The sequence below is a fragment of the Eschrichtius robustus genome, chromosome 3 (genome assembly GCF_028021215.1).
Source record: "Eschrichtius robustus isolate mEscRob2 chromosome 3, mEscRob2.pri, whole genome shotgun sequence".
Classification (NCBI taxonomy): domain Eukaryota; kingdom Metazoa; phylum Chordata; class Mammalia; order Artiodactyla; family Eschrichtiidae; genus Eschrichtius; species Eschrichtius robustus.
The window spans coordinates 74,777,079-74,920,938 of NC_090826.1; the positions used below are offsets into that span (position 1 = coordinate 74,777,079).

A 143,860-nucleotide genomic window follows, 5' to 3' on the forward strand; every position below is an offset into this window, starting at 1 on the left:
ATTGGTAATTTGATAGGGATTGCACTGAATCTGTAGATTGCTTTGGGTAGTATAGTCATTTTCACAGTATTGATTCTTCCAATCCAAGAACATGGTAAATCTCTCCATCTGTTTCTATCATCTTTAATTTCTTTCATCAGTGTCTTATAGTTTTCTGCATACAGGTCCTTTGTCTCCCTAAGTAGGTTTATTCCTAGGTATTTTATTCTTTTTCTTGCAATGGTAAATGGGAGTGTTTCCTTAATTTCTCTTTCAGATTTTTCATCATTAGTGTATAGGAATGCAAGAGATTTCTGTGCATTAATTTTGTATCCTGCAACTTTATCAGATTCACTGATTAGCTCTAGGAGTTTTCTGGTGGCATCTTTAGGATTCTCTATGTATAGTATCATGTCATCTACAGTGACAGTTTTACTTCTTCTCTTCCAGTTTGTATTCCTTTTATTTCTTTTTCTTCTCTGATTGCCGTGGTAGGACTTCCAAAACTATGTTGAATAATAGTGGCCAGAATGGACATCCTTGTCTTGTTCCTGATCTTAGAGGAAATGCTCTCAGTTTTTCACCATTGAGGATGATGTTTGCTGTGTGTTTGTCATATATGGCCTTTATTATGTTGAGGTAGGTTCCCTCTATGCCCACTTTCTGGAGTGTTTTTATCATAAATGGGTGTTGAATTTTGTCAAAAGCTTTTTCTGCATCTATTGAGAGGATCATATGGTTTTTCTTCTTCAATTTTTTAATATGGTGTATCACATTGATTGATTTGTGTATATTGCAGAATTCTTGCATCCCTGGGATAAGCCCCACTTGATCATGGTGTATGATCCTTTTAATGTGCTGTTGGATTCTGTTTGCTAGTATTTTGTTGAGGATTTCTGCATCTATGTTCATCAGTGATATTGGTCTGTAATTTTCTTTTTTTGTAGTATCTTTGTCTGGTTTTGGTATCAGGGTGATGGTGGCCTCATAGAATGAGTTTGGGAGTGTTCCTTCCTCTGCAATTTTTTGGAAGAGTTTGAGAAGGATGGGTGTTGGCTTTTCTCTAAATGTTTCATAGAATTCACCTGTGAAGCCATCTGGTCCTGGACTTTTGTTTGTTGGAAGATTTTTAATCACAGTTTCAATTTCGTTACTTGTGATTGGTCTGTTCATATTTTCTGTTTCTTCCTGGTTCAATCTTGGAAGGTTATGCTTTTCTAAGAATTTGTCTATTTCTTCCAGGTTGTCCATTTTATTGGCATAGAGTTGCTTATAGTAGTCTCTTAGGATGCTTTGTATTTCTGCAGTGACTGTTGTAACTTCTCCTTTTTCATTTCTAATTTTATTGATTTGAGTCCTCTTCCTCTTTTTCTTGATGAGTCTGGCTAATGGTTTATCAATATTGTTTATCTTCTCAAAGAACCAGCTTTAATTTTACTGATGTTTGCTATTGTTTTCTTTGTTTCTATTTCATTTATTTCTGCTTGGATCTTTATGGTTTCTTTCCTTGTACTTACTTTGGGTTTTGTTTGTTCTTCTTTCTCTAGTTCCTTTAGGTGTAAGGTTAGATTGTTTATTTGAGATTTTTCTTGTTTCTTGAGGTAGGCTTGTATTGTTATAAACTTCCCTCTTAGAACTGCTTTTGCTGCATCCCATAGGTTTGGATTGTCATGTTTTCATTGTAATTTGTCTCTAGGTATTTTTTGATTTCCTCTTTGATTTCTTCAGTGATCTCTTGGTTATTTAGGAACGTATTGTTTAGCCTCCATGTGTTTGTGTTTTTTATGTTTTTTTCCCTGTAATTGATTTCTAATCTCATAGCATTGTGGTCAGAAAAGATGCTTGATATCATTTCAATTTTCTTAAATTTACTGAGGCTTGATTTGTGACCCAAGATGTGATATATCCTGGAGAATGTTCCGTTTGTACTTGAGAAGAAAGTGTAATCTGCTGGGTTTGGATAGAATGTCCTATAAATATCAATTAAGTCCATCTTGTTAATGTATCATTTAAAGCTTGTGTTTCCTTATTTATTTTCATTTTGAATGATCTGTCCATTGGTGAAAGTGGAGTGTTAATATCCCCTACTATGATTGTGTTACTGTCGATTTCCCCATTTATGGCTGTTAGTATTTGCTTTATGTATTGAGGTACTCCTATGTTGGGTGCATAAATATTTACCATTGTTATATCTTCTTCTTGGATTGATCCCTTGATCATTATGTAATGTCCTTCCTTGTCTCTTATAACATTCTTTACTTTAAAGTCTATTTTATCTGATATGAGTATTGCTACTCCAGCTTTCTTTTGATTTCCATTTGCATGGAATATGTTTTTCCATCCCCTCACTTTCAGTCTATATGTGTCTCTAGGTCTGAAGTGGGTCTTTTGTAGACAGCATATATATGGGTCTTGTTTTTGTATCCATTCAGCAAGCCTGTGTCTTTTGGTTGGAGCATTTAATCCATTCATGTTTAAGATAATTATCAATATGTATGTTCCTATTACCATTTTCTTAATTGTTATGGGTTTGTTTTTGTAGGTCCTTTTCTTCTCTTGTATTTCCCACTTAGAGAAGTTTCTTTACCATTTGTTTTAGAGCTGGTTTGGTGGTGCTGAATTCTCTTAGCTTTTGCTTGTCTGTAAAACTTTTGACTTCTCCATTGAATCTGAATGAGATCCTTGCTGGGTAGAGTAACCTTCACTGTAGGTTCTTCCCTTTCGTCACTTTAAGTATATCATGCCACTCCCTTCTGGCTTGTAGAGTTTCTGCTGAGAAATCAGCTGTTAACCTTATGGGAGTTCCCTTGTCTGTTATTTGTCAGTTTTCCCTTGTTGCTTTCAATATTTTTTCTTTGTCTTTAATTTTTGTCAATTTGATTTCTATGTGTCTTGGCATATTTCTCCTTGGTTTTATCCTGCCTGGGACTCTCTATGCTTCCTAGACTTGAGTGGCTATTTCCTTTCGCATGTTAGGGAAGTTTTAGACTATAATCTCTTCAAATATTTTCTCAGGTCCTTTCTCTCTCTCTTCTCCTCTGGGACCCCTATAATGTGAATGTTGTTGTGTTCAGTGTTGTTCCAGAGGTCCCTTAGGCTGTCTTCCTTTCTTTTCATTCCTTTTTCTTTATTCTGTTCCATGGCAGTGAATCCCACCATTCTGTTTTCCAGGTCACTTATCTGTTCTTCTGCCTCAGTTATTCTGCTATTGATTCCTTCTAGTGTATTTTTCATTTCAGTTATTGTATTGTTCATCTCTGTTTGTTTGTTCTTTAATTTTTCTAGGTGTTTGTTCTTTAATTCTTCTAGGTCTTTGTTAAACATTTCTTGCATCTTCTCGATCTTTGCCTCCATTCTTTTTCCAAGGTCCTGGATCATCTTCACTATCATTTTTCTGAATTCTTTTTCTGGAAGGTTTCCTATCTCCACTTCATTTAGTTGTTTTCTGGGGTTTTATCTTGTTCCTTCATCTGGTACATAGCCCTCTACCTTTTCATCTTGTCTATATTTCTGTGAATGTGGTTTTTGTTCCACAGGCTGCAGGATTGTAGTTCTTGCTTCTGCCGTCTGCCCTCTCGTGGTTGAGGCTATCTAAGAGGCTTGTGCAAGTTTCCTGATGGGAGGGATTGGTGGTGGGTAGAGATGGCTGTTGCTCTGATGGGCAGAGCTCAATAAAACTTTAATCCACTTGTCTGCTGATGGGTGGGGCTGGGTCCCCTCCCTGTTGGTTGTTTGGCCTGAGGCGACCCAACACTGGAGCCTACCTGGGCTCTTTGGTGGGGCTAATGGCAGACTCTGGGGGGGCTCATGGAAAGGAGGACTTCCCAGAACTTCTGCTGCCAGTGTCCTTGTCCTCACGGTGAGCCAGAGCCACCCCCTGCCTCTGCAGGAGACCCTCCAACACTAGCAGGTAGGTCTGGTTCAGTCTCCTATGGGGTCACCGCTCCTTCCCCTGGGTCCCGATGCACACACTACTTTGTGTGTGCCCTCCAAGAGTGGAGTCTCTGTTTCCCCTAGTCCTGTCAACGTCCTGCAATCAAATCCCACTAGCCTTCAAAGTCTGATTTTCTAAGAATTCCTCCTCCTGTTGCCAGACCCCCAGGTTGGGAAGCCTGACATGGGGGCTCAGAACCTTCACTCCAGTGGGTGGACTTCTGTGGTATAAGTCTTCTCCAGTTTGTGCGTCACCAACCCAGCAGTTATCGGAATTGATTTTACTGTGATTGCACCCCTCCTACCGTCTCATTGTGGCTTCTCCTTTGTCTTTGGATGTGGGGTATCTTTTTTGCTGAGTTCCAGTGTCTTCCTGTCGATGATTGTTCAGCAGTTAGTTGTGATTCCGGTGCTCTCACAAGAGGGAGTCATAGTTGGAGATTTTAACATCTGTTTCTCAGTAATTTATAGGATAGGTAGGCAAAAAATTAGATTATAGATTATTTGAACAACACTATTGAGCAACTTGAGCTAGTTGGCATTTATTAAACATTAGACCCCATCAGCTACAAAATACATATATTTTTAAGTGCACATGTAACAGTCACAGACCATATTCTGAATCATAAAACAAGTTTCCATAAATCTAAGAGGACTGAAATTATTCTCTGGCCAAAATGGTAATAAATTAGAAGCCAATAACAAAAAGATATCTAGAAAATCCTCAAATATCTGCAAATTAAGCAACATATAGCAGAATAACCTGTTGGTCCAAGAAGCAATCACAAGAGAATTTAGAAAATATTTTCAACTGAATGATAATGAAAACATTACATATCAAAATTTATGGGCTGCAGCCAAAACAGTATTTAAAGGGATGTTTATAGCTTTAATTACTGATAATAGAAGGAAATAAAGTTTAAAAATCAATGACCTAAACTTCTACCTTAAAAAGTTAGAAAAAGAAGAGCAGAAGTTCTCTTGGGGCCCTTTCCAGTGAATCACTGACCGTCTGATTTCTATCACTATATCTTAGTTTTCTTTGTTCTAGAACTTCATATATAGAACCATATACTATATCTGGCTTCTTTCACTCAACTTAATGCTTTTGATATTTACCCCAGTTGTTGTTGTATTAGTAGTTCATTACTTTTTGTTGTTTTTGTTGAGTAGTATTCTATTGTATGGATACTTAAAAATGTATTCATTTATCTGTTAATGGACATTTGTATTATTTCCAGTTTTTAGCTGCTACAAATAAGACTGCTCTGAATACTGCTATACAAGTCTTTTTGTGGACATATGGTCTCATTTCTCTTGAGTAAATAACTGTAAGTGGAATTGCTGAGTCATGGAGCAGGTGTATGTTTAAATGTGTAAGTAATGGCTAAATAGGTTTTCAAAAGGTTGTACCATTTTATACTCTTCTTGGCAATATATGAGACTCCCAGTTGGTTCACTTTTTGCCAACATTTGGTATCCTTAGTCTTTCTAATTTTAGTCATTATAGTGTGTGTGAAGTGGTATCTCATGGCAGTTTAAATTTGTGTTTCCCTGGTGACTTTTGATCATCTTTTCATGTGCTTATTAGCATTCATTTATATTCTTGAAGTGTGTGTTCAAGTATTTTGCCCACTTTAAAATTGGGTTGTCTTTTTATTATCACTCTTGTGTCTAATAGTAATCACAGGATGCCCAATTATCTAATAAAAAGTAGGACATTTATGAGACTTACCTATGACTTCACCTAAAAGGCAGGGAAAAGGCCTGATCATACATCAGGATTAAATGGGAATTTGGGGAAATATTACAATTATAATCTGTTTATATCTTATGAGTCCTGCTCATACAAGAAGTTGAAAATATAGCAAGACACTTTTAAAAGAAAATAAGACAGTAAAAAAAGAGAACCAAAAAGAACTTCTGGAAATGAAAAATTGAGTCATTTAAATTTCAAAAAAAATCAGTGAACCACTTGAACAAAAATTTTAAAACCTCTGAAGAGAGAATTAATGAACTGAAAGATATTACCTAAAGAAATTCATTACACTGTAGCAGAAAGAAAAAAGGGGGATTAAAATATGAAAGAAAGATTAGGAGATACCAAAAAGAGAAGGTTCAACAGGTTTATAAACAGAGTTTCAGGAAGCCAGATAAGAGAGAATGGGCAGAAAGAAATACTATTTTTTTAAACTACTGACTCAGTATTTTTCAGAATTGAAGAAAGACATACATTTTCTGATTCAAGAACCACCACTACCTCAAACAAGTAAATTTTAAAAATACACACACACACACACACACACACACACACACACACACATGCTGAAGTATTAAAGATGAGTAAATCTTAAAAGCAACCAGTGAGAAAAGACAGTTTACTTAGACTGATAACATTTCTCAACAGCAAGAGACCAGGGCAGTGGAATACCATTACCATTTAATTTAATTTCCAGCTAAAGAGTTAAATATTGACAACCGAGTGTGAAATAAAGATGTTTTTCAAATGAAGACAGACTCGATAAAAGAGCTACTAAAGAAAAAAGGAAATTAAACCCAGAAAGAGGAAGTGGTTTGCAAAAAGCCTTTTTACTAAGATAAGTGGTAAAACTATGAGTAAATCTGAATAAACATTGCCTGTACCAGACAATAAGTAAAAATAACAATTAATGAGGGAAAGGAGATAGAAAAAGGAAGTAAATTACTAGACAAGAAAATCATGTAAGACAGACAGTGAATGGAAAATGAGGGTGACCTGAGGCAAAAGACCAAGGTTCTTATGCAATTAAAGAGTAATATTAAAATTTTGATTAACTTGAAGGACTTCCCTGGTGGTCCAGTGGTTAAGACTCCATGCTCCCAATGCAGGGGACCAGGGTTCGATCCCTGGTCAGGGAACTAGAGCCCGCATGCCGCAACTAAGAGCCCATGTGACACAAAACTAAGACCCAGTGCAGCCCAATAAATTTTTTCTTAAAAAAATTTTTTTTATTAACTTGAGACTTTTCTAAGTCAAGTAAAAGGTTCAAAAGTTAAGAGTAAATGCTAAAAGAAAAGAAATAGAAGGGAATAAAGAAAAGCTCCACTAATCCAACAGAAGGAAAGGAGGGGGAAAGAAATGAGAAAAAAAGAGCATAATTTATGAAAAATAAAAATTAGGATTGTAGAAATACGTCCAAATATGTCTGTTGTCACAGCAGCGTAAACAAAATAAACTATCCAGTTTAAATATAGATGCTTTCATTGGGCTAACAAATCCAGCTACATGCTATTTGAATGAGATATATTTAAGTCATAATGATAAGAAATATATATTAAGCAAAGATTAACCAAAAGAAAGCCTCTGTAACTCTATCAATATCCAACAAATGAGACCTTAAGGCAAAAAGTATTTGAGATAAAGAGAATCCTCACATACATAAATTATTCTCCAAGAAACTACTTTGCTAAATAAAAAAGCACAGTTTTGGCTATAAAACTGTTTTTTCCTAACTTCCCTTGCAACCTTTAGAGAAGTATTTCTGCTGGAAAAAATAATAATAATAACCCCTTTCCATCCCACCTCCCAAATAAATCAGATCTAGAAATTACTAAGTTTAGTTCTTTTATCTTTCCTTTTAAATTAACCCCATGGCAATTTAAAAGGTTTTAAGCCGCTTGCAATTTTCAGCAATGTCAAAAGAAAAGGAAATCATGTTGAGTGTTCGTATTATTTTATTTATTAAATCCTGATTGCAAAGAGCAGCAAAAGGAATTATAGATTTAAGTGAGGGTTCTCTGCAAGTTGGGAACACTGACTATAGTGTATCAGCAATTATATTAAATATTAAAAATTATAAAAGAAATGAAAGTTTCCAGGCAGAACAGTAGGTAGTTTCAGAAACTGAGTTCCTCTTTTGCCAGGTTTCAGATGCATTTCTTATAATGCATGGGCATTTCAATTAACTTTCTTTATTTAGTTTTTCTGTTTGTGAAAGAATATAATTTCTCCATATATAAAATAGGGATAATAAAACTTGCTCTACCTAGTGCAATGTTATTGTCATAATAAAACTAAATAATACATGTGGCAGCCCTTTGAGAACCTTTTAGTATTTACTATTTTTAAATTTTATTTATTTATTTATTTATTTATGGCTGTGTTGGGTCTTCGCCTCTTTGAGAGGGCTTTCTCTCTAGTTGTGGCAAGTGCAGGCCACTCTTCATCGCGGTGCGCGGGCCTCTCACCATCGCGGCCTCTCTCGTTGCGGAGCACAGGCTCCAGACGCGCAGGCTCAGCAATTGTGGCTCACGGGCCCGGCTGCTCCGCGGCACGTGGGATCCTCCCAGGCCAGGGATCGAACCCGTGTCCCCTGCATTGGCAGGCAGATTCTCAACCACTGCGCCACCAGGGAAGCCCCTAGTATTTACTATTGAATGTAAGATGTTATTATGAATCCATGGTCCTAGGATGGATTGTTAGTATTAGCTTTACCCACCGTTTCTTGAACATGCCTGTAAAATCTCAATTATCTGTTTTTGTGCTTTGTCTAATGTTTAAGAGTAAAACTACTCCCATTCATACAGTCACACAAATATAAGCTAATCATGGCCCACTAAAACAATTCTCACCGTTCATCTCTCTCTCACTGGAAATGCACACATTGGAGTTACATGTATACCAAAGAGAAGGAAAACTTGTTTCAGTGTTTAGTGTAAAGAAGTGTTTTTTCTTAGTGGTTGGTTTTGTAGCTCTTGTAAGTTTGGTTAGAACGTCTAACCCATCATTCTTATTTAGGTGACCCTGAATTTCTGAGATGGAGACATGAGTCTGGCAAAAAAAAAAAGTGGTCAAAATAGTAGTGAAGAGGGGGTGAGATGGAATGTGCAGTGGATATGATATAGCAGTGTTCCCTCCAAAAGCAATGGCCACCTTCTCTTTCTGTGAAGTCTGTGGATTCACACAAACATATCTGCAGAAAGAGTAGGTGCGCTGACTTGTCAAAAAGCTGGGAGCTGGGTGAATAAAGGCAAGTCACTCCATCTCTCTGAGCCTCCATTTTCCCATATATAAAATAAGGATAAGAAAATCTACTAAATAGGGTCTCCAATCCACAGCTCAGTCTGTCTGCTCTTGCACTTCAGGAGATCAAGTGCTCTTTGTAAGCTATCACCAAGACCTCTGGCTCTCACACTAGGCCTTTAACTACTTCTTCTCAGCCTTAGTTTCTCATCTCTCTGCAGAGGGCCAGTCAACTTAGAAGTAATCAGCCAACTCTACTGTCTTTGTAGGCATTCTTCTCCCCATATCTTCAAAATGACCGAGTCATCCTGAATCATCGCAGCTGCAATGGCATTCCTGACCACCAGGACGCATTCCCAGGTCACCGGTAGTGAAATCTTTGGCAACTGGGCCACTACCTTGTATCAGAGACTATGTGTGCCCCACCTACCACTCAGGACGGTATCCTCTTCACCCACCAGGGATGAGTTAACCAGTCCCAAATCTCCATCTTAACACCTGTTTTCAGCCACCTGTTTCTGTATCACTTTGTGTTAGTTCAGACCCTCCAAGAGGCAGATGCTGGGAAATGCAAAAGAATTTGCAGGGAGAGGGAGTGGCTGTGAGGGGAAAAGGGGAGTGAGCCAGAGGAGGCAGGGATGGCTGTCAGACAATGCCAGTCTGACCTCATGAAGGAGGGAGAAGAAGATGAAGTGCTGGGTAGGAGAGTCTTAGATGCAACCCAGTTCGAAGAGGAATTCAGCCAGGCTGCTGGGAGCCCATCAGAGGGGTCCCCGTCTGGCAGGAATGGACCTGCCTTATGATTGTTGCTGTGTTCACTCATTGGCCAGAGCAGTCAGTGGAAAGTGGGATCTCCACACAGATGGATTCTGTGCACAGCAGCCGGGACAGTCATCAGTTAGGCTTCTCACGTTGGGAGATCTGAGTTGTGCATTTTTATGGCCACTATAATGATGGAGAAACCGGACAACATCTTGACAGGGTGATCAAAATAGATATCAGCCATGAGGAGCACACCAGTATCATGTGCTTCTAGATACGATACTGTGAGGAGGACACCACAATGCTTCCATGGTATTCCTACCAAAAATATATAACCTATATGTAATCATGAAGAAACATCAACAAATCCAAATTAAGGGGCTGTATGTAAAATAATGACCAGTATTCTTCAAAAATCTCAGTGTCATGAAAGACAAAGTCTGAGAAAGTGTTCTAGATGAAAGGGAACTAAGGAGATATGACAACTAAATTCAGTAGAGACTCTGGATTGGATTCTGTGCTGGAGGGGAAAGAATGCTATGAAGAATATCATGGGACAATTGATAAAACTGGAATATGGATTGTAGATTTGATAAAAGCATTGTATCAATGTTAAATTTCCTGAATTTAATTATTGTACTATGATTATATGAGGCTATTCTTTTTGTTTTTTGTTTGCTTTTTAATTGAGGTATACTTGATGTACAATATATATAAATTTCAGGTGTACAACATAGTGATTCACAATTTTTAAAGGTTATACTTCATTTAGAGTTATTATAAAATATTGGCTATATTCCCTGTGTTGTACAATATATCCTTGTATATAAGAGGCTATTCCTGATCTTAGGCAATACACGCTGAAGTCTTAAGGCATAAAGGGACATAATATATACAACTATCTCTCAAATGGTTTAGAAAAATTAATTATATAAATTAGAGAGACAGAATATGAAGGGCGTTTTCCGAAAGGTACGCTGATTGAGATGCACATACAACTGCTGACTTTGTCAATGATCAAATACTGCACGGAGGCATGAAAAGTACATGAGCGATATTAAAACAGGTTTTAACACTGACTCTCCTGGCTTCCCACCAGTGAGATGAAAGAGGTGCTGAGTCGAGGTTTTATGGGGTGGCTATCTTTTCTCAATCACAACTATATGGTGATTCATCATTGCACATGCCAGAAACTCCACCCCAGTGGATGCAATTATCTGTTTTATTTTCATTTTCTTTTTTCTTTTGAAAAAGCTAGTTGGGTACGATTCTAAGTGTGGGCATGTTGTCTTTAATCCATTAATCAGTACTGCCATAGTGGTTTACATAAAGGGGATGGGAGGGAGGGGATGATCAGACTGCCAGTGTACATTTTAAGCTGTAGAAATTTTAAAATAGATACTAGGTCAAGAAGGACACACCCAGACATCTGAGATGTCCCTATCAAGCTCTTACTTTCACAATTCTTGCACACACAAAAAACAGGTTTATAACTTTAATTTTTATCTCCGTTCACCCAATGAGTCCAGTTTATCCTTTTCAAACCTTGCTGACATCCCTTATCTCCTAGACGTTACATCAACCTTGTGAGCTAGCCAGCTCTAACGATGGACTGCCTGGGTCTGAGTCCCAGCTCTGGTGATTACTGCTGTGTGACATTGCACAAGTTACTTGACCTCTCTGTAGTCTCAATTTTATTATCTCTATTAAAAGGTAAGGATTACCTTACCTTTAAAGGTAATACCTTTAAAGGTATTAAAGGTAAGGATTCTCAGGTTTCGAGCATCTTGACAACTTGTTTAAATCACTTAGCAATTTAATGTAAGAACTGGGAACTTCTATGGAGCTTTTAACACCCCTACAAAGATGCAGATTAGTTTCCACTAACACCAGCATTGTGTGAGTTCAAGGAATGTTGCTTAACAGGGTGTTGTTTGAAAATAGAAGTCACATTTCTCATTAAGCAGGCTAAACATTTTTTTTCATGCCATTCAGTTCTATTCAGCAAGCATTATTTAGAAAGCAGGCAGAAGAAAGGGAAGATGAGAGAAAGCTTTGGAGTCAGAAGCTTTGGATTTGAAGCCAGGCTCTGTCACCTAATCTGAAGTTTTCTCTTCAGTAAAGTGGAAATCCTGATACATAAGCTGTAAGTTTGTTGGGATGAGTAGCAATAATAGGTGTACATAGTAGGCATCCAGCTGAATATAGCTTTTCAAAAATATACTGCTTTTTGTGTGCTTGCTACTCGTCAGGAAACTTGCTATACACATGAAATACAGAAACACAAAAAATTTAGTCCTTACCTCTGGGGCTCACCCTCCAGAAATTTGTAATGTTTCTTCACTGAGAAAGGATACTAAGCCAGTCATATATGCTGCAATTCTTTTTTCCCAGGGCACTTTAAAATTTTTGTTTACATTCTTAATTCTCTGAAATTTTTCCTTTTTTGTGTAGTAAATCTGTCTGATTTTTCTTTTATGGTTTATTTGCAGCTTTAAACTCAGAAAGCCCTTCTCTACTTCTTGGGTCAGATCAATATTCATCTATATTTCTTTCTAGTTCTTTTACAGGCTTAATTTTTCACGTTTAAATCTTTAATCCATCCGGAATTTATTTGGCTACATGGTTGCATGGTTGCTGAATAGTTATCTTTTTAAGACACATTCCTGATGATGCTGGTTGATGAGACTAGCTCATTTGGCTTGTACGCATTTCTAGCTCAATAACTTACTGTCTGAACTGCCTGCTGTGAACATAAATTGCCCTTCTTTGAAAAGGCCCATGGGGTAGAAATATATATCTATGGGGTTTATCCCATTTAGTTGCTTCATTTTTAATGCAGAATAACAAATGTCAACTCTTTTGTCTCAATCATATGCATGTGGAAACTGTGAAAGAATATTTTGCATAAGGGCTAAAGGTTAGGGCCTCCTGAAGCCCAGAGAAAAGTGTGAGAGAGATCAAGCCCCGTCATCACCCATTAGCCATAACCGTGCCTGCACCCAAGCTTCCCTCACCTGCCTGTCATCTCTTCCCATGTGCTCATCTTTCCCAGATGGACTATGGAGCCATTTATGCAAGGGAGATAAAAGTCTAGTAGAAGAATCATCACTGATCCACCCATCCCTTCCTCAGTCCATTACTATGGTTCCTTAAGTACTGTTCCGGGAACTTGACTTTCTCCAGAAAAGATACAGGAAACAGTCTCCGAGTTAGTCTGCCTGGAAACTCCAATGCATTTTCCCCAGAGATCAGACTTGGGCTGGGCAGCCTCACTGTCTAGGAACAGTTGTGGACAAGATAGTTTGCCTGCATGGTGTCTTGCCGGTCACGCAGGGTCACGGTGCTGGTGTAGAGTGCCTGAAGATCACGGTTAGGCCCTCTGAGCACGCTGAGAGGGTGAACCTCCAGCGGCCGAGCCAGGCTGCCCACTGTGCCCCTCAGTAAGCTCAGCCTGCAGAGCTTCGAGAGTTCTCTCTCACCACCAGCGCCCAGCCTGGCTTCCCTGACCTCCTACTTTGAGAGGTGAGGAAACCCCTGATAGGGTTCCCATGCCCCGACCCTCACCCATTCCACGAGTTAAGGAAGGGTTAAGAGTCTCCCACCTCTAGTCCTCACGAGGTGAGTTCACTGGAACAGGTAGACCTGGAAAGGAGGAATGACTGGGGTTGGTCTCAGCACAAACTGCTGACCTTTTCTGCAGGGGTCTGGAAGGAAATAGTGCACCTGGGCACTCGTACATGTCAGGTTTTCTACATTTGTGAGATGGAAGTTATGCCACCCTCTCCGCCCTGGCTCTCCTCCCAGTCTCAGGCTACTTGAGCCCAGGAATATTCCTCTAACATGACCACGTTCACTACAGACCTCCAAATCACACAGTCTCTCCTCAGAGTCCTTTAATCAGTTCACCCCGCTGTCCCCTAACCCTCAACCTCTCCACACCCCTCTGCCACGCTGTCCTAGCCTAAGGAGGCATCGAGGCAAAGCACCTCCCAGCACTTCCCAGTGACACCGCTTTCCCAGGTGGCCACACTCAGTCTGACCTTTGTGATCCCACACCCAAATCTTGATGGTTGTCCTGGGTAGGGGGCAGGGAGATGGAAACTTCCGAAAGTCTGTGTGCCACCCGTAAACTTCAGACTATAGATGTCAGGCTGGCTTTGTTAGCGGTCACACCTACAAGTCTCGCCACCTTTACAGACACAAACTGTGGCTGGTCAAGTTCAGGGTGCTGCAGAGTGATGTGTGTGTGTGTGTGTGTGTGTGTGTGTAGGATAGGTGGGGAGGGATGATGTGGAGACAGTCTTAGATAAGCTTCTTTTTAAATATGTGGGAAGGAGAAATACCATGTGATAGAAATATGCATTCAACCCATTCATCCTAATAAATACATTTCTCAATAATAGAAGTTATGAAAAGAGACCCTCCCTCTAAATGCATAGTCTAAGAGCACAAACTCTCAGGGAAATGACAGGGTATTTAGCAGAGAAACCTTTTAAGAAAGAAAATATATACATACAGATAGATAACACATATATGTGAGAGCTGGTATATTCCTCAGAGACAGTTTTCAGGCAAAGTTTCTCATTGTGTTTGTTTTTGAGTTTAATTACAGGATAATAGCATCACTTTTTTTTTTTTTTTAATTTGGATGATTGCGGCCGCTTTGTAACTGATTTTGTTGCTTATCTCATACCACCCTGATCCATCCTTCCCACTTCTGCCTTCTCTGGTCATGTACCTCCCGGGTCTAAAGCCCTCCTTTGCCATTTCTCGAGTTTTGTCTTCTATCATTTTCCCCAACATGTGACCTATATTCTGACCACCCCAAAACATAGTTTCCCTAACTGGCTGGGTTCTCTCTCAGGTGTCCAAGCCATTGCCATACCGTTCCTTTTAGCCAGAAAGCCCTAACCCCCACCCTACACCATGGCCATCTGGTCAAATAAAATGTGTTATTCAAGTCTCAGTTCTAGCATTGTCTACTTCTCCTTCAGAGGCCTTCATTTATACTCCAGGCAGGCAGGAGCTACTGCCATTCTGCTCTCATTTAGTACTGTGGGTGACCTTGTATTATTCTTGCTTGGTACGTGGTTGTCCCTCCCGCTAGACACCAAACTTCGTGAGGGCAGGGATCGTGTCATTCATTCCTTACTTTTCCTTACTTCCTAAGTTCCCAGCACAATGTTGGAAATCAACAAATATGTATTGAATTATAGTCTTCAATAGCATCACCATTTTCCATCTACACACGTCATTATCTAATATTTCCCAAAATTAATGGTGCTTATCACTTCCCTTGCTTAACTTGTCATCCTGGAAATGTCCATGTTTCTTATATAAGTCTACCTTTTACACCCTCAAGCTGGAAAAGATTAAATATTGATAGCAGCTCCCTGATTTTTCTCCAAAGGCAGCCAAGAGCTAAGACCCAACACACTGTCCTGTTTTCATAGATAACATATGCAGGATAACACAAACGCTCGGTGCTAGGTCTGAAATCAGGCATTATTAATACCCTCTCCTTCTGTAGACCCGGCATGGCAGGCTCACAAGTGAGGATGTAAATTCACTTTGTCAAAGCAAACATTTTTCTTGGGGGACATGGGCTCAACCGCCAGGAGAGAGTAATGACCGCAGCCCACAGGAAGCGGGGGATGAGTAATTTACTGCTGCTAGGCAATTAGTGTTGCTAGAAAAAAAAAATTGCTTTCATTTAAAATTCTCTGTAAACCATATGTATCATGGCTCATGGGATAATTTATGTATCATTAGAAACTAAGGAACATATATCACGCTAACAAATTGTCTTTTCCATCCACCACAGCCGATAGCTCCCAGGGATCTTTAAGAAGTCAGAGTTTTGCTGTCCTTATTATGAAAGGTGGTGTGGAAATGTTCATGAGTACGCATTTATCTTCTTGTTCACTCCCTGGTTCTCTGGCAGAGACAGATGGCAAGAGAAACATTGGCCATCAGTTTCATCCTCTGGTTTGCGCCTCATTTGCTGTAAATGAGCCTATGGTGGAACTGCCATGAGTTGTATTGTTTTCCCTAACAACTTGAGTGTCTGTTTTGAGATTTGGTTCATCTTGAAGTCTTGCCAGTGCTACTATGTTATTTTCTCCAATACACAGCATGCTGAACAATTCTACGGCTTCCCATTTAAAGATGGGTCCTTCATTCTAAAAGCAAATGGCTGCAAAGACCTTGGAGCGAGTGCTTGACTATCCAGTGGGTGGAGCGGGTCCCAAAGGACTTTGCTGAGCAAGGTGGGAGGTCATATGGCAACTAGGCAAACGTGCTCGAGTTTAGAAGAACCACCCTAAGCTGATTCTTTGTCAAGGGAAAAACATGAAGTGGAAATTTGGAAGATGAGGCTCTTCATTGATGGGGGGTGGGGGGCAGGGTGGTGCACAGAGAAGGGGGTAAAGGTGAGCAGCCCAGCTCCAACCTGCCAGTGTGACATGGAAACGATGTTGGCCAATATCACCAACCACAGTAGTTTAATCTGTGAAACAAAGATGTGAGATGAGAAGAAGCCCCACAGCCACTTACTTGCGAGAATAGAAACTGAGAAAAATGGTGCACCCAAAAGTCTGTGAAAAAGTTTTCCCACTCAGCTTCACTCTTTCCTTTTGTTACATTTCAATTGTTTTAAAGAAGATGTACAATGCTGGGATCCTAGTCTTTTCCTAAAAGGCCATGCTTTAATCATTTTGTTAGTCGCTGAATTACACAGTCCCATCATCAGAATTTGCTACATCACTTGTGAGGCCCTCTGTTAAAAAAATATTGAGAATTGCAAGACTGTGAGGGCAGAGCATTAAACCTTTTCAGATGCACAGGTCACACAGCCACGAAGCTGCCTTTTATCAGTACTGAGAGCTCGGAACCTCTCAAGTAGAAAAAAACAAGGAGGGGAGGCAGAGGTGTTCAGCACGAGCTCCAGCACCAGTTCCCACGCCATCATTCACTGTCCTTCCTAAAGTGCCTAAGGTCAGGATGCTGCGCTTAGGGTTTCGCCTGTGAGGTCCTCAGTCATCCTGTCGCACAAGAGCTACTTCGTGCATGTTCTACAATTACGTGAAATTCTAGATATTTGTTAGAGAAAGACTCTGCGTCATCGGAATACTGTGGTCGAGATGTTCAAACTTCAAGTCAGGGGTAGCAGAATAAGATTTGCTCAAGTTACATGAAAATAAAGGTGGAACCACTGAGTAGTAAAATGGGGTCTAGTTATTCGATGTTATTGGAATAAGTGGCCGACACACATGAGTGACACAGATATCTGGAATCGTATCTCTAAGCATCACGGCTCTTTATATTGTCAGGAGCAATCCATGGCCAAGACCATAGTAGCAGTTCGGGGAACATACTTTCCCAATGGCTCTAGGGCCCCTGAACCTCAGTGACAGTGCTGGGCTATTTTTACAGGGAGGCCCTCGGGCACTACGGGGTGACTGGCTAGTAACCTCTAAATCAAGAGGCTGGGTCACTGTGTTTTTCATAAACCTAAGATGCTAAGCCTAGGCCTCCTCGGGCAGGAGGGTGGGTCAGGCAACCCTCCCACGATTGTTATGATGTGAGCCTTCAGCAGGGGTTGGGGACGGTGACTGGAATCTCTTGAAGACCTTTTCCTGAATACCCTTTCTCACCTTTTCACATTTGCTACCTCAGATCAGCAGTAGCTGACCTGTACTTCACACATTCTGACAAATTTGGTTGAGACAGTGGGCTCCTAGCTGAGGACGGAGGGTCTCACCCAAGGTGAAGGACTGGGGATTTGTGACACTTGTACACCTCGGGGAATTTTACCCTCTCATCAGGACTGACAGCTTTGCCCCTGAAGGCAGGGCATTTAGGCTGTTCATGTCCACAGGCTCCTGTACAACTGCGTGAACTTTAGATGCTGAATTGATCACTGCCTCCAGGACAGGGCTGGATGTGGGTGTCTACACACTTAAGAGTCCTAACAAAGTCCACCAAAAGTGTGTGGTGAGCTCACTTCAAAGCAAAGATCTTCCTGGCTGGCCCAGGTGATAGATTTGTACATTTGTAGACCGTGAAAGAAAAGCTCTTTGAAGATCTAACATTCACTGAGCACTTACAAGTCATGCCCTGCTCTACTCACTTTAAATTTGACTCATTTAATCCTTGCAAGCCTCACTTTACAGATGAGGAAACTGAGGCTGGTATGACCTGTCCAAGGAGACTCGAATAGTAGGAGGACAGGCACCCAGGCAGACTAAATGTCTTAACATCTTCACTCTTCCACGATCCCATGGAACCTACTTACAAACATGGCAGAAAATCACAAGAAAAGAATGGCTCAAGTTTCAACTCAGTGCCAGGCTTTGCGTGAGTTACCTGACTTAAATGCCAATCCCACAGTTTAAAGTTTGTCATCATCACTTAGAAGCAGAAAGTAATTTGCCCAGGGCCCCAAAGCTACAGGATAAACTGGGATTTTGACTCAAGTCTGTCTACATGTCCTCCACGCCCATGATCTTTTCTACCACCCCAAGTCAACAGGCCTAAGGATGCTGCATCTGGCTTTGAGCAAGTCACTGCAAGCTAAGGAGGTACGTTCGAAAAGAACAGGAGATCCCATAATGAAACTAATAGGCAGAAAGAATGTGTCTCCTAACTTTCACAGTGAACTCTCCAAGTGGAGGCCTAGGGAAGGAGAGAAAGTGGATTGTCCCAGATGTGTCTATTAGAAGAGTTATGAGAAAACATTGTTCAATAAAATCCAAATAGATAATACAGTTGGCAAGGTGACAATTGTTTAAGATTATTAAAAAGAGAGAAAACAATGTTTCCACAGACACAGGGTAAACTTGAAAAAAGAGTTTTCTTCCTGAAAGTGTTTTGTCCAGCTGGAGGGAAAAGAAATAAAAGGAAACATGAGAGCCAATAAAAGAAAAATATGAGCATAGAAGACCGTCATTAATCTTCAATTCAAATGGTAGTCACAGCGGCATCACAGCGGCAGATTACATAAAAGGCATTAATAGCAATTCTATTCAGAGATAAACGATGTACTGGGGATATACTCAGAGGTGAATAAGTGATCTAACTGCACACTGATTTTGGAGTCATGGGAATGACCCTAGAACCACGGGTTAAATGGTTCTTAATTTAAAAATTGAATATAATTCTTGACATTTTTGGTAAGTAGTTTATAACTAAAATGATAATCTTAGCAAAGTATTTTGTGTATAGACCTGAGTCACCCACCTACAGACTTTAATGGACTTAACTGGAAGACTTTCCTGGCCTAGATTTGGTGTGGGCACATGAAGAAAGTATGGGGGCATGGAGAGAGGAGTGGGGCACCAGAAGGACTTTGGCAGGGGCTTGGTGGGGAGGGGCAGGATAAAAAGAGGGAGAGCCCTGGGATGAGAGTCCTACTTAATTCAAACCCTACTCTTCACCAGTAAATTTAAAATAGTTGACCCCTAAAATAGCTCAGGTATAAACTAAATCTATGCATGAAGTGATCTCAATCTGAAGTCATTCTCATAAATATCTCTTGAATAACTAGCCCCTATATCTCCTTCACTGTTTTTAAGAAAGTGGGAAATCCCTTTTGGAGACCAGATAGCTGATAGAGATGTGATCTGAATTTTTCACTAAGTGGATGTTAAGAGACAATACATTTTAAAAAAGTAGTAGTAGTTCCATATGTTATGATAAAAATTAATTTAATTTATTTGGGAAAAAATACCATCTTCCTTGCTTGACAAGGGTAAATCCCCACCACAGTGGAGTTTGGTTGTTAAAATGAGTGACCACTGCTGTAGTATAATGTCCACATGTCATGTGTGTACAATCAAAAATTAGCACAAGTAACAAGGTGTCCAAATGACTGTTTCCAGTTTATCCCACAGACTTTGCCGATAGTTTCATATCATGCTGAGAAGAAGACCACAGGAAAATAAGCCAAGAAATGTCCACTGCAAGAGGTCTTTTTGTTGATTTAAGTGTAATCTTTACATGGCTTAACAGTTCTCCAGCTTCGAGTGCCTAAATTATTATTGCAACCAATTTCAGTTTTGTGCAGACCATGAATTAACAAATGTCTTCTAACCCAAGAATCACTTTTAAGACAAACCCGTATTTGATGATAAACTCATATCTTCAAATGCATGGCTTTAAACACCATTGTTTTGCACACTCTGAAATGTGATTTTTTTTCCATCCCAACATTGTGATGTCATAAATTAAAAGACTAATACAGAATTTCACCATCACTCCTCTATTACACTAATGCCCAGTAGTTGACTGTGGTCTATTCTTCATCATCCAAGTTTATAAAAAGGAATTTTGAAACTTCAGTTCTATTCAGCCAGCTCATAGCCAGTCCTCTTTCCCACTCCGCAATCAGTAATTTTGGAAGTGCTGGTCCAAGCCATTTGGGGTCCCTCTTCATTGTCACTTGGTACGGAGACCTGAAACTTGATTATCTTCAGCAGGAGGAGTTTAGTTAATAAGCGTCAAGTGGTCATCGCTTCCATTCCTGTAATAGAAAGGAGGACAAGGAAAGAGAAAAGAGAACAATGGCTTAAAAATCTTTGAGACGGAACAGGAATACATACTCTATCATGTAGGCTTACATAGGTTATTGACATGCTGAGTGTGACATTTAAGAGGAAGAAAACTTAAGAAGGACAATTTACATTATTTGGGGTTTGACTAGATGCTTTTGGCAATTTTGAGGAGCTGTCTGCCCTCCATCTCCCTTTGACAAAGCTTCTCAATGGCTAGAACCACAGATTTTCCTCCTTGTGGTAGAGAAGGAGAAAAGTTAACTCTGCATCTGCTCAACCAAGCACATCTCTCCCAAGAACCAGATCACATTAGAACTAGAAGAGGTTGCAGAGGCGACCTGTTCCACTCTGATGACATTGGAGGAACCAAGAGGTTTAGGAAAGGTCACGGGACACATTCAGTAACTGGCAGGGTCCAAAACGAAAACCCAGGTGCTCTGACCATCAGGCTAGGGGCTTGGTCAACTATTCAAGGGAGAATCAGTCTGTGGGAGATTGAATCTGTGGTGGTTGCTGGACTGCTTGGTTGAAAAAGAGCAACCCGGCCACGCTCCAGAGGAGGTGGAGCTGTGATAGCTGGGTTGTATGTCATGGGCACTGGAGAGGGGCCCAGACACCAAGTCTTATGATGCCCTTATTCCCCAGGTTCCCTCAGTGAGGTCTGTCTCCAATATGTACTCTCCATTCATAGCCTTCCTCAATTTTATTCCATTCTTAGGTTTCCAGCTGTTAAACACATCCAGGTGTATTTAATTTTTGGTGATTTCAAAGCCATCACTTGTTCCAAGGCCCCAGTACAACCCATTTCCTTCATCAGGCCCTATGACCCTCACTGACTCTCTGCAGGGTCCATCCAGACTGCCCTAGGTTCCAGGCTTTGATCTGATTATTCAGCTAAAACTGATCTAGCTGACTTCACCCATGACCACCTTCAGCCACTTCTGTTTTTATTTTTGATATCCTCTTTTTTCAAAACTTTCAGCATCTCAGTTCTTCACCTGATTTCCTTTGGTGGACTCTTCTGTTCCATTTAATCCTTTCATTCCTCACGACGGGCAGACCTGCCTCCGCACCAGGCACCCTCTCTACAACCCTTAGCATGTCTCAGGGAAGACTGTCTGCTGATGTTGTTCTGTTCTTCTCACCACTCAGGTCCAATCTTATCACTCAGTCTTCCAAGTTCACTCCTTAAATCTTTCACTCATTCCATATGGCTGCAAAGAAATCATTTAACAACCTCCCGGGGCTTTTTGTGGTATAAACTGAGGCCCAAAAATCAAACACCAAAACCTATCCATTACTTTCTAGAATTCACAACTACATTCTCAAATGCTTTTTTTTTTTTTTTTTCTTTACAGTTAACTACATATTAGAAAAGCAACTTTGAGAGACTTTCCTTATAATACAAGGTGCCTCCTAGGAGGCAGCTGCCTATTAAGAAAAGTAATTTCCCTTTATCCTTGCTTCCATGGCAACACTTTAATGCTCTGAGAGGATAAACTGTGATTGTAAAAACTTAACTCTTCTCAGAAGACCTCATTTCATATTTACCAGACATTCTTTGGAAATGCTCCAACATATCGTTTCAAATCCCACGTTGCAGTATGAATTGATTAACAGAAAATACATCCTGTGATTTTAAGTAGCAATTATGTTCTCCCATCTTCCTTCAGGAATCTGGTTTAGAGAATCCTTCTCAAAACACATGAGTAGGGGGTACTTGCAGTTAACAACCCCTACTCCTGACTTCAGACGAAAACAAAAATGGGCATAATTAAGAAAATTATCCTCATCTGACCCCCTTTCTAGTCCCCAAGCCACTATGTGGAGGCTTTGCCACTGAGGTCCAGACTATTTTTGTAAGTGCACTGATGAATGGCGAGCAAAGAGCAGGTGATCAGCTGAGTTGTGTTTGCAGCCAAGGACACGTACGGCTTCCTCTCAAGCAGGTTTCCTGCTCTGCTCAAGGAAGGTTATTTGTACTACAGACTGCGAAAAGGGGAGAACACCTTTGACATTCCCAGAGCTCCACCTCGAAAAAGAAGGGCTTTGACCTCTTCCTTTGGCCAGCTCACCCTCTCGACTTCAGGGACATAGTTCACGCCTTCTCAAAACAGTCTCATAATATTCCCAAGAGATTTCAACCATGTCATGTACCTTTCTACCTTGTTTTATAAGAAACAATTCATTTCTAAAGCCAATTGCAGTGGGAGCAAAGCAAGGAGGGATGCATTATTTCCCCCAGTCAGCTGATTCCTGAGTGTAACATTTGACCTGGGAGGACTCTCTGTTAAGGCAGCAGGGCGTCTCATCCCGGGAGCACGGAGACCCGACTGAACACGGTACTGACCTCCTCAGACAGCAGACGCAGGACAGGAAGGATGATGACTCTTTCTGACACTTCTCTTTGCTACCACACTCCTTCAGGAATTCCTGAAGATCCGTGGCAGGAAACCCATTCTGTTGGTATTTCTTTAAGAAGTACACAGTGTTGTTACCTTAGTTATAGTGAGAGAAATTGCTTCTTGTCAACAAACCAAATCCATCTCTGCTAAAATAAAACTCTCCCGCGTCGCTAGCACAGATCCAAGAACTGATATTAACAATGATCAATCAATCTATCAGTCCCTTGAAAGCCAAGCCAGGGTCACCAAGGCTTGAACAGAGAGCCATGGGAACAGAGAGCCATTCAGAGGAAAACTCCAGAAAGCAAGCCATGGTGTGGCAGGGGAGGGGTGTGTTAATTAAAGGAGTGAAGGAAACAGTCAGAAGTCTAAAGTTTTCATGTTAATTGCAAGACCAGGTAAGACCTCCTCTTCCCCACGCTGCCCATACAGAGTCTGGCTGGGAAGTAATCCCTATTTCCTCTACTTTTGTAGAAGTTGGTCACTTAGTGAGGTAGAAGGCAGTAGGTCCCTCCAAGCAGACAGAAAGACCCTGAGAGACCCCTCCCCTCACGCTTAGTGAGGTCATGCACCAGGTCACCGAGGCTTGGCGCACTCACGGGGACACGGCCGCGTCAAGGACAGGCTCGCATGGTGAGCAGGGCACTGCTCGTCTCCCCACGGCCCGCCCCGCTGCAGAGCCAACCACCCATTCCCACAGGAACACACATCTCCTCGCGCACAAAGTGCTCAGAAGTATTTCCAATGGACTGGCTTCTTCTGAGATAGTCTGAGAAGGGTTCAAGAAGAGGACGACACCCCAAGACATGGACACGGCACCCCTGGTTGCTCAGATGTTGGCCCCGAAACAGGATTTTCTGAGCATGACCATCTGCTGCGGAGACACCACTGCCCCCAAGGCAGCAGAGCTTCCTTCACGCTACAGATAAGTTAAATGGACCTAGTCTGAAAGGACACACGACCCACCGGGTGGCTTAGGAAGGCAGGAAGCTAAACAGCCACAAAAGCCTTAGCTTTCAAAATTTAAAGGAAACCTGCACCACACGAGCGGCATCCAGTGTACGAGGTATGCCAATATCTGGACACTTGTCAGGATGATGGTCACCCCTTATCACTGAAACTTACTACTCAAAGTCTAAGTTCCGGGACAGGCAGGTACACCTGTCAGTGCCAAGACGGACAGCCCAACTACTTGATTTACCAAACTCAGCCCATCTTTACCCATTTCCTTTCTCTTTCCCACCACACCTCCAAACCAATCCACTGGGCACCAGGGACAATGTCCTAAATGCATATTTAAATTAACCTCCAGCAGCTAAAAAGTTTCTTTTCTACAAAACCTCAAAATCTAAGTAAAACTACAGTATTTTAAGTAAGTAAAATATTATAGTATTTTCCCATATTCTGATCTATACAGAATTTGCAATAGTTTTTTGGCAGGAAATAATGATAACTGCTTACCTTAATGGTGTCATAAGAATCTGTAATAATTGCAATGAAAAGGCTGAGAATCATATATATGAAAAGACTGATGAAGGAATATAAATACAGGCGACTGAACAGCCACACCAAGAGGCTCTTCTGCTGGATGTGAGCAAAGGTCGCATACATGTCATCACCGTTGACCAGAGAAAACAAACACTCAGCAACTGTGTTCAGATTTTCAAACTGTGCAGGGGAGACCAAAAGTAGTTTTTGAGACATATTAGCCAAAGAAGCAGAGAAGTATCTAGTTAGCTGGTTTTGTTGAAGATGTTGCTGCCATTGTTATTAACATTCACTTTAGGGAATCTGGAATACCACCCATAGGAAAGCGTTACTCAAAACTTTCCTCCACACTCGCAAAGATCATCTCTTGACGCTTCCCTCAGTTTTTTTCCTTTGCACTTTTTATATATTTGTGGTCATATCATCTAACAATTTTGGATCCAGATTCTTCTTTCTTTTCTATTTAACATAGTCTTATGTTATTCATACTTAGCATTTGTTAGATAATGGGACCACTCCTTGGAAATGTCAAAATTAACTATTTCCCTGTCACTGGACATGCCAAACATGTTTGCTGTTATAAAGAACAATGCAATGCACGTTTCTCAGCATAATGTTTTTTTTCATATTACTGGGTCTAAACAATTAACTTTTTTTTTTTTTTTTTTGGCTGCATTGGGTCTTCGTTGCTGCACGCAGGCTTTCTCTAGTTGCGGTGCGTGGGCTTCCCATTGCGGTGGCTTCTCTTGTCGAGGTGCACGGGCTCTAGGCACACGGGCTCAGTAGTTGTAGCTCACAGGCTCTAGAGTGCAGGCTCAGTAGTTGTGGCGCATGGGCTTAGTTGCTCCGCGGCATTTGGGAATCTTCCCAAACCACGGCTTGAACCCGTGTCCCCTGCATTGGCAGGCGGATTCTTAACCACTGCACCACCAGGGAAGTCCCAAAGTGATTAACATTTTTAAAGCTACAATTTGCCAAACTGCTTTCTGAAAGAACTGCAGACCACCAGAAAAGGTGGAAGGGCCAGAGACAGAGGCTCAAGAAAACTGTGCTAGATGAATGGCTTCCCTGTAGCCTTTCCAAGCTCAGGTTCAGGTAATTTTAGAGTCTTAAATACTAAAGACTACCAGAGGTGGGAAAGTGCATTAGGATGAATGATCATGGCTAGTGCCTTCTGAGGGCTCCCCAGCTGACAGTGGACAGGCCACTGCCAAGATACATAACGCCCTGTGGTAGAGTTGGGTGGGATGCCTAAGAAAAGTGACCCTCAGAACTCGGGCCTGAAGGCTGAGGAGCTCACCAGCGAGAGGAGGAAGAGAAGGATTTGCTCGGTGCATATGGGGGAATTGGTGCTGAGCCTAAGGAGTGGCTGGAAAGGTGAGTCTATGCCACGCTGCACAGGGCCCTGTCTGAGCTTCTACACACTTCAGACTAATCCCAGCCTTCCCTGGAAACTAGTGAAAACTTTGACAATAAGAGGGACAGGGAGAGCTTCAAGATGGCGGAAGAGTAAGATGCAGAGATCACCTTCCTCCCCACAGATACATCAGAAATACATCTACATGTGGAACAACTCCTACAGAACACCTACTGAACGCTGGCAGAAGACCTCAGACCTCCCAAAAGGCAAGAAACTCCCCACGTACCTGGGTAAAGCAAAAGAAACAAGAAAAAACAGAGACAAAGAATAGGGACGGGACCTGCACCAGTGGGAGGGAGCTGTGAAGGAGGAAAGGTTTCCACACACCAGGAAGCCCCTTCGCGGGCGGAGACTGCGGGTGGCAGAGGGGGGAAGCTTCGGAGCCACGGAGGAGAGCGCAGCCACAGGGGTGCGGAGGGCAAAGCGGAGATATTCCCGCACGGAGGATCGGTGCTGACCAGCACTCACCAGCCCGAGAGGCTTGTCTGCTCAGCTGCCGGGGCGGGTGGGGGCTGGGAGCTGAGGCTCGGGCTTCGGTCTGATCGCAGGGAGAGGACTGGGGTTGGCTGCGTGAACACAGCCTGAAGGGGTTAGCGCACCACAGCTAGCCGGGAGGGAGTCCGGGAAAAAGTCTGGAGCTGCCGAAGAGGCAAGAGACTTTTTCTTGCCTCTTTGTTTCCTGGTGCGCAAGGAGAGGGGATTAAGAGCGCCGCCTAAACGAGCTCCAGAGACGGGCGCGAGCCGCGGCTATCAGCGCGGACCCCAGAGACGGGCCTGAGACGCTAAGGCTGTTGCTGCCGCCGCCAAAAAGCCTGTGTGGAAGCACAGGTCACCATCCACACCTCCCCTCCTGGTAGCCTGTGCAGCCCGCCACTGCCAGGGTCCCGTGATCCAGGGACAACTTCCCTGGGAGAACACATGGCACGCCTCAGACTGGTGCAAGGTCACGCTGGCCTCTGCCGCCGCAGGCTCGCCCCGCATCCGTACCCCTCCCTCCCCCCGGCCTGAGTGAGCCAGAGCCCCCAAAGCAGCTGCTCCTTTAACCCCGTCCCGTCTGAGCGAAGAACAGACGTCCTCAGGCGACCTACACGCAGAGGCGGGTCCAAATCCAAAGCTGAACCCACGGGAGCTGTGCGAACAAAGAAGAGAAAGGGAAGTCTCTCCCAGCAGCCTCAGGAGCAGTGGATTAAATCTCCACAATCAACTTGATGTACCTGCATCTGTGGAATACCTGAATAGACAAAGAGTCATCCCAAATTGGGGAGGTGGACTTTGGGAGCAATGAAATATATATTTTTCCCCCTTTTTCTCTTTTTGTGAGTGTGTATGTTTATGCTTCTGTGTGTGATTTTGTCTGTATAGCTTTGCTTTTACCATTTGTCTGAGGGTTCTGTCTGTCCAGTTTTTTTGTTTGTTTGTTTGTTTTTTCTTTTATTACTTAAAAAATTTTTTTTCTTAAAAATTATTTTTTATTTTTTATTTGAATAACTTTATTTTATTTTATTTTACTTTATTTTATTTTATTTTATCTTCTTCTTTCTTTCTTTCTTTTTTTCCTCCCTTTTACTCTGAGACGTGTGGAGGACAGGCTCTTGGTGCTCCAGCCAGGCGTCAGGGCTGTGCCACTAAGGTGGGAGAGCCAAGTTCAGGAGACTGGTCCACAAGAGACTTCCCAGCTCCACATAATATCAAATGGCGAAAGTCTCCCAGAGATCTCCATCTCAACACCAAGACCCAGCTCCACTCAACGACCAGCAAGCTACAGTGCTGGACACCCTATGCGAAACAACTAGCAAGACAGGAACAAAAGCCCATCCATTAGCACAGAGGCTGTCTAAAATCATAATAAGGCCAGAGACACCCCAAAACACACCACCAGACATGGACCTGCCCAACAGAAAGACAAGATCCAGCCTCATCCACCAGAACACAGGCACGAGTCGCCTCCACCAGGAAGCCTACACAACCCACTGAACCAACCTTAGCCACTGGGGACAGACACCAAAAACAAGGGGAACTATGAACCTGCAGCCTGCGAAAAGGAGACACAGTAAGTTAACCAAAATGAGAAGGCAGAGAAACACACCGCACATGAAGGAGCAAGATAAAAACCCACCAGACCTAACAAATGAAGAGGAAATAGGCAGTCTACCTGAAAAAGAATTCAGAATAATGATAGTAAAGATGATCCAAAATCTTGGAAACAGAATGGAGAAAATACAAGAAAAGTTTAACAAGGACCTAGAAGAATAAAGAGCAAACAAACAGGGATGAACAACACAATAAATGAAATTAAAAATTCTCTAGAAGGGATCAATAGCAGAATAACTGAGGCAGAAGAACAGATAACTGACCTGGAAGATAAAATAGTGGAAATAACTACTGCAGAGCAGAATAAAGAAAAAAGAATGAAAAGAATTGAGGACAGTCTCAGAGACCTCTGGGACAACATTAAATGCACCAACATTCGAATTATAGGGGTCCCAGAAGAAGAAGAGAAAAAGAAAGGGACTGAGAAAATATTTGAAGAGATTATAGTGGAAAACTTCCCTAATATGGGAAAGGAAATAGTTAATCAAGTCCAGGAAGAACAGAGAGTCCCATATAGGATAAATCCAAGGAGAAACACGCCAAGAGATATATTAATCAAACTATCAAAAATGAAATACAAAGAACAAATATTAAAAGCAGCAAAGGAAAAATAACAAATAACACATAAGGGAATCCCCATAAGGTTAACAGCTGATCTTTCAGCAGAAACTCTGCGAGCCAGAAAGGAGTGGCAGGACATATTTAAAGTGATGAAGGAGAAAAGCCTACAACCAAGATTACTCTACCCAGCAAGGATCTCATTCAGATTTGATGAAGAAATTAAAACCTTTACAGACAAGCAAAAGTTAAGAGAATTCAGCACCACCAAACCAGCTTTACAGCAAATGCTAAAGGAACTTCTCTAGTCAGGAGACACAAGAGAAGGAAAAGACCTACAATAATAAACCCAAAACAGTTAAGAAAATGGTAACAGGAACATATATATCAATAATTACCTTAAATGTAAATGGATTAAATGCTCCAACAAAAAGACACAGATTGGCTGAATGGATACAAAAACAAGACCCGTATATATGCAGTCTACAAGAGACCCACTTCAGACCTAGGGGGACACACAGACTGAAAGTGAGGGGATGGAAAAAGATATTCCATGCAAATGGAAATCAAAAGAAAGCTGGAGTAGCAATTCTCATATCAGACAAAATAGACTTTAAAACAAAGACTATTACAAGAGACAAAGAAGGACACTACATAATGATCAAGGGATCAATCCAAGAAGAAGATATAACAATGGTAAATACTTATGCACCCAACATAGGAGTACATCAATACATAAGGCAAATGCTAACAGCCATAAATGGGGAAACCGACAGTAACACAATCATAGTAGGGGATATTCACACTCCACTTTCACCAATGGACAGATCATTCAAAATGAAAATAAATAAGGAAACACAAGCTTTAAATGATACATTAACAAGATGGACTTAATTGATATTTATAGGACATTCTATCCAAAAACCACAGAATACACATTCTTCTCAAGTGCTCATGGAACATTCTCCAGGATAGATCATATCTTGGGTCACAAATCAGGCCTTGGTAAATTTAAGAAAATTGAACTTGTATCAAGTATCTTTTCCGACCACAACGCTATGAGACTAGATATCAATTACAGGAAAAAAATCTGTAAAAAACACAAACACATGGAGGCTAAACAACACACTACTTAATAACCAAGAGTTCACTGAAGAAATCAAAGAGGAAATCAAAAAATACCTAGAAACAAATGACAATGAAAACACGACGACCCAAAACCTATGGGATGCAGCAAAAGCAGTTCTAAGAGGGAAATTTATAGCAATACAATCCCACCTTAAGAAACGAGAAACATCTCAAATAAACAACCTAACCTTACACCTAAAGCAATTAGAGAAAGAAGAACCAAAAAACCCCAAAGTTAGCAGAAGGAAAGAAATCATAAAGATCAGATCAGAAATAAATGAAAAAGAAATAAAGGAAATGATAGCAAAGATCAATAAAACTAAAAGCTTGTTCTTTGAGAAGATAAACAAAATTGATAAACCATTAGCCAGACTCATCAAGAAAAAAAGGGAGAGGATTACTACAAGCAACTGTATGCCAATAAAATGGACAACCTGGAAGAAATGGACAAATTTTTAGAAACGTACAACCTTCCGAGACTGAACCAGGAAGAAATAGAAAATATGAACAGACCAATCACAAGCACTGAAATTGAAAGTGTGATTAAAATTCTTCCAACAAACAAAAGCCAAAGACCAGATGGCTTCACAGGCGAATTCTATCAAACATCTAGAGAAGAGCTAACACCGATCCTTCTCAAACTCTTCCAAAATATAGCAGAGGGAGGAACACTCCCAAACTCATTCTACGAGGCCACCATCACTCTGATACCAAAACCAGACAAAGATGTCACAAAGAAAGAAAACTACAGGCCAATATCACTGATGAACATAGACGCAGAAATCCTCAACAGAATACTAGCAAACAGAATCAAACAGCACATTAAAAGGATCATACACTATGATCAAGTGGGGTTTATCCCAGGAATGCAAGGATTCTTCAACATACGCAAATCAATCAACGTGAAACACCATATTAACAAATTGAAGGAGAAAAACCATATGATCATCTCAATAGATGCAGAGAAAGCTTTTGACAAAATTCAACACCCATTTATGATAAAAATCCTCCAGAAAGTAGGCATAGAGGGAACTTTCCTCAACATAATAGAGGACATATATGACAAATCCACAGCCAACATCATCCTCAATGGTGAAAAACTGAAACCATTTTCACTAAGATCAGGAACAAGACAAGGTTGCCGACTCTCACCACCATCATTCAACATAGTTTTGGAAGTTTTAGCCACAGTAATCAGAAAAGAAAAAGAAATAAAAGGAATCCAAATCGGAAAAGAAGAAGTAAAGCTGTCACTGTTTGCAGATGACATGATACTATACATAAAGAATCCTAAAGATGCTACCAGAAAATTACTAGAGCTAATCAATGAATTTGGTAAAGTAGCAGGATACAAAATGAATGCACAGAAATCTCTGGCATTCCTATACACTAATGATGAAAAATCTGAAAGTGAAATTAAGAAAACACTCCCATTTACCATTGCAACAAAAAGAATAAACTATCTAGGAATAAACCTACCTAAGGAGACAAAAGACCTGTATGCAGAAAATTATAAGACGCTGATGAAAGAAATTAAAGATGATACAAATAGATGGAGAGATATACCATGTTCTTGGATTGGAAGAATCAACATTGTGAAAATGACTCTATACCCACAGCAATCTACAGATTCAATGCAATCCCTATCAAACTACCAATGGCATTTTTCACAAAACTTGAACAAGAAATTTCACAATTTGTATGGAAACACTAAAGACCCCGAATAGCCAAAGCAATCTTGAGAAAGAAAAACGGAGCTGGAGGAATCAGGCTCCCTGACTTCAGACTACACTACAAAGCTACAGTAATCAAGATAGTATGGTACTGGCACAGAAACAGAAATATAGATCAATGGAACCGGATAGAAAGCCCAGAAATAAACCCACACACATATGGTCACCTTATCTTTGATAAAGGAGGCAAGAATATACAGTGGAGAAAAGACAGCCTTTTCAATAAGTGGTGCTGGGAAAACTAGACAGCTACGTGTAAAAGAATGAAATTAGAACACTCCCTAACACCATACACAAAAATAAACTCAAAATGGATTAAAGACCTAAATGTAAGGCCAGACACCAACAAACTCTTAGAGGAAAACATAGGCAGAACACTCTATGACATAAATCACAGCAAGATCCTTTTTGACCCACCTCCTAGAGAAATGGAAATAAAAACAAAAATAAACATATGAGACCTAATGAAACGTAAAAGCTTTTGCACAGCAAAGGAAACCATAAACAAGACAAAAAGACAACCCTCAGAATGGGAGAAAATATTTGCAAATGAAGCAACTGACCAAGGATTAACCTCCAAAATTTACAAGTAGCTCATACAGCTCAACATTGAAAAAGCAAACAACCCAATCCAAAAATGGGCAGAAGACCTAAACAGACATTTCTCCTAAGAAGATATACAGATTGCCAACAGACACATGAAAGAATGCTCAACATCATTAATCATTAGAGAAATGCAAATCAAAACTACATTGAGATATCATCTCACACCGTTCAGAATGGCCATCATCAAAAAATCTACAACCAATAAATGCTGGAGAGGGTGTGGAGAAAAGGGAACCCTCCTGCACTGTTGGTGGGAATGTAAATTGATACAGCCACTATGGAGAACAGTATGGACGTTCCTTAAAAAACTAAAAATAGAACTACCATATGACTCAGCAATCCCACTACTGGGCATATACCCTGAGAAAACCATAATTCAAAAAGAGTCCTGTACCACAATGTTCATTGCAGCTCTATTTACAATTGCCAGGACATGGAAGCAACCTAGGTGTCCATCAACAGATGAATGGATAAAGAAGATGTGGCACATATATACAATGGAATATTACTCAGCCATAAAAAGGAACGAAACTGAGTTATTTGTAGTGAGGTGGATGGACCTAGAGACTGTCATACAGAGTGAAGTAAGTCAGAAAGAGAAAAACAAATACCATATGCTAACACATATATATGGAATCTAAAATAAAAAAAAAAAAAAGGTCATGAAGAACCTAGGGGCAAGATGGGAATAAAGATGCGACTTACTAGAGAATGGACTTGAAGATACGGGGAGGGGGAAGGGTAAGCTGGGACAATGTGAGAGAGTGGCATGGACATATATACACTACCAAACGTAAAATAGATAGCTAGTGGGAAGCAGCCGCATAGCACAGGGAGATCAGCTCGGTGCTTTGTGACCACCTAGAGGGGTGGGATAGGGAGGGTGGGAGGGAGGGAGACGCAAGAGGGAAGAGATATGGGGACATATGTATATGTATAACTGATTCACTTTGTTATAAAGCAGAAACTAACACACCATTGTAAAGCAATTATACTCTAATAAAGATGTTGAAAAAATAATAAAAATAAAAATAAATTCCAGAGTAAAAAAAAAAAAAAAAGAAGAGGGACAGGATCTAATCTGAGTTTCTAAATGGTAACCGTGGCTTGTGAAGATCTCCTAGAATGAGAACAGCCCAGGGGCTTGGATGCCAGTGAGAGTGAGTGCAGGGGCCCAGGACTGCAAGGAATCCAGAGGAAACTGGGGAGAAAGTAAGTCCGGAAGGGGGAAGGGGAGGGACCTCTGCTGGACTCAGTTCTAGACGAGGCAAGTTTGAGGGGCCAGGTAGAAGCGGTGACACGAGGTAGTTAGCTGGAGGCTGACTGAACACCTGACAGCCCTGAGGGGCAGAGCTGAGCAGGGGCTGGTGTGGAATGCCCCCAGAATCCCGCAGCCCCCATCTGGCTTACGCGGTTGACAAATGACTGCCACATCGACTGAAAGCAAACAGCAGGTGCTTAATGAATGAACAGCTCTGGGGTCAGAGGGTTAAACATTAGATGAATGCGAAAAACTTCTATGTAAAGAATGATAATGACTTAATAGGCAAAAGGCAATATAGTTTTCAGAAACGCAGATGCAACAAGTTACTGTAGAGTTGTGAACCAATTCTGTCCTTAGTGGTGGGGGCCTATACATCCATCAAGTCAGTAAGTGTGCCTCTGGGGACAGCCAAGTCCCTCGTGAATGTCTCTGGGACATTTCCAGTTGGCAGTCGTGCTACTAGTTCACATGCAACACAATAAAACCTCCTACCACCTGAACACAGAAAACGTGCTGTCCTTCCAAATTTCCCTATTTCTGTCAGTGATTCCAGTCTCCTACCAAAGAAAAATTACTCCAAAACAATCAAGTGCTTAAAACTGTGTGTCGCTTATATGTGGAATCTAGAATACGACACAAAGGAACCTATCTATGAAACAGACTCATGGACATAGAGAAAAGACTTGTGTTTGCCAAGGGGGAGGGATGGAGTAGGGGGTTTGGGTTAGCAGATGTAAGCTACTATATAGAGAATGGATAAACAACAAGGTCCTACTATATAGCACAGAGAACTATAGTCACTATCCTGTGATAAACCATAGTGGAAAATAATATTAAAATTTGAAAAACTCCTAGACAAAATAGAGATCAACAAAATTTGGAGTAACTTTTAGAGTGTAAAGTTGTCCATGAATATTAGTGCTTTCACATTTTCCAGGACTTTAAGTAGACTTTGCTTCTTAAGAGTCTATTCATGATATTTTATTTTAATGATTTCATCATGGGGACACACACACACAAATCTGTTAAAAAAAAAAAAAAAAAGAAAGACATGTAAATCACTGATGTTTCAGATAGCCACATGAAATAAAGTGGGAAAGGTCAACAAGCTGAAAAAAAAAAAAAAGAATGTATATATATATATATGTATATGTATATGTATAAATGAATCACTTTGCTGTACAGCAGAGATTAACGTAATATTGCAAATCAACTATACTTCAATTTAAAAAAACAAAACTGTGCGTTGAATCCATTTATCTTCCCTGCTCTACAATCCAATAAGGTCTGTCTGTTCCTATGACGCTTCTCTGACCCACTCTTTCTACTCCATAAAAAAAAAAAAAAAAAGGGACTTCCCTGGTGGCGCAGTAGTTAAGAATCCGCCTGCCAATGCAGGGGACACGGGTTCGAGCCTTGGTCCAAGAAGATCCCACATGCCATGGAGCAATTAAACCCGTGCACCACAACTACTGAGCCTGCGCTCTAGAGCCCACGAGCCACAACTACTGAAGCCCGTGTGCCTAGAGCCCATGCTCCGCAACAAGAGAAGCCATTGCAATGAGAAGCCTGTGCACCGCAATGAAGAGTAGCCCCTGCTGGCATGGACTTATACACACTACCAAATGTAAAATAGATAGCTAGTGGGAAGCAGCGGCATAGCACAGGGAGATCAGCTCGGTGCTTTGTGACCACCTAGAGGGGTGGGATGGTGAGAGTGGGAGGGAGACGCAAGAGGGAGCAGATATGGGGATATATGTATATGTATAGCTGATTCACTTTGTTATACAGCAGAAACTAACACACCATAGTAAAGCAATTATACTCCAATAAAGATGTTAAAAAAAATAAGAGTAGCCCTCGCTCGCCGCAACTAGAGAAAGCCTGCACGCAACGAAGACCCAAAACAGCCAAAAATAAATAAATAAATAAATTTATAAAACAAAAAACTGTACGTTGAATCCATTTATCTTCCCTGCTCTACAATCTAATAAGGTCTGTCTGTTCCTATGACGTTTCTCTGACCCACTCTTTCTACTCCACTCTGATGTCAACACTTACATACTTATTACAGAAACCTCCAAGGAAGCTTCTTTACTTCAGCCTCTCAGCTTCCAGTCCAAGCTGCAGTAAAATCTAAATTTCAGAGAATATAGCCTTCAGGTCATGTCTCTCGCTTAACAATATTCAAAGTGCGGAGGCAAAGTAGAAATCCAAACCAAGAAGTTTGGCGTAAGGTTCCTCCTTTGTGCGGCCTCATTCCATTCCTTCATGGCAGTATTAACATCCTGTGTGTGCCCCCTCTCACAACACCCAGCCATCTTCTCTGTCTTTAAATCATGCGATTTATTCTCTTCATCTGGTATGTTCGTCGTTGTCTGTGTCCGATGAAGCCAGTGTTGAAGGGCCATTTCAAAGTCTGCATCAAGACAGACTGCCCTGGCAGCTCTAGTCTGTTCTCTGTGTCAGTAAGAACCACAGAGGAAACTACTGGTTGGTCTTCTAATTGTTCTCTACATGCTTCTCTGTACCCCAACCAACTAGCAAACACCAGGTCCTACTCTCCCTGCTCCATGGCTGGATGCATGGGGTAAAGCCTGTAACCAAGGGAGAGTACACAAATGTACCCCAAACAAGAATCATGCCCATGGTCTTGCTGCATCAGCAGCAACTCTGAAGAGCACTACTAACGTCGCTCTCTACAGAGATCTGGAGGGAACATCCATCTGAGCAAATCACTTATTAATATGCAGATAATTTACCAGTAAGACAGCCAGTTCCCAGACTAAATGGTTTCCATCCCCACCGCTAGCCTTAAGACAATGAAGTTCAAGGTGGTTTCTATGGACATCAATTACAACTCTGACAGCACCATCAACAATTCATATTTCTCAGAGTTTCTTTTGGAATCTGGCCAATTCCTTTCTGTAGTGTCAAGAACCCCTACAAGTCTGTGTTTCGGGTTCCAGAATTGCAAGTTGGTGGGCACACAGCAAATTCATCCCTTAGTTTCCTGTGCAGTTACTTAGAATCAGTCTAGACACAAAATCCATCTCAGCATTAATGTTATTCACCCCCCTCTTCTCTGTGCATGTGAGATTTATTTTAACCCACCAAAAAGTTAAACAGAGACTCAATAAGGCAAGTAATCGGTACATACTCTATCATTTCGTCCCACAAGAAGTGGCTGTGAGCCAGTTTCAGTGGCCAAAATCCATACTAGAAATCAGCTTTTAAAATACCCAAGGTGGAGAACAGTACGGAGATTCCTTAAAAAACTAAAAATAGAGTTACCATATGATCCAGCAATCCCACTACTGGGCATATATCCAGAGAAAACTCTAATTTGAAAAGATACGTGCACTCCAATGTTCATAGCAGCTCTATTTACAATAGCCAGGACATGGAAGCAACCTAAGTGCCATCAACAGATGAATGGATAAGGAAGATGTGGTGTATATATATATACAATGAAATATTACTCAGCCATAAAAAAGAATGAAATAATGCCATTTGCAGCAACATGGATGGACCTAGAGATTATCATACTAAGTGAAGTAAGTCAGACAGAGAAAGACAAATATTATATGATATCGCTTATATGTGGAATCTAAAATATGATACAAATGAACTTATTTACAAAACAGAAATAGATTCACAGACACAGAAAACATACTTATGGTTACCAAAGGGGAAAGGCTGGGGGGGGAGAAATTAGAAATTTGGAATTAACAGATACACGCTACTATATATAAATCAGATAAACAGTAAGGACCTACTGTATAGCACAGAGAACTATATTCAGTATCTTGTAATAACCTATAATGGAAAAGAATCTGAGAAAGAATATGTGTGTGTGTGTGTGTGTGTGTGTAACTGAATCACTTTGCTATACACCTGAAACATTGTAATCAACTATACTTCAATAAAAAAAATTAGAGATTAAACAAAAATACCCAAGGTAAGGAGAAATAAGGTCCTAATGTGCTTCCAGTCTAGAAGGACTGCATTCAAAGGAAATTGCTTTTTGGTTCTTACAAGCTTGTAAGTCCTTGGAAAGCAGATACTGCTGTGTCTCTGTTTCTGGTTCATTCAGCAAACTTGCTGAGCCCTTACCATGTTCTGTGCACCACACTCAACACGGGGAATGCAAAGAACAATAATCCATGGTCCCTGCCCTCCAAGAACCTGGGCTAGAAGAACCCGACAGTGTTTGGTGCACAGTAGACATTTAATAAATATTAAATGAATATCTCCATAAAGAGTCCTCCCAGGTTCTGGAGGAACACAGTGAGAACCCAAGCATTTGTTCCACAAATGATAATTTTGCAGTCGAGCCAAAAAGAACTTTCATTTGAATGAAAACATAACCTGCAATGGCTTATGCCAGAGAACGACATAAAAATTTGCTTCAAGAGCTGGTGCTAAGAACCTCGTGCAGCATTCAGATAAAATGTTTTAACCAGCTAATAGTCGTTTTGAATAAGAGAGGTGCTTGGCTAAAAGTAGAGGCCTTGAAAGCACAAATGTAACACGGGGTGCTGCTGAACTTTTACCGAGGGCATCAGCCAAGTCCAACGATTTTTCAATGCTTTGCCTTCTCATTTGTAAAATGGGGACAATGAACGCAAGACAATGGTTTATTCCTCGGAAAGTCCTCGGGGAAACGTCAAAGCCACCATGAGAGTAATGTTCCTCCTATCCTCATCTTGAATTATTAAACATCAACAGTCTCCAGCCCGCCGTGCCCAGACACTTTGCAAGGGCGCTGTGCCAACGCCCATTAGTGCTGGAGTCAACATTGGCGGGGCACTTCTTGTATTTTTATACTCTTTCAGTTGAACCATTGAAATCCGATGTCTAACAGGAAAACTCGAAGCTGAAATGTGGGATTCCTGCTGCCATACAAACAGCAGGGTGAAATTCTAGTTTTCTCCATACCTCCTCTTTAGAGTTTTTTGTTTGTTTGTTTCAAGAAAGAGTTAGCTTCCACACCCAAACTAGCTGTGGTTCTAGAAATTCTAGAAAATGCTCACTATGGTGCTGTTTTTCAAGGCTCCAGGCAATACTGAAGGTCTTCTGATTCAACAGATACTGACTGACTGGCAGAACCTGAAAATTCTGACAATTTGGGTTAATTTGGAGAGAGACGTGCAGGGGCAGTAAACATTTCTAGCTTCAGACTCAAAGAAGAAGTAACACAGAGAAGAAAAGCACGTAAGTCCAGATCCAGACTGAAGGTTTTCTCATCCTACTGACTACTGCATTCACTGAATTAACTCAACTCTGCATTTCCCCAATATATCAGCCTGGCTAGAGCTGGGAGATAGAAGCCATAAACAGACCCGCTAGACAACCCCAGAGATATAGTTCTTATCTCTCTACTCCTCGGGGGGAGAAGTGAAAGGCTGGCATTAAGTAAGAGACACGAGTCAAGAGGTGAAACGTCCAATATGGCAGCCACCAGCTACAGGTGCCTATGGAGCATGTGATATGCAGCCAGTCCAAAGTGAGATATGCTGTCAGGATAAAATACACACCACATCTCAAAGACTAAGTACCTAAAAAAAGGAATGTAAAATATCTCGATGTGTTATACTGAATACAGGCTGAAGTAATATTTTAAATATATTGGGTTAAATAAAATATATAATTAAAATCAATTTTAATTTGTTTCTTTAAAAAAATTTTTTTAATGTGGCTACTAGAAAATTTAAAAGGATAGACATGGCTCTCATTTGTAGCTCTCGTTATGTTTTTCTTGGATAGTGCTGATCTAGAGTGTCCCAATCTCCCCTGGATTCTTTGAAAGGACAGAACTGAACATATGAAAATGCAGTCAGACTGACAAAGCAGACAACATCATTTTTCACAAGGTAACCTTGATGCACGTTGAAAGAAATAAGACTGATTACTTGGCTTTCCTCTCACGGTTGATCTACTCTTGAGTCAGAATGAATGCTCTCTTGTAATGGTCTGTTTTAGATAATACCAAGAAAAGAAGAAAAGCCCTACAGGGTATTGCTCAAAGCATGTGTATTAGGGTCAGGCAGACCTGAGTGTGCATCCTATCTCTGCCGTTCACTAACTATACAACCTCAGGAAAATTAACATATTAAGATCGCTATTTTCTGTCAAAGGATAATATTTCCCCACAGGGCTACTGGAAGGGTTAACCTAGCAAGGGAGGTAAAGAACATGGGCACCGTATCTATCTAGCACACAGCACTTCAGAATGGTTGCTAGTTTAGTGAAATTCAAGCAACATTTTCTGAGCACCGTCCAGAATAATGATGGTGTAGGGAAGACGGAGGGCAGCGGAGACAGGACCACTTGATTCACTGGCCTCGGAGGCTCAGTATTTATGCCGTGTGGCGCAACACTGCCCTCTAGTGGCAAAAATGTGGCAAAGCATCCAGACCATAAAGTAAGCAAGGAAGAAAAATGTAAATTTTCCTGGGCACTAAGACAGTTCTCCGGATCAGAGAGATCACATCGAAGAACAATTTTTACTCGTAAGTCACCTTTAAAGCAGTGGAATGGAACTGGAAAGCAATACGATTACCAAGATTTACTATTAACCCAGAGATTGGCACTTTGTTGATTATACAGTTTCTCAGATAGGAAAACGGTAATTCTCTTCGGACGTATTAAATGAAACCCTTAAAGAGGAGAAAGCCTGGGTGGATGCCAAGTTACTAGGATTTATTTTAGTAGGACAATACCGAACGTTTGAGTTTTGTGGATTGCTCGATTTTTGTGAAGAGTTTGTAAACTAGATCTGACCGTGTTTTGTTCAATGCAACTATCAAGGTCAAAACTTAAGGCCGAGCTGTTATACCAGCATCATTATATTTTTATTTCTCTCCCTGTAGAGCACCTAAGCCAAGATAACAGTACTCTGGGCTATTGACGAGATTAAATGAGAGAGAAGAGAGAAATGCTTAGTACAGCATCAAGTGCTAGCTGCTATTATTTTTATTTTTGTTGATTCTGTTGTTCCAACTGCCAAAGGCCCATGGAAGAAAAACTGTAAGATGCAATCACTGCTTTTACTTTCTTTGGTTTGAAAACAAGGCCTACCTAATTTCATTTCCTGCTATATCTTTGAATCAAATTTATCATTTTAAAACAAGAACATCTGAACATAACTTTGATGTGCTTGAGATTATGATACTGACTGACATCCATCAATAGTTTAGAATTCAGATACTGACCTTTATTAAGGCACTAAGAGGACACTGAAATCAAAACCACCTGCAAAGGCAAGATGTGTTATCATTTTAATCATAAACCTAACATGGTCATTCTGGGCAGTCTTTATCCTCCTCCAGTCTCCTCCGTTAATTTGGATGAAAACCTTAATACTTTGAATTAGAAGGATTTTGTAATACTTTTCCTCATTTAATTTTCGTTTTTATTATAGTGATCTCACGTCCAAACACTTCTTACTTGGTGACTGGCTGGGTTAATATGTGACCCCTTAAGCCAGACCCAGACAACCATGAAACGTTGTTCCCTGGTTCCCTGGTTCTCTGGTTCCCTGCAGTTCTTGTTTCAATATCCCGAAGCCACTTCAATATCCGGAAAAGGGAAAGAAAAAGAAAACCGATGCAAAGATACATGCTTACTGATGTCCAGGGTATGTGCTGGAGAAAAGTGGGATGAAGGTCAGTGCTGGAAACCCACATTTAAGGGTCTCAAGTGCTTCATGTGCAGAAGGAAGAATTAGGCTACACACCTTGTCATGATATGGTCCTAAGACAATCCAGCCGCAGAAGGTGTAACCCAGATAGATCATACCGGCACACGCGCAGAAGCGAAGAACTTTTGGCAGTGAGGCTTGCATTGTTAAAATGAGCACCTGAAAAAAATCAGCACAATGGCGGGGGGGGGGGGGGGAATTAAAAAGTAGCTACTAGAGCCCAAAGAAATGGACCTCAACCCCAGTGGTGCCACCCAATAGCCATATCCTTACATTATATGCTTGGAAGTAACCCAAGTATCTGATGACGCCAACCCAGACAAAGAGCGTAGATGTTCCAAGCAAAATGCTGCACAGATCGTAATTTGTGAGATTCTAGGGAATGAAAAAACAGACGTGAGTAAAATATTCTACTCCACTCAGCTTATGAACCTCACTTTAAACTGACTGGAGAAGAATGGACCGCCTGCCTCTCTACAGTGATTCTGAGAGTTTTTAAACTGAAGAAGGAAATAATAGAGAGCACAATTCCAAATGTGTTCCTCATTTCCTTTCAGTATTAAGATTGGTTGAATTCTTGCTCAAATAATATCCTGAAATAGAAATTGCATTTACCACTGACCTAGGCACTAAAGCACATAAACTAATGGTGCTTGTGAAATATCAATCAATACCTTTCAGCTACTTTTGAAAGAACGCTCCAACGTGATTCGCTAACAGTTCCTGCTCTCGAGGACTCTGAGGAGACGCACACACAAGCGTAAGTCTAATACAATACGCTGCGTGCAGTGAGAGAAACAGTGCCGGGCTTGTCATGGAGGGCTTCCCGAGGGCGTGACCCCAGAGCAGTGCTGGGCCTGGAGGACAGGCTAGGGGAGTCTTGCAAGCAAACGGAGAGAGGCTGAACAGGGCCCGGTGCTGAGAGCCCGCAAGACGGGCCAGAGGGGCAGCACTGAAGGGTCAGGGAGAGCGAGGGCGGGAGAGGAAGGCAGAGCTAGATCATGAGGCCCCTGGAGGCCACGCTGAAGAAAGGCCACTTCATCCCAAAGGGGGTCCCTGAGGCAGAAAGGATTGTCACAGCGAGAGAGACACTCCCAGAAAAATGACTCTGACAGCTGTGTGAATGGCTGCGAGGGGTATAAGCTGAAGGCGGGACAACAGTGAGGCAGCTGCAGCGATCTGGGTGAGAGAGGACGACGGCCTGAAGGGAGCCGAAGCAGTCAGGGTGGACCTCCCTCGAGGCCAGGAGGGAAGGCTGCTAAGATTTGCTAGCTGACGGCCGAGCACGGAGGAGAGGAGTCAAGACTTAGGAGACTACATCGACTAAGTTACACAAAGAGCCAGGCGCCTAGAGGCACTCAAATATTCCTGCCCTCGCGCCCGCCATCCATCAGAGCCCCCATCAATCATGGATGGGCACCTCGGCTCTTGACGTGATTGGTTCATGGGCCAGCTGCCGCTTTTGCAACTTAAGCAAGCAAACAAACAAAGCCCGCCCAAACAACCAGTCTTCTCAAACTTCAGTTCCTATTCTGAAGATGCTGTCAAGTTTCCTAGAGGCTATTCATAGGAGTATCACCTTCCACAGAACAGCTGCTTCCTCATTTTCCCTTCAGGAGAAACCAAGTCAGAGGAGGCTTCCATTTTATGGGCGTGAGAAAAGAGAAAACCTGAGAATCACCGCATATCTTACAGTATTTGAGACCATCCAGAAGAACAGAAAGATCAGAAGGTTTACAATGGGTTGCCGCTTACCTTGGCTTTAATTTCCATTTTTAATATGGATCCAATTATTGTCATTAGGTCGCTGATAATCACCAGGATATACCATCTGTTGATGAACTCCCACTGGTCGGCGTTACACACACATCGCTTGTACTTCTCCAGGAAGAAATCTAAGAATCTCTGCGGCAAACGTTTTTAAAAGCATTTCTTACAAACCACACTGCCCTCTGGAAGGAGAAAAGCGCAAAACAGCGCTCTCGCCTGTCCAAAGACACGGCCTTGCCTTTTCCAACGTGATGGATCCTCACTTGGAGGGTAGAGACTACAGCCCACACCTTCCTCCACCATCCACCCCGGCTAGAGGTGAGCATGCCAGTTAACTGAGTGACTCAAACACTCAGTGCTGTGCTCTCACTCCAACAGACTCTTGTTGAAATAGCTAACACAGAGCACATTCCAAACACTTTACATATTCTCAACGCATTCAACCAGACAACCCTACGAACTAGGCACCACGGACACTTCTTTCCAGAGGAGGCAACTGAGACATGGGGCGGCCAAGCCAGGACTTGGGTGCAGGCAGTCCGGCCCCCGAGCGTGTGCTCCCAATGTGCCACCCTCGCATCGGCAGAACCCAGACCCTGGCTTTGGATTCAGAATATCAAGGGGCTTGTGGGGTGGGGGAGGGTGGCTAAGAGAAGTGGATATTTACAAAACAAATCGACACAGGTCAAGCCCTGGAAAAATAGAATGTACACTGCTTCCTTCCTCTACATATGGTATTCTGACGACTTCCTATGTCCACTGACCCCAGTCTGTATTTACATACATGCCACACACCAGAATAAGATTTGTGGTGAGCTAGAGTATATATTCACAAGAGCCCTAAGGGTAAAAAGGTAAAATGAAACTCAGGGAAGAATTTTTAAACTAGTTTAAATAATAGAATAAAGTCTTTTATGCTTCATTATAACCCATTTACCATGCCTCCCTGTCAGAATGAACTTTGATTTGAAGACAAAAGATGAAACCCACACATGTTATTACTCTGTTCTTAAGATCACTCCTGAATTTAAAAGGGTCTCATTTATTCTAGAAGCATTCAAAGGCTTGATCATTCACCACTGTGTATCTGTGCTTATTAGCTCAGGTTTAAGCAGGATAATTGTCTGATTCCACCTGACATGCCGGGAGCTTTGACTCACTCTCTACACCCCAGGTTGATAATGCCTCGTAGGGGGACAGTCATTCAAAGGAATACAATTCAGTCAAGGGTCCCAGAAAGGGCAGGATGACCCAATGTCAAGGCCCCACTGTTTGGACAAACTGCAGGCGGAGGTCAGGAAGGGAGGGAGGAAATTCCAACACACACTTACCTTTCGTAACCTTAGACCAAGAACAATGGATCTTGTGCACAGAATAAGAGATGCCAAGCAAATCACAATGACAAATGCATCAAACACCAGGACATACTGAGTATTTTTCTGAACTGAGAAACGAAAACAGAATTCAAATGTCAAACACACCTTACTTGGGAATAATTTCCAAACAAGATGGCAGCTGGAAAATAAGATCAAATGATAAACGCTTCAACATCAGAAACAAATCACACTGCACTCATTCAGAGGTTCACAAACAATGTAATCATTCCCTGAGGTCGAGTTATACGTTTAAAAACATATAAATTCTTAACAGATGTACTAAAGTGTATTCATAAATATTTACTATAGAGTGGAATTCAGTAGAAGGTGGTCCATTTGGGCTCCATTCAAAAGAGGCAAAACTACTGACATACTCTGAGTTCTTCCACATAAAAACAAACATCAAGCTCTCCATTAATGGGGGAACACACGTTTTAAAGTCACACCACTCAGAATCCCCATTGCTGCTTCTCAACCTTACTCTGTACTTTCCCAGCAAAGAGTGACAGTTCAATACGCTTTTTCTGCATGTGGGAAAAATCACTCCTTAGAATGAAAGTAAGGAGAGCAGTAATCAGATTTTTACCTTGGAACACAGTTACACAGGGAAGGTACTGGAGGAAGATGAAACTGTAACCTTCGCTTCTCTCAGACTTCATGGTATAGTCCCAAATCCCAACCACGGCTCTCCCCTGCCCGGCCCCAGCTCACCTGCTGTGGTCTCATCACCTGCCGCCTGCTGCTTTCTCCCGGCCCCCACCTTCCCCACCCTGAGGCCACTCTCTTCCTCCTTCCCTGCTCCTACCAGGCGCTGGAGCTCTCTCCCTCCCTCTCGCCTCTCTCTCTTTCTTGCCTCAGGGACTTTGCACATGCCGATCCCTCTGCCTGGAACAGCACGCCCTCTCCATCACACATGGGGATTATTCAGCCTTGGGTTTCAGATTGAGTATCTTCCTCCCCAGAACAGAACAGGACAATTCCCTAAATTCCCATCCCCATCAGCCCTCCCCCCAATATCCTATCGTAGCCCTGTCCATAAGTATACACACCTATATCTCCATTTACTCCCCTCTGCTTGATGGTCACTGAACTTATAGTTGTGTCTTCAAAGACAGCACAGCAAGGAGCACAGAGACAGTGTGAAATGAAAAAGGACACGGTCTCCGGAGCCTGAGACCTGGGTCTGAATCTCCGCCCTGCACTCAGAAGCTGTGGAGCCTTGGGGAAGTTGCCTCAGTTTCCTCATCCAAAAAATGGGTAGAATGAAAAAAATACCTATATTATAGGGCTGTTGTGAGGGTTAAATAAGTTCACACATGAAAGCACTTGGAGCAGCCCCATGCACACAAGAACAGCAAACTCAGTGATTATTATATCATTCAATGTCCATCTCCTCCCCCGACATGATTGGCTCTGGGAGGCAGGGACCGGGTGTGTTTTATTCAGCATGACAGTGCCTGTGCTTATGTGTGTCCCCATAATGCTTCAGTACGCTTACAGATAAGTGCAGAGACCCCAGCAGAGCACAGGAAGACCACTGAATAATCTAAGTCAGAACTCGTGAAGGTCTGAGCGAAGTTAGAGGCAGAGAAGGCACACAAAGATAAGGCACAAAGTGGCAAAAGATGAAGAAGAGAGACTCGACCTGGTCTTTAATGGGACTTAGGGAGTAAGGAAGGACTGACCAAGAATGACTCCTTTTCTGTCTTGGGTCAACTGAGCTCAGTCTGGACATTCATGCCAAGAGCGGACAACTTGGTGGCAGCTGAAACCATGGGTGTGGACACAGCCACTCAGACAGACGACAGAGCGGAATGCAGACTAGGAAGGATGGGAAGGCGGGGGTGGCAATGTTTGGGAATTAGGAGAGGAGATGCACTCAGGAACCAGACAGAGGAAGGCCAGGGGAGAAGGAAGCAGCGCTGGGGACAGGCAACCTTCAGGAGAGTCTAAAGTCAGGGTGTTCCACAGCGACATCTCCGCAGAGAAGGCATTTAAGAGAAAGATGGGAGTGTGTCCACGGATTTAGAAATAACGGCGGCGTGAGCGACCATGGCATGGGTGTCTGAGGGCACCTCGTCCTAACCCTAAGTGGGTTAGGAGCATGGCCAGCGAGTAAATGTAATTCACTGAGCGAGTCATTTAGCCTTGCTAAGCTTCAGATGCCTCGGGTACCAAATGGGAGCACAGCTGTACCAGCTTCACGCGCTGTCAGGAAATCAGGTCAAACAATCCCTGTCGAGTGCTTGTCAGTGTCTCGTACGGAGCACTTACATCCACCTTTGGCCATTTTATCCTTCACAAGTTTAAGTTATCTGGAGATACCATCTAATGGGTACATAAGAAAACAACCTGACCAAAACCCAAGACCATTTTTTGGGGGAGGAGCCATGGAATGAGGCAGAGGGAAGAGGGGCAGTTCTTGGGAAGATGGGACCGAAATCTTAAAAAATGCAGGAACAGCCTCGAGTACCTTCCTTTCTGATCTATAACTAGAACGAAATTTCTAAGATTACTTGAATTGGGCCTTATTTACAGATGAGAAAACTGAGGCCCAGAACTAGGAAGACAAACCATCCCTCCTAACAGAGAAATCAGTATTGTATTGTTTCAGTTTGATTTATTGAGAAGACTAGTTTGATGTGGCTACAAAAAGTATCTTATAAACATCATAACTGCTTTCTTCTTCTACTGAAATTATGCTATTCTCACAGGAACAGTTCCTAAACCTGGGTTTGTATAACACTAGTCCAGAGAGATGCCTCTGGAGATGTGGTTAAGAAAATCCTACCCCACTCAGTCCTTCCGGGGGCCTGAGAAGTCCCACACACACCACCACTGCCGCCTGTGTGACCCTAACCAGGGCTTCCCACACTTACTAAACCCCATTTCCCTGGGACATACGTTTACATCACCCATCAATGGGGAGTCCTGTCCATCAGTACCTACCTCCTCCAGCTCCCATGCCCAAATGGCTACATTTATAAAATCAAGTTAATGTGAAGATTAGTGGCACACTGGGCATGGGTATTAGAAGTCAGAAAAGGCAACTTCAAGTTTGTATGTAAAAATGCGCATTCCCTTATATTTCACCTTGAGATAACATAGGTAATGACAAGAAGGAGAGAGAAGCTTCAAGGTAAGCACATGGATGTGAATGAACCTCAGAATGTTTTGCAAATTGCACAAGGATCCCACCAGATGTCACCCTTGCCTTTGTTCTACTCCCCCAGAGCCAGGGCAATCAATCCACCAGACAGCTTCCTATACAAGAAAAAAAAAAAAAAAATCCATTTCCTAAGCTGGTTTCCAAACTTCAGCTTTGTAAGACTTGTCACATCATCTTAAATTTGTGCTCTCCTAGTGATGGCGCAGCCCTGGGAGAAGCATATATAAATGTCAGTGCTTCTAGCTGTGAGATTGTGTTTCTCCTTACTGGCCACAGGAGGGAGCCAGAGCGCCTCTCTTCTGAGCAAAGGCGAGGACAGCTCCCCAATATTATAAGGACGCCCGTGGAGAGGAAGGAAACCTTGTCCTGGCAAACGTGTTTGACTGACTAACTTATTTGGTCAAATGACTATACCAAACCACATTTCCTATATGACAAGGGTTAGCTTTTATCACATAAAATGGCTGCAGCCTACACTCGGACTTGGAAGACACGTGTCTGACCTGCGTGTTTCTGCTGGGGAGATTGTGTCTGCTGAGGAAGAGTACCCACTTTTTAACAGAAACTAAAACTGTGTACTCTGATGAGAGGCTGGAGTCAGCTAATGGGACTAAAAAGCGAAAACTTCAAAATCATCAGGACATATTATGCAACCGAAAAGCAACAGGCCACAAACTGAGTCTAATTTAAAACTAATATAAAATAGTTAGGAACCACAGGTATTTTACATTTTATTTTGTTCTGATAATCTGGTCAAAGGCAGGTTCAGTTAAACAAAACTTGTAAATGAAAAAATACTGATCACCCATCATTAACATCATCCCAACCCCCACCCACCCCACCCCCCAGTGAGAATGGGGTCTGAGTAGCCCACTTTTGGCTGTGGATCAGGAGGTATTTCCTGAGTAATGACTGAGTAAATGACCCAGGTTTGTCCAGGCTGCTCTCTAGGCTCTGAAGGCCTTGATCCCACTCCACTGTCACAGGCTCAGATCAAATCATACCTTCTCCAAGAAGCATTGCTGGACTCTATGTCTCACTCTGTCCCCATCAAAAGGAACCTTTGCTTTCTTGATCCTCATATCTTCTGTGCCTCCACCACTTACTCCTAGTCAGGACACGCTAGAGATTTTATAAGCATGCCAGTGCCCCTCACGAAGGCGTTTTCTTTCTTTTCCAGAGCGCCTACAATTACTGTGTGTCAACTGTTGTTCTCAGTGCTCTGCTTTACATACTCATTTAATACTCAACATCCCGGAAGGTAAGTACTATTATTACCTCCATTTTGCGGAGAAGGACCCTGAGACACAGAGAGGTCAAGCAATGTGTCCAAGATCACAGGCACAGGAAACAGAACCAAAACTCGAACCCAGCTAGTCTGGCTCCAGAAACTGCTCTTAACTGCTGGGCCACATGACCTCTCCTACAAGGTCTGTAATCAACATTTGCTGAATTGAACAAAAATGCAAAGCTTCGGGGTATGCTTAACAGAAGCGAATGCTCAAAGTGTGGTTTTTTGGAGCCCTTTATTCTTATCATCATCCAAACAAACCATTTATATACCCCAAATCCCAAAATGAAGTGATAAAAATCTTCCATAATCCACAATGGGCAAGCATATAACATACTTACTAGATCCGGAGATGTTCAAGTCCTTACATTCCTCGATGTTAGCGTCACTGTCAAAGTAGATTTTGATTTTGCCACTGTGAGCTTTATTGTCAAAGATAATCTGGAGACACAAATTGATGACGAGGTTATGGCCCAGCAGAAAGTATGACTGGTTAGATCAATTCTGCTTAAAATATCAATGGCATCCAGATAGCGTGCTGATCCAAAGAGAGTTAGACTGATGAAAATGTCCTCATCACATGATTCCTTCACAACTTCCTATTATTAATGAAAAACTGTGGTCCAAAGGGGGAATACATGAAATTCTACTAAAAGCACATTCTGATTCAGAGAAATTCTAAAGCAAAACAGCCAACCTGTCCAAAGAACAAAAATGAGAATTCACCACCAATTTTTGACGAGAGAACACAAAGACCTCATTTATTACACTGAATGGAATTTACAAGCATTTGCCTTAATTTTTAGTCCTTTGGGTATGAAACTCTAGATTTTTACTAGGCTAGAAATTATTTTTCTATTTGCTTCAAACGCTATATATATGTTCTCAGAAGTGCTACATGTGCTTTCAGAAGTGCTACATGTGCTTTCAGAAGTGGCAAAGATTGCTCCAGGGTTATGGGTTGAATTTAAGATTTCCAAATGCCCTCAATCTTCCACATTATGTTTCAAGCATTTAAAGTTTATAAGTGAAATATGCAGAGTATTTTAGGGGCTTTCCTGGGGGAAAATGAGGCCTTGAATGCCAGGGCTAGTGGAAGTTTGGTCCTAGCTCATAGGTATAGAAATGAGGTCTGTATAGCTTAATTCTCGAATCTCTGGTTTGGTCATAACGATATTCTTAGATTACACTGAGAATGTGTAATGTGCACGTGGCTTATGCTCAAAGATGTTCAGGCACCTGTGGGTTTAATCATAGATCACATATACGTTCAGCTCTCCAAGCTCTTTGCCTTGCCTTGGATTTCATAATGCGTTTTGTAATGTGTGGGTCACCCCAGGGAGATTAATCATGCTACTCTCTGGAGGAGACATTCTTCCTTACTACATGTCACAATTTATAATTACTTTAATTTTTTTGTTGACTTGTTTTTCTATCTCTTCCACTAGGCTGTAAGCTTCCTGAGGGCCATGGTACCTCTAGAGCATGGCAACTTGCCTGCTGCCTCGTAGGGACTCATTGAGCATTTAGCGATTGTTGTTGAATGAAGCATGCTTCTGAATTGCTAAAACAGCAGCTACGTATAACGTCCAATTGAGCATTCAGCTCTGCCCATCAAGAAACATGAAAGAAGGAAGGGAGGGAGAGAGGAAGGGAGTAATGGAGGGAGGGAGGGACAAAGGAAGGAAGGAAGGAAAGAAGGAAGGAAGGAAGGGAGGAAGGAAGTCCATGGCACATGCCTGCCCCTCCCAAAATAAAAGCTGCAGCAACTGATCCTTTGCAGATTGGCCTTCAGACCAAGGGGGCACTTTCTGCCTTGAGGTCTGAAAACATTTGCTACAACATTTGCAAAGACCTTCCTTCGAAGGTAGGAAAAACATCATAGGCACTTAAAACACAGGTCATAAGCTATTTTTAAAAATGTATTACGAGAGTAGGAAGTCAAAGTCCACTTTGAAAACTCTTTTCAACTCAAAAATCTAGTTTTAAAAAGTTGGAATGGGCTTGTATCATTTTTAGAAGTCATGGCCTCTAGACCAACGATGCTATAAAGTGGCATTAAAACTGTTTTAAACACAACTGCATCAAACACATCTATAGGCAGATGTGCTTTGCACTCTGCACCTACAAAAGGAGTAGAGAAAAATGATTAAATGGCTTAGTAAAATAGACACTTGCCGTATTCTGAAAGATGTAACAGTCTGGTAGCTCTCGGGAATGAATCGTCTGCAGGTCAATGCCTTTGAGATGAAAGGAGATTTCAACTTGCAAGAGGCTGAATAAAAAATATTACAAGGTATAAATTGCCACAGTCTTTCTACCCTACTCTCCTTTCCCCATCTACGTCTCCTGCGCAATGAGACTTTAAAGCATATTTACCGATAAAATTCCAGTCTGAAGAATGATGAGTTCTTCCAGTCCTGAGGGTTCTTGGAGAGGGTCTGCAGGTCTAGGTGAATGCAGTCTAGGGCCATGAAAAAACCACAGTGACTGTCAGGCAAGAATCAGATGCCAAAACCAGTGGGCCGAAGTGTGATGAGAGCAGGAGACTCAACAAGTTCCAAAGGATCTCTCCACAGAATACTTATTAATCACAACAGGGAGACCAGTAACTTTACAGTGGGGAACCTGGCAGAGCCCATCCTAGCCACGTGATCAAAGTTAACATCACCAGGATTGAGATAAAGAGACATCATGTGCCTCCTGAAATAACGTACCATTTGGGTGGTATTTCTGCCCCAAATGCGTAACCTCAATCTAGGCACAAAGAAACAGGAAAACTAGGGGCTTCCCTGGTGGCGTGGGGGTTAAGAATCCGCCTGCCAATGTAGGCGACGCGGGTTCGACCCCTGGTCTGGGAAGATCCCACATGCCATGGAGCAACTAAGACCGTGCGCCATAACTACGGAAACCCACGTGCCTAGAGCCCGTGCTCCGCAGCAAAGAGAAGCCACGGCAATGAGAAGCCCACGCGCCACAACAAAGAGTAGCCCCTGCTTGCCGCAACTAGAGAAAGCCCACGTGCAGCAACAAAGACCCAGCACAGCCAAAAATAAATTAATTAATTAAAAAAAAAAAAAAAAAGAAAAACAGGAAAACTCAAGGGAGGGACATTCTACTCTTTAAAAATGTCAAGATCATTAAAAAAAAAAAAAAAAAAAAAAAAAAAAAGCCAAGAACTCAATTTTTCTCCAGATTATAGGAGACTAAAGATACATGACAACTAAATGCAATATGTGATCTTGGACCAGGGAGGTTAGGCATGGCTTTTGCGATAGATAATGTTAGGGCAATTGATGAAATATGAATAGGGTTTGTAGATTACAGTATCACATCCATGTTAACTCATGCTTTTGAGCACTGTTCGGTGGTTATAAGGAGCATGCTCTTGTTTGGGGAGATGCACACAAGTATTTAGAGGTAGGGGCATTGTGTCTGCACCTTAGTCTCGTATATTTCAGGAGAAATTTTTTTTATGTAGAAAGAATGATAAAGCAAATGTGGTAAAATGTTTGCATTTGGGAAAGTTAGATGGAAGGTATACAAGGACATCTTTGTGCTATTTGGCAACTTTTCTGTTTAGTCCGATACTTTTCCAAAAAAAAAAAAAAAATTAAGAGAAAGAAAGGAACTTAGACTGTATTCAAATAAAAATAAATTATGAGCTGTAAACTGTAAAAGAATGATTCCAAGAGCCGCACATAAAAATTAGTCTCATTATTATGTAGCCTAACACCTTGGCAGGAAACAGAGGAGGTCTGGAGACAATGAACACCTTTCATGGTCAACGCCCTTCAAGGTCACTCAGCCCTGATGCCAGAACTGGTGTGAACCAGTCTGGCTGACTCTCACCTGGGCTGCTGCTGCCCCCTTTGTGCTGCCTCAAAAATGGAAAAGTTAGGGCCTCCTGCAGTGCCCGACACTCAGTAGGTGCTTGAGAACCCGGGTAGGCCCTATGACTTGTTCTCTGAGAATCTTCTCTCACAGTTTGACTCTTTATTTGCTTATCTATCTCCTCAACTAGAAGATAAGGTCCTTGAGAGCAAGGGCACAACTGCTGTGGCTGTTGAACACCCATTGCCTAGTATATAGGACACTCAAAATACGGAGGACACACTTACACTTTATGACAATCAGGCATCCTGGGCCAAAAACAAGGACACGGAGCTGAATGGACAACTCAACAGCCACAATATTTAAGAAAGGCAGGTGTCAGAGGGGGTGCCTCTCTGTGTTTGGCAAATGGACCATTAGTATCAAGAAACAATTCAATGTTGGTTTTCCTGACTGGGCCTTGATTGATACAGTGAGGGCAGTTGATCAAAAGAAACTTTTTTTATAGGAAACTAAAGACAGGATGATAAAGATAGCAAAAACATACAGGGACTTACTCTCTGCCAGGCACTGTGCTCGGGGCTTTATAGGTTCTCTCATTTAATGCATCATCCTGTTTAACCCCCGAAGCAACCTTGTGAGAGATACACTATTGTTGCCATTTTACAGATGGACAAACCAAGGCACAGAGAGGCCAAGAAACTTCCTCAAAGTCACACAGCTAGCTGGTGGCCAACCAGAATTTAAATCCACATGTGCTCAGCTCCAGAGCCTGAGCTCTTCACCAGTACACTGATGAGGCTGGCCTCTGAGCACCTATTTCGGAAACTCAAAAGGCCCAGGCTCCCTACCTGACTCATTCACTTATTCAGTAAATATTTACTGAAAGCTTTCAGGGGCCAGGCATTGTGCCAGGCACTGAACGTAGAGCAATGAACGAGACAGACGAGGTCTGTATGGAGCTCACACTGTAGTGGGGGAGATAAACCAAGAGTGAAAAAATATACATAAGACAATTTCACAGTGTGCACAGTACTGCCAAGACACAGTGAAGTGATGGAGGTTAAGTGGGTGGGGAGGCCCTACCTGAGGAGAACTATTGGGAAGGGCTCTGAGGCGCTGGGGCTGTTTAAACCGACACCTGAGGGAGGAAGTAGACCCAGCTGAGCACAAATCCAGGGGGAGCACTCCGGGCAGGACAAAAGTGAGCACTAAGTCCCAGGCAAGAAAGAGCCTGACTTGTTCAACAAACAGCAAGGAGGCAGGACCAGGGAAGCGGGGGCTTGGAGAGGCAGGCGGGTGGCCGGTCCTACAGCGACTTGCGGGTTTTATTCTAAAAAGATGGGAAGCCACTAGCGGTTTTTAGGCCAGGGAATGAGATGTCCCAACTTAGCCAATTTTTTAAAAAATATCATTCTGGTTGCTGAGGGGCAGGGCAGGGGGTGGAGACCAGTCCAAGCAAGAGTGGCAGCGGCTTGGACTACAGAGGTGGCAATGGAAATGGAGAAACCAACACATTTGAGTTTGGGGCTTGAGCAACTGGGAATATGATGGCATGATGTGAAAATGTTGGTTTCGTTTTCTGAGATGGGCAAGAGTAGAAAGAAACAGGTTGAGCCAGGGGTGGGGGGTGGAGGAGGCTTGAAATGTTCTGTTTTGGGCACAGCAGGTTTGAAGTCCCTATTAGAGTCACAGCGGGGGTTGTCACGTGGCCTGTCAAGCAGCCGGCTGAATGGAGGAGGAGTCTGGAACTCAGGGAGGAACTGAGCTCAGAGAGGTGAATTTGGGTGCAGAGAGAGGGAGGCGACTTCGCAGAGCTGAAAGGGGTGGGCCCTGGTGCTGCGGGAGGCCTTTGGTCGTGGCCTCACCTCTGCAGCCCCGGGCTGACGGGAAGCCTGCTGGAGGTGCTGTGTGCGGAGGCTTGCAGATGTGTGGCCGTGTGAGCGTGTGTTCTGCCCTGGCCCGTTTCTCCAGGAGGTATCAGCAGCTGGGGCACCGGGGCTCGGCCACGGAGGACCCTGGTGACGGCCGGCAGGATCCAGGTGAGAAAGAAGGGAGAGGCAAGCACCCGAACCGCTTTTGTAAGGGAGTGATACTGATGGACAGGGGTGTCCAAGCTGGTACAGGGGGCACTGAAGGCCGATGGTGATGGACAGTATAAAATGTGTGAAGTTGGTAAAAGAGAGGTCTGTGTGAAGTCAAAGACCTTCAGCTGCAGAGTACTGAGCCGGCGCTTCCCAAGCTTAATATGCGTATATGTCATTCAGGGATCTCGTTAAGATGCAAATATGGATTCTGCAGGTCTAGGGGGGCCTGGAGATTCTGCATGTCTCACAAGCTCCTGGGTGATGCCCATGGTACCGGGTTTAGAGTAGCAAAGACCCACGGTCACTAAATCACTGCATGACCTTGGCCTAGTCACCAAGCTTGACTGAACATCAGTTTCCTCAACTGTAAAGAGAAGGCCAAACTGAGGCTATTTAAGGCCCTTCTACCTTTAACATTCTTATTCTAAAGTAAAGGAAAAGGAAAAAATAATAGTTAAATTAAACTTATCTGGGTAAATGACTGTATTCTGAAAGAAGGAGGAATGTGTTAAAAATCTGTGTGCCAGATACTGTCCGAGGTCTTTTTCTCCTGTATTTCATTCATTCTAAGACATTAATTCACTTCGCTGTACAGTATACACTAACACAATATGGTAAAGCAACTATACGCCAATAAAAATTTTTTAAAAAATGAAAAAAGACATTAATTTTTTTCACTTTCAAATGTTTACAGAACAGATGAGTTTTTTAAAAATTGATGACAGATTCAGAGAAATATGATAGCACATGTTAGTTAATGTTACACTATCTGTAAAACTTGCCTTATAAAAGTCTATTTGATTATTCATATTCTGTAATTGTAATAGGAGAACTACACTTCAGCTGCATACACATTCAGAGCTCTCTGGAGTCTGCCATACCTCATGCTCCAGTCATTGCTAACGAGGCCACCAAGCACCTGGTGGCAGCAAAACCTAAGAACTGAGATTTTTTTTTTTAAAGAATGGCAAAGGCCCTGAGTAAAACATCAAACCTCAAGCAGAACAAACTGATACTGGAGTAGCAGCCTCAACACTCAAATGAATCTCATTTACAAGGCAGAACACTCCAGCAAACGAAATAACAACCCTCTCAGAGACGAAGGGAGGGTGGATTCAACATGTTCTTAAAATGACAGGTAAAATGATGAAATGGTCATAATGCTTCATGCTAAGAATACGTGGAAAGGAGAAGATAAGAAATTCAAAATCTGCATTATAGAAAGTAAAACGCTGTATTAGAATGATATCCATCTAGATGTTGTAAAAAAAAATTTTTTTTAACAGGATTCGTTACAGTACCCCCAGTGAAGCTGAACTGTAAAGCTATAGGTCTAGAGGCAGGGACAGAGGGATATGCCCTCAGCATGAATTAGGGGAAACCCTTAGCTTGAACTGGACAATCAGTCATGCAGCTAAACATAAACCCACCAGGAAAGCAGCACATAGGCAGATCTCTGCACTGAGCACACTGAAGGATGCTTCTCTTAATCATAAAGATACTGAAAAATTCATAAATAGGTAAACTAGAACAGCTTCTGCTAATTCACCTATTTAAACTATAATGCCACACCAATGAAGTCAAACTCAATCCCTATTTATACCGTCTGCAGGCGTCCTCCAATGTGTCCAAGACAAGAAAGTCTAAAATCCAGTATCAAGCATTTTTAAGATTATTTTTTACACCTTTTGAATAGATACATCAAAAAGTTCTCTTTGATAAGTTATATTTAATTTAATAAGTCAAAAAATATAATTAGCTTGCTTCAACAGTCTCTCTTAAAATAAAGTCAAATTAATAGTCAACTTCTCTCCATTTGGTTAAAAATATTCCATATGATGGAAAGGAAATGACCAAGGACACCACTGTCCAATGGTCAGGGAATAAATCCTGCTTTCTGCTCTGTCTCGCCTAGCCACTGATAACTGACTTTGGCCACATTTATTTCATCAATTTTCCAAGAAAAAGCAGTTGAGGGAAACAAGAAATGAATCACTGGAAAATAGTCGTATGATTCATCCAATTAAGGCTCACATTTGTAAGAGGACAAGTGGCCATGGCTCATTTGGAGCAGAGGGTCACTGCACAAGCTTTCAGCTCCACCTCCCCAGTTACAGGAACTGCCCACGGCGGGGAGCACAGCTGACAGCTCAGGAGAAAGATGCAGGGTGAAACTGGATCAGCCCCTGCAGACCGACTACCACACACATCTCAGGATAGCACAGCCTGCAGGGCAATAAGATAAGGGACATTTCAAGGCTGCTGGCCACAGAACCAAGCTACTGATGGGTCTCTGGAAGCAACCTGGGGACCCTGACAGTGCTGGCTTATGGGCTGTTTCTTTTAGAGTCAAGAGGGTAGGACACATTTACTCATGAAAGGATTCTAAACAGGTAGCCTGTGGAAAAAGAATTAGAACCTTTGTTTGACAGGGGTGTTCTTCTATTGTATTACCAAGGCACCTTAAAATCGGGTTATAGGAAATATGGTCAAATGAACTCTGGAGCTCTCTTTTTAATAAAACCACTCCAAATTTACACTGCTACTAGGACCCCGATTTCTGACCTGTTAGCTACTTGAGGAGCCATGACTGGTTAATCTCTGCAACCCCAGTTCATAAAACAGGGAGTGCTTTAGGTGTGATAACTGTACACCAAGGTTTGTTGAATGAAAGACAAAACCTTCAGAGCCTCAAGTCAAATACTTTGCATTTATATATGGTATGCTTTTAAATTCTTAACAGAATGTCACAAAACAATTCTACTTGATTAGATGTTAACTTTTTGCCAAACAATCTCCAAACAGAGAAAATGAGTTATTAATCACAATTCACCTTTGAAGAGCATGAATATATTTAACAAATGATAAAAGCAAGAGTACCAAGCATTTTAGCTCACATTGTTTCATTTAACAAATACAGACTCATTTTTTTTCAAAAAGCCTAATCACCCCCTCACGGAGGGAAAAAATTAAACAAACAGGAAACACCTGTGCATTTACCCACAAAACCAACAGTCTTGAGTTGCACCAAAGAGATCCACAAATGTTCCTGGTCCTGTCACAGCAGACCCATAGTTTCCTGAGCCAAAGCCCTTTGCAGGCAAATGTTAAAGCCTCAGACAGGTCAGCCGTCACAAAAGCAAAGTTGTTTCATTTGGGCTGCCAGCGCACGAGGGTGTTTTTTGCTCTTACCCCAGAAGATGATAAAGACATGTAATGAAATTATCACTGTATTACCTATTTCAATGTCGCTGTCAATATTTAGCGTCTCATTAGAAGGAAACATGGTCCCTTTCTTGTAATGTTGCTTACAGACTTTTAATCCAATTCTGTTGTCTTCATTTTCTCCATAACCAAGGGTCCCCAGAGATAAATTCCTTAGCCGATGAAACTATTAAAAATAGTTAAATAAAGACACTTATGAGCTTAACAAGTTTCATCAGAAGTTACAGCACATGGAATATACTTTTAGCTATTTTTTATTGTTTGTCTCATATATCTCAATAGAACTCCCCAATGTAAAACACCACAAGGTAATTTTCTTGGGTTGAGTAGAAACACGCGTCGTCACAGAACTGGAAACTAAAGTGCAGCCAGAGGCTCCCACCTACTCAGAGCCAAAGTCAAGGTCCTGCCTATCTCTCTGAACTCCCAGCCCACTACTGGCCACTGGCTCCTCCCCCCCACCTCCAAAGCCACACAGACCTCCAGGCAGTTCTGGAGCTCTCTAGGCACACTCCTGCCTGGGGCCTTTGCTGTTCCCTCTGCCTAGAAGCCCAGGTATCTATCTGCAAGGTTCACTTCTTCAGACCTTGACTCAAATATTACCGCCTCCATGAGGCCTTTCCTTACCACCCAAAGAAAACTGCAAATATCCATCTCCAGTGCACAGGCACCACCAGGCAGTCCAGGCTCCTCCCCTGCTTTATTCCAGTTATCATTTTCAACATACCTCTGAGGACCCAAGCCATCCACACCCACCGCTTACATTAACACAGCTTTACCATCTGCCTATCTGTACTACCAGGGCTTTACTGGCCCCTATCTTCATTAATATGAATTTATTATTCCAGGACACTTTTGCCCAGGAACACAAAAATTGCAAATAACTGCATTGTTTACTTCAGGAACATCCCCAAACCTCATTTAAATAGATGATCATTTTGAAGATGTAGTCTAATAACTCCCAGGACTCTCTGAACATACCCCACCAAAACCCGCATCTTGTTATGCCCACCAATCCTAAACTATCATATGATCTTTACTCAATTCTTATCCAGCTCCCCCCACATTGAAAGACCTGCCTTAAACCAGACTTCAAAATCTATACCCGGACTTTGCACTCTACAACCTATGGAGAATGGTCAAGGGACCACCTCTGCCACCACTGTTAGCAGTGAGCTCAGTCTTGCTTCTCAACATGCGTTTTTTTGTTTGTTTGTTTGTTTTGGTGGTGTTTTCAAGGAGTCAGCATTCTGTACTATATTTTTCACTTCTTTTCATTTGTCTGGCTCTCCCCTCTAGAATTAAGCTCTATAAGGACAGGGGTTTTGTCTGTTTGATTCATGCTATATCCCCAATGTCTAGAACAGTACCTGGTACATACTAGGTACCCAAATATTTACTGAATGAGTAAACGAATGAATGAATGAATAAGAAAGAATAAGAATTTCTCTCCTTTAAATATTTTCTCCAGGCCTACCAATCTGGTTTATCAATACTACCTAGACACAAATATTATCATATCCTACTCCATATTCTTAAGGTTCAGCTAGGCTTATTAATGCTAAGACATCAAAATTGAGACGCTAGAATCTTAGATTTGGCCTCTCATTCATCAAACCTTCTGAGATTATAAGCCTAGTTTTAGCTATCTGGCTATTTGATCTGTGGTAATCTCCCAATAGTAGTGGGTGGGAAGGGATAAATACAAACATAAATCTTAAAGAAAAACTTAAAATAGGCATAATCTATTGTGTGGAAATGTAGCCACAGAAAGCAATAAACTTTTTTGGAAGACTATGCAAAACTTAAATCAGAATATGTTAATATATGTATAATTTTTTTCTTTGCTAAGACAACAAGGTCAAGGATCAACATATTCTCAAAGTATAGGTAAATCACAGCAAAATACTTGCCTGACTAATAGCAAAATAGATGCTCTCATAGGTGTCCTCTTGAGTATATATACTGCAACTGTATTCATCTTCATCTACACCAGAATATCCTTTCAAAAACAAGTGCTTAAAAGCAACAGTGTTTTCTTCTTTGAAAGCAACCACCAGCTGGTTACTTAAACCAAAACGAACAAGCTAGGAAAGAAAATCAAACAGAAGTATATGAATTTTACCATTTACCAGGGGAGGCAAATGCCTTCTTATTATCCTGAATCCTCACCTATAAACATCAGCCAGAAAAATCTCACTGCTTTGGTTTTTACTAATCATATCAATGTCAAAATACAGGAATTCTTTCCCCCCCAGAAATAACCTCATCAAGCTAAATCAGCAATTCAAAATAGCCTAAAATTAGAAGAAATGACCACTCCCAATGACTAACAACCTTACTGGCCTTTAATGATGGAGAAGGAGACGAGGGAGGAGGAATCCAAATCAGTTAAGTCTGAATCCATTTTTCTTTTTCTTTTTTTATAGTTTTGCTATTTTTCTCTTTTCAAAAAATTTTTTATTGAAATATAGTTGATTTACAACGTTGCGATAGCTTCAGATGTATAGCAAAGTGATTCAATTATATATATATATATATTCTTTTTTATATTCTCTTCCATTACGGGTTATTACAAGATATTGAGTACAGTTCCCTGTGCTGTACAGTAGGTCCTGGTTGGTTATCTAATATGAATCTATTTTTCTTATACTTGCATTTCAAATTTATTGTTTTCAAAACTGATGGACATTTGAGCCTTGAACAATGCAGGGGTTAATCCAAGTATAATTTATAGTCCGCCCTGCGAATTCGAGGATTCAACCAACCATGGATCGTGGATCATGTAGCACTGTAGTATTTACTACTGAAATACATCCTCGTATAAGTGAACCTGTGTGGTTCCAACCTGCTATGTTCAAGGGTCAACTGTGCTTAGTAAACCACTAATTCACGTGCTTGACTACTATTGGACAGTTAAATCTAAATGATTTCACATTTAGAAATTGTAAGTATTTTAAAAAATCATAACAATGCTTTGCACGTGGCTTTTGAAGAACGTTTCTGAAAAGCGGCCTGTATAGTACTTCCTCCAGCTAAGAGGTAATTGTCGTCAAAGGAATTCAATTCCTCTAGCTCTGCAAGAACTCGTATGAGATTTACACCTAAGAGTTCCTGACTCCAAGATCTACAGCATCAAAGCACCACAAAGGATAACAGGGGTCGCTCCACCTCCATGATGTCGACCCAAACATTGTCACCAAGCACCCACCTTCTTGTGATAAAACTCCTACTTATTCCCCCTTATACTGTATCACAGTACAGGGTTAGATGCCGAGGGCTCTCTTCACCAGGAGTGAATGTATTCTTTCTGCCCTTAAGTTTGCTTCTTGGAATCCAACAAGTAGGGAAAATTAGCAGGCACTAAATGTTTACCCCCAAAACCCAGGAAATTCCACACATAAACAGCCTCTCTCTCCACTCACACTCAAACACACGCTCTGTCACGTACTCTTTCGCACTCACTCTCACACACCCTCTCTCACATGTACACCCTCACATGTGCCCTGCTGCTCTCGCTCTCTCTCCTTCTCACATCAACACACATACAGACACACACATGCCATGGCAGAAGTCAAACCTTTATAAACCCTGTCCCACACACCCTTCCCCATCTACCCACTTTATCTCCTCATCTGCTTTATAAGACAATGAGAGTCCAGAAAACTTAACCCAAACCTTCACCATGCTAAGTCACCCAAACAATTTGGGACTCTGCTATCATGTGTGAAACCAGCAAGTTCAACAAGATGACCTTGACATTTGTGTTACCTGCTGTCACTCCACGGTTCAACAACCAGACCTTTCAGATGAAACAAATGTTAATTTGCACATGCAAACTTACATAATTTTTTTAGTGATTTGTACTTTTTTTTAATTTATTTAATTTATTTTTATTTTTGGCTGAGTTGGGTCTTCGTTGCTGCATGCGGGCTTTCTCTAGTTGCGGCGAGCGGGGGATACTATTCGTTGTGGTGTACAGGCTTCTCATTGCAATGGCTTCTCTTGTTGCGGAGCACGGGCTCTAGAGCACAGGCTCAGTAGTTGTGGCACACGGGCTTAGTTGCTCTGCAGCATGTGGGATCTTCCCGGACCAGGGATCGAACCCTTGTCCCCTGCACTGGCAGGCGGATTCTTAACCACTGCGCCACCAGGGAAGTCCCTGTATTTTTTATCTTTTAAATTTTGCCCGACTTTTTAAAAAGGCTAAGTAATTAAAAATAGTTACCACTTTACAGCAATTATCACACTCCAGGCACTGTACTAACTGCTTTACATGCACTATCTCACTTACTAACACAACAATCTTATGAAAATGTTAATACTGTTAACCCCACTTTACATATGTGGAAACTGAGATTTAGTCTCATTACACTGCCCAAGACACCTAACTAGAATGAAAGCCAGGCCTAAATCCAAAGTCATTTTTATTTATTATGTTACAGGAGTTCCATCTGCTGAAAAATCTGACTTTAGGACTCCTGTTAAAGAATTTAGGTGCTAGCTTTCCAGACCTGCAACTATTGTTCGAGAATGTACATAGATGACACTCTTAGCATCTGAGCCTCACCAGATCACATTCCTCAAATACCAAGTCAAAGGATTGAGCCATTGCTTAACCCAGCTATTCTAAGGAAAATATCAGATAAGAAGTCCCACAACATCCAACCTGTGCTGAAAGCTAAGCAACCAAAGGCTAAAGATTCTTTCAAGCATGTGATGTCTATCAATGGTGCCTGTAGGAACTGCCAGAAAAGGAAAGGTCACGTTGCTTTTCAAAAGCTAAAAAAGTAAACCGGGGAAACAATACACACGTGATTGTTCGGGGGTTTTATTAAATACTGACATACAAATGAAAAAAAAAAACTGGTACACACACATGAATCAAGTTCTTCAATCGAAGTTTACTGAGTGCTTATTCTGTGCCAAGCGGGGATACAAAGTGGGCAAGGTTGACACTGCATAGTGCTGAATAACAGCTCTTATGTCCTGAGTGCCAGGCACTGTGCCTAAAATTTATAATTTTTATTTCTCACTTAATTTCCCAATACCCTCTGAGGGAGATATTACACTGGACTCCACAAGGACAGGGATGTTTTTTTCTTTTTTCCCCACTACGATGCATTCAGGAACTGGAATAGTGGCCATCACAATGTCAGAGTCAAATACCGAATCTGTCCATCCCATTTTATACACCTGCAACCTGAAGTCAGATACTTTATCCAGGTTGAAACAGAAAAGAAAAGTGTGAGAGCGGGGATCCAAACCAGGTTTGTTTGACTCACCTGTTAGTTCTCTTGACCACATGGCCTACAACCTCTCAAACTGAAATGCTGCCAACTTAACTCTAGAAGTGGGGAATATTAGAGCCACTCTTCCCATGCTCCTAGCTAAGCTAAAGAAACCCAAAAAGTGAATGGGGAGTGAATAACTTGACCAAGAGAGCAGCATTCAATTTGCTGCTATTTTAAGCTACCACCTTATTTAGACTCAAAGCTCATTACCTCAATTTTGGGAATGAGAGAACACGGAGGTATAATCTCTGCTTGGAACTACCTCCATCTGGCATCAAGAACGGGAAATGTTCTCCATCCTGTTGTTCACAGAACAAGCAAAGATCAACATGTATGGCCCCAAATCAGGTCAGGGGTAGGATTTTCCAAGCATCTCTCAGTAGAGGAGAGAAACCCTGGAGGGGGAGATCATGAGGTCCCCTTCCTGCTATGGCAGGACAAAACACCCCCTACAGAGCAAGAGTGAAGAGATGATGGAGGATTGGTCAAATAATTTCATTTTTTAAAAGGGGCTGGCAGAAAAGTGCATTCTAGCCCCACTAACTAGATCTTAAGATTTGCTGAAGCTATAAGACAGAAAAATAATTACACATTAAGTGCAGCCTGGCAAAGATTGTGAATTTAAGACCTGATTATGAAATCAATGGAGGAGAAAATATTCTGTACCAGGTAAAAACAAGATACCACTCTAATAATATACAAAGAATACGGGAGAGAAAGAGCAGATCTAGCAAAAGAATGTAGACAGCTCTCTCAAGATTATAAATTACTGCAGAATGCAGGGTAGGAATGTCTAAAAAAAAAAGTTTCCTTCCCATCAACCGCGATAAAACAGAACCCATCCCATTAGACTTGAGGATGGAGTGCTAAAAGAGACAGAAAAAGAGGAGGAGGGAAAAGTGGGATTTGAAGGAAAGAAAGATATTTGAGAAATCCGTTCCAATTACATATCCCCCAAGTAGCAAAACTTATTAGAATGACCCTACAGGGGAACACAAGTTTAATCCACCACAATTTTGTTAGGGTAGGCCGGGTACAGTTACACAAAAAAGTAAACGATCGATTCCCGGAAATATTCTATTAAAAGTGAAATCAGTGATGTGGCCAGCAAGGGGTACTAGTGAACCAAGAAAAACCACGCGTTGAGTGATCAGGCAAGGCTGGCGGGGGAGGTGGACTTCAAATAGCACCTGCAGGATGAGAGAGAAAAAGAATCCCTCTGGACTTGGAGAAACAGCAGGGCAGGGACGAGAATCACTGGGTGGGGCCGTCTGTCTGGGATGTGGGGAGGAAACAGGAGATGAAAACCTGCTGGAAAGGCACGTTGAAGGAGACTGTGGAAATCTGTGAATTTCAGGCCAGAGTCAAAATTTTGTTCTGTGGGAAATAGGGCTCTACAGAAGTTTCTGAGCAGGAGGGAGACAATAAAATCATTCTAAGAAAAATTAATCTGACATGTATTGAATGGACTGGTGCATATGGAGCTAAAAAAAGGTAGGCCTAAGATGATTTCCAGAAGCAGCCTAGCTAACTTATGTGTATTCCTCGAGTGCAAACTCTGAAGATCAACATCTGGAAAGAAACAGCATTTGAATAAGAGTGCAGACTCTAGAGCCAGACTGCCGGAGCTCAAATCCCGGCTCTGCCACTTACTGGCTGAATGGCCATAGGCAAATTACTCAGCTCTTTTTGGTTCAGTTTCCTCATCCATACAAAGGGGGTAAAAACTGAACCTACCTCATGGGTTCCAGTGAGGATGGAATGAGCTAACACACATAAAGCACTTACTGTGCCTGGCACACGGAACAGCTAGGCTACGTGTGAGCTGTCAGCAGTGGTAAGACATTCACAGCTTACACTCCCAAGACAATGCAGAGCATATGAGGTGCTTCATACACATTTTTAATTAACTAACAATGTAAGAGTTTGTGCTAGAGAGAAGATAGTGAATATGGCAAAACATAAAGAGATACAGTTTTGAAGGAAGACTCCATGGGATTTAGTAGTTATCAGGACAAAAAAGGTAAGTCAAAGAGGGTGATGATATTTTATGCCTAGGTAAGTTACAATTTTAGTAACATTAATAGATCAAAAACTTGAAATGACAGCTGGTTTGGCAAGAGAAGTAATTGGGGAAAAATTAAAATTAACCAAATAGCAAAAGGGGACATTATTTCTCCTTCTTCCAAACAATACTAGCAATGCACCTACTTTATAGGTAGGTTGCCAAAGTTAAAACTTCAAAACCAAGAATTAAAATGAAAAAAATTTTCAAAGAAAATAGCTAAGCATATACATTTAACACTGGCCCTGTCTCTCATCTTTGTTTCTTTGGAAGTAACTTGTTTACCCTAAAACGTGATGAGTTGGTACAGCATGTCATGCAGTGACAAGACCTCTTTCTGAACACAGGATAAAGATGCAACTTCAGTCATGGCAGGAGCCGCCTCTCTCATTTCTAAAACTATATGGAAGTGATTTTTAGAAAGGTATTTACTTTTGTGTTCCAGAAATCACATCTTTACAAACAGTTTTTACACTGATGACAGAATGATTATTTTCCCATGGAGTCTAATATCCCAAATTAGTACTGTTTTTAAAAGGACGCGTGTTTCAAATGTAGTTACCTACAGAGAAGCCTCCCTAAAACTGGTTCAGTAGCACAGGCCCCAAAACTAGATGACAACTGATAATAAAGTGCTTAACAATATGAATTTAAATAAAAGGTCCCAGTGTACTCTTTAGACACTCCTGATAGTGCCTGGGAAAGGGGACGGGGCGTAGGTAAGGTGGGGGAGTGTTTACTTAAGCACTTAGCTACTGATGAAAAGAAAATTTAGCATTCCATAAATCCAAAATCAAAACAGTCCAAAATGCAGATTTCCAAAGTGTATTTATATAAGATGTGTTTGAATAAAGATGAAAGATTTCAAGAACACAGATCACTTTGGACTGGGCAGCCTTCACGAGCCCTGTGCCTCATTCAGATATGGAAACCCTACCCACCCCCCTTCAGATCTAGTATTATCTATATTTACAGAACCTGTGAGAGATGACCTCAGAGTCCCTTATTAAAACAAAGTAGGCATCTAAACCGAACTTCGACCTACCACCTGCCCTCCAGAATCAATATAATTTTACAGGTTTATGAACATGAGCGTGGCCTTTTCGGGACAAAAGTCAAGTGGCAGAACATGGGAAAACAGTTTCATCTTGGGGTAAAAAAAAGAGCAAATAGGGGCTTCCCTGGTGGCGCAGTGGTTGAGAGTCTGCCTGCCAACGCAGGGGACACGGGTTTGAGCCCTGGTCTGGGAAGATCCCACATGCCGCGGAGCGGCTGGGCCCGTGAGCCACAATTACTGAGCCTGCGCGTCTGGAGTCTGTGCTCCGCAACAAGAGAGGCCGCGATAGTGAGAGGCCCGCGCACCGCGATGAAGAGTGGCCCCCACTTGCCACAACTGGAGAAAGCCCTCGCAGAGAAACGAAGACACAACACAGCCATAAATAAATAAATAAATAAATAAAATTTAAAAAAAAAGAGAAAAAGAACAAATGAACTGATAATATAATTTACCTGTGTGGTGACCATGACTATCTTCAAAATCTGCAAACCCATTTTCCACGGAATCTGTTGTCTGGCTCGGAATTTTTCACAAGGGTTCATGAAGTAAAACTTCAGGTCTTCTCTCAGACATTCTTCTTTCACCTCAGAATCAAGATGAGCCATTGCACCTCTGCCAAAGAAGATTAATTTTTAAATACACAAAAGAGCCTGTCCATCAGAAAGCCCTAATACTTTCCATTCACATGCTTTACCCATTCTTACAAGCAAAACTCTCTCCAGCCAGTGAAGTCCTTTTCACTTTAGAAATCTGAAAATGATTCAGGACCTTCTATCACCTGCCTTTACATATAGCTACCCATCTTGTTCCGAGTGGCCATTATCAAAATTATAAAAATAGGATTTTATTTGCAAGACCTGTCAATTCCTACATCCTAACAGATAGCATTCACCTATCACTGGAGTATTAACAAAAACTAGGTGGAATACTTTTGTGATATGCTAGGTGTGAAATCACAGAAATTTAGTACAGACTAATGGAATTAAATTGTTACGGAAATAGAGAATCTCTGTTCTATAACTCTCTGTTCTATAATCCTTGAAAGAAGGATTATGTCTCTTTTTTTTTTGCATGATATATCAGTGATTATAAGATCCCAAATTATAAATATCTTTAAAGTTAAAATAGCATTTCTCTATTTATGCCCAATCATATAATTGTGTCACCCTATATATTAGCAAAATTTTGCTTTTACTGTTTCAAGGACTCTGGACTCAGAAATGGGCACATGACTCAAGCTAGGCCAAAAAGAAACAATGAAATGTGGTCACAAGACTGTAATTATAACCAATGGAAGAGATGTGGTCTTTCCACTAAGTAGTCCCCAAAATGGGGTGTGCAAAACAATCCACTGGGAGAATAGAAAATATTAGTACTTCTATTTTATTCTTTATCTTAAAAACAAACAAACAGAAAAATGAGCTCTGCTAATAATATAACATATAAAATAACAGTGGTATATAGTAACATATAATTTATAAATAATATATACACATTGGGGATATGTGCTTAACTTTTATTGTTGAATGCATAATCAGCAAAGTTTGGGGATCACAGACTTAAAGCATAGGCTGAGTCTAGAATTCCTGGAAGTCATCTCACCATCTCGCCTGGAAGCCAGCATAGGAGAGCTTGCCAAAGAGTGGAGCTAACACAGAAGAACAGTTAAGATTGCCTAATGACAATGTTTGAGTTCCTGGAGCTAGCTGTGCCTGAAGCCATGATTCCAAGACTTTCAAGTTGAGCCAATAAACACTCTTTGGACCTTAAGCCTGTTTAAGTTTGATTTCTGTTTCTTGCAACAGGAAGCATCTTGATGGTAAGTTTAATGAATAAACTCTATTAAGTTTAGCCGACCATTCAAGTTAATCATTTCTTGGAAAGTTTTTATAATTGGGGGTCACTCTTAGGGATCTTTTCACCTAAAATATCTTAATGACATTTTTATATTGACTTATGACCTATGTTATTTAGCTTGACTAACAAATTTAAAAGAAGCTCAAAAAAAAAAAAAAAGGAGAGACTATATTAAGGCTTATTTTAAGACTTTTTAAGGCTTATACTCAGTTGTTAATGATTTTCTATTTTTAAGTTAATATTTAGACCTACTATTTCCAGAATTAGTAGGCCAGGTTATTTTGCTGGAAAGAAGAAGGGAGGGAAGGAAGGAGGTAGGGAGGGAGGGAGGGAGAGGGAAAGGAAGGGAAGGACACATACTGAGAAATGATGGTCACAACCCAGCCCTTTGAGCCTCTTGCCTGGGTGAGCCAGGGAATGCTAAACTGTGAGCTAGCTTGCTTCGTTCAGGGGGCTCCAGACTGGAATTGCCCTCGTCTCCTAGCAAACACATGCAGACCTCTCCAGACGCTCATCCTAGGACTTGGGGAGCTCTAACAAATAACTTGTAAAACACGTTGACTAACAGGTACTAATACATACCAGGCCCATGAAGAAACCAAGTAGCATGAAGCAGTCAACTTAAGAAACAGCAGAAACAGGGCCAAGCATATCAGAATCAGACGCAGATTAGAAAACAACCACGCTTACCATATTTAAAGACATAGAGGTAAAAATATCTATAAGAAAACCTTGGGAAAAACAAAAAAAAATGAAAAATCAATGACCAAAATGAGTCTCATTTCAAAAGAAAAAGAAGACTTTTTAAATGTGTTTGCCCTGCAGCTGCTATAGTTACCTCCTGATTCGATCTAACCAACTTACTGAACACTTACTGTGCTGAGCGATTTTGCTGGGTGCTCGGGACACAAAGCTGAATAGATGCTCAGCATCCAGTAGGAGAGACAGACTTGTGAGTGCAAATTCACAAGTTATCAAATAGCTCAGTGGCTGCTGTACCATAAGTATACAAAGTATTATGGAGGCAGGGGTCTGCCTCTGGGGAGACAGGTTCAGAGCCAGAGGGGGAATCCTGTAACATGTCCTAATACATGGAGTGGCAGGTGCTACGGAGCACCTGATGAAGAGCATTGATCAAGGGAAGCATTTCCAAGAAGAAGATGGCATCTTAACTGTGCCTAAGAGCCACATCCTCCAATACGAACCTTCAGACCCCTGAGAACAGGCCTGTGGAAGCCTCGCGGGCATGTCTGAGCGATACCGAATCCAGCGTCAACCACCATCACCTCAGTGGATCTGTGTTGCTAATGTATTCATCCTGATGATTCACAATGTCTTTTCATTTAGTAAAATAAAAAGGGCATCTGAAAAGTTGTGATAGAACCCTGAGAACAAAGGCATGGAAACTCCTCCCCCGAACATACCCTCGGCCTCTAGTGTGAGAAACACTGTACTGAAGAAAGAGGAAGTTGTTTCCTGGAAAACAGTGGCGTGAAACACAGGGTAGTAGGTCAAGTGCTTGGTGAATGCCTTGTGAGCCAAGCTCTGACAGAGACATTTTCCTGCCTTCCAGGAGCTCCGTCCAGTGGAAGGGAGAGATGTGAAGAGATAAAAGTATAATAAAATGTGTCAAGTGATATAACTGAAGTATGCATTGAGGGCCCTGGAACAAAGAGAAGGGAATTGATGCAGCCCAATTGCTCCAAGAGGCTCCAAGTAATTCTTCCAGCTGCTGGTTTCCTCAACTAATATGGCCACTAAATGTTCAGGAAATGATAACTGATCTTAATATTACCCTAAGAAACCTGATTAACAAGGTAAGTCTTGGCCAAGAAAAAAAAAAGCAAAGTAGCAGATAATGAACATGGGGATCACTCACTGTATTAAATTATTTACACTAATTATTTTAAAACTTGCAGAAGTTTTTCACTTAGGTGTTTAGAGAACAGCTGCAGTACTTATAGCACTGTGAAGAATAAAAAGAAAAATGAAAAAGCTAGCATGAAAACCTTTCCCCTCAAGCGTGCAGGAGCCAATAGTTGAAATATAGGATAGTACTAGTCAAATGTGATCAACTGATGATACAATGATAAAAATACAGAAAAAATATTAATGATATTTTGGTTCAAAAATTCTGGTATCTCAAGGAAAATGCAAATGTGTAAGCTTTCTAAACTCTACATTTCTGAAGGCACTTTATTGCCCCACTCTTCTCAATTTGTGGGTTTTCCCTAGTTCCCCAGTAGGTGAAGGGTGTTAAACATGGGCACGCACAGGTGCACACACAGCCACACATCTTATCACTATAACAAAAATACAATGGTGCCGAAAAAAAAAAAGAAGTGCCAAGTGAAAAGAGGGAACACTAAAAAACAAAAGAGAGATAGGACAATATCATAAGACTAAAACATTAAAACATTCCTGCATTTGACACATACTTATCCAACACCCTCTAGGGCTAAGCACCGGGCTGGATGTTTGGTACAGGAGGCTTGAAAGCTGCAATCACAACTTGGTAAGCAAGAATTAGATCAGCAGGAGGAATACTGCAACTTCCATCAAAAACGATGAAAATCACCAACAGGTTTAGAAAAGGACAGAGAGCTGCTAACTGGTGGGAACACAACCAGGAGAAGTGACTACACCATAAAAACAGTCAAGGAACAGAAATCCATGAAGATCTAAGTTACACTGATCCATCAATCACAGGGCAGTCACGCAACTGAAATTGCAGGAAATAAATAAGAGCAATCACGACTCTTATGGATTATTTTTGTTTCACGAAACCATGGGAAACATAGATTTGTATAAGCTTAATAAATGGCACAAATACCCAAATATCAAAGGAAGAAAACACAGTATTTGTAAGAGTAAAAACAAGATCTGGAATAGAATGGAAAGTCATCCGCACAGTGGGCTAAATAAAAGCTAGAGAAACTGGACTTAGGAAGGAAGCCTGACACTGGTACTGTGGGGAGAAGTCAGGAAGGAAGCCCATCAGAGCTACCATCAGTTATTAAGAAAATCTACTCTTTCCCCAGATAATCAGGACTGTGTGATGTCACCTAATTTTAAGCCCATCATATGACCAAGGGCAACTCCAGCTTTATCAAATCAATGACCAAGAGTCTATGGAAGCTTGAAGTTTTGAAAAAAGCAAAACAGAACAAATTCCTGGAAATTCTTAACCTCTAGGGACTTGTGAAGGTTTCTGACCTTTGCCTCAGAAAAATGCACACATCAGTTTCAGCAATGGTACCTTGTTCCCATTAGCATGATCTACTTAGCAAATAAGCTAACCAGCTCAGACTGCTACTGATTTTCAGCTTGTATGACCCTTACCCTACTCAAAAAGAGGGATGAAAGTTTGTTTTCTACTGCAGTGGCCTCCAAAGTGGGGTGCATGCACACAAGTCGGGTATGCAAGACCATCCAATGGGATGTGAGAAGACAGGGCTAGGGCTTCTAATTGTATTAACCAAGCAAAAGTAAGTTAAGATTTACAAGTTTCAGTGTATGAATTATACACCTAAGATACCCTCACGTGGTCAGAAAGCCAGATGGCTGTATTTCCATTAGGTGCACAAGGCAATCTGGGGGAAGAGAGCAAGTTCCCGGAGTATGGTGCCCTCATTGCTTTTCAGCAGATTCCCACCACTTAGGGTTTACATAGGCCCATTTAAGCATTTGTTAGAGTATATTATCCACTTTAGCTAAACCTCACAAAATGGACATAAAGATTCTTGCAAAACATTAGACTCCTTGTAAAACTAATGTAAGCCTAAATTAACATCAAGAAAATGGGAGAGCTAATACTCCCCTAATACAACCTCTGTTGGCCATGAGTTAAAAAGAGATGAAAAGCAAATCTGATCTGAAAAGAAGTTGGGAAAAAAACCCAGATTTATCAAGAAAGTATTTACAGTATTGACTAAATCTACTATTGTTGAACCTTGCCCTAAGTGTATATACTGCACCTAAGATATTAGGTAATGATACTGTGAAGTCATAATGATATTATAAAGTCACTGCATTTAGCATTTTTTCTTAACATCCTCATCTATCTCAGCCCTTAAAATGTTCATTTTACCTGTTTTATAGTATATATGGTTTTACATACAGTATACAAATAAATATCCATTCAGAGAGAGTAGATGTTCTTTTAACTGGTGGGGATAAGTTATCAAAAATATTTGGGACTACTTCTCTAGTGTTTCAGAACTGCAGCCGCACCTGAGATGTGGTTTCTCTTCTGTTATCCCAGCTGATATTATAAACTCCTTAGCTAGAGAGAAACTGATGTCTGTTCCCCCAGCTCCAACAAATAAATGGAAAATAATCTTGATAGGCAACCCTTCTCCTATCAGGCCTGTATAGGTATCATGTACTGATGTAGCAGCACTAGAAGTAGAATGTTTTTTCTAATCCACAACTAGCACTTCCTAGTCACAGAAGATGGGGCAGGGGAAGCAGGGTGAACCTGTTCCCACACCTGTCCTTCTTCCTGCATCCTCATCACAGTGAACAGTACCACCAGGCTGCCTTCTGGGAACCGACATCTGTGTAGCTCTGCATGACCTGGTCCCACTGGCATTTCCCCCCCAAACTTAAGTGTGTACTTCATTCTAAATGGACTATAATGAACCCCTCTTCTGATTTCTGCCCCTTAGGGGCAACCACTTTTATCTGCTTTGTTGATGTTGTTGTTGTTATTTACTTTAACATTTCTAAATAATGCCATTTCACTATTTTTTCCTCTTTAGGATATTATCAATTTATATCCTCCTATGGAAAATAGGGATGTAGCTCTTACAGCTGCCCGCCCCCAGCCAACACACACATTTCACCTCCCCACTCGTTGTCTCAACAAAGTTTTAATAAAAATTTGATAATAAATAAACATTCAGATAAATTAACATTCAGAACTTGTGAAGTGAATATGCAAATACTCTTCAGAGTTGAGCTATCAGTACAACTATGATTTTATTTTTATTTATATATATATATATTATTTTTTTAATAAATTTATTTTATTTTTGGCTGCATTGGGTCTTCGTTGCTGTGCGCGGGCCTCTCACTACAGTGGCCTCCCTTGTTGCGGAGCACGGGCTCTAGGCGCACAGGCTTCAGCAGTCGTGGCACGCAGGCTCAGTAGTTATGGCTCACGGTCTCTAGAGCACAGGCTTAGTAGTTGTGGCGCACAGGCTTAGTTGCTCTGCGGCATGTGGGATCTTCCCGGACCAGGGCTCAAACCCGTGTCTCCTGCATTGGCAGGCGGATTCTTAACCACTGCGCCACCAGGGAAGCCCCCAGTACACTATGATTTTATATTCTCTCTTATAAAAATTTTTTTCTGGAGTTAATTGCCTTTTTCTCCATTTGCTTAGTTTTCCATATACCAACCACGACTTTATCACCAAACTCCAGCTGAATCTGCCAGCTGCTTTCAGTACAGTCAGCCAAGCTGGGCATCCTGTCAATTCCCTTCTCCTCCCAGGGACATCATTCCTGGAGCCCTCATCCTCCTGTTCCAACTACATGGGTTGCTTTCTAATCCTTATTCAAGGCCATCAGTTTGGGAATTCCCTTCACCTCCTTCCTAAACTGGATTCTGCATTCTCCTATCAGGCCCATATAGATATCATGTATTGATGTAGCAGCACTAGAAGTAGAAGCATTTCCTGGATCCCATTTCCACCTCTTTCTTTTCTCCCTCATTTTTGAGGAGAGTATCCTTCAATCCCTTCCTGTGAGAGGAAGTCTGGAAGGTAAATTTTGAGACCTCCCATGACAGACACTGCCAGCTGCCACCCAGTATCTATTCATTCCTCCCTCCTTTCTGATTTTGTCTAAGGCAGGAATGTATTTATACCCAGGACAGAATAACTCAAAGTATTAGAGCTAGACAAGAACTCAGATCATTGTTTTCACACCTGGTTGCACACCAAGTCACCGGGGGCACCTCAAAAGTACTGATGCCCTGCTTCTCCCCTCAGAGATTCTGGCCTGATTGGTGTGGCTGCAGCCTGGGCATGGGGGTATTTAAAAAGCTCCCCAGGTGATTCTAACGTGCATCCAGTTTGAAATCCTTACCTTAGAGATTACTTGTTCCTATCTCCTCATTTTACAAACGAGGCAACTAAGGTGCCCTGAGGTTGCGACTTGCCCCCGACCATAAGGATCCAATTTAGAATAAGAATTGGATCCAAGAATCCAATAAGAATCCTTGTCCAGTGTTCTTTCTGATCCCTGAGTTAATATTTCTTAAAGGGCAATGGCCTGTAAGATGGTCACGAATGAAGGAAAAAAATGTAACATTCAAATAAACTAATGTTTCCAACATAATTTCTCTTATTTAAAACAGTGTGATACTTTGGCAGACCACAGCATCCTAGTCTGTAAATTCAGGAGACTTCTAAATGTTACTGAAAGGAGAAGGAAAAAGCAAGTAAAGCCATGATGGAATGAACCCAGCATTTACCTTCCTCGAGGTACTTTTGTGCTTCAGATTCTCTAGAGCAAACACTGGGTTTCCGTTCTAAACCCGCTCAGAGGGAACCATCGCCGGCTGCAGATTCCAGCGGCCATTTCTCAGGTGTCGGCTTGGTGGCTTGGCAGCACTTGATCCAGCTACCCACCACGTCCCTGGAATAACCTCATCTCTCCACTTCTAGGATATCCCACTCCCCTAGTTTGCTTCCTACCTCACTGGGCTTCTCTGGCTCTCCTTTACTGGCTCCCTTTCCATCTGACTTCCAGATGCCAGAGTGCCTCAGGACAGTCCACGGCACTCCTATCCTCTATCCTCCCTTCTAGAAGAGTTCGTGGAGTCCTGTGGCTTTAAATACTATCCACAGGATGTGGACTTTCACATTTGCATCTCCGGCAAATCTCTCTCTTGAACAGACTCCCTTACCCAACCTCTTCCTTGAAACTCCACCCACATGACTAATAGGTTTCTCATACCAACCCTCCACCCTCTTCTCCGCACATCTGCTCAATGCCTGATCACACACTCTTATCTATACGTTTCAGCTGCAATCCCTCATTCTGTCAATGGTTCTCCACATTGGCTGCATAGCCGTCACCTGGGAATTTTTTAAAGGTTTCAGTGTCTGGCTTCCAACCCCTAGACATTCTGAGTTAATTGATGCCTAACTATAAGCTGGGCATTGAGATTGCTCTTAGACTAAAATCCAATCCTCTTACCATGGCCTGAAAGTTTCCTGCCCACTCCTTCCCATACCCTCTCTTCCCCTTCCTCACTACACCACTGCACCTCCTTCCTGGCTCTGAGCATGTGCACTTGCTGTTTCATCTACCCCACTGCTACTCCCCCAGCTCTGCATGTCTGGATCCTTCTCACCTTCGCATCTCAGCTCAAGTGGCACCTCTTTAGAGCGGGCTCCTTGATCACTCTATTAAAAGAGGCCTTTCCCACAGCCTCTCTCATCAATTTCCTTCATAACTGAGACTGCAATCTTTGCCGGTCTTCCCTACAAGGGAACTCCATGAAGGCCTGGTCTCGCTCATGACTATATCCCCAGCATAAAGCAGACTACCTAACACATAACAGGTGTTCACTGAATAATTTTTTGGAAAAAAGAAATGAGTCAGTGAAAAAGATGACAACCCTAACTATGTGAACTTTTCCTTGGCCAGTATCCATTAAGATCAAACTATAATAATAAAACAACAAATTATAATAAAAACAACAAAACAATAGAAAATCTAAAATAATTGATATGAAAAATTACGTTAAAAATATACTGAAAACTCTTGCTTAGCCAAGATACATTAGAGGGTTTTAGGTAACTTAGTTGCTTGGTTTGCTGATAAAAACCCTATTTTGTTTCAATTAATATTCCTGAAGTCTTTCCAAAGAATGAATTATTCAATGAATTGTTATGAAAACTTGCAATCCAGACGGGAATAAAGACACAGACCTACTAGAGAATGGACTTGAGGATATGGGGAGGGGGAGGGGTAAGATGTGACAGGGTGAGAGAGTGGCATGGACATATAAACACTACCAAATGTAAAATAGATAGCTAGTGGGAAGCAGCCGCATAGCACAGGGAGATCAGCACAGGGAGATCAGCTGGGTGCTTTGTGACCGCCTGGAGGGGTGGGATGGGGAGGGTGGGAGGGGGGGAGACGCAGGAGGGAGGAGATGTGGGAACGTATGTATATGTATGACTGATTCACTTTGTTATGAAGCAGAAACTGGCGCACCATTGTAAAGCAATTATACTCCAATAAAGATGTTTAAAAAACAAAAAAAACAAAAAAAAACTTGCAATCCACTGGGGAGAGAGAAAGTTAGAGTCCTCCTTGAAAACAAAGGCAAAAATAAAACTTAGACACATTTAAAAAATAAAATTGATAGAAGCATAAGATTTAGAACTTTTAAAAATATAATTTAACATGCCTTTCTAAGCATGAGAAAATTCAGAAGCCAATGAAAATAACTGACAGATCTTAACAAAAATTAAGACTTCAAAAAGTTAAAAGACAGACAGGGAAAAAATGTCTACAATATATTTAAACAGGCAAAGTTTACTATCCATTACCTGTAGAGAGTTCCAAACTATTAATAAGAGAAAGTCAACTCAATATTTATCCTGTTATATATAAAGGACCTGAACAGGCCAATGAACATTTAACAACAAATTTACTAACAGTCAGAATGGTGAAAATCTACCTATCTTAAATTTTATTTATCAATAACGCAAAAAAAAAAAACTCTGTTGAAGGGAGATGTAAATTTTTGAATAGAAGTAGAAGAGAATGAGATCAGAAGAGTATCCGTGATCTAGGAATCAAACCTCTATGGATTTACCTTACAAGTGTTTAAATAACCAGTCAAAAGGATGGTTACAAAAATGTTCATTGCAAACCTATTTGTAACTCTGTGTTGACTTAAACATGTCTATGGCATATTGTTAAATTTTTTCAAAGTTACAAAATAAACACATTGAGATCTCATTTTTCCAAAAATGTGGACATTGATTTCTATATGTAGATATTTTAAAAGTCTAGAAGTACATAATCCAGAAAAAAAATTTTGGTAATCTCTGTGAAGTAGTATCATAGGTAATCTTAATTTTCTTCTTCAAGTTTTCCATATTTTCTTGATTTTGGATGATTAACATGAATTCTTGAGTTATCATTATGAGTTAAAATAAGCTATTTCACAGAGTCTAATAATACATATCAGGTAATCAAATATTTCCCTGTCCTTAGTTTGTGTTTGATGGATGGGAAGTGGAGAGTCAGAGGAAGTAAATGCAGAGACTAAAATTTGGTGTTTCTACAGCAATGATCACGTAGGGTGAATGTCCCAGGGCAATCTGGCGGATGGAAGATTTTAACCCAATCCCAAACTCCCACATGGGTTTTTTCTTTGTTTTTTTTTTCACTCCAGTTCCTACAATGAACTGATTTTCTCATGATTTGCTAATCTCACAAGCGAGAGAAAAAAATGTTCAGATAGCTCAGGCTCTGGGGTAGTTGGGCCCCAGTTAAAGGCAGTTAAAGAGAAGAAAAAAAAAGGTCAAAGAAAGAAACCTTAGTTACCTTCTCAGCACAGCTCTCAGGACATAAATGACATGGTCATTCTAATTCTGAGAAATACCGAGAAAAAAGACTGTAGGGGCTTTTCATTTTCCTGTAGAGCCACCTGTAAAACATGAGCATGCTACAACTTTCAGGAATTGCCCTAAAAACAACTGTGCCACCAAGTTCCTATAAAGTTATCTCCCATCACCACTTTGCTGCCTCAGGCCAGCAGGAAAGCAGAACTAGGACTTGACATCTTAAAAGTGCTCGTTCTGAACAAGCCGTTCCTCCTATGAAAACACATCCTGAAGCATCAGCTCCCTGAGTCAGAGATGAAAGTAAAGCAAAACTCCATTTCTAAGCAATACAGGATTCCAAATGCAGTTAAAGCTGGAGAAGATGACTGGAATTATGGCATTCCTTACATTTTGCTTTCTCTAACATTTTCAGTAAGTGCTCAATTTCAATAAGTGCTCAATTTTTCAATAATGCTGATGACTCTCCCTAAGGAAAAGTAAAATTAAAAGAAGGTATAAAGCCTATGGACCAAGGGCCAAATCTAGCCAGTAGACTGCTTTTGTAAACAAAGTTTTATTGGAACATAAAAAAAGTTATACAATTATAACTAAAGTTATAATTAATCATTTTTCCTCAAACCACTGGATGAGTTTACCTTATCTTTGGACAAGCCCACCTCATTGCCAGTTGGGGAACCCCTAGATGCACACTATCTCTAGCAATTCCCTCTAGTTGCTATAGGTGACAGGATTTTTTTAAAGCTCACCCTTTAAATTGTGGGTCTTCTGGAATTATACCAAGGACAATTTTCCAGAATCTTCAGCCTCACTAGTCACCAATTCTTGCCCGACAGGATTTTTTAAGCTGAAACCACTAGATGTATTCAAGGGGAGATAACAAAATACAACCTTCAAAGGAGAAAAAAGGAAGCAGTCCCCCCAGCTGAGGGGAAAGAAATATCTATGGGCAACATACCCCGAAAGCTCTCTCCTCACACCAGGGAAAAGAAAATGGGGTCCAAGCTCAAAACAGAGTAGAAAGCTCAGCTAGAGTTAGGCTGAGGAAAGTGGGAAGGAAAAACCCCAGAAGATTGCCAAAGCAAACAAATATGTAAACAAACCAAAACATGGCTTTACGCATTTGATACTGAAAAGAATATTGCAGTTTGATAAAGAAAATGAGGTGTGGAAATAAGATTACTTTTCTCTATGAAGCCCAGAACACATGATGTAAGAGCTCACTGAAGGGTGATCTCCTTCTTGGGAACTGACATGTGGGGCTTGGACTCCAGGCCTCAGCTAGAGAGAACAGCCCAGCCTCAGAGAAGATTCCACATTTAATTTTCACAGCCCAAAAGGTTTTCTTTGGTCACTATTTTGGCCACTTTAAAAATTGTAGCCACAGGAAGACACCTGTTTTTTCATTAAGTTTCAAGAATTGTCTTATTCTGGGTTTCACTTCACTGAGACCTAGCCAAAGTGATTAGCTGCCATATACAATCATCCCTGACTTTCAGTTCTGTATTCTCTGCCATTGTGTACAAAATTTGTCTCCCTACTCTTCCTACTTGTTTCATTAAGACATTTTATATGCATTATTTTATTGTTAAAAACAACATTTTTTATATGCTCCTCCTTGGGAGAAAAGAACATGGCCCCCTCAAACACTTCATCAGGATTTACCCGTTTTTATGTGCAGGAGACTAAATACAATTGGCACTATTACGATGGCCTCTGCATGGAACTGGTCAGGAGACGTGTGGGAAATGTGCCTGTTTTTAAAGGATCCAAGCCACAGAACCTGCATTACAGAAGGTTTGCTAAAGAAGAAGGGAGAGTTCACAGTAATGGGAGTTTAACTCATCTTAAAGTATTTAGAGGAAGATGAGCTAAAATCTCGAGAATGCTGACTCAATAGGAAGAAGCTACCAGATTCCCCCAAACCTGTGCTGTGTGGTTAGTGCATCACAGAGATGGTGAGCAGGTCCTGAAGTGTGAAGTCCACATCCCACGTCTGGGAGAACCATAGAGTTGATTCCCTCAACATTACATATCAGAATTTGCATCCTAACATCCATAAGCGACCTCTCCTACCTCTTTCTTACGGACTTCTTCCACTCTCAGTGTGTGACGAAACAAAATCCTGTCTCCCACTGGTACTGTACAACCGGACATATGTATATTTCAAATTAGAATCCATTCAGAACCTACTTATGTGCACACCTAAGTGTGTGTCCTCTACTCTAAAAATGGGAGCTTCTGAAGATACTCACTGGACATGATAAAACCATTTAAGTCCTGAGGAAATGTGCTAAGAAAAAACCTAAATTCAAGTTAAAAAAAAAAAAGTTTATACACACCATACCTACCATAAGCACAAGCCTGTTTATCAGTCCAAGCAAAAGATAGTAAATAAACCCAGGGTCAATTTGCTCCCTACCTTTTAGGACAGTGATTTTAGGGCTATGGTAGATGGAAGCAGTGTATAACTTCTACCCTTCTGCCTTATTAAAAATAAACACTTAGCATTAAGAGAGATGGTTTATAAATTACACGATACCCAGTCATTTTGATGTGACATTCACAGGTATCCAGTTGTCCAAAAAAGCTGCACCAAAGTTTTGTCTTCTAATTCAAAATTGGTCTGTCAAAAGTCTAAAAAATATATACCACAGTTGCTTGGAATTAGTTAAATACTTATCTGGACAGTGACCAGAGATCAAATAAATCCTCCTCTTGAATTCTGGCTTTTCTTGCTGGCGTTAAGTCCATTTGTATTTAATATCGAGAGCGCTGTGCAGGAAAGTCTCCACGCTATTTTAAGAAAGTTTAACCACCCACCACTGTATTTGTTTTGCGAGCTTTAAGAGGGGAGCGAAGGCCTGTTTGTACGCACTCCCCGCCCCCGGCTCAGCTGCACGGCTGGGTGGTTGGAGCTTTGACCAAGAAGTTGGGGCCCAGTGGTAGCGCCACCGGGCTGAACTGTACGCCTTTTCATAAAGGCAGAGGAACTGGGGTTAAACACGCTATCACCCTCCCACCTGAGGAAAAGGCCTGTTTGTTCCGGAAGGCAAAGCCCAGCCTGATTTAACTAACTGCAAGCAGTTACTATAAGCAAGGCAGCAAGAAAGCTCTAGTCTAGAACAGGAAAGCCATCCACTTGATGAGGGTTTCTCCAGAGCTCAATACCCAGAAAGACACAGCTCAGGCGCCTCATCTGACAGTTAACCTGAAATCACCTGGTCTTTCCTCTGCTTCCCGGCCTGGGGAAAAGGATCGGGCTGCCGGGCCAGGCCTGCGCCTTCAAACCTTTCCACGGCTCTCGGGATTCGGAGCAGGAGAAACCGTTCACTGCACGCGTTTCAGCCTTGCCGGGAACGCCTCCCCTGAAGTCGGATCCCTCCCTAGGCGGGCCCCCCTCCTCTTAGCGCCTCTCTCTTACCCTTCCTACCAGCCGCCCGGGGCGCGCAGACCCCGGCCCTCTGGCAGGCGCGGCGAGTCGCGGGGGCGGCTGGCACCCCTCGGGCGGCGTCGGCGGCGGGCTGCCAGGCGGGTCGGTGCGCGCCGGCTGGGAAGGGACTCGTGGCCACGCGTTCCCGCCCCGCCCCGAGTCCCCACCTCCCCCCAGTCGCCTCCGGCCCGGGCTGGGCAACCTGCGGAGAGCGTCTCAACTTGGTGCCCTGGGGCACTTTTTCCTCGAGTCAGCGAGCCGGCCTCTCTGAGCCCCGGGAGGCAGGTGGCAGGCGGCGGGCGGTGGGAGATAGAGCAGAGGTGCGCGCGTCAGGAGACCCGTGGAGGAAAGCAGCCCGGGGAGGGGGTGGCGGTGGGCGCCCGAGGAACGGCCGTGGGATGGAGGGGGGCCCCACGGCCATCGCCCCTGAGGTACTGACCTGCACTGAGGCCCCCGGGACGGACCTGAGGCTCTGCTCCACACCGGCAGGTCCAGCGCCTCCACGCCACGAGCCATGGTGCTGCCCGGAGCGACGGGGAAAGGAGGCCTCCGGGGTGGCGGCCGGGCGGTAGGGCCGGGGAGAAGCGCCTTCAAAAGGGGCCCACGCGGTGGAAAGCTGGGCTGCCGGTGCGCCCTCCACACCGCCCCCGGGCGGCCGGGCTGTGCACTCCCTGCCCTGCGGGGCTCCTGACTCTACATTCTTTCCTTGATTTCGGCATTCTTGTTTCCTACATCCATTCCTTTGCCCATTTTAAAAGTCATTTGTATTTTGATGCGTTCAAGACACAGGCCATATTCACTGAATGCCAAGCCCAGGGCTGAGTACTGTGGGCACCGAGATGAGAAAGACCAGATCCTTTCCCTCCAGGACTTCACGTTAAATGAAAAGTTCATTCATTTTGACGTGTTTTTATTCTGAAGTGCACGATCACAAAACTCTGTGACAAGGGTCATGCTTCGGAGATGTTAAAAGTGCTACGGGCGCACAAGGGAAAGAGAAACGAATCGCTGTTAGCTCGCGCGGGGAAGCTGGGGCGGGCCTCCTGCGCGGGGAGTGAGCGTCCACGTGGCCGGGGCGGGCACAGAGGGACGGCGCAGACCTGCAAGACCCGAGCCTTGGGACTCGGTAAGCCCACGTGCTGGTCTGCAGCCACTGCTGCTCTTCCCTCCTGGAGCTTCAAAGGGAGACGCCTGTCGGAAATGGGACATGAATCTTAGAGATGAGGGTCGCGGTCACTTACCCAAATGCCACTTTCAGCTGTGGATGATGTTGACTTGGAAGTTCCGACGAGCCAATAGCCTCTTTTCCAGGGAGCCCTATTCCTGTTGGTGGCAGCAGCAGCAAAGTCCACGAGTTCCAGGCTGTTTGAATCAGCAAATGTTTAAGAGGTCTCTGGGTTTAACAAGGGCAAAGAATATTCTGCCAGGTAATTATTTTAATATGCATCTCCAGGTAGAAGCAGTTGGAAATACATAAGGCATATAAAAGCATACATAACTGACCCCCCTGTCCACTGAAAGACAAACACACGACTCAAAAGTTGTGAGTTAAGTTTTATTCAAGGACCTTACTGAGGACTATAGCCCTGGAAACAGTCCATCAGATAGCTCTAAGGAGCTGATGCGAGGTAAGGGAGGAGCCAGGATATGCCTGAATTTTTTTGCTGTGGGAAAAAACAAAACAAAACAAAAACACGTCCTTGAACATCCAAAGATTACGGCTAATCACAAAGAACAGACATCTCAAGTTAATGATTTTAGTGCTTTTCTATGTATGAGAAGAATCTGGGGTCACTGAAATTGTCCCTTAGATATGCATCTTAACTATCTAGGTGTATACAAAGCCCAGAATGCACCCTATTTGTCTCCATCCTGAATTCCCCTCAGGGTGCACTGTCCATGGGTGACTGTAGTGGCTAATGGCTTGATCCTTGTTAAACTGAAATGGCAGGCAACATTTTTTTCTTTTCTTTTTTTTTTTAAAGATTTTTTTAAATTAATTTATTTATTTTGGCTGTGCTGGGTCTTCGTTGCCACATGCGGGATCTTTTTAGTTGCGGCATGTGGACTTCTTAGTTGCACGCATGCGGGATCTAGTTCCCCAACCAACAATTAAACCCTGGTCCCCTGCATTGGGGCCATTTACAATTTTTATGCTAAAGAATTTTTAAGCCTTTTTAATTCAAAGGAAAGCCACTATGAAGGGACAACCCTTAACTTCAAAATACTAGGACTCCACTAGGGACCACAGTCCCTTTAGAAGGTGATTGTAAACTGGGATAACATCTTTTTGTATCAGCAAACTTCTCGTTATAAGTGTTTCCTAAAGTCAGGGCAATTCTACTGACTAACTTACCAGTGGGTAGTTAAAAGGAAAATCCATTGTTAACGTTGCATTTATTAAGAACATTTACCATGTACAAGGGCCCTGTGCTTCAAAGGGGCCAGAAGAAACCCTGAGCCCCACTAGGTACCAAGGTTGATTTATACGTTATCTCACTGAATGCTCAGCGTTCTGTGTACTGTCATCTCCCTATCCAAATGAGGACATGGGTTCAGAGAGGTTTAAGTTACTTCCCTGAGGTCATCCATAGAATATGTAGTAAGTCCTAGATTTTTATTCAATCTTTCAGTCTCCTAAACCTTTATTCTCACCACACCACTACACTGCTAAGACATGACTAACCACTGCTACCACTGCTAACCACTGCTACTTCAGTAGCTCTCCTAATTTGGAGCAGTTTCTGTAAACAGTTTCACATGTGTAATAATCTACAACTAGTTTCACAAAGTAGAGAAGAGATACGTGTACATAAATAACTGTAATTAGTGATGCATATATTATTGATAGACATAAAAGTATCATTTAAAAAATAAACCGTAGGTAAGTTCTTATAAAACACTATAGAGGGAGAAATAGTTGTAAAAGGCAGCTCCAAGTATCTCAGATTTTAATGTGCAAATGAAACGCCAGGGGATGGTATTGAAATGGACTCTGCTTCAGTGGGTCTGGAATGGGGCTTGAGGGCTTGCATTTCTAACTAGAAGATGTTGCCGATACTGCTGGTCCACGCACCACTCTTTAAACAGCAAGGTTCTAGGAAATATTTAACCTGCATGTTTGAGGGAATTGGGGATGGGGAAGAGGGGAGGAGTATGAGACTTAAGGATAGTTGAAGTCAGATCGTTGAAAGTTGTGAATATCACACATACTAAGATATGAATTATAGTTTCTAGGCACCAAATCTAACAATTCTAAATTAGTAAATTAATTCACAATAGGTATTATGTTTTTCACTTTCAAAAAAATCATTTGTTGGGCTTCCCTGGTGGCACATTGTTTGAGAATCTGCCTGCCAATGCAGGGGACACGGGTTCGAGCCCTGTTCTGGGAAGATCCCACATGCCGCGGAGCAGCTGGGCTCGTGAGCCACAATTACTGAGCCTGCGCGTCTGGAGCCTGTGCTCCGCAACAAGAGAGGCCGCGATAGTGAGAGGCCCGCGCACCGCAATGAAGAGTGGCCCCCGCTTGCCACAACTAGAGAAAGCCCTCGCACAGAAACGAAGACCCAACACAGCCATAAATACATAAATAAATAAATAAATAAATAAAAATTAAAAAAAAAATCATTTGTTTATGGCAAAGATCCTGGCTCATTTCTCACTGGGCGGTAATACTCATTGTTTTGTGTTGTGCTTTGTTCCTTTCAAATGTCTATGTTCTGTTCTGTATATGACAGTACAAAAAGTTCTGTACCCTGATTCACATTTATAATGACCAATAACCAAATAACAGAAGAATCTTTTGCTCAATAATGTACTCTACCATGGAAGTTTAAATTTACAAACCTTTTTCTTGAATTTCTCTAGCAGGTTGCCTTCATATAAAACTTTCACTGATTTACAATGTTAAAGGGGATTTTTTAAAGTAGTCTAGAAAATATGAGACAGGCTAATAGTAAAAATGCAACAATTTTCTGGGATAGGCAGACAAGAACAATATTCACAGTGAAGTTTATGTGGAGGAAAAAAATGCTACCCTTTTCTGTGAGACTGAATGTGCCTAGGAGGGGCACAGCACATCATGCACTTTTCACAAGGCTGTGCAAGGTACTAATAAAACAATCCTTGTGGGATTGAATATGCATTTAGTATGCAGTTTAATTTTCATAGATGTATAGAATACTCTTTCAACTTTGTCCTTGAACACTAAAGGAAAAGAGAAAACTTATACTAAAAAACCTGATCTTCTCCAGAACTAAAAGCAGTATCAAATAACAGTTGTCCTTCAGAGCCAAATACGAGACTGTTAGCTGGTGATGATTTTTTCTTTCTTATTCTTTCCTTTAAGAGATTTTAAAATGCAGTGATTACTGGATATACAGCAATCATCCTCTCTCTCAAGGACAGCCCCTGAGAATGGTCCAGGCCAGGGTTGGTGAGTTGTCTGAGGTCAGATCAGGCGTTGTTTCCACTGATGACACAGTCAGCACAGTCTGAATAACTGGAAGCAAGAGTAGAGAAGGGTATGGAAAGCACATTCTAAAGCTATGGCAAAATAAACAGGACAAGAATCCAACAGTTTCCCTCATCAAAGTTAGGTTTAAAAAAAAAATAAGCCCAGCATAAAGCTGCAAAGACATTAAATATTGCTTTAAAATATAAACACAGTTCTTGATGAATTATAGCCATCAATTTGCTCAAAATAATAGTCTTCAAACATACTACATCTGATCTTAAAATATCCATTTTGTCTCCCAACTCAGCTACACATTATAGTTCCCTCCAGGGCATAGATTAGCCTAATAGCTACTTTTTACAACAGCAGAATATAGATACTGGAGGGTCTTCTTCTAATCTGTATTTTCCAGAATTGGGCAGATCTTTGCACTCTGATATAAATATACGAAGTTCAGTCTCAGGGAAGCCATCTTGTTGGTAATGCTATACAGAAGAATAAAAAAAAAAAAAAAAAGTTTTCATTAATAAGTCCCTTGAAAACAGCTTTATTTCAAATTCAAAGTGGATCATTTGGCTACAGAGGTGGGGATTTTTCTAAAGGGATAGTTTACTTGCTTCCAAGTATTTTCATGGGGATGTAGCCTCTAGAGCCAGTCTTAGGTTTGGCTAAGGAAAAGTGGGTCTAAGATTCTGCAGTGCCCTCCTGGGCTCTCTTTTGTGGGTCTGATTCAACCCAAAATGGGCATGTTGAATCTGAATCTGAGAGCTCCTTCCAGGTAAAATCCAGCCTGCACACCCTTTTGGAGTCTCTCTTCCAGACAGACAGATTTATTTAAAGGCCTAATATTTATATCAGTTTGGGGGTCTAAGATCTCTAGAACGGGCCACGACCAGCAAGGATCAGAAAGGACTCGCCCATTTGACAAGTGCTCTGAGACCATGGAAGAAGGTTAACATCTAAACTACGAGTCTTAGGCTTGTGTCATCCAGAGCTGTCAACTCATGTTATTCTTTGAGACCTCAGATGTCACCCTCGAATAATATATATATAGCTCTCTACATGCAGAGTTGAAGGTAGTGAATTTTTAGAGCACCATGGGAAGGGATTTGGACGGGTACAACTACATTCTTTCCCAGTCTCCTTGGTGACTCTAAGCAAGTCTGCCAAGCAAGTATTGAGGACAGTCGGTTCCTGACATCTGATTCGGTAAGAATGAAGTCAGAACCCTGGCTTCGTGAGCAAGGTATTTGTAATTATCAATTCATAATCCATCAACTCCTGATGACCTTTCTCCTTATCCATTCGCATGGCATCATGTTTCATTACCCCTCTCATGCTCAGAAAGAAAAGTCCCCAAGTGGAAGTGTCTATGCCAATAGTATACCTAACAGTATCAAGTTATTAGAAATTTAAATACATATGGATATTTATTCTGCCTTGCCATATTTCAAAGGGCTCAAACTGATTTTTAAATATTCAATGTGGAGTGACAATATGAATGATAACAGCTTTTCAAATCATGTTCCTGACTATGTAACACACACATGGCTCGTACTTGACATATTAATCCCTTGACTGTTCTGGAGACCAGGCCTCTGGGGTAGTCCCACGCAGGGGTTCATTCCAAATGAAGAGGTCAATTTTTCTTTATGAAAAGTGGATTTTAAAAGCTCCCACAAAATTTTGACTGTCTGTTTCACTCACTCAGTATCTACTGATCCTTATAATTCTAATAAACGATTTGAAACCCTCTCTGAAAAAGCACAATTACTCAGAGACAAAACTTTCAACATTCTAGAAGTTCTATTTCTCTTTCATTTCTGTTTTTAGTATCTAAAATTGAGATCCTTCTTCTCTACCCTGAAGAAATTACCATTCCATTGATCCCCTCCCCCTCAGGTACTATATTTTATTGCCACTCTACAAGTTTTAGGAAAATGCTGCTCCTCATTGTTCTTTATGAACCTACCTTAATTGTTTCATACGTATCAGTGATCAGTGCAATAAAAAGACTTAAAATCATGTATATAAAGAGGCTGATGAATGAGTAGAGGTAAATCCTGCTAAAGAGCCAGACCAAGTAACTCTTTTGCTGCATTTTTGCAAATGTGGCAAACATATCATCTCCATTTATCAGCGAGAAAAGGCACTCAGAGACCATGTTCAGAGAACGGAACTGGAAAAACAAAAGGGAAAAGTTCCCTTTACTTCATGGTCCTTCCCATTGGAGACTTTGATCATGACACCATATTAAAAATAGTGGGACTAGATATCCCAAGTTACCCCTTCAAACAAATAACCTGGGGTAACCACAAGCATTTTTTTTAACAAAAGAAAATCACACAAAAGTTTAATAACATGTACACATTGGAGACACCCAGGAAAACGGAGTCATTCCTCCAGGCATTTGTCTTGTGATGTACATAACATGTACATGCCTACTGTTTTTCTTGGAACAAATAGCTCCTTCAGATGCTCCTCTTAATAGGACCAGCCTGAACTGAAGATAGGAGAGCTTGTCTGCACCTTCAGTGCTTTTCTGAGTCAAGCTTTACCCTCCCATTTACCTTGGTAGAAAGAGAAATGCTTCTGTGAGAAACACAGGTCCCAACCATGCATACTCATGCTTCTCATTATAAAGTTCATGCCATTTAAGATGATGGCATTATAGTCAAGACTGTAACTCTGGTAAACAAACTATTCAATATTTCTACAAGTTTCTCCCTATACTACTTTTTAAAATAAAGTCAAATTTCAATAAGACTTAACTAAATAGCCCACTCTAGTATATATCGATGAATCAAATTGGCAAGCTTGACTTCACTGATGGTAAGAAAGACTTAATTATCTGACATATTCCACAAAAGGAGTTGAGGCAGTCAAGTGAATCAGTTATCCTCTCAAGGTGGTCTTACCTTACCAATTTATAAACTTGGCAATAGATACATTACCTACAACATTTTAAGGCTGAGTCACAAAGTAAAAGGAGCTTATTTGAAAAGGATAACAAGCCACTGGCACTACTCTGAGAGCTTAATAACAACAGGAAAAAAATTGTTTATCAGTACCTTATCATGGTAAGGCCCCAGCACAATCCATCCACAGAAGCAATAGCCTAAATAAATCATAGCTGCACAGCAGCAGAACCTGATGACATTGGGCAGTGCTGCCTGAAGGGTGAGAATAAGGAGCTGGGAAAGTAAGAGAGGTCATTAGAATCCCTTTGTCCTCTAGACAAAGCAGTGCAATAACTTTGAAAGAGAAATACCAGCAGCTTGGAGAACCATGGAATTCCTTACATTGTATTTCTGAAAGAAACCAAGGTATCGGATGACTCCTAGCCACACTAGCATGGTAGAGGTACCAAGAAGTATGCTACAGACATCATAACTTGTCAGACTCTAAAACAGAGTGGAAAAAATAATCAGTTATGTAGCAGAAATTCATTTTGGGCAAAAATTATTTGCTGAGTAGCAATGTGTCGGCACTGTTCTAGATGCTAAGGACAAAGCAGAGAACAAAATTCCCTGCCCTCATGAAGCTTATATTCTAGTGTGGAGAGAGAGGTGATAAAAGTAAATTAGCAAAACCCTTAGTACATTAGCTGATGGTAAGTGCTGAGGAGAAAATTCAGGGGAGGGGATAAGGGAAGTCTGTGTGTTGCATTTCAGATAGGGTGGAGTGATCACTGAGAAGGTGGCCTTTGAGTAAAGACATGAAGGGAGTGAGGGAGCAAGCCAAGCAAAAATCTTGTGGAAGAGCTTTCCAGGCACAGGGACCTGTAAGTGCAGAGGCCCCAAAGCAGGAGGGCGCCTCGCAAGATAGTGAGTCTGGCTAGAGTGAGCTATGGGGGAGAGTGTGCAGTCATAGAAGTGAGGGGGCAGGTAGTTTAGGGCCTCACGAGTGTAACTTAAAAACTTTACCTTTTATTCTGAATAGACTGGGGAGATTGAGAGCTCTGAACAGGAGTGATATGTTGGGAGCAGATTGTTGGAAGAGTGAGATGGTTACTGCAATAATGCAAATGAGAGCTGACGGTGCCTTGGACCAGGCTGGCAACAGTGAAGGTGATGAGGTGATTTTTTTAAGGTAGACAAATAGGATTTCCTCTTGGATGAGATATGGAGGAGAGGGGATTAGTGGAAGAGAAGAGTTGAGGATGAAGCTATGGCTTTTGTCTTGAGCAACTGAAAAGAGTTGCCATTAACTGAACTTAGAAAGGCCATGGAGAAGCAGGTTTGGACTGTGGAGGTGGAGATTTCAGGAGTTCTGTTTCAGGTATGTTAAATTTGTGAGGCCGGGTAGACATCCAAGTGAACATGTGGAATAGACAGTTGGATATTTGAGACTGGAGTTCAGGGAATAATTCCAAGCTGGAGATATAGATTTGAAAATCACGGGAAAATAGACACTATTTATCGCAATGGGGCAGGATGAGATCACCAAGACAGTGGCAGAAAAAGAAGGTGTCCAAGCACCGTGCCTTGAAATACTGTCACTTTAATAGCTTGGTGAGATGAGAAGGAACCAGCAATGGAAAGTCAGAAGACCAGCCAGTGATTTAGGAGGAAAACCAGGTAAGTGACAGCCAGTGAAAAAGTTCATCAACAAAGAGGGCGTGCTTGCACTGCTAAAAGCTGCTGATAGGTCAAAATGAGGATAAATAATTGATTATTGAATGTAGCAACATGAGAGGTCATTGGAACGTTGCCCTGGAGTGGCGGGGCAGCCTGACTGGAACAGATACAAGAGGGAATGGGAAGAGCAGAGTCAAAAACAGGATTAAATACTCTTTTGAGGTCTTTTGCTATATAAAGGGGAGCAGAGAAATGGGGAAGTAGCTGGAGGGAGAATAGGTTGAGATTTTGCCTTTTTAGAAAGGAGAAAAAAAACAACATGCTGATGAAATGGCCTTGGATAGTAACCTAAATAATGTATCCACAGTAGCAGAGAAAAAGCAAAGCACATGGGCACTGATGCTGGCAGGTAGATAAATGAAGTGGGAATTTGTGGAATTCCTATTTTGTTTCTATTATTTTGTGAAATAGGAAGTGAGGTCATCAGCTGAGAGTGAGGATGGGGCGGGGAGTATTACAGGTTTCAAAAGAGAAGAAATATGAAATGATCAGCTAGAAGACATGGGGAATGAATAGCCTAGAAAAATGTAGAAAGATTGTTGGACACCATGTAGGGCTCATTGAAGTTAATGGTAGGTGAGTTTGGTAAAAATAAAGATTTGCTGCAAATCTCCCCCTACTCCTCTTTTTTTGGTCCCTAAAGTTAAACATCAATTCTAATGATATATATACTACATTGGCATATAGTGACAGCTGCTCCATGGCCTCCTAAACCCCTTCTCTCTTTCTGAGGTACATGCCTGGGCTATCTCCCCCAGCTCCCTTGCCGTTAGTTGTGACTAAATTCTATCCAGTAGGGCTGAACAGAAATGAAGGCTGCCATTCTGAGCCAAGGTTATAAGACTGTGAGAGACCTCCTACCATACCAGGTTTCCCTTCCATGGGCTGCAATCTGTTTGTGAGGCAACCCAGCATCAATCATGCAGTCTGGGGGAGCCCTTAATGGTCGGCAGAGAAAAAGATGGGACAAACTTGGATTCCTGAATGGTGTGGAGCTGAGCAACTTGCCAGCACGTAAAATCCACCCTATTACGTGAGGGAGAAATAAACTCCTGTCTTAACTGAGCCATTGCATTTGGGGTCTCTGCCCAGGAATCTGAACCATAAGAGGCTCCCCACATGGATCATACTCATATTTAGTTGTAGTCAGGCTAGAAAAATATAAATTTGAACAAGATTAGTTTGAACAGTATTCGTTTTGTTTTGTTTTGTCTTGTTTTTGATTTTTGTTTTGGGGGAGGGTTGATATCCAGGCTGGATTAGTCCTAACTTAAAATGGAAAACCTTGTAGTACATAAATAGGAAAAGTAGGAAAATGGGAATATTCTCAATTTGAATGGACAAAGGGAACAATTGCAAGGACTCACACAATAGTAGTTTGGCCTCACTTCCCTCCACCTGCCCCCAGCCGACTCTTTTTGTTGAAGATTCTGGTATTTCTTGTAAGAACAACAAAAAACACCTTTTACCTTAGTTACCTTGGAGTGTGTATGACTTTTGGTGTGTGTAAGAATTCACAGGCCCCACCCCCAGAGTTCACATTCAGGAGGTCTAACGTGGGGTATTTACCAACTACCCAATTGATCCTGATGCAGAGGACTGTGAATCACACTTTGGAAAACTCAGCCTAAAAGATTTCTGGACTAGATTTTTACAAATTACTGTTATTTCAGGTTTACTCAATATAATGTTTGAAAGAAATAATTTACTCTGCGAATTCTTGTACATAGCCCTCTGCCTTTTCATCTTCTCTATCTTTCTGTAACTGTGGTTTTTGGTCCACAGGCTGCAGGATTGTAGTTTTTCTTGCTTCTGCTGTCTGCCCTCTGGTGGTTGAGGCTATCTAAGAGCTTACTCTGCGAATTCTTAACGTTTTGGAAAAAATAAATGACCTTTAATGCAAATCTGATACTAACAATGACATAAATAGGAAAAAATTTTACCTTAGCTTGGATTTCCATTTTCAGAATTGATCCAGTAATGGTTAATATGTCACTAATAATAATCATAATATACCATCCATTGACGAATTCCATTCGATCAGAAACAGAAACTTCCTTCTTATAATGGAGGAGGAAAAAATTGACAAATTCCTTTTGGGAAAAGAGGGGAGGCACGGTGAATTTCTCCATCAATCAAAATGTCCATCACGTTCCTAGAAAGCAGTGATCCCTACCTGCTGAAGCTGAAGCCCTCTCACCACAGATCGAACACACAGGATTAACGAAGCCAGGCATGTCAGAATAACGAAGGCATCAAAGATCATCATGTAATGAGTGTTCTTCTGAACTGGAAGGAAAGTGGATTACCTGCTTATTTAGTGGAACATTAATATGGTGACATATACTTCTTTTTTTCTTTTCATTTTTAGCCTCATTTATTTTAACTGCTGCATTGCGTACTTCAGTATAGATGTACAATACTATATTTGTAAGGACACTTGGATTGTAACCTGGTTTTCCCTACTACAAACCATTCTCCAGGTCTTCTTTGTGCACAGGTGCGAGTGATCCTTTAGGTGAATGAATACCCAAAGATGGAATTGTTGGGGTAAGGCATATGCATCTTTATAAAAAAAGATCTAAGAAATTGCTCTCCAAAAAGATCATGCCAGTTTACATACCTACACATATCTCCACATCTTCTCCATATTCTTTAATTTTTGCCAATTAAAAGAGCAAATGATTTGAAATGCCGTCTTTACCATGTACCAAATGGCCGTTTGTATTCAAGTACCATATCTTACCCTTCTGACGTTTTTGTGTGTTTTAATGCCTCAGAAAAATACCTCTCATTACTCTTTCCTAGAATTTCTGCTGGCTAGTCTTGATTGTTATTTTTCCATATATTCTTCAGGACCAAATTGTCAAATTCCAATAAAAATCCTACAGGTAATTTTGGGAGGAAATTATGTTGAATTTATAGATTAATTTAGGAAGACTTGACATATTCATCATGTTGAATCACTTGTCCAAAAACATAGTGTGCCTTTTAATTGATTCAAGTCTTCTTTTTGCATCCTTCAGAAGCATTTTCAAGTTTTATATGGATCCTTCACACTCATGTTTAGAATAATTTAAATAATTCAAGCATTCTTTGCACAAAGACAACAAAGAGAAAAGGCTCTGATACAGATTCTTCCATGAGTATTTAAAGGAGACTAAAAGTCCTTCTTTTAAAAATCATCACAACCATCCATCAAAGTTCTTTATTTATCAGCTTGTAGTCTTTTGTTCTTAATACCGTTAGGGTTCCTGCATATCCTATTTAAATATACTTATCTAGGTATAAAATACTTATTAAGCATCAGGTGTGTTTCTACATGCTGAGAATATAACGGGTGAACAAGACAGACAAAGCCCCTGACCTTGTAGAACTTCTATTCTACTCCAGCGATATAAGAGAAAAAAGTAAACAAGTAAATGAACAAATTATTTTCTGATAGGAGTAAGTGATATGAAGAAAGTAAATCCAAATAGCTAACATGTATTGAGTGCATTTCCTGCCGGGCATAGTTCTAAGAATTTTATAGTTTTTAACTCACTTGCACCTCACAGCAACACCCACGAGGTAGGTGTGATTATCCCACTTTGCAGGTGAGAACTGAAGCACAGAGAGGTCACAGAACTTGCCCAAGGTTCCACGGCCAGTAAGTGGCAAAGTCAGGATTCAAACCTTTGCAGTCTGTCTCCAGCATCCATCACTCTGTGTTAGTGGCTCTTAGCATCCCTTGGGAACTTGTTAGGAATGCACATTCTCCTGCCTTACCCTAGACCCAGTGAATCAGAAACTGCATTTTCCTAAGCTCTCCAGGTAACACTAAATTTTGACCACCATTGCTGAGGGAGCTTTGGGTGGGGGAATGGGGAAAAGAAAGTTTCACTTATACCGCACAATGAAGGAAGGCCTCACCAAAGAGGCAGTGGGTTTTAGCTGAGACCTGAGTGACAAGGCAGAGCCACCCATGCAGAGATTCTGAGAATCAGTTCTCCCAGCATGAGCAGAGCCAGGTGAAGAGAGGTGGGCAGAGGGCTGGCTGTCACATGCTCTCTTACAGAGCGTGTCTTTACTTAACAAGTTGTACTGCTCTATGCTGATAGAAAGAACTCAAGACTATTCTGAAATGAAGCATCCTGTAATTTTGTCAAGAGGCATCTAATTGTTACACGAAGGACTAAATCTACTTCAGAAAAACTTAAAATTCAAGAAAACAAACATTTAGGGACTTCCCTGGTGGCACAGTGATTAAGACTCTGCGCTCCCAATGCAAGCGGCCCGGGTTCGATCCCTGGTCAGGGAGCTAGATCCCACATGCATGCCGCAACTGGGAGTTCACATGCCACAGCTAAGGAACCCATGAGCTGCAACTAAGACCCGGCACAACCAAATAAATAAATTAAAAAAAAAAAAGAAACAAACAAACAAACATTTGAGAGAAAGCCTATGTTCCAGGCACCTTCATATGCTCTCATTTTCCCTATTCTCAAGTTTGTGGAGAAGTATTACAATGTTTACAGATGACAAAACACGCTTGTGTTTCAAATAAACAACTTTGTAATTGAAATAAGTGTTTGTGATTCAAGATCTTCATATATTTGAAGTTACCTATTAGTGAAAAGAATACTAGAATGAGGAAATTTTATTTTATTGTATTTACTCATACTATCTCATTACTACATCTGAACTTCGTGAATCCATTAGTAGGAAACCCTAAAGCAATTATTATACAAGTATGGTCTGAATAAGGACTCCCTGCACATTCCTGGGTCTCACCCCCAGACCCACAGACTGTCTTGTATGAAGCTGGAGAAACTGCATCTTAGCAGGTATTTGGAATGACGCTTCTGCTCACTAGAATCCGAGACCCTCTGACCTAATCATTAAAGTCTAGCACAGCACACCACTACATATCAATACAAGGGACTAGGAAATTAGATCAATTCTTCCCAGTCAGTTTTATCCAGTTCAGCTCCAAAATTCTCAGTGATACTCAGTTTATACCTGAGTTTGTGCCCATATTTCTAGGAATGCACCCTTTCCTTATTTCATCTACTTTTTTGACCTAGATAGAAGATAATTATAAGGTGTGGGATACTTCAGGGTCAAATACTACCTGACTTCTCCCTGGCTGTATGACCCCATACACACCAAAATTCATTGAACCTTAGTTTCTTCATCTGTAAAAATAGGGATGTTACCTATCTCAAAGATATTTTAAAATATTGAAGTGAGGAAGATGTAGGTGGAAGTATTATACTTATGCAATAAGCACTCGATAAACATTGGTTTGAGTATATGTGATTTTCTTTTTGCTGGGGGGATTATAAGCATTTTTTTCTTTTTGGTAAGGAGTGGGCCAGTGAGGGCACATGGAGAAGGCAGGAAAAGCCATTTTGATTACTAATAAGTTGGGAATTACTTGGAACATCAGATAACTACAATGAATTGATCTACTTGCAGAGAATTAGGGACTTGGGTATGGTCTAATTCTTTCATTTAATGTTCCACATATCCTTGGGACAAGTAATTTAATAACCATTTAATATTATTTAATAACCATCTTTAAACCTAGTAAAATTCATCACTTACTTGATCCAGATACATGCCAGTCTTTACATTCTCTGATGGAAATGTCATTATCTAAACTTATCTTAATTCTTCCACTGTGGGCTTTGTTGTCAAATGTTATCTGTGAAGAACAGGAAAAGGGTAAAAAACATACCTATAGTTTGTAAAGCCAAGATGCCTCTATGCATTAATTAGGAAACAATTCTTCCAAAGTTACAGGAGACCCAGACTCTCATCTTTGACCTGTTGCTAACTCTGTTCAACCTTGGGAAGTTCTTTTTATTTCTCTGTGAGCTGAGAAAGTTGAACTAGATCTTCCATAGGGAACATTTAGTCTCTACAATCCTGCTTCCAGGACAGTATTCAAGCCCTGAACCACTTATAAAACAAAAAAATCTCCCCCTCCTTCCCATTCTAAGCGCCTCTAGATGCCCTCTTACAATGAGCAAGAGCGAGTACAAGTATGTTTTCCTCCGCCTTCCAGCAGGGCCTCAGCTAGGGATAGATTTGTAATGTTGTTGTAATTCTTACTAACACAGATGCTCATTATTTCTGTCTTGAAACATTTCAAATGGAGCTTTTTTGATTTTCCTTCTAGGACCAGATTTCTTCATCACTATAGAACCACATGTATTACAAAAGGTGTGGTCACAGGGAACCAACAGCATGTCTGGCTTCAATGATAACCATTTTGGGACACCAGGCACCAAAGGGGACAAAGCCATGCCAGAACACTTTTCATAGTTCTTCCATTGCCTTCCCCTTCTAGCTCCTTCCACTTTCCCCTTGCATAGACCAAGAAGGCAAGCTAAGGAAATTAGTCTGGTTTGAGGGTTTTGTTTTTGTTTTTGGTGCCTCTTCTCTCAAGTCCTAAAGAAAAAGAAAAGTTCTTTTAAAGTCTGTCATTGAAATGAGTTTTATTGAAAATCTTCATGTGGGGTAATCAGATACCACTTCAGTTATAAGATTTCAAATAAACTTAATAAGTTTAGTTACTCTGTTTCTCCTCATGTTGGACTGTAAGTTTCTTCCCTTGACAAGCAACCAAGGACATTGCTGCTGAGGGAACCAGCCCACAACCTCACATAAGGAAGATGCTCAGTATTATTTGAATGAGTCAGAAATCCTTGTTTTTCCCACACAAAGAGCCTCAGGGTCTTACAAATAGTAGGTGCTCATTAAATAAATTTTGGCTTAATGTCAATCACATCTAAGTAAGGTTTAGAAGAAGCTGAATTCTTTAAATGAAGAAGAAAACATACTGGGTGTAATTAACCACAGATTAGATAGTACAGAAAAAAAAAGATTGGTGAATTTGAAAACACAGCAATAAAACTATTCAAAATGAAAGAAAGAGAAAAAAAGACTGAAAAAAAAAAAAAAAGAAAGAGAGCTGTGGGACAACTTCAAGTGCCCAAATATACATATTATTGGAATCTCTGAAGAGTGGGGGGAAAGAGACAGAAAAATATTTGAAGAAATAACACTGAGTAAATATCAAATATAATGAAAACTATAAACCCATAGATCCAAGATACTCAATGAACCCCAAATACAAGAAACACGAAGAAAACTACATCAAGGCATATCAGAATCAAATTGTTAAAATCAGAGATGAAGGGAAAAATTTTAAAGCAGCCAGAGGAGGGAAAATACATCCCATACAGAAGAACAAAGACAGCAGATTTCTTAGCAGCGACAGCAGTTTGTATTGTTTGTATTTTTAGTTTGTAAAAGAGCAACATCTTTAAAGTACTCGGGAAAAAACAGTCAAACTAGAGTTCTATACCTAGTGAGACTATCCTTAAAAAATGAAGGTGAAATACTTTTTTCAGACATACAGAAGCTGAAAGAACTTATTACCAGCAGATCTGCATTATAAGAAATGTTAAAGGAAGCCCTTCATGCAGAAGGAAAATGATACCAGATGGAAACCTGGAGCTACACAAAAGAATGAAGCACTGGAAATGATAACTACATGGGCAAATATAAAGACTTTTTATTATTTAAGTTGCTTTAAAAGATAACTGACTGTTTAAAGCGAAAATAATAACAATGTATTGTTCCAGTTTATATCTGGAAGTAAATTGTATGACAACAATAACACAAAGGCCAAGATGGAAGAAATGGAAATATACTGTCAGGTTTTTATGCTATACATGTAGTGGTATACCATCACTTGAAGGTAGGCTGTAATAAGTTACATATGTGTACTAGAAACCCTAAAATAATAAAACAAAGAGTTATAGTTAATAAGATAACATACGAGATAGAATGGAATCCTAAAAAATACTCAATCCAAAAGAAGGCAGAAAAAGAGAGAGATCATATTAACAATCACATGCAATTTAAATGATGTAATAAGCACCTTAATTAAAAGGTAGAGGTTTTTAGGTTGGATAAAAAAAGCAAGACTCAACTATATGCTGCCTAACAAGAAACCCACTTTAAATATGACACAAATAAGTTTAAAAGGGTGGATAAAGATATGCCATACTAACACTAATCAAAAGAAAGCTGGAATGGCTATATTAACATCAGACAAAGTAAATTTTTGAGCAAAGAATATGACTAGGGTTAATGAGTGCCATTTCATAACGATAAAAGAGTCAGCTCAAGTGAACACAAGAATCCTAGATGTTTATACACCTAATAAAGAGCTACAAAATACAGGATGCAAGAATTTATCAAACTACTATGAATGAATGCTAATGCACTACTTTTACATTATAAATCCAACTGGGCACACACAGGATAGGCTTAATAAATAGCTGCTGAATGAATCAAATATCTATTACATACCATATACTTTGGTAGGTCCTTCATATATGTTACCTTCTATCTTGACAACAATTTTGTCAGGTAGGTGGGCATTAATTCTGTTTTACAAATGAGAAAACTGAGGCTCAAACCAATTAAGTAATTTGCCTAAAGTTACATAGCTACTTACTGGTGAGCTGACATTAAAATCTAGGCTTGTCTGACTCCAAAGACCTTGCATTTTATATCAGGCATGCTACCTCAGTTCATGTTTACTTATGGCAATGAAGTTGCACTAATGGCTTTTATTATCAAACTACCTGATAGGATATAAGTTCCACCACAGTTCTGTGAGATGCACTGCTAAATCCACGCTGCACAGATATAGCTTGGGATAATTCTACAAGAATGGCAAAAATATGACATTTGCCTGTGGCTAAAGGCCAAGTTGCTTTTACTGATGTAGTGAGTCATGACAAAGGATCTAGTGTTTTGTTTACTCAATCAACAAATATTTGAGTCACCTACTATGTTCTCTGAGGGATGAAAAGATAAAATGGTTCCTGCCTTCAGGGAGCTTTCAGTCTAGTAGAGTTGATGATAAAGACCTACAAAATCCTAAAACAAAGGAGAAGGTGGTAAGACATACAAAATACAAAAATGAAAACAAAATCTGGGAGTTCAGAACACAGAATGTATTGCTAACTGAGGAATCACAAAAGGGTCCATGAAGGAGCTGTCAGTTGACCAAAGCCTTTAAGGATTATAAGACTTCTGAAAAGTATCATTTTCCATGACAGACAGAGAGAAAGAGAGAGGCAGACAGACAGACAGAGATACAGAGAGAGAAGAGAGAAGACTGTGTATAATAGCTCAATTTTTAAAAAATCAAGTAATTTTGAAAATTCATAACTTGCTGGTTAATATTAAGATCAAAATCTGTAGCCCAAATAAAAACAGTCTTATAGAATTAGTACTTTTTCTTATTAAGTAATATGCATAATTATTACATTATTCTATATTCTGAAAATATTTTTAACCTCAATTTCTGAAAACTTGATTTCTTACAGCCAATTAGTTGAGTATCGTGGACATAACTTTTGATACAAACTACTGCTGAAGTAATAGAAATTTGGACCACATGAAGGCAAGCTGTCATCAAATGCTGTCCTGCATATGCCGATACAGCATTGTGTTACTACTGACTCTGATCCTCGTGAAGTGATGAACTCACATGAGGGGCATCTTGTGCTGCCTAGAGAACATCAAAAGCTCCATTTACAACTGGAAGACGGAGAACATAGATGTGATAGGGTAGGCTGAAGGCGAGGAAGCTAACCAGAGCATTAGAGGCAGCACAAGGGAGGCAGTGTGAGCAAAACCCAAAGGCTACAAACATCCACAGTGAGGAAACTCGGTAGCAAGAACCCTTGGCAATGACCTTAAGCAGACTGCCACCGACTGCTGAGAGCTGACCATACAGAGCCTACAAACCTCTGTTCCTTTTGTATTTGAACACCTACTCTGTGCCAGGCACTGTTCTTGGTACTAAAGACACAGCAGTGACTTTCAGAGCTGTGAATTAGGCTGGAGACTATTTTGAGAGTCAGAAAATGGGGTGACTTTAGCTTTGTATATAGGAAGGTCATATTCAGGACCTGCTTATGGTTTTTGTCAGGTTTGATCAACTCATTTTTAGCAGCTTTATTGAGATATAATAGACATACAATAAATCACTTATTTAAAATGTAAAATTTGATATGTTTTGATACCACTGACACAATAAAAAAATTTGGTCAATCAAAAAAAAAAAAAAAAAAGACACAGCAGTGAACAAGACAAGGTCCCTGCCCTCGGAGAACTTACACTGAGGTACAGAAGACAGATAATTAACAAGTAAACAAGGTTAGTACAGTAGCTACCCCTTATCCATAGGGGATATATTCCAAGACCCTAGTGGATGCCTGAAACCGCAGATAATACCAAACCTTATATACAATGTTTTTTTCCTATACATACATACCTATAATAAAGTTTAATTTATAAACTAGGCACAGTAAGAGAGTAACAACAATAACTAATAATAAAACAGAACAATTATAACATATACTATAATAAAAGTTATGTGAATGTGGTCTCTCTCTCTCTCAAAATATCTTGTACAAATTAAATGCCTTTTTCCATCTTAACTACGCACTTATCACACACTTTGGACATAATTTTTGCAGTTTGGGGTGCAACAGCAAAACTAGCATGGATTTCTTTTTCCGTCTTCACAATGTCATGGATAGAAGATTTCTTCTTCCTGTAGATTTAGCAACCTTAGCATACATTTTTTTTTCTTTCCTTATTAAGTTGAGAGCTTTCACTTTTTCCCTTAAAGGAATCTTTTAGCATATCAGAATTGCCAGCATCACTACTCTTGCCCTTTGGGGCCATTATTGAGTAAAATAAGGGTTACTTGAACACAAGCACTGTGATACTGGGACAACTGATCTGATAACTGAGACGGCTACTAAGTGACTAACAGGTGGGTACACTGGACCAAAGGATGATTCATGTCTGGGGAGGGTCAGAAATTTTTCATTACGCTACTCAGAATGACACGCAATTTCAAATTTATTTCTGGCATTTTCCACTTCATATTTTCAGACCGAGGTTGACCTGGGGTAACTTACCTCAGAAGGCAAAACCGCAGATAAGAAGGGACTACTTCATAACAAAATAGAGCTAGCTGAACCAGTGCTTCCCCTGTGCACATCCAAGTGGGATGGGAACATCCTATACATTTGATCACCCCTTAATACAAGTAAATAAACCTGTAACTAGATAAAACTATTTTTCTCCAGATAGGAATCAAATTCAGCCCAGCCCACACTTACAGTCAGAGTAAAGTCGTAACAGTCCGGGAGCTCATGATGACGAATAGTCTGCAGATTAATGGCCTTCAATTTAAACTGCAGCTCCACTGTTATGAGTCTAGAAGACAGGAGACTTCAGTGCAGTGAAAACATATACACACAAACATGAGCTACACTCCCATCTGTTCCCTCACCTGTGAAAGTCCAGCATTAAGTTGAGTTTATTTTCTTCTAGTGTTCCAACGTGAAAAGGTTCATCTGGCTCCACAAAGAAACATTCTGCCATAGAAAGGAACAAATCGTAATAGAGCGCCTAAAATAAATATAGAAAACTGCATCTTGAAAGGATCATATGTTTAAAACTAGATGTTCAGATTCTGGTATTTTTGTAAATTAAGATTTTTAAAGCTAAACATCCATACCACGTGGTTACAGTGACATTTGTTTTTAATACGTGACTATAACATTTCTGGAATGGATGGGGGTAGAGAAAGATCTGAACTCTATCTCACTAGTCTTCTATAGAATGCCATCTTCCTTTCTGTCTTTTTAAGCCTAAACTTTGAGGCCCTTCTTCCTTTTTGTATCCTAAGCATAGGTTTGAAGCATCTGTAGTGTCTAAGATAAAATTTTCTATGTTTAAAGGATCTTTTTTAAAAAATATGTGTTGCCAATTTTTCCACAATAAACACTGTTTTAAAAAAGGAAGATAGCATATTAGAAGGTTTTCACTAGTCAGTACTATAATCCTTTACTATTCTTCTCAAAGAAAAAGTCCCAGTGGCTATTGTTAAAAGTACTTACTTTTTGACTCGATGACCTAAGCTAATGTTTTAGATACAAACTGCAAATAGAACTTTGCTAATAAGAATAAGCTGTGCTATTCTAAGTTCTGGTTTTCATTCCCTGCCCGTCCCCCCAGGCCCAGCCTACCCCAAAGACACTGAATAGTGAAGTGCTCTTGAGCAGAGAGAGTTTTATATACATCAAGAATTTGCAAGCATACTGTTTTATAAGGACAATATCTGTCTATTTCACTGGCTTATCCAGCAGAGAGGTTGTGGAAAAAAGTGGCTAAGGGCATGGCCTGGGTCAAATTTCAGCACTGCCTCTTACTAGCTCCATCATGAGCAGATCACTTAACCTTCTGAGCCACACTTCAGTCTTCTATAAAATGAGGATAATAATAAACTTGCCTCGTTGGTTTTTGTGGAGTTTTTTGTTTGTTTGTTTGTTTTAAGAATCATGAGTTATAGTGAAGTACCTGACACAACTCTGATAAGGTTCTTACTATGACCTAATAGCACAGGCCAAATCAATGTTTTCAGAGATGAAATTAGTATAAATAAGTATAAATTGATTTATAAATAAGTATAAATCAAGGAGTTAAAAATGGAAGTTGTAGCTTATAGAAGAACATCACCAGTTTCAATTTCTGGATCAATGTCAAAGGTATCATTTCCGGGACAGATGTTTCCTTGCTTGTAGAAGTGCTGACAGATTGCCATGGCTGACTGCTCCGTGCCCTTGTTCTCGTAAGCGTGATTCCCAACTGAGACGTTGCGTAGCTGCAAGTACTTCAACCAAAAAGAGAAACAGAAAAAGGGGAACACCCAGCCAGGTGGAAGTGAAGCCACAATTCCCCTCCCTCCCTGCCTTTGAAATGGCAGGTTCCCACCTCCTGTCCATGTGGAGACTTGCACGCTAATATGCAGAGTGAGTAACATGATACTGTGCACCAGGACCGCAGAGGGCAAAGCGCACTCTTGAATTAATTAGAGTTCTGGGTTCAAGTCTCATTTCTGTGACCTTGAGCAAGTCATAGACTTTATGAGCTGCTGCTTTCTTTTCTGCAAAATTAAAGGCTTAATTTAACCTTAAATAAATTCTCAGGTTCTTTCCGCCTTTAAATAACTATGTTTAGGAACTGACTTTTACATTTAATGTGAATATAAATTTTATTTATCTTTGAACTATTTCCTATAAAGTCAGAGTTCTGCTTTACTATAATATAGGAAGTGGGATAAAATTGTTCCAGGGTAACCAGCAAAACTTTGTCTAAAAGTAATGTATTTTTTAAATCTTTATCTTTGTAAGAATACAGCTTGGTCACTTTTATAGCAATTTTCTCTTACTGAAAGCCCTCCCATGGCTTCCTGTCTCTCAGAATAAACTTCAAAGCTCTTTTCCAGGGCCTATTAAGCCCAAGAGACCTATAGCCCTATCCCTGGCCCTTCCCTTACTCCTTTGCACACTTGCCTTAAACATACTAAATGTTTTCTAGCTTCTAGGGCCTTCGCTGTTGCCACTCCTTCAGCCTGAAATATTCTTCCCCAGACTTCAAGTCCCCAGAGAGGCCTTTTCTGACCATCCTGAGTCCATTGTTAATATTTTATGCCATTTAATTTTTTTTTTTCATAGCACTCATCACTGTTGGAAATCAACTGATTTTGGCTAAACCTGTTTAAAATCCATCTCCTCCATTAGAATGTAAGTTCCACAGGGCAAGGAATTTATCAAGTCCACTGCTCTAACCCCAGCACTTAGAACAATACTGTAAGCAGATAGGGTAGGGGAGGTCCCTCGAGAAAGAGAACAGGCATGGCTTTCTTGACATAAGAGAAGCCATTTTTGGCCTAAGCCTTTTTGTGATCTAATGCTGGTCCTTCAACAGGTCTCAGTAATAATATTAAGGGAACAATAGAATGCAGAAACAGGCAAGAGAAGTAACAACAGCAAAGATAATACATCAATTGTAAAGATTCCCAGTTCTGTTTCAATGGTAAAGATTAGCCCAAAACACTTAACTGCCAGGTCAACTGAAATCTAAGGGATGATGATGTTGACCTTTTCTGACCCTCGTGACTTCAATCAACTAAAACTTGGACTCTGTTGACCGCCCAAGCCCCTTCATGATTATACATGTACCCTTAGCTTAAAACTTCCCCAATTTTGCTCTTTGAGGAGACACTGCTTTGGGAAAGATCCCTGGTGTTCTCCTTACTTGCTGCAAGTAATAAAGCCTTCCTTCTCCTGACCTTTGGCTTGGCTGTGTCTTTTGGCGTGACATTCACCAAGAGGCAAACCCAGTTTTCAGGTAACAGTATGAGACACAGAGTCAAATTAACAGTGAGGTGAAAATCACTATAACGTGATAGTGCAGGGGTCCGCAACCTGTTAGGAATCAGGTTGCACAGCAGGAGGTGAGCAGCAAGTGAGCAAAGCTTCATCTGCTCCCCATCGCTGAACCATCCCCAACGCCACCTGTCCGTAGAAAAACTGTCTTCCAAGAAACCGGTCCCTGGTGCCAAAAAGGTTAGGGAGCACTGTGATAGTGGATTTTTGTTCACTAGAGCTAATCTATGCACACCAAGATGGTAAGTTGCTAGGATAGGATTTGCGATTATGGCACCAACCTTTCTGCTAGCATTGGGATTGGGAAAACGAGCCAGAAATCTACAGTGATATAATTAAGCTGCATAAATCATTAAATAGCATTATGTCCTACATATAGGGGGAAATAGTATAATGCTGGAGATATTCAGTTTTGAGCTGTTTGTTTTCAAGGAACAAGGAAATACATACAAGGAAATAAGTGTCTTAAGTCTTTATAAAGCTACTCCGAGCCAAATTGGTAGTTTTACATTGGGGTGTCGGGGAGTAAGAGGTAAACAGTACATTAAATGAAAAAAGAGGTAAAAGATATTGAATGCGGTAAAGTACCAAGGAGACCAGTGTGCCTGGAATAGGGGATGTGTACCGGGAGGTGAAGCCAGAAAGGCAAGCAGGGGTCATGAGGCAGTCACACCTCCATGGGGCCCGGTCGCCCTTCTGAGCACCCGCTCCTTGTGAGGCAGTCCCCACAGGACTTACTTAAAGATCTGAACCTCCTACCTTAGAAATTGTGTCTCAAACCTTGTAAGACCTTGAGACACAAAAGATCCAAAGTGCAGGGCTTCAGGTACATGCTAACGTTATAAGTGATGCTACAGCCAGACTTCCTTGCTATCTTAATAAGGCTCCTCGTGGAGGTCTGAGCACCTGCAGGAGCTGGATGTTGTAGGCAGAGTGTTGCCTGCCACTCCAATAAACGACAAGTGTTGCCTGCCATCAAGCCTTCAGCCACTGCAGTGGCATCAAGGGTGTGCTCTGAGGGGAATTCAGGATGGAGAAAAACAGATTACTGGTCCTGGATAGTTAAGATGCATATCAAAGGAATAACTGCCATGAGCCCAGACTCTTGCATCTTCCCATACATAGAAAGGCACTAAAATCATTAATTTGAGATATCTGTTTTTTATGATTAGCAGTAATCTTTTGATGTTTCATTACAAGGGTTTTTTGTTGTTGTTTTTCTTTTTTTTCAGCAAAAACCCTCTTTGGAACAGTCCCTCAGAGCTATCTGAGAGGCCGCCTTCCCGGGCTGCAGTCTGCAGCGATGTCCTTGAATAAAACATAGCTCTCAACTTTTAGGTTATGCATTTTCTTCAGTCGACAGTGGTCAGGGGCAAGTGGCAGGACCATGTCCAAATAAAGGGCAGCTCTGGAGCCTGAGTCAGAGGACTCTGGGACCGGAATGTGATGTGGGACTATGGTTGAAAGGCAGGTGACCTGTAGGACTGACTGATGGGGCACCTAACTGGCTATGGCCTCTGTGGGGCATTCATCAGGCTGGACATCTGTCCCTACTTGCCTCTGCAGCTCTGCCTTGAGGGAAGTAGTTTTTCACACAGATCCATGGGCCCCAGGTCACCTTTTGGATGACAATATAAAAACACATTAAAGATCCTTACCTGAGTAATGTGGCACCCAAAGTAAAGCAGATTAAAACCGATTGCTCCTTGATTATAGATGGATTTTTTGTGGTCCCTCTGTGATCACCTGATCTGAACACATGAATCTTTTGAGCTCTTTCATTCATTCACAAACATCTGAGTGCCTGGGATGTACCTCCACCTTCGTGGAATAAATATATTAATATGTGGCACTGAACACTGTTATATGTATAAAATGAGGAGTATTATGCAATCAGATCTGTGATTTTAGGTGAATCCTTTAGAAAACAGTCAAGAAATGGTAGGGAGGGGAAGGAGGGAAGCCAACCAGAAGTAGGGATATACAGACTATGCTTGAGCTGCAAGAATAAATGGTTCCAAGACCCTGAGACTTTTAAATCTAAGCAAGTGATCAGAAAGAGAAACATGTCTGGGGAGCAGGTGGGAAGAGAACAGGAACCCGTTTTGGACGGAGTGGTTCTGAGGTGCTCGTGAGCTGTCTGCATGCAGCAGTGTGAGCAAATGGTTCAGGGTCACCTCTCTTGGCAATGTCTGAGGCTGTGTAGAGGAGGAAATTCTGTAGGAAAAGGACAAGCCTTTGAGAACTGCCTTAATTTAAGGGGCAGATGAAAGAAGGAAGGAACCCAGTAAAGATGGCCCAAACATGACTGATTGCTAAAAGCCAGGACATAGTATAAAAATAACTAGGTCTTTGATATTCAAATACATAAACATATATACTGAACAAAAGTGATGCTGTTATAACCAGTGTTGGATCAGGATGAACCCTAGAGGTTATGCAGTTAGGTGGCATTTTAGGGTTCTACTCATCAGGAAAACTAATTAGTCATGGAACTAGCTCTAAGGACTGAGAAGCTACTGTCTTATCTGTTTGTTCTCCTTGGTGACTATCACCGCAACTATCAAGAGATTTCCTTACAGCAAACAAAGATCTTTCTTTCATATCAGTCTATATTTTCTCTATTCAGTTCCCTGGAATCGTGTAGAATAACTGACCTCATTAACAACAAAAACTTTATTTATGAATATTGTGATCAAGATACTTTTTACCTTCAGTTTAAAATGCCTGATAGTGATGTAGAGAACAAATGTATGGACACTAAGGGGGTAAAGTGGGGCTGAGGGTGGTGGTGGTGGGATGAACTGGGAGATTGGGATTGACATATATACACTAATATGTATAAAATAGATAACTAATGAGAACCTGCTGTATAAAATAAAATAAAATTCAAAACAAATAAAATAAAATGCCTGATAGTGCCCAGAAGATGGTAGGGAGTCACTTGCCCTAAGTAAACCCCACCCCAATTAATATTATCTACCTATATACTAGCACAAGGAATCTACATGCAATTCTGTAAAGAACATGGAAATCTGATAAACAGAATGGCCTGAATGCCAAATATTATATTTTTAAGACTGCTCTTAGGCTTACTATATAAAAAAGGTAAAAATGTTTTAGGAGGAATTTAATGAACTGTTTACATCTTGCCTCTACCCGCCCCTCCCACCAAAAACCAAACTACCAATTTGGTTCAGAGTAGCTTTAGATAAACTTAATAATCTTAAAACAAGAATCTCAAAGCCGAATATCTCCAGCATTTTACTATTTTTTACCTTACAAATTGTAGGGCATATTTCTATTTAACAACATATGCAGCTTACTTCTATTACTATAGATTTCTGGCCAATTTTTGTAATCTGAATGCGATCAGAAAGCCTTAGCGTCACAAATACGTATTTTATCTCACTGTGCATAGTTTGTCTCCAGGATAAGGAGAGCCATAATTGCACTATAATAATTTTTTGAAGAAGAGTTGTGATATTTTTGAAATGTTATCTAAAGACTAACTCAGGTTGGAAATACTGACTTCAAGAAAGCTTCCAACGATTCCCACAAAATAGGAAATTTTGGACTTGAGAAAGTACTATTTGTAGCAAAAACAAATTGATCAGAAACTCTGAATAGAATTTGAATCATCTGTATGAAAAACAAGCTTCCTTTCTGAGGCAGTTAATCAATATTACAATAAAATCATTGTCATATATGACATAAAGGCCTTACTTATTTTTTAAATGAACTTTCAGGTCTTGGTTACTATACACACTCTGCAAAGTTAATATTCTCATTATTTGTTAAGGGTCCCTGAAAGTATAAACTCTGAGGACTTAATGACTACTTACAACCAAGGTCATGGTTAATCATTTTAAACCTTTGAGGTTCTCATGCCAAGCCCTAGCTCTGACTCTTTTAATTAAGTCTTTAAAGTTTCTGTCTCTCTGTTACTAAACAAAAGCTTTTCTCAACTTCTAGTTCTGTTAAAGTTTGTTGGCAACATTAAAAAAACTTAACTGTTTTATACATGTCATTTACATATTTCATTTAAAAATGTTCACCCTTGTACAACTGAATGTCAGTTTCTACTATGTACATTGCTAACAATTTTCCAGTCTAATCTTTTTCCCAAGTGAAGAATGCATGTGCTTGATTTACCTGGTTCACTGCGAAGATGATCTGATCGTATACGTCACTTTGTGTATACACTGCATACGTGTCATCCATTCGGTCTATATATCCTTTTAGGAAGAGGTGTTTGAATGCTACAGTGTTCTCTTCCTTGAAAGCGACCACCATCTGGTTACTTAGCCCAAAAAAGATCAGCTTAAAAGAAAAAAAGAAAAAGTAAGAGGGTCAAAAAGTAATGAAATAAAAGGTCTCTATAGAATGATCAATTCATCTATTCAGGATTCAATGCCTAATTAATCCTGAATATATTCAATAGAAATTAAAGTTTGGCAGCTGTGAATTAATTTGTCCTTAAAGATAAGGTGGGTTTCTAGTTTTAAAATAAAAGAAAGTGATTTTGCATACTTTCAACATTTATTTTCATGTATGATCCCACTTATGACATTTTCCCTACCAACAAAAGATTTAGGAGTTCAGAGAAGCCCTTTAGGAGTTCTTTAGCTCAGAGAAGCAAGGTAATTGACTAAGGAAGTTGGAAGGTTTCTCTAAGGAAGAGAGAATAATAGAAACCCTGAAATATGTGCATAACTTGGGCAGGGGACATTTGAGGAGCACGGGGGGAAAGGCCAAGAAGGTCGAGTTGAACTTAGCACTTTGGGGGGACATTGAGGACACCAGCATAATTCAATTAGAGAAATAGTGAGAAAAAAAGGTGAACAGAAAGACTGGAGTCAGATGGTGCAGGGGCTTGAATGGCAAATAGAAGAGTTCAAAATGAATTCTGTAGAACAAAAAGGTCTTGAAGCAGGTGTACAATACAACCTAAGAAATATCTTACATAAGTTTAAGTCCTATAATCAAACTATATTCCTAGGTCTAATTACCAAAACTGTGACAATAAGGCCAAAAATAAAAATATTCTTTCAACTCATCTCTAAATTAAAGTATATTAACATAACATATCCCTAACATTCATGCAGGATTGACCCCAGAGTTTTACATGAAACTCAGTTGTCCTCTTGCTCTCTCTCTCCCATACACACACACACACACACACACACACACACACACGTGCGTGCGCGCTGTAAGTTTAGAACATATATTCTGACTTAGATACCAGAGTAAGGGGGGCAACATATATTTTATATGGAAAGGGGAACAACACTGAAAACCTATGTTCCATACACTACTGCAGGAACTTTCTTCATACTAATCCCACAGCATAGTTCCTAATACACCCATTTTCAGATGCATACATGAAGACTCAGAGAAGTTAAATAATTTTTACAAGTCACATCAGTAGCAAGTATATAGTCAAAATTCTAACCCAAGTCTAACAGACTAAATCCAAGCTCTAACTATCCAAGCTCATGCTACACAAAGTATCCAGGGTCTGATCAGGGAAAAATAGAGACAGTGGACCAATCTTTTCGGCTCTCACCTCCCCTTGTGATGTATGCCCTGTACCCCACACGTGTCATCACTCTCTACCTAACTCAACTCTCATTTCTAAAGAGCCTCTTTAAGCTGTGTCTTATTTAAATCTCAGTAAGATGATAGCTTGATATTCCAGGGGTTTTACATCTATCGAAGCTGATGATCAAAAAGCCTCCAGAGAATTCCCAAAGATATTTTTACCGATTCATTCAAATATATGAGTACCTTCACAAGCCAGCACTGAGCTAGAAGACACAGTTCCTGCCCTCAAGGGCCTAGGGGCAGACAAGAGTACCACTGGCAGAGAGAACTGCTATAATTCAGAGACTGAGCCAGGCAGTGTGAAAAGGGAAACTTTTAGTAGGGTGCCTATCATCATAGTCATCTTTCTTTTGCTGCTGCAGACACAACATCTCCAACTTAACAGAAATACCACTGTCTTTTCCCTGAAAAGAGGAAATCTCTCATCAAGTCACCCTCATTTGCTCAATTACAAAGTCTTTATGTAATATTTGTTTGATTGTTCCAGTGTAGATTAAGGAAACATCACAATTAAGAAAAACCCTCAGTTACTTCAAAAAAAACTTACCTAAATGCCTTTTATATGCTTATTACTAACAGGCTTAACATCTTAAACTGTTAGTCAATTTTCCTCTTGACCACCCTAAGAAACACAGGAAAGTTAGATGAGCTCCCTAAAAGATTTAGGAGTAATTAAGAACATAAGTCTTACACAGACACACTAGAGAATGGATTTGAGGATACGGGGAGGGGGAAGGGTACGCTGGGACAAAGTGAGAGAGTGGCATGGACATATATACACTACCAAACGTAAAATAGATAGCTAGTGGGAAGCAGCCGCATAGCACAGAGAGATCAGCTCGGTGTTTTGTGACCACCTAGAGGGGTGGGATAGGGAGGGTGGGAGGGAGGGAGATGCAAGAGGGAAGAGATATGGGGACATATGTATATGTATAGCTGCTTCACTTTGTTATAAAGCAGAAACTAACACACCACTGTAAAGCAATTATACTCCAATAAAGATGTTTAAAAATTAAAAAAAAAAAGAACATAAGTCTTAGAGGGAATAGAATCTGAGTTTGAATCTCAGTTCTATTCTTCTAGTTTCCTGACTATGACAGGTTATTTTACTTCACTAAGCCTCAGTGTTTTCATCTGTGTAATGGGGATACTACTACCTACCTCTGATTTGTTTTAAGAATTGAATGTGATGATGTAAAATGTTTAGGCCGAAACACAGTAAACACACAAGTGGTACCTAACATTCTAAGTAGAAAACATTCATGTTCAACTGACACAGGCTTTCCCTCCAACTTATGAGAAACAACACAGATAAATATTTTCACTATTGTGACACACTACGTTATCAGCTGGAAGTTAAGAATTTCAATTCCAGCCTGCCAAATGTACTGAGAACTGAACATCCATTTTTATGTTGATATGTTAGAGGGAGAGAACACGTGCCTCTAAAGTCTTGATTCCGCCAGTGGCAGGACTAGTCAGTACTAATCATGTGGCTCTATAAATATCAGTTCCTTATTCTGTAAACTGAAGGATTCCAGTATTTATCCAATAGAAGTATTGTTGAAATTAAATAAAATAATGTCCTGGAACAAAATAATCACTCAAGTGTCAGTTTCCTTTACACAACACCTAGCATCAGAAACTTAGGCAAGAATTTCACCAACTTCATATGACTGTAGAAATAGCCTTAGCTTCTAACACCTTAAGCATTTGTTCTCAAGTATCAGTTAAGATTAGCGATTTCAGAGTTAAAAAAATTCTCCTTGAATACCAGCTGTTTATTTACTTATGCATTTTTCACCAAATTAAGAGAAAATATTAATAAAAATAAACGTATCACATCTATTTTTCCTATTAAAATCTTTTATTTTTGCCCCTTTGCTTTTAACAAGAGATAGTTACTCTCACCAGCAGGAAAACATACCTTCACAAGAGTAAATCATAAGTATATATAAAGAATCACAAAATATAATTTCCCCCCAAAATGCTAAGAGAAGGCAAGGAAATGAGATTCAACATCTCCTGAAATGAAGTCTCACACTTCACTACCTATGCTACTCCTTTTAATCAACTCCACATTCTTCCACTTCAGGGCTCCCATGATCACAGGGATGTGAGAATCCAAATACTCTTAACAAAAATCCTGAAGTTTCTGAAGAGAGAGAAATTCTCAGGAAACTAACTAGGAAAAAAAAAGAATCCTCTGGTTGGGCAATAGCTAGTTTCCACAGTTGATTTAGAAACCTTTAGCTAAACTTCTTGATTGGAAGCCAAATATTAAAATTTTCTTTTCCTGAAAACTAATTACATTATGTGAGTAAAATTATAACTTAATGAAAGATGAGAAGGAAAAGAGTTAGAGGAAAAAAAAAAAAAAAACCAAAGTCTTCTTTCACAAATATTGAAGTGGGAGGGTTTAAGATTGTGTATCTCCTTAATTATTGTTCTTTATTATGCATACAGTTAAAAGTTATAAAAGAAGAAAAAAAACTGTCCATAGTCCTCTTTGTTAGTAAAAGAAGACTTCATTAAACTCATGATCTGAGATGGTTACCTGGATGGTCACCATTGCAATTTTTAGAATTTGTATGGCAAGTTTCCACGGTTTTCTACCTCGAGCCCAGAACTTCTCACAAGGATTCATGAAAAAAAATTTGAGTTTTCGCCTCATCTGGTCTTCTAATAGAAGCTCCTCAGAGGGAGATGTATGCTGGTTAAAAGTGCTGCGATTTTCTTCTTCATGAGAGCTGCAGCTACTTATAACAGCCTCAGGATTTGCCATCTCTAGGAGGGAAAAAAAAAAAACCCTGTAAATGAAGGCAACATCTATGTTCTTTGCTATTGCAAGATAGTTGATGAAGTCCAGACAAAAGATCAGCCTTCAAATAAGCACCATTGTTCTAAACTGAACCTTTGAAGATCAATGTCACAGGATAGACAGCCCAGAAATAAACCCAACACACCTATGGTCAATTAATCTATGACAAAGGAGGCAAGAATATACAACGGGGAAAAGACAGTCTCTTCAATAAGTGGTGCTGGGAAAACCGGACAGCCACATGTAAAAGAATGAAATTAGAACATTCTCTAACACCACACACAAATAAATGGATTAAAGACCTAAATGTAAGGCTGGAAACTATAGAATTCTTGGAGGAAAACATAGGCAGAACACTCTTTGACATAAATCGCAGCAAAGTCTTTTTCAATCTGTCTCCTAGAGTAATGGAAATAAAAACAAAAATAAACAAATGGGACCTAATTAAACTCAAAAGCTTTTACACAGCAAAGGAAACCCTAAACAAGATGAAAAGACAACCCACAGAATGGGAGAAAATATTTGCAAATGATGTGGCCGACAAGGGATTAGTCTCCAAAATTTACAAACAGCTCATGTGGCTCAATATTAAAAAAACAAACAACTGAATCAAAAAATGGGCAAAAGACCTAAATAGACACTTCTCCAAAGACATACAGATGGCCAAGAGGCACACGAAAAGATGCTCAATATTGCTAATTATTAGTGAAATGCAAATAAAAACTATAACGAGATATCACCTCACATCAGTCAGAATGGCCATCATTGAAAAATCTACAAACAATAAATGCTGGCTGTGGAGAAAAGAGAACCCTCCTACACTGCTGGTGGGACTGTAATTTGGTACAGCCATTATGGAGAACAGTATGCAGGTTCCTTAAAAAACTAAAAATAGAGCTACCACATGATCCAGCAATCCCACTCCTGGGCATATATCCTGAGAAAAACACGGTTAGAAAGGATACATGCACCCCAATGTTCACTGCAGTGCTGTTTACAATAGCCAAGACATGGAAGCAACCTAAACGTCCATTGACAGATGAATGGATTAAGAAGATGTGGTACATATACACAATGGAATATTACTCGGTCATAAAAAAGAATGAAATAATGCCATTTGCAGCAACATGGATGGACCTACAGATTATCATACTAAATGAAGTCAGACAAAGAAAGACAAATATCATGTGGTATCAGTTATATGTGGAGTCTAAAAAAAATGATAAAATGAACTTATTTACAAAACAGAAACAGACTCACAGACATAGAAAACAAACTTAGGGTTACCAAAGGGGAAAGGTGGGAGAGAGAGATAAACTAGGAGGTTGGGATTAACATATACACACTACTATATACAAAATAGATAATCAACAAGGACCTACTGTATAGCACAGGGAACTCTACTCAATATTCTGTAATAACGTATAGGGGAAAAGAATTTGAAAAAGAATAGATATAGGTATATGTATGACTGAATCACTGTGCTGTGCACCTGGAACTAACACAACATTGTAAATCAACTATACTCCAATATAAAACAAAAAATTTTTTTAAATAAAAAATAAAAAGAATGTGGTTACAATTACAAAAAAATTAACTGCACTTTTGATGCTTACAAAATCAATTAGAACATAGCACGTCATTTTTCTTTTTGTTTCAGTTACTGAGTGAATTTTTACCCAATTGAAAACTACCAAATTCAAGGGCTGCTATTAATAAAAGACTATATGTACCTATACAGAGTATGTTATATGCTTTCTGCCTCATTCAGTAACAGGTATAGTTAGAGCAGGTTGTCCTGAAAGCACTGGTAAGGTGTCAGAGAGTAGGCTGGACTCAGAAATTATATGCAAAATTTTGTAGATATATGGATATGGCCACTTTTCCTGGGAAGATACTTACAGTTTCATCAGATTATCAAAAAAAAATTTTTAAACCATTGAGTTAAAGGTAAAAGATGTGATGAAGAGCAGGGGTCCCCAAGCCCCGGGGACCTGTTAGGAACCCGGGCCACACAGCAGGAGGTGAGCGGTGAGCAAGCAATTGAAGCTTCATCTGCTGCTCCCCATCGCTTACATTACGGTCTGAACCATCTCCCCCTCCACCCCAGTCCATGGAAGAACTGTCTTCCACGAAACTGGTCCCTGGTGCCAAAAAGGTTGAGGACCGCTGATGTAGAGAACCAGATCATGTTTGGTTTCTAATCCTGGTTCTACAATGTGACACTTCTGTGACCTTAGGCAAGTCACTCAGCCTGCCTGAGCCTCAGTTTTCTCTTCTGCAAAACGGGAATAAGAATATCTACCCTCATGTGTTTCTAGTGAGAAAATGTAAATAAAACCCTTGCATAGGGTCTAACACTAAACAAGCAGCCTCACTTTCCCTACAGCCCCAGCAGACAGAGCAGCTTCCTAAACAGCCAACAAGGTTCTTAAGAGACAGTGTGAGCTTCAGGGGACTTACAAAGGAGGTCTGAAAAGGAGAACTCAGAATCTCAATTTAAGTCCAAGTCCCGATCAGCAACATCACTTGTATTAGCTTTTTATTGAAAGTCTTAGAGTTATGTAGCACATTTTACTTTTCACTTCATACTTTTTTTTTTTTAAATCCCTTTGCAAAGGATGGGGTTGGTTTTTATTGTCTTCATAGTCAGCTTATCCAAAGTGATAAAGAAGTTACTCCAGAAACTGGAAACTGTCTTGGATTTTCCCTCAGGCTAATATTGATATTATGGAAACTTGTTCAAAATAAAATACCCCAAACCACCACGGAGAGTAGAGTTCTTTTTTATAGAATAGAAAGGCTGGCTCTGTTTGATAGTTTTACTATAACTTCTACTCAGAGATTGGGATGGGGTGGGGGGAGGATTCAAACTGTACTAACACAATATCTAACAAGTCACTGTTTAGGTGCTTTCCAAGTCTAGAATCCGACATCTGCTTCTGAAATCAAACATTCTTAGCAAACCCAACATCTCCAAACAATAGATATTGGCTATAAAAACTATCCATGGGGAAGGTTTTAAAATTCTTGATGAATGAAAAGGTTAATAAGGATAGGGACTTCCCTGGCAGTCCAGTGGTTAAGACTCCGTGCTTCCACTGCAGGGGGCTGGGGTTCGATCCCAGGTGGGGGAACTAAGATCCCACATGCCTCGCAGACAAAAAAAAAAAAAAAGAAAAGAAAGAAAGAAAAAAGGATATTGCTGAGTCAATAGAGCATGAAACATATTTACAGTAGCATATGCAGTACCTTCAAAATGAAATAATTATGATAGCACTCATTAAAGTATGGCTGGTGTGTGTGTTAAAATGCCTGTCAAAGTCCGAGTACAATAACTCATAGATAAAGACATAGGGAGAGAAAAAAGTTAATCCCTTAGGATTTTCATTCAAGAACATTTTATTGCCTTCTTCAAAAAGGTATATTTTTCACCAGCATTTAAGGAGACTTTACCTATGGGATTTATAAGGAAGATGATTCACGCGAGTTCGGAAACTCGCATATGAACAGTAACATAATAATGAAGCTCTTAATAATACAGCATGTTGGTGAATGACAGCTTTGAGGTCACATTCAGCCCTTTGTATTTTGATACAGGTAAAATTACACTGTAAACAAACTAGCCACACGCCGTGTCACAGTAACCCACAGGAACAAAGAGAAAAAGAGCCAACCACAATTAATTTATTCAGCACATCGCACCAAGCTGTCCCGAACCGTAAGATGTCTCATTCACAAGGACTGACCGCTAAACTCGCTGCAAACCTTAGTTTACCGTCAGAGAAGCCCTTCTGAAGGTGCACCTTAAAAACTGAGACTGTCCAGACCCCTAGCCGCTGACGGAGTGTCGCCCAACACTCCTGCACACCCACCCGGGGCGCAGCGCAGGATGCAGGGTCGGTGGAGACGCGGGTCAGGAAAGTCTATCCGCGATACTATATCTGGTCTTAGAATCTACAAACACACCGAGGTTCCTTATTCACGGCGAGAAGGGGCTTAACTGGAATGAACTGCAGAAAACTAAAGAAAACCGAGGAATATGTGTAAAGAGTAAAAGCCTCACATTTGACGACAGGGACGCGAGCTCCTTACACGACCCGAGCCCGGCTGGAAGCTGCTTTCGCCCAGCGCAGGGACGCCAGCTTTGGGCCCCAAGTCCATCCTCCCCCTACCCTCTAATAAAGGGACACTGAGTCAAGTCTGGCTTGCACAGTCTGGCTGTGCAACCTGCAGAGTGTCTCCGAGCCTCCCCCCCGCCCCCCGGCCGCCCCCTTCCCAGGCCTCCCAGGCGAGGCCCCGCCCACAGGTGGCTTCCCGGGGTTGGGGGGATGGTGGCGCGGCAGGGTCTCCCGGCGCCGCAGCTTGAGTCCCGGCTACCCCGGGCGGGGGGCGCCGCCACTGACCTTGGGCAGGCGGCCGAGGGGGCGCGGGGCCGAACCGCCGCAGCTCGCACCCCGCTCCCACCTGTGTCCCCTCCATGGCGCCGCCGTCCGGGGTCCGACCCTCCCGCCGTGTCTCACCGACGGCTTGAGATGTCGCGGGCTCTCCCTTCGCGCCGCGGGCGCTGTTCCCACGACACCTGATGCCTCCGGGCGCTTCGGGGCTCGGCTCACCTGCGGCCGCGGCGCGCGGAGGGGGAAGCGGGGCGCCAGCTAGTGAGCGTGGGGGCGGCCTTCTGTCCGCGGCCGGTGAGCAGCCCTAGAAGCCTCTGAGGCTCAGCTCAGCCCGGGGCCCGACGTGAGCCCGGCGGTCGTGAGCCGCCGCCCTCGGTATCCTCCCTCCTCCGGCCGATTGAACCCGTGACCCTCCGCCGCAGCGCTCCGCTCCCTTCCACGCCCTTTCTGGAGCCGTCTTTCAGGACTTGCGGCGAAGGAGGCCGCCTGAAGGAGCCCGGCGCTGTCGCCGTTCTCTGGGCGCCTCTCTCCCTTCGCTCCCCTCGCTGTACCCGTAAGGCGACCCGCTCCACCCTCCTCGGGTTTCTCGGGCTGCCCAGGAACTGCGGGCCCTGGAGGTGCGAGTGCGTGAGTTCCCGGCTTCCACTCTCTGCTCGCGGGGTTAAAAGAGACAGGCTGGAGGTAAAGTGCCTGGAAGCGGGTGAGCGCGCAGTCCTCTCCTTCAGCCTTCTAAGTTTTGTATACAAAGAAATCAGGAAGGGTAAGATTTTTCAAGCATGAGCCTTGTACCCTCTCTAGGCCTTCCAGTTTGGGAGAATTGCTATGAAATCAGTGGACTGTTGACTAGACTCTTCTAGACTGAATCCCGGGTCTGAAAGAGCCCTGGGAAAGCTCTTAAAACAAATGTGACTGGAAACACTCGAAGTAAAGGTTCTTTGCTTGGCCAGACTGCGGTCAGGCTTCTGAATCCTTCTCTTAGGCTCACGTGTGCACTTTCTTGTAAAATCCGCTTTTAGCAAGAACCCTGCTAAGTCAGTCTAACTTGAACCACCCCACACCCCTCCCACCCCTCCAATATGTGATCAGGTTCCTCGCCCTTCACCACTCCCCAGGTGATGTCTGATCATCCTGGCCCTTTTTCAGCAAGAATCCTGCAAGGTCAGTGTAGCCAAAACTCCCCTTAGCCCTATTGTTTTCTTTGAGTAATTTTCCGTCCTTTGACCCCTAACCTACAAATTCCCACTTGCCCATGCTATATTAGGGGTTGAGCCCCATCTCTCTCCTCCACTGTAAAATCCCATTGCAGCGGTCCTTGTAACTATCTGAATGGACACTTTATAAGTGTCACTGAATATTTATTTAAGAGTAGATCTCCAACCATAACCTTTTTTTCATAAATTCTTTTTTTTTTAAATTAAACTCATCAGGAATAGATCAGGAACTTTGATTACTTTTAATGACAACCAATTTGGATTTGTTTTCATTGATTTCTTTCTTTTTTTGGCCATGGGCAAGTTTGTAAAGGTCACTGAATTTCCATAACAGGTAATTACTCAGATTATATCAAGAGCTTTTAGATATTTTACAAAACCTTTTCCAAATCCTAAGCCAGGATAATTGGTGTGGATACTTTATAAATGGGAATATCTTTTCTTGCAATGGGGTACAAGAGTTTTATGCTGTTCATAAACCTGAATTCCAAGTGCTGTGAACAAGGTAGTCAAAAGTGTATAATTGGCACATTCAAACCTCAGGTGCAATTTGGAAAATGTAATTTAATCTCTTATGCCCATATGCCTCCACATGATTTAATACTATCTCCTTACCATAACAGTGATGGTGGGAGTTTGAAATGCTTGATTGTTCAGGAACAATCTGAACTTTAGAAAGGTTTGCAGGCATAAGTGATGGCCCTAGTTAGAGCTAAGTAGACTGGTGAATAGAAAAAGCCAGGCGTCAGACAGCTGGGGGCCCACATTCCCTTCTATGACACCTACTGCCTGACCTCAGGGAATTACTTAACCTCTCCACCTTCCCCGTTTCCTTCCGGGTATAATTTGCCTAAAAAAAGGAATGATGAATTTTAATTAATTGGATGCATGTAAAGCACCCATTGCTGTGCCTGGCATATTTTTGGAAAATCTAAATTAATGAAAAAATCAACTATGTTCATGGATTGCAAGACTCAGTATTATTAAGATGTCAGTTCTCACCAAGTTCATTTATAGATTCAACCCAATCTCAATCAAAATTCCAGCAAGCTGCTTTATGCATATTGACAAGCTAATTCTAAATTTCTATGGAAATGCAAAGAACCTAGAATAACCAAAGCAATTTTTAAAAATAAAGGCAGGAGACTTTCTTGGTGACGCAGTGTTTTGAGACTCCATGCTCCCAATGCAGGGGGCCTGGGTTCGATCCCTGGTCAGGGAACTAGATCCCACATACATGCTGCCAACTAAGGAGCCAGTAAGCCACAACTAAGGGGCCAGCGAACCGCCACTAAGGAACCCACCTGCCGCAACTAAGACTTGGCACAACCAAATAAATACATTAAATAAATAAATAAATATTAAAAATAAGGGCAAAATTGGAGGACTTACCCTACCTGATTTCAAGACTTATTATAAAGGTCTTTAAGCATGACAGCTTGGTGTTTATGAAAAGAGACATATAAAAATAAAATGGAATGGAACAGACTAGTGGGTCCAGAAATAGATTCCTACATATATACAGTCAATTGATTTTTGACAAAGGTGCCAAAACAATATAAAGGGGAAAATTAAACCTTGACAATCATCATAGTGATATTATTGGCTCAAAGCAATATACTGACATCAAGTCAAAAGGAAGACAGGAAACCTTGACACGCAGAGTCAAAAATTAATGTCAACTTTTCTGGAAGCATGACAGGAACATATTAGAGACAGTTAATATCTAAGCAGTCCATCTTGCTTGTAAGTTTTGTCATGTTATAAATTGTGTTATTGAGCACTTTTACAAATAACATAAATAGTAATATGTTTAATATATATTTATATAATTAATTTTAGTATATATGTATATAATTAATAATTATATACATAGAATACGTTGTGCTAATCCTGTGGATGGTATTTCAAGAAATGACATTTTGCAAGCGAAACAGCTTCATAAATTGGTGATTTCAACATATTTCTATGTAACACTATTGATCTTGCTAGGAGGTCCAAGTGTTACATTGTTTGAACATTATCTAATCCTGTTTGCTGCATTTTCCAGATCACTGAAGTATATAGTTCTTTGTAAAACAGACCAAATATTTTCATTGTGAAAACAGTAAATGAGCTTATAAAAAGCAACATATGCCCTAATGCCCAATCTGATAATACTTTTAGAAGCACTTTTAACAGCTGAACCAACATCAAATACAGAATAAGAGGAATTTTCTCTCATTTGTCACAAAACAAAGATCAAATCTATTGGATAAGTCTATTAATGTTGTATGTGTTTTAAATTGTCATTTGAAGAATAACTTTTTAAATATTAAATATTTTTGCTTTTTATCTTTAAAAATGATTTTTATTTAGAATTTATTTTGCATTAATGCTTCCCTTTTTTAATGATTTTTATTATGAAATATCTGTAACAGGTAGCACGTAACTGAAATATACCATCTTGTCCAACATATTGGTTCATAAAAATAATAAATGACACTTTTATTATTATATTTTTTAAAACAGAAAGAAACTTCTGGAACTTTTAGTATAACCCTATAATAAATAATAAATTGCTTATTATGTTTACTCATTATATTTTAAAAACATGTAAAAAAAGTTATGAAAAATGCAAAATAAGTTATTATTTCAGGAATTCCATTTTTTTTCTTTTTGTTCCTGAATCTCAAAGATTGATTTCTTCTGGGAATTTGGAAACACTACTACAATAACCGATGAATCCCTACAGCATTCTTGGTAACTGATGGATGGAAGAGAGCTTTTTTCACATCTTTATCTTCTTGCCATCTCAAAAATCCTGTCTGTTTCACAGTAACATAGGGCAGCTGAGAGTCTTAGGTAGCATGAGTATTAAGTCATGCTATGTCAATCCAAAATATTTCTTACCTTTCTTTTTACATCTGTGCCATTCATCTTCTTTACCCCTTAATTCCTCCTCTTTTTTTAAATTAAAATGTTTATTTATTCAATACGTATATATTCAAGTATTTCTTGAGGACCTCCTAAATTCTAGTAAGAGTATTAGGTACTATGGATAGGAATATGAATAAAACACACTTCCAGCTCTTAAAGATCTTAAAGTCTAGAAGACAATTTTTTTTAACTGAGAAAATTTCAAATACAGAAAAGTACAAAAAAAATAAATAAATATTAATCTCACTCAATATCCACAACCTCAAATGCAACAAATTTTACATTTTATTTTGTTTCCAGTCTTTTTATCTCATAAGAAATAAAACATTGTAAAATTAACAATCCCTCCCCTAATGGAACCTTCTGTCATGAATTGGTGTGAATCATCTCAATAGTTCATTTGTAATATTTTTCTTACATACATGTACCCATAATAAACAGAAATAGTTCATGCATGTTTTTGTTCACAAAGATGGCACTGCTCTGCACGTAGTCTTCAACATTTACCTCACCATTTTCTGAGCTATATCCATTCAAGTTTATTTATTTTAGCAGTTTTATGGCAATTTATTGACTACACCATAGCATTCTATCCATTTCCCTACTAATGGACATTTAGGTTGTTTCCATCTTTTGCCATTACAAAAAAATTCTGCAGTGAACATCTGTGAACCATTTCCTCATGCATGTGTGTAAGAGTTCCTCTAGGGTAAATATCCAGGAGTAGAAATGCTGGATTATAGGATATATACATTTTCAGTTTTAATAGCTACTGCTCAATTACTCCCCAAAGTGCTTGTTCCGAATTATTTAATGAACAGTACATGGTGCACCTTCTATATGGCAAACATAGATTTAGGCACTGGGGATGCAGCAATGAAAAAGAAACTTCTGACCTTGTAGAGTTTAGAGTTTAGCGGGCAAAAACAGTCAATGACTGTAATGAGTAAATAATAGAGTGTTTCAGAAGGTGATAAATACTATCAGAAAAAAATCAAGCAGAGAAAAGGGAATGAGGAGAAGTTGCCATTTTAAATATGGTGGTGGTAGGCCTCACTGAGAAGTTAACGTTTTAGCAAAAACATGAAGGAGATCTGGTTTAAGTGTTCCAGGCAGAGGGAACAGCCAGTACGGATCAGGAGCCTGCCTAGTGTATTCGAGTAACCCAAGGAGGCCAGTGTGCCTGCAGAGGTGTGAGCCACAGGGAAGAGTGGTAGGAAATGAGCCTAGTAACAGGGGCCAGGTTAAGCTGGATCTTGTAGGCCATTGTGAGGACTTTGGACTTTGGCTTTTACACAGAGTGAAATAGGAGCCTTTGGAGGATTTTGAACAGACGCTTGGCATGATTTGACTTACGTTTTACAAGTGTATCCCTCTGATTGCAGTGTCGAAAATATATCCCAAAAGGGTGAAAGATGGAAGCAAAGGAGTCAAAGGATGACCCTTGGGTTTTTGCCTGAGTAACCGTAAAAATGGAGTGGCCATCAATTGAGGTGAAGAAGACAGCAGGATGAGCAGGTGAGTGGAGAGAATCAGGAGTTCAGTTTTGAACATGTGTTTGAAATGTCTGTTAAGTGCTTTGCAGACTGTCTGTTGGAGGCGACTTGATTTGGTTTTGTTTCCGTTTATTTCGCAGACTGATGCTTATGTGAAATACAGTACAAATAAATTGCTAGAAAATGCAATAAAGACATTTAGAATACAAACCAGTTTTGTTCATATGTAACATAAAACAGTTACTCTATTAAAAATGCTAGAAAGTCTTTAAGCACTTTCAATTTCTGTACTTCTTTTGTTGTAGACAGGTAGCAAATATTTCGTGGAGGGGTAAACTAGAAACAAATATTTCCTGGCTGGTTCTGATCTGAGGGGCACACGTTGGATAACTCTGTATTAGACATCTGAGTGGAAATGTCTAGCAGACAGTTGAGTATTCAGACCTACCTTTAATTGTCACCAAATGGCGGAGGCAATGTCTATCATTCACTTTGAACAGAATTTCAGATAATTTTAATTCAACAACTGTTCATTGAGCATGTACCATGTTTGAGGCACTGTGCTGGCCTTTTTAATGGTAGTACTGTGGGGAAGGAACAGATTAAGATCTGTGGGTAGTCTGGATAGGCTAATAATCTGGCATCCCTTCATACTAATATTCTTTAAAATTGTATTTTACCATATATCTAGTGGAAATAGGGAAAAACTGATTTCCACTAACAAACATGTATACTCTTTCTGTACATTTGAAATAACGTATTAAACACAATTTTCTAAACTAGTTATTTCTAAATAAATTGTTATTGGGAACATATTGAACTGTTCAAAATTTAAATATTAAAACTGGCTGAACTCAGGGGTGGCAACATTGCCTTTTGTTTAAACCTTGTGATTTGTACCCTCATATGGCAAAAATATTCAACATAGATTTTATTTCAAATCTGAAACTGTCTACTTGGTGGAGGGAAGCATCAATTTTATCTCTGTCCTGGTATGTACAAAGTCCCCTGTGGAAACCTGAACTAACTGACAACGTATTTCCAATTCACTACGGGGAAGTTTCATCTCTTTTGAAGAATGCCATTTACGGCAGCAGTGTGGTTGCTCTCACCCTTTATCTGACTTGTCTCTGAGGGAAGCATTACTATCCCATATTTTGCAGATGTAAAACTGAGGTATAGAGAGTTTAACAGCTTGTCTGATGTTACTTATCCAGAAAGTGACAAATTTAGGCTCCAACATAATTTTCTAACTTTATTACCATTAGGACACTTTAAATAATACTGTCCTTAATCATTATACATGTAGAACTGATATTTCACTGTCTCTTTTTTTTTTTTAAATATGTGTCACTTATTTATTTATTTATTTATTTATTTATTTATTTATTTATTTTTGGCTGCGTTGGCTCTTCGTTGCTCTGTGCAGGCTTTCTGCAGTTGAGGCGAGCCCTCGGAGGCTACTCTTCGTTGTGGTGTGCAGGCTTCTCATTGTGGTGGCTTCTCTTGTTGCAGAGCATGGGCTCTAAGCACATGGGCTTCAGTAGTTGTGGCGTGCGGGCTCAGTAGTTGTGGCTCACGGGCTCTAGAGCGCAGGCTCAGTAGTTGTGGCACACGGGCTTAGTTGCTCTGCAGCATGTGGGATCTTCCTGGACCAGGGCTCGAACCCTTGTCCCCTGCTTTGGCAGGCGAATTCTTAACCACTGTGCCACCAGGGAAGTCCCCCCCATTTCTTATTGAAGTTTTAGTTCATTTTTTTTCTAGAATTGCCACAATTGGTCCTCTCCTCCAATAGCTAAAGCTTTGTTCCCAGGTCAGACTTTTTTGTCTATTTTCTCATTTCTGAAGCTGAGTACTCTTCTGGGATGCTCCTCAGTTCCTCATGTAGTAGGTTATGATAGTTTCCCCAAGCACTGTGCAAACATGTCATATTCCCAGCAACTTGGGGCTCAAACAGAGACGCTTCCTTCTCTCCCACCCTCTCTCGCTCCCAGGCATACTGATGCAGACAAACAAAAGGCATGAAGATTCCTATTCAGGGTCCTCAAGCCCTAGTTTCTGAACTAACTCTTATAAAAAAAAATTCTTAAAAGGGGTGAGGGAGTGGGCCTCCCCTGGTGGCGCAGCGGTTGAGAATCTGCCTGCCAATGCAGGGGACACGGGTTCGAGCCCTGGTCTGGGAAGATCCCACATGCCGCGGAGCAACTAGGCCCGTGAGCCACAACTACTGAGCCTGCGCGTCTGGAGCCTGTGCTCCGCAACTAGAGGCCGCGATAGTGAGAGGCCCGCGCACCGCGATGAAGAGTGGCCCCCGCTCGCCGCAACTAGAGAAAGCCCTCGCACAGAAACGAAGACCCAACACAGCTAAAAATTAATTAATTAATTAATTAATTAATTAAAAAAAAAAAAGGGGGTGAGGGAGTCAAGCACTAAAGTAATAAGTAGTAAAAAGCCATCTCATATTTAATTTGTCAGATTACCCTTCTGTAAACCCAATCTAAAACTTATCAAGATGTCCTTAAATCATCAGAGAAGTATCTTCAGTAACAGCTTCTTGACTCATTACATTTTCACTCAACTAATAAAACTAAAACTAATTTTTAAATATCTTCAAATTTCAGGCAAATTTAACTCAGCATCCCCTGGAAGAGCATAGAAGTGTTCACTACCCACCATGGGGATGTTTTGTTTCTGACCACTCCCATGAAAGAACGGATGTTGGGTCATTCATTTATAATTTGAATTTGTAAAATGAAGAAATTACTAAACATTTTCCATTTGATTTCTAACTTTCTTGGTATCGGGATTTATGACTCATTCCTCCAAATGGACATCCCTTTGTTGTGTCTGTAAAGATGATTTGGTTTGTCATCCAAGTCACAAGGTCATAATATTACTTCCTTAAATCTGACTGCAATCGATTATGAATCTTTTTAAGAAAAGGAAATTCTTTGGAAGAATACAAAGAAATTTTTGTTAGAGAGCTCCTTCTAGATTTGCTATCAAGAACAGTCAATCAATTAAATGATTCAACATATATTAAATACCCATGTCAGATACTGTGCTAAGCAATGGAGATAGAAAGGAATGAGACACCATCCCTGCCCTAAAATCCAGTGGGGGGACCTCCATATCAACAAGCCATTGCAACACAATGTAATACTTGCTCTAATGGAAAAACAGAGAAAAAAATGACTAATTCTGTTGGGTGTCTGGATGGCTTTCAGAGAGGATGATATTTGAGTTGGGTCTTGAAAAATAAATAGGAGCTCACCAAATAATGAAGGGCAAGGCATCTTTAAGGAGCAGTCAAGGGCTCTGCATAACCAGAGCTCCGCCACCTCTCATCCTGGGACACACAAACCCCTCGGGCCTGTGCAGCAGAATGCCAGGAGCTGTGGAAAGTCACAGGATGAGCATGTCACAGCTGCCTGAGGCTTCTTTGAGTTTATTCAATTTTATGTCAGTTTTAGTTAATAGTAATTTTAGACATTTCTTCCCAGTTTATTGAGATACAATTGAATAAGGATTTTAGACATATTAAAAAATGAAAACAAACATGAACACATTGTGGAGCAGAATACAAAAACCTCATGAATTCTTTGTATGAAACAAATATATCTCAGTTGCAGAAGTCTATTTCAAGCTGTAACCTCTCTTACTATCAGCCTGTTACGAACCCCCAGCCCCTATGGTTTCATGCCTCTCGGCTCTTAAGGGGTTCAGTTGAGAAACACTGCGCTAAAACGTGGGTTGAGTTGAGGCGAGAGGCAGGAAGTGAGGTTAGAAACATAACTCATTATCTTCCAGATATCTTTAAGGTATCCTTCAGAACCCTATTTGTACAGGGTTTCATATGCCAGATTGAAATATGTAAACAGGGTGATAACAGGATTGAATCTCTGTTTCAGAACACTCCATGGCACCGTAGCAAATAAATTAGAGAGGAAGAGGCAGAACAAGTCAAGAGACCATTATTACCACCTAAAATAAGTCAGAGGCAGTGAATATCGCTAAGAAGAAATGGATTATTTGAGAGATAATTTAGAAAAGGAAAATGACAGGATTTAGTGACATGTTGACTGTGGGTGGTAGGAATCATGGATGACTCAGATTTCTTGCTTTGCAAAATAGTGGACAGTGGATACTATTACCTAAGGTAGAAAACAAAGAAGTTAAAAAAATTTTCCCAAAGATACCTGAAAGACACGTGAAAGATAATAAGTTGATTTTTGCTTCTGCTAAATTGTGATACCTCTGGTATAGTAATTATTCATTCAATATCTTTATTCATTTATTCACTCAATATCTTTATTTAGCAACTACTAAACACCATGAACTAAGATAGACATGTTTGGATATATCCAAGAAATTCAGTGGAATTTCAAGTCTGGAATTTAAGAGATGTACTAGGCTGAGGGTATAGAAATGGAAGTCACCGATATGTTTGGAGGATGGTTAAAGGTAAGGGGAATAGCTATGATGACTCCAGGAGAGTGCAAAGAGTAAGAAAAAAAGACTTCAGGGCTGAGGCCAGGGGAAAACTAACCTGTCAGTGTCCGAAAGTGGAAGAGGCTGGCAAAAGGTTTTCACAATGTCACAATGATAAATCCTCCTCCCAGTTTTATTTTTTTAATGATTTCTTTAGTAACATTTATTTGCATTTTGCAAGCACAAATTCTTAAGATATTTGAAAGAATGTACATGATCTTCCTACACACCGTGTAAAATCATCTTATTTAGGGTCATTAAATTTCAGATATGTTATGAATCTATAAGCCTATTGCCAAATATTTTCGTTTAAATTGGGTGTAAAAAATTAATTTAGACCAATTACAGCAGTCAATTGAATTACTTTATTAAATTCTGCCAGATTACAAATTAGGCAGTTTTAATTATTTTTTAAAGGAGGGGAGGGCGGTAACTGTTCAGGGAGATGAGCTTGACTGTAAGAATCCCATAGGACCCATAATCATAGATAAAATTAATTTTTGTTTTGCTGAGGGATTTAATCTTCTTACCTGAGATTCATACTGCCAGTTTGTCTCAAACTCTGTACAAAAGTTATTTTAGCAAGAAAAAAATATAACACATTAAAAGTTCTAGGCTATCACGACACCCAATCGAGCCGGATTTTCTCTCAGACTGGAATCTAGGGCAGGCTCCTGGGACGGCCCCAGGTAGTAGCTGGGGTAAACAGAGCAGCAGCCCTAAATCTTCATCTCACCCTTCACTCTCTGCTGCTGGAGACCACACCCTAGAAGGGTTCTCCTTTGATTACGGTTGCTCTTGGTGCGAGGCATGGACTAAGCCTGACGGCTCTGGAGTCAGGCCAGGCTGCAGCCCTCGATACAACTCCCTTGCTAGGGGGAAACTGCGGACTTAGTTCCAGTTCCTGTCAGCATCATAGCAACCAATCACAAGCCTACTCTGAAAGAGACTGTTAGGAAGCGGGCATTTTATTGGTGAGGCTGCTTTGTCAATCTCAGCAGAGGACTAACCCCTTTTCTCTTAGCAACGGATGCGTCACGGCAACAGTCAGCCGGGGGAACTGCAGTTTGTGTTCTTGGGACTTGCTTTTCTGTGAGAGGAGAATCAAAATCCCATCTCCAGCTCCCGAAGGAATTTTTCTCCAGGGTATTGCAAAGAGGCTTCTTTTTCCTTCAGTTTAGCAGTATCAGGTAAGGGGAGCTCTGAGTGGGAAAGGAGGCTTGGAAAACAAGTATTTCACTTACTCTTTCAAAGGCGTTTGCATCACTCGCTGTGCCAGCGAGGTACTAGATGCAGTGAAGACTACAAAAATGTACAAAACTTTCTCTGCCTTCAAAGAACTTCCAGCCTAGCCAGGAGACAAAAATATCAACGAGAGAGCAGTTGACACTCTTAAGAACTTTGAGGGCAGGTACCTGTTCACAGGTTTTACATTCCCAGTACCTATCACATTGCCTGGCACATAGTAGAAACTCAATAAATACTGGGTGGATGGATGGGTGGATGGTTGGATGAAAAGGAAAACAGTATGATCCTGGTATAGGACATCAAAGAAGAAATGATTAATGTGAGCTGAAGTAATTAGATGACTTCAGGACTTAAGAAAGGGCTGGAGTATATGAAGAGTGAAGAAGATGAACAGGGGAACATTAGCCCTTTGAAAGTAAGGACTTGTCTTATTCCTCTATTGACCTGCAGGACCTGATTGCTGCTCAGTAATTTCTCTCTCCTTCTCCACAGTGTATGCTGAGTGCTAAATGAATTCACAACTATCTTTCAGGCAGCTCTGAGTTTGGGGCCCTCTGCCTTTGCAGAAGCCTGGCATAATTAACTACAGTATAGCATGATTAGAAATTGTCAGGGGAAACAAGATTGTATCAGCCTGAGTGAGAAAGTTGCAGAGGCTTCAGAGAGAAAGTCATATTGGAGTTGAGCCTTTAAGAATGAGTAAGATTTAAGCAAACAGAGAAATGTGTGCATCGTGTGGAGCAGGAGGGGTGGGGAAGGAAGGTCATTCTCCCCCTCGGTTTGGAGAATGGATAGTAATTCTGTGAGGCCGGAGTAGAACTGGAAGGGTAGGTGTGGCGAGGCAGACTGTGAAGGGTGTTAAAGGTGATGCTTACAAGTTTGGACTCTATCATGTTCTGCAAAGTCTGGTCTGTGGACCACTGGTGCAAGACTTCCTCATAGTGATTTTTAAAATGCAGTGTTCCAGGCTCACCCAGATCTGCAGAATTGCAGTGGAAGTCCAGGAAATTTGCATTTCAAATGAATTCCATTTCTGTACTACTGCAGGAGAATGCCTCTATGGATGATAGGGACCCACATTGTATTCCCTAGTATACAGGAAAGTGACTTGTTAAGATCTGCATTTTAGAAAGAGAACTCTGAAGGCATGCCCTGTGGGTGACTGTTCTGGTTGGAACAGAGGCAGGAAGGTAAACTAAAATGTTCATGATCTTGTCGAAGGGTGGGGAGAGAGAAATCTGCGGTTAGAAAAAACTTACATGTTTATTATTACTAACTGCTAATTGAAATGTATGCATTTGGTAACAAACCACAGTAGTATTAGCGGAACCTGTGACTTTGTCACCAAAAGAAATTATAACTCTTTTCATATATCATGGATGTTATAGATATATTATTTATGCTCATCACTTCTTCAAAATTAAGGCTGTAATTAGAACAACTGCTATATCTTATTTAATTTACTAATAAAGGAGCACATAAATTATTATTCCATAATTTTTAAAATAGTTTCATAACTGTATTTCAATATCATCTGTCTCCCTTGTAATCCCATGTTTTTATTTGATGCATGGGCTTCACCAGGCTGCCAAAGGGGTTCATGGCACAAAATAGTTAGGAACTCCTGGTATAGAACAAGGTGTTGAAGGCCTAAGCCAGAGGATGCTATGGGAGAGGAGACCTTGGAATTCAGGGGATATTTCAAAGAGAAAAGTGATGATTTAGCATCTACTTAAATAAGTAAATATCTAATCTTAGAAAAGAATGGGAGTAGGTTATAAGGGGAGAAACAAGAAGAGAAGACTAACAAATATTGTAGGAACAGTTATCTCTGAAGGGTGGGTGTCGTGTCCTTCTCAGAAGATGGCAGAAGAACCCAGGAGAACCTTGAAGCTTAATCAGGGTCTTGGTGGAGATTGACCAAGAAGCAGCAGTTCTTGGAGACATTCTTACAAGAATCCCAAGACGTTAGTCTTGGATCTTATTTTAAATCTTTATTTAAAAAAAAAAAAAAGATGGGAGGCAAACATGATGAGCTTACAAATACTTTGGGAAGATAAAAGAGGATAAAGAGGATGATGGCCACCTAGACAAGGTCAGCTAATTGAAGAAGACTCAAGGAAGTAATACTTTCTTAGGAAGACATTAGGTGAAGATAAGGTACCAGTGCTACAGGTCTTAGAATTAAAGATCTCGTGGCTAGGAGTAAGCCACACACGCATACAGGTAACAAATGGGAACATGGAAACAGGCGTGTGCAATACAGCAGAAAAGTGAAGAGAGGAAGCTAATAACTGTTTAAATCACTGCATTATGTCAGTTATAATTCGTATCACTTATCCCTGCATCTGCAGTACTTATCCTCCTGAATAATAGAAGCCTCATAAAAAAACACAGTCACAAGCAGGTCTTGAAAGTTAGTTTGGAACCAGGTCATGGACAGCTCTGAATGCAATGTTCCTCATAGTCAGTGGAGTGACATTACAGGTTTTGAACTGTTACACGGAGCATTTACCCAGTGCAGGTGTCCCTCATTATCCCCGGGGATGGGATTGGTTTCAGGCCCCCCGTGGATACCAAAATCTGAGGGTACTTATATAAAATGGTGTAGTATTTGCATAACCTACGCACACCCTCCTGCATACTTTAAATCATCTCTAGATTACTTGTAATACCTAATACAATGTAAATTATATGTAAATAATTGTCAGTGCATGGCAAATACAAGTTTTGCATTTTGGAACTTTCTGGAATTTTTTTCTCAATATTTTTGATCCAAGGTGGGTTGAATCCAAGATTGTGGAACCCGCAGATGTGGAGGAGGGCCCACTGAACTCATTTCTTTTGTTATCCCCCTAACGTCTTTTGCTATTAGTGTGGAAGGTAAAAAATGTGTCCTTTGGTACACTGCTAGCAAAAAAGGTATTCTGGAATGGGTGAGTTAATTTGCAAAGAAAATAGACGGTTTTAATATCAACAATATTTAGATGGAATGCTTAAATATTTGTAAGTATTATCTTTCATAAATTCTGTTTTGAAATTCAATCAGCTATGGTGGCTTTGAAAACCAGCTGTAGTACAAGCTCCTGTGGTAGGCATAACTTTTATTTCAGGAATAGATGAAGTATCTCTTCTGCTACTGTTAATCATAATGAATTTACTTCAGTTTGGAAAAGGAAAAATGAGCATTTCAGAGTAATCTTAGTAGAGTGATATCTGTATTAAAAAAAATTTATTTTTGGCTGTGCCACACAACTTGCGGGATCTTAGTTCCCCGACCAGAGATAGAACCCGGGCCCTCCGCAGTGAAAGCATGCAGTCCTAAAGACTGGACTACCAGGGAATTCCCTGAAAATCTTTCATGACCTTTTAGCAGTCAATTTAATGGGAAAATTTTGGAAAATATAATATAGCACAATGGCATGAAATATGCCATTAGTTTTATGAAAAAAATTTAGTAAGACCTGCTGTAATTTCAAATCTTTTATTTGGGATTTGTTTTTAAAAGGAAAATCTGAACAAAAAAATAAACCTTGAATAGTTAAGTGTGTTTATTGAAATTAATACAGGACTACATTATTCATTTGATTTTGATATTTGTAATTAAAAGTGACTTATTTTCTAGACACAGTGTTGGCAGGGCTTTTATTATGTGCAGTTACTAAAATAAACTATAAAATTTTGCCTGAAACACAAATACAATATAAGGTAGGTACTCCCAAGCTAGCCATTTTCTTTTAGTTTAGACTGTTTTTCCCAGGCTGACCTCAGCTAATGAATTTTTCCATCTGCCTAGCAACTTAGATATTGTGCTTTTTAATTAAGAAGGATTAGGACCTCTAAAAGCCTGTAGAACAACCTGATCTTCCCTTTTCCTTGGTCACTAGTCAATATTTTAGACACGGGAGTTAATTAATATTTGCGAAAGTAGTAAATGAACTGTTCTGGTAAGGCAGCACACATTTAATGTTTGTTCCAATTTTGTCACCTGATATACTGCTGGAAAATTAACTTTGTTTTCCCCCAAAATTGGAAGTAACCAAATTATCCACATCATTTAATAACAACATTTGAAAAGAACTGGGCACATGTGATTATTTTGACTATTTCTTGGGATGATTGTGTTAAACTGATACCTATATATTCAAGCAGCACCTGGTAATCCCTGAACCTGTGAATATTTTACTACACATGGCAAAGAAGAGTTAAGGTTGCAAATGACATTAAAATTGCTAATTAGCCAACCTTAAAATAGAGAGGTTATCCTTTATTATCAAGGTGAGTCCAAGGTAATCACAAGTGTTCTTAAAAGTGGAGGAGGGTGGACGAAATGAAGATCTGAGTACACTATGCGAGAAGGACTTAACCCACCACTGCTGGCTTTGAAGATGTAGGAAGAGGACCTACAAGCCGAGAAATGATGGGGGCCTCCAGAAGTAGGAAAAGGCAAGGAGATAAGGCAAGATTCTCCCTTAAAGCCTCTAAAAAGAATGGAATGCAGCCTTGTTGACATGGTGATTTTATTTTATTTTATTTATTTATTCTTTAATTTATTTATTTTTATTTTTGGCTGTGTTGTGTCTTCATTGCTGCACGCGGGTTTTCTCTAGTTGCAGCAAGCGGGGTCTACTCTTCGTTGCAGTGCGTGGGCTTCTCATTGCAGTGGCTTCTCTTGTTGTGGAGCACGGACTCTAGGCACGCGGGCTTCAGTAGTTGTGGCTGGCGGGCTCTAGAGCGCAGGCTCAGTAGTTGTGGCGCACGAGCTTACTTGCTCTGCAGCCATGTGGGATCTTCCCAGACCAGGGCTTGAACCCATGTCCCCTGCATTGGCAGGCTGATTCTTAACCACTGCTCCATCAGGGAAGCCCTGACACGTTGATTTTAGCCCAGTGAGATCCATGCCAAACTTTGGAACTACAGAACTATAAGATAAAAAATTTGTGTTGTTTTAAGACACTAAGTTTGCGATAATTTGTTACAGCAGCAATAGAAAACTAATAAAGCATGCATACAGGTTATTCCACAGGCCATTAGGCGAAAGCCATTTGTTCAGACTGGAAATTCACAAACTAAGAGTGGAAGGGGGGAAGGGAGGACCAGGGAATCATTAAGTTAACGATTTTTCTCAGTATGTATTGATACATTTGTCAGGTACAGAGGTTACAATAATAGGAAAGAAAACACAACCCCCATCCGTCCAGAGTTTATAGTCCAGTTTATGGTCTAATTTAACATGCCCCAAATTGAACTCCTGATCTTCCCTTTCAAATCTGTTCTTCCCAGGGGATCCCCATCTCAATAAACAGCAACCCCATACTTTCATTTCCTTAAGCAGAACTCACTGAAGTCATCCTTGATCTCTTTCTTTCTCTCAGACCCTACATCCATGTCATCAGTAAATCCTGTTGGCTCTACTTACAAAATATACCCTGAATCCAATCACTTTTTCCATCCCACTCTCACCTCCCTGATCTAAACTGCCATCATCTCTCTCTTGGATTATTGACTTGTCTCTTAATTGGATTTTCTGCTTCAGCCCTTTCCTTGCTACAGTCTTCGAGACACAGCAGCCATAGTGGTCCTTAAAATGTGAGTCAGGTCAAGTAAAGTAACTCCCCAGCTCAAAACCATCCAAAGCTCCCCACCTCATTCAGAGTAAAACCCAAAGTCCTTATCCAGGACCTACCTCACTTGTGGTATATTATATAATTGCCCCTATTACCTACCTTCCTTTTAAGAGGATCACACATTCCGACCCATTCCTATGCAAGTATACATTCTTCTCCCATTATCAGGATTGGCTGTGTGAGTTGCTTGAGCCAATGGAAGTGAGCAGAAAAAAGGACAGTGTGCCAGTGCCAAGGAGAAGATTCAGAAAACATCACGCGGTTCTATTAGTTCTCACTTTTTCTTCTGCCATGAAAGTAGTGTGTGTCAGATAGGCATTGCTCCTTCAGCCGTGTCCCAGAATAAGACTTGAAGCAGCAACTCACCCACAGCCATAATGCAGAACATGGGAAGAAATAAATGTTTGCTGTTGCATGTTACTGAGAGTTAAAGGGCATTTGTTACTACAGCAAAGCTGACTGCAGTGAGTCCCCTGCATATGAACCTTCAGGTTGCAAACTTTCAAAAGTGCGAACATGCCCCTGTATGCCAGCTGTTGTACTGTACTACTGTACTTTTCAAGGTACTGTACTGTAAGATTTAAAATGTTTTTTTTTTATTTTTTGTGTTTGTTTTTTATGTATTATTTGTGTGAAAAGTATTATAAACCTATTACAGTACAGTACTATATAGCCGATTGTGTTAGTTGGGTACCTAGGCTAACTCTGTTGGACTTGCGAACAAAATTGGACTTAAGAATGCGCTGTCAGGACAGAACTCATTCGTATGTAGGGGACTTACTGTAATATATACACCCTGTACCTCTCTGATCAACTTCACCTCCTAGTCTTCCCCTCAGTCACCCCACTCCAGCCATCTCTTGTTTTCTTAAAAGTGCCAAGCATACTCTTGCCCCAGAACCTTCACACTTACCATTCCCTCTGCCTGGAAATACCCTTTTTTTCCCTAGATATCTGTATTTCTGGCTCCCTCCTTTCTCTTAGGTCTTTGCTCCAACGTTACTTAAGTGAGGTCTTCCCTGATTGTGACCTCCCCACTCCTACACTCCCTCTCCCCTTCCTACTTGATTTTTCTCCTTAATAGTTATCACCATCTGAAGTACCAGTTATTTTGCTTCTTTCTTTGCTCTCTCCCCACTAGGACATAAGCTCTATCAGGGCAGAGGTTTTGCCTATTTTTTCACAGCTGTATTCTTAACACCTAGGAAATCATCTGACACATTATAGTCACTCAATAAATATTTGTGGAATACATAGTGGTGGTGGGGTGACCATGTGTGTGTGTGTGTGTGTGTGTGTGTGTGTGTGTGCGCGCGCACATGTAGGGTGGGTTTGGGTGACCTTCACAGTGTTTTTGTGTATTTTAAGTCAAATACAGCTGAAATAGAGTATGGAGATGGGTACACTGATAAAGAATCTTTTGAGAAAACAGATTAGGTTCAAGATTTGAAATTACACTAGGTCTGGGAAGTGAGATGAAGGACACTTGACAGACTGAAATGTTGGATCAGAGCCGTCCATTGCATAATGTTTAAAAAGTAGAAATTCCTTAATTGTCAGAATCGTAAAATGCTGATTAATAAAATCATACCTTTCTAGGTAAAGACAGTACTTTTACATAGCTTCATTTGTAATGAAACACAGTAAATATTTATTACTGAACTCCAAGGGATAGTCTCATACAAAGGTTAAGAGCATGGACACTGGAGCCAGACTGCTTGGGGTCACACCCTGACTCCACCATCCGCAGTTTACACATCCCCTCAGGCAAATTACCTGACCTCTTGGGGCCTCTGTTTTCACATCATAAAATGAGCATGAATATCATAGTATTAATAAAATACCTATCTAAAAGAGTGGTTAAAATTAAATAAAAAATGCACGTAAAGTAGTTAGAGCTGTGCCAGGCACATAGCAGTATGCAATAAACAGGAGAATGTTATTACTAAAATCATTATTGCCATTTGAAAAAATACATGTGAAAAATCTGAAGGGAAAAGTGTATATACACAAACACACAGACACACACACCCACACTTTAGTCAAGATTTAGTAATCAAGGGACTAGGTATAAAGCAATACGTGTGATATTTTGACTGTGGGCTATGAAATAATATTCCACCTGGGGTTGGCTTATTAAAATGAGGCAAACCAGTCTCAGATGACTGAGTTGATGATGATGCAACTTTTTCTCATTAATTCCTAACACCCTACCCTGTGAGGTAGGTTTTATTATTATCCGCATTAGACAGATGAATACACTGAGGCTTAGAAGGTAAATAATTTGCCTAGGGTCACTAAGCTGGTAAAAAGTAGAGTCTGTTTTTAGCTCATGCAGCTCAATATCAGAAAAACAACCCAATCAACAAATGGGCAGAAGGGGCTTCCCTGGTGGCGCAGTGGTTGAGAATCTGCCTGCTAATGCAGGGAACACGGGTTCGAGCCCTGGTCTGGGAAGATCCCACATGCCACAGAGCAACTGGGCCCGTGAGCCACAATTACCGAGCCTGCGCGTCTGGAGCCTCTGCTCCGCAACAAGAGAGGCCGCGATAGTGTAAGGCCCGCGCACCGCGATGAAGAGTGGCCCCCGCTTGCCACAACTAGAGAAAACCCTCGCACAGAAACGAAGACCCAACATAGACAAAAATAAATAAATTAAATTAAATTAAATTAAAAATAAAAGATAGCATCATGTAATGGCAATTCTATAAAAAAAAAGAAAGGGCAGAAGACCTAAATAAACACTTCTCCAAAGAACACATACAGATGACCAAGAGGCACATGAAAAGATGCTCAGCATCACTAATTATTAGAGAAATGCAAATCAAAACTACAATGAGATATCACCTCACACGGGTCAAAATGGCCAATATCAAAAAATCTACAAACAATAAATGTTGGAGAGGGTGTGGAGAAAGGGAACCCTCTTGCACTGTTGGTGGGAATGTAAATTGATACAGCCACTGTGGAGAACAGTATGGAGGTTCCTTAAAAAACTAAAAATAGAACTACCATATGACCAAGCAATCCCATTTCTGGGCATATACCCTGAGAAAACCATAATTCAAAAAGACACATGTACCCCAGTGTTCATTGCAGTACTATTTACAATAGCCAGGACATGGAAGCAACCTAAATGTCCATCGACAGATGAATGGATAAAGAAGATGTGGCACATATATACAATGGAATATTACTCAGCCATAAAAAGCAACGAAATTGGGTCATTTGTAGAGATGTGGATGGACCTAGAGCCTGTTATACATAGTGAAGTAAGTCAGAAAGAGAAAACAAATATATTAACGCATATATGTGGAATCTAGAAAAATGATACAGATGAACCAATTTGCAGAGCAGGAACAGAGATGCAGGCATAGAAAATGAATGTGTGGACACAGAGGAGGGAGGGGGAGTGGGATGAATTGGGAGATTAGGATTGACATAAATATACTACCATGTGTAAAATACATAGCTAGTGGGAACCTGCTGTATAGCACAGGGAGGTCAGCTTGGTTCCCTGTGGTGATCTAGATGGGTGGGTTGGGGGGTGGGGGGTAGGAGGGAGGTCCAAGAGGGAGGGGATATATGTATACATATAGTTGATTCACTTCATTGTACAGCAGAATACATATAGTTGATTCACTTCATTGTACAGCAGAAACTAACACAACGTTGTAAAACAACCATACCCCAATAAAAAAAAAAAGTATATTGAAAAAGAGTAGAGTCTGTTTTTAAACCCTGCTGGTCAGACTCCTGAAATCACACTCTTAATCATTTAACAAGATGGGACACAGGTGATCATTGAGGAGATGACAAGGATTTAGTGTCACAGCAGTGATCTTGGCCATACTGTGTCCTGTCAGAATTGATGAGTAATTCCATAGCAAACCTTTGGAGGTATTCTCTGACAGTGCAAATAAGGACACAGTGGTTACATGTACATATACTAGGACAAAAGTACTATTTAAATTATGTTATTTAAAAATTATGTATATGTGCACATTGTGAGTCTGTGTCTGCCCATGGACTTTAAGCCTGTGTTTTTAGCTGGGGCACCTGCCAGGGAGCTGGGCACAGGGCAGCGCAAAACAGCTCCCTGGAATGGAAACAGGAGCAGGAGGCAGGGGATCCAGTGTCCTCTCTTGTGGTTCCATGGCAGGGCCTGTGGCGGAAACCTTGAAGTGTTGGCAGGTCACCTCCTTGTGCTTCAGTTGAATGGCTCTGCTGGAATGGCAAGATCTCATTAGGAAGACTGTTGTTGCAATAAACCTGTGGTCACAGAACACCCATTCTGTGAAGATACATGTTGATTTAGCTGAGGGAAAAACTTAGAAAACATATTCTTATGTTTACTAAATGATAATGCTTACTATTTGAAACTGTAAACCAGAATTTACTAATGATTTTCTCTCTTTATGCAGCCTAAGTTAGAGCCATGGCTCCAAAACGTCAAAAACAAAAGAGCTCAAAACGTGGCAAAACTAAAATAACATTACCTGGTAGGACTGTTTTTTCATTAATGGGATTTTTATGGATTTAGTATTCGTACATATATTAGCAGCCAAAACGATCATGGTTTTACGTCTCAAATAAATGTTTTTGCTGTCATAAAGTCAAACACAAGGGAATTCAAAACACGGGGATTTATTATTATTTTTATTCATTTCATTACAATATCAATTAAATGTCATATAATAAATGTCATAGCAAATATATCACTATGAGATAATTCTGTAAGAAAGACAATTATTCCGTTTCTATTTAATTATTCATAAAATAGCTTAAGTCTTCACTGTGTATTTGCCTTATGTTTTGTGTTTTAAGCCTTGGTAGACTATTGTAGTAAACTAAGATACATATTTGACTCAAAAATGTAAATTTGACATCATTTTATTATATTCTAGTTAGTGAAGAAGCAGAACCTGTGAATATGGAGAGCATGGGTAAGTGGAAATACAATTTAAAATTTACGTCCCCAGTTCTACAAGAATTTAATATGCAATAAGCAAGTGAGAATATTACAGATTGAAATGATTGATCAAAATGTGCATGGGCTAAAGTTACATCATGTCATTTGGAATATAAAATAAAATTTTTAAAGAAAAAATAAAAAGTAAGAGTGGAAGAGAGAATTTCAAACTGAGAAATAGACTTTGACCAAGAAGTCCCTTAAAAATCCAACATTGTATGATTATTGAGAGACCTTTTATAACTGTAAAGTGTTTTGTCTGCAAGTCATTACTTTTATTATAATAGTATTTTTCAAACTCTGATCATGGGCAATATTTATCTGTACGCTACGGTGGGGTTCCGCTATTTCAAGGAAAGAGGCTGATTTTTAAGCAAATAAACTAGAACTTAAACAACCGAACTAATATGGTTCCTACTTTTAGAGGCTAAATAATCTTATTCCAACAACTTTTATTTTTGTTGTTGTTGTTGAAACTTTTTCTCAGAGTTGCATTAGATGATGCACTTCATGTTTAGAAACAGAGGGGAAACAGTGAAGGTGGGGAGGAGGAATCTCTAAAAGCCTTGCTGGTCATTGTAAAGATTTTGGCTTTTAGGATGGGGAGATGTTGGCGGTATTTAAGCAGAGAGGTAACATGATCTGACTTATGTTTTTTTTTTTTTTAACATCTTTATTGGAGTATAATTGCTTTACAATGGTGTGTTAGTTTCTGCTTTATAACAAAGTGAATCAGTTATACATATACATATATCCCCATATCCCCTCCCTCTTGCGTCTCCCTCCCTCCCACCCTCCCTATCCCACCCCTCTAGGTGGTCACAAAGCACCGAGCTGATCTCCCTGTGCTATGCGGCTGCTTCCCACTAGCTATCTATTTTACGTTTGGTAGTGTATATATGTCTATGCCACTCTCTCACTTTGTCCCAGCGTACCCTTCCCCCTCCCCGTATCCTCAAGTCCATTCTCTAGTAGGCCTGTGTCTTTATTCCTGTCTTGCCCCTAGGTTCTTCGTGACCTTTTTTTTTTAGATTCCATATATATGTGTTAGCATATGGTATTTGTTTTTCTCTTTCTGACTTACTTCACTCTGTATGACAGACTCTACGTCCATCCACCTCACTAAAAATAACTCAATTTCGTTTCTTTTTATGGCTGAGTAATATTCCATTGTATATATGTGCCACATCTTCTTTATCCATTCATCTGTCGATGGGCATTTAGGTTGCTTCCATGTCCTGGCTACTGCAAATAGAGCTGCAATGAATATTGTGGTACATGAATCTTTTTGAATTATGGTTTTCTCAGGGTATACGCCCAGTAGTGGGATTGCTGGGTCATATGGTAGTTCTATTTTTAGTTTTTTAAGGAACCTCCATACTGTTCTCCATAGTGGCTGTATCAATTTACATTCCCACCAACAGTGCAAGAGGGTTCCCTTTCCTCCACACCCTCTCCAGTGTTTATTGTTTCTAGAGTTTTTGATGATGGCCATTCTGACCGGTGTGAGGTGATACCTCATTGCAGTTTTGATTTGCATTTCTCTAATGATCAGTGATGTTGAGCATCCTTTCACCTGTTTGTTGGCAATCTGTATATCTCCTTTGGAGAAATGTCTACTTAGGTCTTCTGCCCATTTTTGGATTGGGTTGTTTGTTTTTTTGATGTTGAGCTGCATGAGCTGCCTGTAAATTTTGGAGATTAATCCTTTGTCAGTTGCTTCATTTGCAAATATTTTCTCCCATTCTCAGGGCTGTCTTTTCGTCTTATTTATGGTTTCCTTTGCTGTGCAAAAGCTTTTAAGTTTCATTAGGTCCCATTTGTTTATTTTTGTTTTTATTTCCATTTCTCTAGGAGGTGGGTCAAAAAGGATCTTGCTGTGATTTATGTCATAGAGTGTTCTGCCTGTGTTTTCCTCTAAGAGTTTTATAGTGTCTGGCTTTACATTTAGGTCTTTAATCCATTTTGAGTTTATTTTTGTGTATGGTGTTAGGGAGTGTTCTAATTTCATTCTTTTACATGTAGCTGTCCAGTTTTCCCAGCACCACTTATTGAAGAGGCTGTCTTTTCTCCACTGTATATATTCCTGCCTCCTTTATCAAAGATAAGGTGACCATATATGCGTGGGTTTATCTCTGGACTTTCTATCCTGTTCCACTGATCTATATTTCTGTTTCTGTGCCAGTACCATACTGTCTTGATTGCTGTAGCTTTGTAGTATAGTCCGAAGTCAGGGAGCCTGATTCCTCCAGCTCCGTTTTTCTTTCTCAAGTTTGCTTTGGCTATTCGGGATCCTTTCTGTTTCCATACAAACTGTGAAGTTTTTAGTTCTAGTTCTGTGAAAAATGCCAGTGGTAGTTTGATAGGGATTGCATTGAATCTGTAGATTGCTTTGGGTAGTATAGTCATTTTCACAATGTTGATTCTTCCAATCCAAGAACATGGTATATCTCTCCATCTATTTGTATCATCTTTAATTTCTTTCAAGGATCTCATTCAGATTTGACGGAGAAATTAAAACCTTTACAGACAAGCAAAGGCTAAGAGAATTCAGCACCACCAAACCAGCTTTACAACAAATGCTAAAGGAACTTCTCTAGGCAAGAAGCACAAGAGAAGGAAAAGACCTACAATAACAAACCCAAAACAACTAAGAAAATGGTAATAGAAACATACATATCGATAATTACCTTAGATGTAAATGGATTAAACGCTCCAACCAAAAGACATAGACTGGCTGAATGGATACATAAACAAGACCCATATATATGCTGTCTACAAGAGACCCACTTCAGACCTAGGGACACACACAGACTGAAACTGAGGGGATGGAAAAAGATACTCCATGCAAATGGAAATCAAAAGAAAGCTGGAGTAGCAATTCTCATATCAGACAAAATAGACTTTAAAACAAAGACTATTCCTAGAGACAAAGAAGGACACTACATAATGATCAAGGGATCAATCCAAGAAGAAGATATAACAATTATAAATATTTATGCACCCAACATAGGAGCACCTCAATACATAAGGCAAATACTAACAGCCATAAAAGGGGAAATCGACAGTAACAATCATAGTAGGGGCCTTTAACACCCCACTTTCACCAATGGACAGATCATCCAAAATGAAAATAAATCAGGAAACACAAGCTTTAAATGATACATTAAACAAGATGGACTTAATTGATATTTATAGGACATTCCATCCAAAAACAACTGACATGTTTTTAAAGGGCCACCCTGGCTACTCTTTTGGGAATTGCAGGGGCAGAGACTAGTTAGGAAGCTATTGCAACAATCTAGGAAAGAGATGATGGTGGCCAGGCCAAGGGAGCAAAGGGGTTGCAGGTGTGGAGTGTGAAGGCAGGGAGGTGGTAGGAGGATGTTAGCTCACAGTAAATGGCATTGGAGCCGGGTGTGCTGCCCAACAAATGTTTATTGAATTAATGAATGCACCACCCAGAAACTTGGGAGTTATCTTTGACTCCTTTCTCCCTGTCAACACCTCCTCACTTGCATCTAAACCATACCAAGTCCTGTCAATTCCACATCTAAAATATATCTCAAACCCATTCAATTCACATAATCTCCACATCTGCAACCTTAGCCTCCACATCGCTCATTTAGATTAGATCCTTAACCCCTAACCGGTATCCCTGCTTCCACTCAGCCTCCTTCAATGCATTCTGCACACAGAAACACTTCTGACTTGGCTCTTTCCTGCTTAAACTCTCCCATGGCTTTTCTTTGTCCTTATAGTGGTCCTGGCTCCACCTTCCTCTCTGACCTTGTCTCTCTGTCCTTCACCTCCATCTACAGCTCATCAGCCTTACTTAGCACAAAACATACTGAATTTGTTCCTGCTTCAGGACCTTTGCTCTTGCTGTTCCCAATGCCTGGATAAGCCTTCCATGCAACTACCTCCTTCTCATCATTCAGATCCAGACTCCAATCTAATCCCTGCAAGAGGCCTTCCTTGAAGGCCTCTCTTTCACCTAGTACCCTATTTTATTGCCTTCATAGAACTTATCATAATTCTGAAGTTAAAGTACAGTCAATTCTCATTATTCGTGGAAGTTCTATACAGTTGCTGCAAACGCTGAATTAGCAGATACTGAACCATTGCTCCTAGGGAAAACACAGGATTAGGTTCCTCCAAGCCTCTGGGCACAACATTTCATTAACCAATTAATACATAACCTTGTTTTATGTGTGTTTCTCTTTAAAGACGACTTATTTAATATATATTGCTGATTCATTAACATTGAACTCACAGCCAACAGCACTATAATTCACGCCTGACTGATGTTTATCTAATACACACGTTTTCTTGTAAAGCCTTTTTGCACTTAGGAACACTAGACAGCACTTTACCAGTAAGCTTGGGGACCATTTTAAATAGGCAAATCACCAATACAAAGCACAAAAATGTGGTACTACATAGACAGTGGAAGGATACTGTTTGCAGTATGAGAGCGCATGGAAGATGGTAGAGCGTCATCTTGTTTGACCTTACCTGGCAATGTGCACATCAGGCAATTCACATTTTTTTGTCACTTTAAGCATGCCCACTAATGAACGTGAAAGTGCCACAACTATTGATCTTGGGATTACAAATGCATTTTAGCAAGTGAATTTGCAAATGTAAAATTTATGAATGAGGATGGAGCATATTTATTTGTTTATGCATTTATAACACCTACCTATTTATATACATACCCACCCATGCTGGCCCTCCCTTGTGTGTGCTCTCTCTCTCTCTCTCTGTCTTTCTTTCACACACACAAGCTTCAGGGGAACAGAAACTTGTTGACCCCTCTACCCCAATGCCTATCTTGATACAGAATAAGCATTCAATAAATATTTGTTGATTGATTGATTGAATAAATGAATGAATTGCTTTCCCTGTTCTTCCTGTTTAGACAGACCACCAGCACTACCACCCTCCTTAGTTCTATGTTC

At 40.7% G+C, this 143,860-nt stretch overlaps 2 protein-coding genes across 7 annotated transcripts; both read right to left on the reverse strand.

Annotated features, from left to right (window-relative positions):
* Positions 1 to 19,369: 19,369 nt before the first annotated feature.
* On the reverse strand, positions 19,370 to 81,983 carry MCOLN2 (mucolipin TRP cation channel 2). 5 transcript variants are annotated; one of them, XM_068540216.1, is made up of 14 exons: positions 81,926 to 81,983; positions 66,251 to 66,410; positions 59,296 to 59,469; positions 57,395 to 57,548; positions 50,616 to 50,700; positions 50,415 to 50,511; positions 48,578 to 48,677; positions 43,732 to 43,844; positions 42,386 to 42,535; positions 40,904 to 41,005; positions 40,667 to 40,789; positions 24,099 to 24,305; positions 22,583 to 22,704; positions 19,370 to 20,201 (listed from the first exon to the last, which is right to left on the reverse strand). In XM_068540216.1, exons 2-14 carry the CDS (start codon positions 66,401 to 66,403, stop codon positions 20,165 to 20,167), a joined length of 1,617 nt encoding a protein of 538 aa, XP_068396317.1. In that variant the 5' UTR covers positions 66,404 to 66,410; positions 81,926 to 81,983; the 3' UTR covers positions 19,370 to 20,164. The 5 variants fall into 5 exon arrangements, with proteins under 5 accessions (XP_068396317.1, XP_068396319.1, XP_068396316.1 ...); XM_068540218.1 differs by lacking the exon at positions 81,926 to 81,983 and adding an exon at positions 81,124 to 81,325; XM_068540215.1 differs by lacking the exon at positions 81,926 to 81,983 and adding an exon at positions 80,676 to 80,766.
* Positions 81,984 to 85,493: 3,510 nt separating this feature from the next.
* Positions 85,494 to 112,499, reverse strand: MCOLN3 (mucolipin TRP cation channel 3). Of its 2 annotated transcripts, XM_068538047.1 has the most exons (12): positions 112,272 to 112,499; positions 108,263 to 108,430; positions 102,396 to 102,549; positions 101,167 to 101,251; positions 100,994 to 101,090; positions 95,373 to 95,472; positions 91,960 to 92,072; positions 91,727 to 91,876; positions 88,446 to 88,547; positions 88,215 to 88,337; positions 87,116 to 87,322; positions 85,494 to 85,628 (listed from the first exon to the last, which is right to left on the reverse strand). In XM_068538047.1, the coding sequence occupies exons 1-12, from the start codon at positions 112,497 to 112,499 to the stop codon at positions 85,494 to 85,496; spliced, it is 1,662 nt and encodes a 553-aa protein (XP_068394148.1). The 2 variants fall into 2 exon arrangements, with proteins under 2 accessions (XP_068394148.1, XP_068394149.1); XM_068538048.1 differs by lacking the exon at positions 108,263 to 108,430.
* Positions 112,500 to 143,860: the final 31,361 nt, after the last annotated feature.

What these genes read in the sequence shown, in the direction of transcription:
- MCOLN2 (XM_068540218.1), bottom strand. Translation starts at nt 81,200, where the DNA reads ATGGCTCGTGGCGTGGAGGCGCTGGACCTGCCGGTGTGGAGCAGAGCC. An exon ending in AAATGGAAATTAAAGCCAAG is followed by an intron (nt 41,006 to 42,385) that starts GTAAGCGGCAAC and finishes TTCATTCCCTAG; the next exon opens with AATCTCACAAATTACGATCT. An exon ending in GTTACTTCCAAGCATATAAT is followed by an intron (nt 40,790 to 40,903) that starts GTAAGGATATGG and finishes GATTTTTTTCAG; the next exon opens with GTGCTCATTTTAACAATGCA.
- MCOLN3 (XM_068538047.1), bottom strand. Translation starts at nt 112,499, where the DNA reads ATGGCAAATCCTGAGGCTGTTATAAGTAGCTGCAGCTCTCATGAAGAA. An exon ending in TTGCAATGGTGACCATCCAG is followed by an intron (nt 108,431 to 112,271) that starts GTAACCATCTCA and finishes TTTTCTTTTAAG; the next exon opens with CTGATCTTTTTTGGGCTAAG. An exon ending in TCATCTTCGCAGTGAACCAG is followed by an intron (nt 102,550 to 108,262) that starts GTAAATCAAGCA and finishes TTTTGGTTGAAG; the next exon opens with TACTTGCAGCTACGCAACGT.